The 138,424-nt window shown below is 52.5% G+C and overlaps 5 protein-coding genes and 1 pseudogene across 7 annotated transcripts in view; 3 read left to right on the top strand and 3 right to left on the bottom strand.

Annotated features, from left to right (window-relative positions):
* The window catches only part of DENND6B (DENN domain containing 6B), a 10,752-nt gene extending 8,634 nt beyond the window's left edge, over positions 1-2,118 (bottom strand). The window contains exon 1 of the mRNA XM_065887618.1: positions 1,957-2,118. Coding sequence (XP_065743690.1) covers positions 1,957-2,118 — 162 coding nt within the window. The remainder of the gene's footprint in view (positions 1-1,956) is intronic.
* Positions 2,119-21,726: 19,608 nt separating this feature from the next.
* On the bottom strand, positions 21,727-57,320 carry LOC136130689 (ATP synthase subunit g, mitochondrial pseudogene; annotated as a pseudogene).
* Positions 57,321-57,758: 438 nt separating this feature from the next.
* Positions 57,759-97,336, top strand: PPP6R2 (protein phosphatase 6 regulatory subunit 2). Its single transcript, XM_065888407.1, has 22 exons — positions 57,759-57,985; positions 65,658-65,844; positions 70,964-71,101; positions 72,300-72,365; positions 74,047-74,159; positions 74,469-74,582; positions 75,691-75,817; positions 76,696-76,848; positions 87,580-87,783; positions 89,098-89,162; positions 90,711-90,826; positions 92,216-92,301; positions 92,488-92,568; positions 92,907-93,004; positions 93,333-93,390; positions 93,465-93,580; positions 93,680-93,843; positions 94,201-94,372; positions 94,460-94,548; positions 95,143-95,305; positions 96,974-97,210; positions 97,285-97,336. Exons 1-22 carry the CDS (start codon positions 57,759-57,761, stop codon positions 97,334-97,336), a joined length of 2,826 nt encoding a protein of 941 aa, XP_065744479.1.
* A 1,983-nt stretch (positions 97,337-99,319) lies between these two features.
* SBF1 (SET binding factor 1) lies at positions 99,320-127,152 on the bottom strand. 2 transcript variants are annotated; one of them, XM_065887531.1, is made up of 41 exons: positions 126,949-127,152; positions 120,136-120,221; positions 119,571-119,708; positions 119,197-119,355; positions 119,002-119,112; positions 118,267-118,372; positions 118,003-118,135; positions 117,805-117,913; positions 117,586-117,699; positions 117,395-117,472; positions 117,041-117,154; positions 116,840-116,968; positions 116,656-116,754; positions 116,367-116,571; positions 116,174-116,286; positions 115,174-115,323; positions 114,790-114,858; positions 114,556-114,714; positions 114,218-114,483; positions 113,960-114,132; positions 113,809-113,882; positions 113,539-113,734; positions 113,164-113,291; positions 112,363-112,541; positions 112,106-112,242; positions 111,789-111,996; positions 111,474-111,670; positions 111,237-111,374; positions 108,606-108,683; positions 108,178-108,350; positions 107,922-108,101; positions 107,350-107,451; positions 107,086-107,271; positions 106,890-107,016; positions 106,673-106,803; positions 106,373-106,603; positions 100,758-100,865; positions 100,451-100,662; positions 99,716-99,803; positions 99,513-99,644; positions 99,320-99,418 (listed from the first exon to the last, which is right to left on the bottom strand). In XM_065887531.1, the coding sequence occupies exons 1-41, from the start codon at positions 127,001-127,003 to the stop codon at positions 99,320-99,322; spliced, it is 5,670 nt and encodes a 1,889-aa protein (XP_065743603.1). In that variant the 5' UTR covers positions 127,004-127,152. The 2 variants fall into 2 exon arrangements, with proteins under 2 accessions (XP_065743603.1, XP_065743604.1); XM_065887532.1 differs by lacking the exon at positions 108,606-108,683.
* A 4,287-nt stretch (positions 127,153-131,439) lies between these two features.
* ADM2 (adrenomedullin 2) lies at positions 131,440-132,439 on the top strand. The gene is made up of 2 exons (XM_065888102.1): positions 131,440-131,549; positions 132,121-132,439. The coding sequence occupies exons 1-2, from the start codon at positions 131,440-131,442 to the stop codon at positions 132,437-132,439; spliced, it is 429 nt and encodes a 142-aa protein (XP_065744174.1).
* A 3,209-nt stretch (positions 132,440-135,648) lies between these two features.
* MIOX (myo-inositol oxygenase) lies at positions 135,649-138,103 on the top strand. 2 transcript variants are annotated; one of them, XM_065887034.1, is made up of 10 exons: positions 135,649-135,666; positions 136,101-136,181; positions 136,390-136,470; positions 136,548-136,710; positions 136,864-136,931; positions 137,060-137,169; positions 137,247-137,314; positions 137,402-137,451; positions 137,626-137,738; positions 137,820-138,103. In XM_065887034.1, exons 1-10 carry the CDS (start codon positions 135,661-135,663, stop codon positions 137,926-137,928), a joined length of 849 nt encoding a protein of 282 aa, XP_065743106.1. In that variant the 5' UTR covers positions 135,649-135,660; the 3' UTR covers positions 137,929-138,103. The 2 variants fall into 2 exon arrangements, with proteins under 2 accessions (XP_065743106.1, XP_065743105.1); XM_065887033.1 differs by having other exon boundaries at positions 135,661-135,675.
* The last annotated feature ends 321 nt before the right edge of the window (positions 138,104-138,424 follow it).

Raw genomic sequence — 138,424 nt, 5'->3', positions numbered from 1 at the left:
CTAGGGGGTCCTGAACCCCTTACTCTCTGCGTCTCTAGCACAGAACGTGAACTCCTGGTGGGCAGGGCCCTGTCATCGCATTCAGCTCTGTGTCCATGTGTCCAGCACCAGTACTGTGGGGCCTGGCTGGTGGCAGCTGCCCAATACTTGATTTATTGAATGAGTGAATGGTTGGCTCCTTGCCTTTGCTTTCGTTGGCTTTTTTGGGGGAGGGGTTACCTGAAACAGCCCCCTCTCCCCTGCCCGGCTGCCTCCTTCTCATCCTCCAAGATATGGCCAAACCCCCATTCCTTCCTCTGAGCTGCGTCTGTCCACGGAGTCTCCGTGATCCATGAGCTCCTGGAAGGCAGTCCCTGGGTCTTCCATCATGTCCCAGTGCCAAGCACAGTGCCAGCCAGAGCCTCTGTGGTGCTCGGCCAGGCCAAGCCCGGAATAAGCGAGCGCAGGGCAGATGCTCCATGAGTGATTGTGGACGCAGCTGAAATGACCGCTGATCTTCCTCATGATTTCCAGGGGAGAGGAAGAAAGATAAGATGCAAACCTGATGAGCGTCGTGTGGTTGCACTGCCTGACTCCTGCACAGACTTGATGATTAGGAGGGGCCGTGGGTCCCCCCAACACTCCCTCCCTGAGCTATACAGCCTCAGCAAAGCTCAGAAGCCCAAGCACATGGAGCCTTTAACAGTTCTTGCCTGAATAGTCAAGTCCTAGAAAATTATACATAAGAATGCCTTAAGGAAACAGTAGACCCTCTTGTGATTTTACTGGGAACAATTTGGGCACCAGCAGGAATGTGGGCTCTGTGACGTCAGGCAAATCACCTCACCTCTCTGTGCTCAGGTCCCTGCGTCAAGCTAATTTGGTGCACCGCGTGGGGACAGGTGCGGTGGAATGGGGTCTCCACAGCGAGCTGGGCAGTGTCAGCCCTTGCTGTTTGTTACGACTTGGGCTTCCCACAGCCTCGTGGAGTTCAGCAAGGCCTTGGAAAACACCCTCTCCCCCTGACGCTGGCTTTCCAACGATGGCTGATCAGCCTCATCTCAGCCAACTGCAGTCACGGATGCGCCACCTCCCGGGTTCTCAGGAAGTTCCTTCTGACAGCGTGCTGAAGCGTACCTCACAGCCTCCCCTGCCCTGGTCAGCTCCGTGGTCTATGTCATGGCCTTCAGGGCCTGGAGAAGACCGTCCCCCCAGGCCTGCATTACTACAGAAGGCCTTCCTCCCTGAGTCTGTCATGCTTTCATCTACACCCACGCGGGTGGGGGTAGGGAAGAGCCTTGCAGATAGTGGGGACATCCCAGGCTGGGGGGGGGGGGGGCTGGGGGCAAAGTCTGTGAACAGAAAGATGGCTCTTGGGTCTGGTTGTGACCCGCAAAGGGTCTGGATCAGACTCTAAGTGAACAAGGAGGTTTCCAAAGATTTAAGCAAGAGAGCCACAAATATTGGACTGGGGGGTACAGTGGCAGTGGTAATGAACCTGACAGCCCTGCTGTAGGTGGAGCTGTCAGCCTTGTTCCCGGATGGGATGTGGGGTGGAGGGAGGGGAGGAGTCAAGGGTGACCCCTGGGATTTTGGCTGGAGTAAATGAGAGGAGAAGGTATCATAGTGTGGGAAAGGAGGGGGAGAGGAAGGGAGAGGAGACAGCTTTTTACTGGGAGAAAAATCAAGAGTACCACTTTGGGTATCCGAAGTGCAGGGCTCTTCGCTCCTCCACCCCAAAGGGCGGTCTTGGCAACTTAACTTTTTTTCTTCTGCTTGGGAGCGCACCTTTCAGAAAGTGACAGGTGCAGGGTTTCTGAGGAGGAAGAGAACACCTGGGGGGTCTGTCTGCCCGAGGTTACCTCACCTGCGGAGGGATTCCCGCCGCCCCTCGGCGATGCCTGAGCCACACTAGCCGGCGGCGACAGAGCAGGGCCCGCCCTCCCCGGCCTCCCCCCGGCCCGCTGCCCCCCTCACCTCCAGCGCCTGGCCCAGCTCCAGGTCGAAGGTGACCACACACACGCACTCCAGCCAGGCCGAGAAGCGTGCCCAGGGTGCCCCCGGAGCCCGCGCTCCGCAGGACGGCGCGCCGAGGCGGCCGCGAGCCCGGTGGGGCCCGGCGCCCGACCCCTGGTCCATGGCCCCTGCTACTGAGAACGGCCGCGCGTTGCCGGGGGAACGGCCCGAGGCGTTGCCGGGGGAACGGACTGGAGGCGGTGGCCTGGGCGAGCCCGGACGGCTCCGCGGAGCAGTCGAGCGGCCGTCTCAGACCAGAATGGCTCGGACTCGGCCTCGCACGCCCCTGGCGGCCGGAGGACAGCCGTGCGGTGGAGCGGCGCGGAACCCACCAAAGAGAAGGGACCGCGCGGGCCAGAGCGGCCCCAAGCCTGGAGGAGGGACTTCCAGCGGGGCGTGTGAGCCCGGCGGAAGACGGGTTAAGGCGGGGTCGCGGTTCCCGGGGACCCCGTGAGGACAGGCGAAGTAGAGACTTGCGGGTACCTTACCCGGCCAGCTTTCCTAACCGCATTTCGTCGTTACGAGCTCCCATTCTACCAACTATCACACACAGTTTCCAGCGATTCTGGGAGTCCCTCGAGTTTTCTCCTTTGGGTCGCCTCCGGGTATGGGGTCCTGCAGAGAGCTGTCACGTCCGGGGTTCGTGTCTGACCACTGGGGCACCTTTGTTTCCAATGACTGGTCGTCAGTGCGTGCAGACCCGCCCGCGCCAGTCCCTTCCTCGCCTCTTGCGTCCAGCGTTCTTCCAGATATTTCCGGGCCCCCTCTTGGGCTGCCTTGCACACTGTCCCAGACCCGTCTGTCGAAACCAGACACAGCGTATAACACACATAATTCGAGCCACCTGTGCTGTTTTATTTTCTGCTGCGGCGGCGAAGTGTGGCTGGGGGGAGGGGGGCAAGCGCCCCTCCCTCTTTGACGTCGCATCTGCCTCCAGCATTCCTCTTGGCAGAGCCAGGCACCAGCCCTTGCTCCTCGAAATGTGGCCGCAGAGTCCCCCCCACCCCCAGCCCCCAGCATCACACAGCCGATCATGGAAGGGCGACTTTGGAGCTGAGACAATAAGTTAACTGACACGCTATATATATTTTACTTTTTTTTTTTTTAAATTAAAGCTCCCCACTCCAAAGTTAGGCTAGGCTAGGCTAGGTTGAAGTAACAACCCTTGATCAAGTCTTAAGCAGGTTTTTCACTGTGCATGGACTGGTGGGAGAGTCAGGTGGCTCTCCTTGACTTACCTCTGGAACACATGGCCTCCTAGGTCATTGGCAGTGGAAAAGGGTTTAATGGAGGCCTGCTAGCTATTAATTGCGTTGGCCGACAACTGATATCTACAGAACTTCTGCCTACAGTCCATAGGCCAAAATGAGTCAGAGAAGGCAATGCAATAAGGGAATAAGATAGAGAAACTGGTAGTTGCCACACTGCTGGCTTTGAAGATGGAGGAAGGCACCATGAACCAAGGAATGCAGGCAGCCTCCAGAAGCTAGAACAGGCAAGGAAACGATTCTCCCCTAGAGCCTCCAGAAGGAATGCAGTTCTGCTGACACCTTGATTTAAGCCCCGTAAGACTCATTTCAGATTTCTGACTTCCAGAACTGTAAGATAATAAGTGTGCATTGTTTAAAGCCGCTAAGTTTGTGGTAATTGTGCTAATACGTACAATATGCAGCCTATTCTGTCTGGTTTCTTGCATTTAGCATAATATTTTTGAAGTTTATCCATGTTGTATATATCAATAGTTTGTTCCTTTATATGAATAGTAGTTCATTGTCTGGATACGTGACATTTTCTTTAACCTTTCACAGTGGAATTATTTAAAGAAACCTCAGTTGAAGATGGAGCCAGGACAGGTCGTTAGGGTGTTCTGTCATGCCCACCGTGCATCCGCAATTACCAGAAACAGGAAGACAGGTGCCTCTACTCTCTCTCCAACAGGAGGAAGAAATCCCTCCAGCCCAAGGACATCCCAGCCAATCAGAGATTGTCACAGCCCAAACAATGGGAAGCCTCCAGGCTCCTCCAGCGGCCTCTGGTTAACACAGTACCTCCCAACTGACCCCTTTTCCCTATAAACGCAAACTCCCTTTTCCTGTTTTTTGGATTTACTTGTAGTCTGCCATAGTTTCCACATCATGAATTACAGTTCCTCTGCTATTCCTGAATAAACCTGCTTTTGCTGGTGAAACAACTGGCTATTATGTTATTAGAGTCAACACACCAATTGATGTTTGGAACGTTTCCAGTTTTTGCCTGTAATAATGCTGCTATGTACATTCCTGTACAAGTCTTTTTGTGGACACCTGTTTTAACTTCTCTTGGGTAAATACCTAGGAGTGAAAGTATTGGGCTGTATGTTCAGTTTATGTTTAACTTTATAAGAAACTGTCAAACTGTTTTCCAAAGTGGCTTTACAGTTTGACGTTACCACCAGCAATGTATGAAGGTTCCAGTTTTTCCACATCCTTACCAGCATTTGAGGTTGTCAGCCTTTTTAATTGTAGCCATCCAAGGGGTTGTGTAGTGACATGTGGGTTAGTTTAGAATTTCCCTAATGATGACTGATGTTGAGCATCTTTTTTTTTTAATATTAATTATTTGGCTGCACCAGGTCTTAGTTGCAGTACGCAGGATCTTTGTTGTGGCATGTGGGCTCTTAGTTGCGGCATGCGAACTCTTAGTTGCGGCATGCCTGTGGGATCTAGTTCGCTGACCAGGGATCGAACCCGGGCCCCCGGCATTGGGAACGCAGAGTGTTAACCACTGGACCACCAGGGAAGTCCCTTGAGCAACTTTTCGTGTGCCCGTAAGTCATTTGTATTACCTTCTTTGGTGAAATGTTTATTTAAATCTTTTGCCTCTTTTTAAATTGGGTCATTTGTCTTATGAGTTGTAAGATTTTTTAAAAATATATATTCTAGAATCAAGTCCTTTATCAGACATACGATTTAAAATTTTTTCCTGGTTTGTGGCTTGTCTTCTATTTTTCTTAATGGCATCTTTTGAAGAGCAAAGGTTTTTTATTTTGATGAAGTCTAAGTTATGAATATTTTTCTTTTTGGTAGTATGTTTATGGTCTCATATCTATAGAATCTTTTCCTAACCCAAATAATTTCTCCTATGTTTCTTCTAGAAGTATTTCACCTCTCAGATTTAGGGCTGTGATCCATTTTGAACTAATTTTGGTGTATGGTGTGAAGTAACGGTTTAACTTTTTTTTTTTTTTTGGAATGTGGATAACCAATTTTTCCAATATAATTTTTTAAAAAGATATTGCTTGGGGGACTTCCCTGGTGGTACAGTGGTTCAGATTCCATGCTCCCAATGCAGGGGGGCCTGGTTCGATCCCCAGTCAGGGAACTAGATCCCACATGCATGCCACAACTAAGAGTTCACGTGCCACAACTAAGGAGCCCGCCTGCCACAACTAAGACCCACTGCAACCACATAAACAAATAAATAAATAATTTTTAAAAAATCATTATAAGTCAAAGACTGTCTCTTTAAAAAAAAAAAAGATATTGCTTGGGAGTTCCCTGGTGGCCTAGTGGTTAAGATTCTGGGCTTTCACTGCCGCAGCCCGGGTTCAACCCCTGGTCAGGGAAATGAGAATCCACAAGCTGTGCAGTGTGGTCAAAAAAAAAAAGATATTGCTTCCCTATTGAATTGACTTAGCACCTTTATAAAAAAAAATCAATTGATCATATTTTTGAGGGTTTTTTTTTGCTACTCTGTTCTATTGATATATATGCCTATCCTTATGCCAATTCTACTCTGTCTTGATTATTCTAGCTTTATAGTACATTTTGAATTCAAGAAGTGTGAGTCCTCTAATTTTCAAAACTGTTTTGGCTACCTCCATCCTTTGCATTTCTGTGTAAATTTTAGTGTTAGCTTGTCAGTTTCTATTAAAAAAAAATGACCAACTGCTGAAAAATTCACCGATAATGCACTGAATCTATTGATCAGGTTTGGGGAGAATTGCCATCTTGGCAATACTGAGTCTTTCTTTTTATTTTAAGGAATTTTTAAAAACTAAATTTATTTATATATTTATTTTTGGATGAGTTGAGTCTTTGTTGCTGCGTGTGGGCTTTTCTCTAATTGCAGCGAGCGGGGGCTACTCTTCGTTGCGGTGCGCGGGCTTCTCATTGCAGTGGCTTCTCTTGTTGCGGAGCACGGGCTCTCGGCGTGCAGGTTTCAGTAGCTGTGGCTCGCGGGCTCTAGAGTGCAGGCTCAGTAGTTGTGGCACATGGGCTTAGTTGCTCTGCGGCACGTGGGTTCTTCTCGGACCAGGGCTCGAGTCCGTGTCCCCTGCATTGGCAGGCGGATTCTTAACCACTGTGCCACCAGGGAAGCCCAATATTGAGTCTTTTAATCCATGAACATAGCATGTCTCTCCATTTATTTAGGTCTTGTCTAATTTTTCTCAGCAGTGCTTTGTAGTTTTTATTGCATGGGAGTTGCAAGATCACCCCCAGATTTGATGATTTGTAGGAGGGCTCATAGGACTCAGCATAGAGTCATTTTCATGGCCATGATTTATTACAGGAAAAGGATACAAGGTAAAATCAGCAAAGTGAAAAGGCTCATGCGGCTAAGTTTGGGGGAGACCAGGTGCCAGCTTCCACGGTCATCACGTAGCTACACAGGACAAACTTAATTGTCCCAGGGAGTTGTGACAATGGGTGTGAAATGTTGCCAACCAGGTAAGTTCATCAGAAACTCAGCACCCACGGTTTTATTGGGAACTTATATTTATTTCCCAAGGCTGCTGTAACAAACTGATACAAACCTGGAGACTTCAAACAACAGAAATTTGTTCTCTCAGAGTTCAGGAGGCCAGAAGCCTGAAATCAAGGTGTCTGCCTGGTTGGTTCCTTACGGAGGCTCCGAGGGACAATCTATTTCAGGCCTCTATGCTACCTTCTGGTTGCTGCCAGCAATCCTTGTAGGTTTATCACTCCAATTTCTGTCTTTATCTTTACATCGCTTTCTTCCCTGTGTCTTCTCTCCTTTTCTGAGAAGGATACTTGTCATTGGATTTAAGACCCACGCTGACGCAGGATGATCTATCTTGAGATCTTAACTTAATAACATCTGCAAAGACCCTTTTTCCAAAGGTCGCATTCACAGGTTTGGGGTAGATGTATATCTTTCGGGTGGGGCCACTGTTCAATCCATTGCAGGGCTGGCCCTATAGGCAGTCTCTGCCTGGTGCCTAACAAAATTCCAGGTACCCGGAAAGAAAGCAGATTTCAACATAAGTCATATTGTCTGGCTCAAAGAGCCACTCTGATCATTTCCAGGGATGGTGGGAACCTCCCCGAAATCCAGGTTCTCAGATGCCCATCAAGGGCTAACTGTGTAAGCAGGGAAATTTTATTTGTTTGTTTGTTTGATTTTGTTTTGTTTTTTGGTAAGTTGTTAGCCTGCTGCATTGACTCTTTTCTGTATGCACTTCTTTTGTTATATTTATTCCTAAGTATTTTATTCATTTTGATGCAGTTGTAAATGGAATCTTTTTCTTTTCCTTTCCTTTATTTATTTATTTATTTTTGGCCACACCGTGTGGCATGTGGGATCTTAGTTCCCCGACCAGGGATTGAACCCAGGCCCTCGGCAGTGAAAGTGCGGTGTCCTAACCACTGGACCGCCAGGGAATTCCCTGGAATTTTTTTCTTAATTCCATTTTCAGATTGTTTGTTTCTAATTGTAGAAATACAACTGTTGTTTGTATATTGATATTGTATCCTGTGACCTTGTTAAACTAGTTTATTATTTCTAGATTTTTTTGATAGATCCCTTAGGATTTTCTAAATAGATGATCATGTTATCTGTGAATAAAGACAATTTTGCTTCTTCCTTTTAATCTGTATGCCTTTAATTTTTTTCTTGCCTCATTGCACTGACTAGAACCTTTAGTGCAATGTAGAATCATTTCAAATATTTCTTCTGTTTCTTTCTTCTTGTTCTGATATTACCATTATGTGTATGTTACACCTTTTGTAGAGCACAAGTCCTTGGATGTTCTGTTTTGGGTTTTTTTTGCAGTACTCGGGCCTCTCACCGCTGTGGCCTCTCCCATTGCGGAGCACAGGCTCCGGGCGCAGGCTCAGCGGCCATGGCTCACCGGCCCAGCCGCTCTGCGGCACGTGGGATGCTCCCGGACCGGGGCACGAACCCGCGTCCCCTGCATCAGCAGGCGGATCCTCAACCACTGCGCCACCAGGGAAGCCCGGACGTTCTGTTGTTTTCTGTCTTTGTTCTCTTTGTTTTGTTTTTGAAGATTCTATTGAGATATCCTCCAGTTCAGAGATTCTTTCCTCAGTGTTATCCAGTCTGCTAATAAGCCCATCAAAAGCATTCTTCATATCTGCTACGGCGTTTTTTATGTCTAGCATTTGTTTTCGGTTCTTTCTTAGCATTTCCATCTCTCTGCTTGCATTGCCCATCTGTTCTTACATGTCGTCTACTTTATCCATGAGAGCCCTTAGCATATTAATCATAGTTGCTTAAACTCCCGGTCTGATAATTCCAACATCTCTGCCATATCTGGTTCTGAACCTTGCTCTATCTCTTCAAATTGTGTTTTTTGCCTTTTACCTGTGTAATTTTTTCCTGGTAGCCAGACATGATGTACTGGGTGAAAGGAACTGCTATAAATGGGCCTTAATAATGTGGAGGTGAGGTGTGGGAGAGGGGACGCCTTCTACGGTCCTGTGATCAGGCCTCAGTTCTTTTACTGAGCCTGTGCCTCTGGACTGTGAACTTCTCAAGTGTTTCTCAGTCCTTTATCTCCCTTTGGTTGGGACGGGCTGCCCAGAGAGGCTGGAGCTGGGCATTTCCCTTTCCCTGGTCAGTTAGGCTCTGATAACACGCCAGCAGGTCGGGCTCTGGTTAACAAGTTTCCCTTGAGAGCAGCCTTGTTAAGGGGAGCAGAGTGCTCTGTCGCGGTAGGAAATGGTTCCTTCCCTCCCCCTGCAGAAAGCTTGAGGGGGCTTTGCTGATATTTACTTGGGAACCTGCTCAGGCTCCAGGGGTAAATCTCACAGTATTGTGTGGGCTCCCTCATGACTGGGTGCCCCGGAGTTTTTAACTCTCACAGTCGCTGACTTTGAACCTCCCGAAATTCATCAATTACAGTTCAGCGCCCCCCCTCCCCCGCACACACAGGTTCTCAGGCCGCTTTCTCTCATGAACCTTTGCTCTGGTAAGCTGTGATGACTTGTATTCACCTGCCTGTCTCTCCTACCTTGGGAGCAGTGGTTTGCTCTGTGTCCTCCCTTCTCTTATAGATCCAAGAAGAGTTGCTGATTTTTCAGTCTGTTTTAGCCCTTTACTTCTTAGGACAGATTGGTGACTTCCAAGCTCCTTGCATGCAGAATCCTACAGTGTAGAATTGAGGTGGTGAATGCAGACATCCTTGCCTCGTCTCCAATCTTTAAAAAGCATTACATCTTTAACCATTAAGTCTGATGTCAGCTACAGACTTTTCCTAGATACCTTTTATGAAGTTGAGGAATTTCCCATCTAGTCCTAATTTGTTGAGTGTATTTATCTTGAACAGGTATTAAATTCAGTCAAATGCCTTTTCTGCAGCTATTGCAACAATCCTGTGGTTTTATCCTCTATCCTATTAATATAGTGTATTACATGATTTGCGTTCTGGATGCTAAACCAACTTTGCATTCTTGGGATAAAGCCCACTGGTCTTATAGATAAGCCTTTTACATGTCGCTGAATTCGGTTCTTCGTTCCTGTTGACGTGAGTGGACATCTTATGTCATTTTCTTTCAGCTTGAAGAACTTTCTTTAGTATTTCTGGTAAGGCAAATCTCCTAGCAATACATTTTCTGTTTTGTTTATCTGGCAATGTGTTTATTTCACCTTCATTTTTTCTCCCAGCTTCATTTTTGAAGGATAGTATTGCTGAGTATAGAATTTATTCATTGACAGGTTTGCTTTTTCCTTTAACACTTTGAGTATGCCATTTACTGCCTACAGCCTCCATCATCTCTTGGGAGAAGTCAGCTATTCATTGTATCATTCTTTCCCTTTATGTGATGGGTCACTTTTCTCTTGTGGCTTTCATGGTTTTCTTTGTCTTTGGCATGCAGGAATTTGGTTATGGTGTATATAGGTGTGGACTTCTCTGTGTGTGTGTTTTTTAAATTTATTTTTGGCTGTGTTGGGTCTTCGCTGCTGTGCACGGGCTCTCTCTAGTTGCGGTGAGCGGGGGCTACTCTTCGTTGTGGTGCGCGGGCTTCTCATTGCGGAGCAGAGGCTCTAGGTGCACGGGCTTCAGTAGTTGCGGCACGCGGGCTCAGTAGTTGTGGCTCACGGGCTCTAGAGCACAGGCTCGGTAGTTGTGGCGCATGGGCTTAGTTGCTCCGCTGCATGTGGGATCTTCCCGGACCAGGGACCAGACCCGTGTCCCCTGCATTGGCAGGCGGATTCTCAACCAGTGCGCCACCAGGGAAGCCCACTTCTCTGTGTTGATCCTACTTGGTTTATGGAGCAGTAGTCTTCTGATGTCCCAGTCTGTGTCCCGCTGCACCGTTGGGGCTCTTGAAGAGAAGAACAGGACAGAACCAGAGTTCCTCCTGTTCTGACTGTGCTCCAGGGGCACACTCATTTTATATCAGAGTTTTACATTTTCTAATTGACTGGTGAATAATTTTGCATTTGGTGTTCGTAGTGATAGAATTTATTTTATTTGGTCGTTCTGTGCCTGAAATACTGAATTCAGCCTGCTTTGTTCTAACTGTTCTGTGCACACTATAGGCAGTTTAGAAGAGAACACTGTTAAAGAGCTGTACCTATCAACTACTTCTTGTGACCAATTACAGAGAAAAGGATTGTAGTAGCTTTGCACATTTTCTCTTTGCATATATAATATAGAAACTAACCATTTTGTCCCTTCTGCTTTCCATTTTTTAAAAATATACAAGTTGGGATTGACATATATACACTACTATATATAAAATAGATAACTGAAAACCTACTGTATAGCACAGGGAACTCTACTCAAGGCTCTGTGGTGACCTAAATGGGAATGAAATCCAAAAAAGAGGGCATATATGTATATGTATGGCTGATTCACTTTGCTGTACAGCAAGAAACTAACACAATATTGTAAAGCAATTATACTCCAATTTTTAAAAAAATTTGAGTGAGATGGAATAATATATATTATACTGAATAATAACAAATTTACTTTAAAAAATATACAATTTGTCAGAAGTTAACTTTACTATTTAGTTTTTTTAAAATTAATTAATTTATTTTTGGCTGCATTGGGTCTTTGTTGCTGCACGTGGGCTTCCTCTAGTTGCGGCGAGCGGGGGCTACTCTTAGTTGCGGTGCGCAGGCTTCTTACTGCGTGGGCTTCTCTTTGCTGTGGAGCATGGGCTCTAGGCATGCGGGCTTCAGTAGTTGTGGCACGTGGGCTCAGTAGTTGTGGCGCACAGGCTTAGTTGTTCCGTGGCATGTGGGACCTTCCCGGACCAGGGCTTGAACCCGTGTCCCCTGCATTGGCAGGCGGATTTTTAACCACTGTGCCAGCAGGGAAGCCCTACTATTTAGTTTTAAGAGCATAATAGAGTATTCAGTGGGACAGTGACAGAATTTGAGGAGTAATGAATGTAGCCAGTGACAGACACAATGACTGCTGGGACTGTACATATGCTCATTTGGGGGAAAGTGAGAATTTCCTCACTTGCAATAAGGATGGATGTACCTTGTTAGGTGAAAACATAGCATTGTTTTGTTGTTGTATGGAAGTTCAAATATGCTTGAAAGGCTGCATACAGAAGCTGACTTTCCAGAAGGTCGGACTCTGCCCATTTTCCACTTACTGCCTCAGCCCCAAATCCACTTCTCTTTGCCTGCTCTGCAATAGTGGAGCTGGATCCCAGAAGCATTTAGCAGGGAATGTTTTGTCCTTTCTTGAATACAGAGTTCTTTACTCCTTTATAATTAATCCCGTTATCAGTAATTAAAAAAATTACTTATTTGGTTGCACCAGGTCTTAGTTGCGGCAGGCAGGCTCCTTAGTTGTGGCATGTGAACTCTAGGTTGCGGCATGCATGTGGGATCTAGTTCCTTGACCAGGGATCGAACCTGGGCCCCCTGCTCTGGGAGCATGGAGTCTTACCCACTGCACCACCAGGGAAGTCCCTCAGTAATCTTTATATCAAACTTTCTCTGAAGTCACTGTGTGCTCTCTGTCCCCTCATTGAACCCTGACTACTGACACAAGGAGGAAAAACCAAACAGGGAAAGGGGCTGTGAGTGTGCCCATGTGCATGTCTGTCTGTGCATGCATGTATGTAGGTTTGAGATTTGAAATAGGAAGGCCAGGGAAGTCCTCATGGAGAAGGGGACAATGGAGTAAGATGTAGGAGGTCAGTTTGCATGGGGACAATTAGAGGGTGTGACAGGATGCACATTCAATGGCCTGCGGCAGGAGGGTCTCCTGATTGGAGCTAGAAGAACAAGGGGCAGAGCACAAATGAGACCCACCTGTGTAGGACCTGTGGGTGGCAGTAAGGACTGGCTTTCGTGCTGTGTGACACGCGAGCCCCTGGGGAAGGGATGGGATTGGAGTTCTTTTTTTTTTTTTTTTTTGCGGTACGCGGGCCTCTCACTGCTGTGGCCTCTCCCACTGTGGAGCACAGGCTCCGGATGCGCAGGCCCAGCCGCTCCGCGGCATGTGGGATCCTCCCAGACCGGGGCACGAACCCGCGTCCCGTGCATCGGCAGGCAGACTCCCAACCACTGCGCCACCAGGGAAGCCCTGGACTTTTTTTCACTGGGTGCTCTGCTGACTGCGACAAGCTGGCCTCCAGCAAGTGTGGCAGGATAGAAGCAGGGAGCCTGTTGGGAGGCTGCTGCTGTGAGTGAGGTGAGAGAAACCTGGACCAGGGCTGCAGGAGGAGAGCTGGCTGTAGTTAGAAGTTGAGGGACGTGTGGCTGAACCAAGGGTGGGGTGGGAGAGGGGAGGAGCCCTGGCTGACCCCAGAAGAACATCACGATCAGGATGAGGGTTGCAGGCACTCAGAGCAGGACAACGAGTGGGAGCATCTCAAGCACTGGGACTCCTAGCGCTGAGCCCCTGTTCTGCAGCTCTACCCACCGCACCTCCAGCCTTGGGGGTGGGGTCTGCGCTTGCAGGGCTTGTAATCTATTCGCGGTTGAGAGCTTGACGCTTTTTTTATCCCCACTTCCTGAAAGTTCATCCTACAGAACTTGCCAGAAATCTGCCCTGCCGTTTGCCTGGGGAAGACGTCCAGGGGAAGCTGTCTCTGCAGGAGCCGGACGTGGGGAAGCAGGCGCCTCCCGCCCGCCGAGCAGCCCCGGAGCAAACCTTCTCCCGCAACCTCTCCCGCTCCCTCTGCCGCCAAGGCTCAGCATGGCCAGGGGTCAGATCCGTTTCCGCCATGGACCACGTGCATTGGAAGCCGAGAGGCAGTAAGGGGATGACTGGCAAGAGCGTTAGATGTTCCTTACGTGTTCCATTTCTTTTTCCAACGTCTCCCATGGTTCACGCTGCCACCTGAAATAACAATTCTCATTTTAGAGATCAGTTTGATTGAGTCAAACAACTCCGACAAATGCCAAATGGGCACATATTTTAATGTGCAAAATACTACGAGAACCTGGGGGGCACCTGGAAAAACCATGGGTCTGGTGGCTGCTGCTCCGACGCTCCCAGTCCGGGTAGTAGAGAGGACGGAGAGCTGACCACTGCTCACGGTTGCTCTGGCCGTGTCCACGCCACGTGCCCAAGGTGCTCAGGAGACACCCAGCTGCCCCAGTCGCAGAGGCCTTCAGCCTTAGAGGAAGGCTCCCAGGGAGCAGGGATACCCCTGCCCCAGATGTGTGACCCTCAAATCGTTTCAGGCCTATGGAGGGGTTGTTCTGTTGACGATGTTGTGTTAGAAAATGTATCACCGCAAACGCATTAGCCCATCAAGACTTACTTAACGCTCGTGCAGAAATTTTGCGATACCTCAGAAGGACCACCGGAGGACGAAGCCGCGCCCGCCGCACCCCGCGCGGCCCCGCTCAACATGGGCCCCGCCCACCTATAGGCCCCGCCCCACTGCGAGCGCGAGCCCCCGCACGAGGCCCCGCCCCCGGCGTGCGCGTGCCCGGCCGCCGCCACCGCCATTTTGGAGTGACCGGAGCGCCGCCCGCGGCCCGATCCGGTCCCGAGCCACCGGTCCGCCGGGCTGAGTCTCTGGGCGCCGTATCCGTGGGCGCCTCGCCCGGCCGGGCCCATGTGCGCGCGGCCCGCCCCAGGCCGCCCGGGCTTCGCCTCTGCCCGCGCCCTGGCCTCCACCCGGACCTCCGAGGAGCCGCCGCGACGCCCGGCCCGCGGGGCAGGTGAGTGCGGCCGCCCCTCAGAGCCGGCGGTACTAGCTGGCCGGGCCCGGAGGGGCCACCCCGTCAGTGTCCTCATGTCGGCGTCCACCCTCTGCCTGTCGCTGACCCCTCAGTGTCCACCCCTTTGTCAGCGTCCACGCCCCGCCCGTCGCTGCCGCCGTGATGCTCGCCTTGTCGGCGCCCACCCTTGTCAGCGTCCCCCAGGTCAGTGCCCGCCCCGTCAGTGTCCTCTACAACGGCGTCCACCCCTGACAGTGACGTCGTGTCCGTGTCCACCACCAGTGTCTCCCGTGACGGTCCACCCGCACCAGTGACCTCCACTCCGTTAGTGCCCCATGTCAGTGCCCTCCCGCCTCCTTTACCCCCTCGGAGTCCCCCAAAGCGGTGTTCACCCCCACCTGTGGTGCCCTTCCAGTCAGTGTCTCCCACATCAGTGACCCCCCCAAGTGCCCTCCTCCCTGTCAGTAACCTCCCCCTAATGTCCTTCCTCCCCCTGTGCTGCCAGTGCCCCCAACATCAGTGCCCCCCCCAGGCGAGATCCCCCATCAGTCCTCCCGAGGTTGTCGGTGTCCCCACTCCCCTCCTCACTGCTTCCTCCCTGACGCCTCTCTGTTAGGGACCCTTCCCGGCAGTGCCCTGACCCACCTGCCAGTGCTACGCCTCGCAGTGCCCTCCAGGGCCGGTGTGCTGCCTGTGGATGTGGGACTCTCCACTGCCCGCTGTCATCAGTCCCCTTGTCCACTCACTGGCTCCTCTCCCTGCTACTGTCCCCTTTCCATTACCACGTGAGCTCATGTGTCTCCAGTCACCTACCCCCATTCTGTCACCCCCTTACGGCTCACAGCCCCATTTCTTCCCTCATCTCCATCACCCCTTCCCTTCACACCTGTCACCTTCCCTCATGTACTTTACGGGCCCATTGAATGTCCTGCCACCGTCCCTGTGACGTCTTCCACACACCCCCACTTCTGCTTTGTGTCCTTACAGCCTAACTACCTGCATCGTCCACCCACTTGTTACTGACCGCTCCCACTTTGGTACTGACCCCCTGCCCTGTCACCACCAGCTCGTTCAGCCTGTCACCTCCGCTTAGTTCCTGCATTTCACGGTACCCCCTCCCCCATTTTGTCCCTGTACCCACCTGTCTTGTCCTTAGGGCCTTTTCCAGCATGTTACTCTTTCACCACCTGTCACCTCCCCCCATGGCCTCTTCCTGCCATGCCCTTGGCCTCTCAGTGCCCAGGCCCTCACTGGCTCTCTCAGCTGTTCACCTCTTCTTCATGTCCCTTCCTTTCTGGCTTCTCTTCCCTTTTGGCATCTCACACTGTCACGTCAGCTAAGCTCTGGAAGGCAAGAAGCAGCTGGCTATGAGAAGAGTCGGGGACAGAGACGTCTAGACCGAGGGGGCAGCACATGCAAAGGCCCTGAGGTGGACCTCCAGGAACCTAGATAAGACTGATATGTGGCCAGGGTAAGGGGGAGACACACAAGAGCCTTGGTTAGGGCATTGGCCTTCCAATCGTGCTGTTCCTTGCAGGCTGTTGAGTCTGAGTTTGAGGGACCCAGGCTGGAGATTGAGTTGGGGAGGGCCATCAACACCTGAATAGGAGGGGGAGAGACAAGGCGTTGGGAGTGAGTGTGTTTGTGGTTTAGACCTTGGTGACGACTGAGGGAGTGATTTTGGAGGTAGGGCTATTGGGACGTGCTGATGGATTAGGAGAGGGGTGTGAGGCGAAGAGAGGACTCGGGATGATTTCTGGGCTTATTGATGGCGTACATGGGTGGACTGGGGCACTTGGGATGGGTGGATGGGGAAGCTGGGGGTGGTGGTGGCAGTTGCAGGGGAGTTGTTTTAGGTTGGAGGCGGAAAGTAAGGCTTTCTTGTGGCTGAAAGTAGTGGGAGAAGTCTGACAAGTTAAAGGGTAGTTAGGGAGAAGGAATCTCGCAGAAGAATCTGGAGCCCAGAGGAGAGGTCAGGCTGCAGGTGTACGACCTCAGCACAGGATAATGTTTGAACCCTAGGAAATGGCTGTTTGTTTGCACACACACGCAGCAGAACACTTTGATCATTTATTGTGTGCTGCTGTCTTAAATGCTTAATATGAATTATTTAATCCTCACAGGAACCCTAGGCTATAGGAACTATTATTTTACTGTTTTATAGATGAAGAAACTAAGATACACAGCAAACAAGTGATAGAGCCAGGATTTGCATCCCAGGCTGGCTGATTCAAGCCTCTCCTCCCCTTTTTCTTTTGGTTAAGGAGAAGGCTAACTTTTGAAGTACTGTTTTTACATTTTTGAATAATAACGGTAATCGATTATGTTTTAGGCAATTTGGTGTTTGTGCACGTATGTGTTCCAATAAAACTTCATTTACAAAAACAAGTCCAGCCACTTTTTAAAGTAGCTCATTAAAAAAACTAAAGTGCCTCATTTAATCTTTTTTACTTTTTTTTTTTTTTTGGCCGCACCGCGCCTTGTGATATCTTAGTTCCCTGACCAGGGATTGAACCTGGGTCCACGGCAGTGAAAGTCCAAGTCTTAACCACCAGACAGCCAGGGAATTCCTGATTTTTTTTTTAAGAACAAAGTGCTTTACCTTTTGTTAGCTTTGTATTTTCATGAGACATAACATTTTGACGTAAAGTGAGTACGTGTCTTGTGCAGAATTTACTATAGACCAGAGAGTGAAAACCAGTGCTAAATTCTATATTTTGACATCTAACCCAGTAATCATTTAATTTTTTTTTTTTTTTTTGGCCATGCCATGCGGCACGTGGGCTCTTAGTTCCCCTCCCAGGGATCGAACCTGCGCCTGCTGCATTGGAAGCCCGGAGCCTTAACCACTGGACCGCCAGAGAAGTCCATTTAATTCTTAAAAACAAGTTAATGAGGTCATTACTCTTAATATTCCTGTTAATATTCATGTGAGAACACTGAGGCACAAACAAGTAATGTACCCAAGGGTAGCAGTAAATAAATGGGAGAGCCAGGACTCAACTCATGTGGTCAGACTCCAATGGGTGGTTATGCACATGGTAATCTGAACTCAGCATAAAATTCAAAGGACACCAAAATGTGTATCATTCTCACCCTGTCCATCAGCTATCCTCTTCCTCTTGGAAATCATGTCATGTCCATATACAGCAAGCAGCTCTCTTTTTAACGCAGAATGTGCAATCTTTTATTTCTTTAAAAAGATTCCACCATTTAAAAATTATTGAAGAGTATTTTACACCCAATGCAAAGTACAGATCCTAAGTATATAAGTTTGATGAATTTTAACAAATGTATACACCCGTGTGTCCATCACTCATATCAAGATATAGAACATTTCTGTCATCCCTAAAAGTTTTTCTTTGTGTCCCTTTTCAGGTATTAAAGCCATCCTTCAAAATCGCAAGGCAACAATTGTTCTGATTTCTATTTTTACAGATTAATTTTGCACATCCTTGAACGTCATGTAAATGGAGTCATAAAGTATATGCTCTTTTGTGTCTGTCTTTTACTCAGATGTTTTTGAAATTTATTGATTTTGATGCCTGTGTCTATAGTTTTATAGTTTGAGTAGTATTCCTTTGTGTGAAAATATTTTTCTTATTGATAGACATTTGGGTTGCTTTCACTTTTTAGCTGTTGTGAGTAAAGTCACTGAGTTTATTGTACGTTCTTTTGTGGACATATGTTATATCTTTTGAGTAAATATCTAGGAGTGGAATTGCTGGGTCATAGTATAGATATATGTTTAATTTGTTTTTAGAAAATGCCAAACAGGGACTTCCCTGGTGGCACAGTGGTTAAGAATCTGCCTGCCAATGCAGGGGACATGGGTTCGAGCCCTGGTCTGGGAAGATTCCCACATGCCATGGAGCAACTAAGCCCGTGTGCCACTACTAAGCCTGCACTCTAGAGCCCAAGAGCCACAACTGCTGAGCCTGCGTGCCACAACTGCTGAAGCCTGCACACTTAGAGCCCATGCTCCACAACAAGAGAAGCCACCACAATGAGAAGCCTGCACACCGCAATGAAGAGTAGCCCCCGCTCACCGCAACTAGAGAAAGCCCATGCACAGCAACAGAGACCCAGTGCAGCCAAATAAATTTAAAAAACAAAACAAAACAAAAAATGCTAAACAGTGTTTCCAAACTGGTACCATTTCATATTCCCATCAGTAATGTATGAGAGTTCTAGTTTCTCCACGTGCATACCAACTCTTGATATTGTCAGTCTTTTTAATTCAGGTGGTAGTGGTATTTCATTATGGTTTTAATAACAGTGGTGAGCAACTTTTCATACGTTTTTTGACCATTTGTGTATCTCCTGCGAAGCGTCAGGTCTTTTGTCCACTTTTTGTTGGATTGTCTTTATTATTCAGTTTTAGGAATTCAAAAAAATACTCTGGTTGGATTGTCTTTATTTTTTGTTGGATTGTCTTTATTATTCAGTTTTAGGAATTCAAAAAAATATTCTGGTTGTAAGTCCTTTATGATATTTGTGTGTATGTACATACATACATATACAATGAGGGAGTGGGAGGAGGAGAGGAAGTGAGGGGTGAATGTTGTTTCCTATTTTGTGGTTTGCCTATTTGTTTCTTGATGGTATCCTTTTTTTAAAAAATTTTTATTTATTTTTGGCTGTATTGGGTCTTTGTTGCTGTGCACGGGCTTTCTCTAGTTGTGGTGAGTGGGTGCTACTTTTTGTTGCAGTGCATGGGCTTCTCATTGCCTCATTGTGATGGCTTCTTTTGTTGCGAAGCACAGGACCTAGGTGTGCAGGCTTCAGTAGTTGCAGCATGCGGGCTCAGTAGTTGCGGCACATGGGCCCCAGAGTACATGAGCTTCAGTAGTTGTGGCACGTGGGCTCAGTAGTTGTGACGGTCTATAGAGTGCAGGCTCAGTAGTTGTGGCACACAGGCTTAGTTGCTCCGCAGTATGTGGGATCTTCCTGGACCAGGGATCGAACCTGTGTCCCCAGCATTGGCAAGCGGATTCTTTTTTTTTTTTTTTTTGCGGTACGCGGGCCTCTCACCGTTGTGGCCTCTCCCGTTGCGGAGCGCAGGCTCCGGACGCGCAGGCTCAGTGGCCGTGGCTCACGGGCCCAGCCGCTCCGTGGCATGTGGGATCTTCCCGGACCAGGGCATGAACCCGTGTCCCCTGCATCGGCAGGCGGACTCACAACCACTGCGCCACCAGGGAAGCCCGGCAGGCGGATTCTTAACCACTGCACCAACAGGGAAGTCCCCCCAATGGTATTTTTTTACGAGCAGAAAATTTTAATTTGGATGAAGTCAAAACTGGTCAATATTTTATTTTTACGGTTTTTATGTGTTGTAAGACAATTGTGCCTATACCAGAATTGTGAAGATACTGTCCGATGTTTTGTCTTTGTAGAAGCTTTATAGTGGTAGCTTTTGTATTCAGGTTTATGATTCCTCTTTTTCTTTTATTTTTTTAAAAAATATTTACTTATTTATTTTTGTATTTATTTATTTGGCTGCGCCGGGTCTTGTATTTATTTATTTATTTGGCTGCAGCACGCGGGCTCTTAGTTGCGGCATGCAGGATCTAGTTCACCGACCAGGGATCAAACCCAGGCCCTCTGCATTGGGAGCATGGGGTCTTAACCACTGGACCACCAGGGAAGTCCCGCTCTTTTTCTTTTAAACAGCTTTATTGAGATACAAATGACGTATAATAAACTACACATGTTTAAAGTGTAAAATTTTATAAGTTTTGACATATGTGTACACCTGTGAAATCATCACCACAGTCAAGGTAGGGAATGTATCCATCGTTTCTCAAATTTCCTAATGCCCCTTTGGATCGCTCCTTCCCACTCTTTTTTGCCCTTCCACGTCCAAGCAAATACTGATCTCCTTTATGAATGATCTATCTTGCATGATTTTTTGTGTGAGGTGGAAAAAGGGTACATTTTTTTCCCCGTATGAGTTACACAATCATTCTAGCATCGTTTGTTGAGAACTCTTTTTCCTCCTTTAAATTGCATGGGAGCGTTCGTTGTAAATTAATTGAACATGTGTATGCAGGCTTATTTCTGGGCTTTTTGTTATGTTACATTGGTCTATATTTCTATCCTGTGCCAACACCATGCTGTCTTAATGTCTGTAATTTTATGGTCAGTCTGTAAATCAGGTAGTGTGAGACCTCCACCTTTATTCCTGTGCAAAATTATCTTGCCAGTTGTAGAATAAGCTCTTCAATTTGGATAGGAATTTTTGCTGGAGTTTGGTTGGGATTACTTTTTTTTTTTTTAACCAATCACTTGTATTTATTTCAGGACATAATATACTATTTTGACCCATGGACGCTACTAAACTATAATCCTGTTAAATATCTATAGGATATTTTATTTTTGTAAAGATAAGTCTTTAAAGAAAAAGAGATTAATAACATATCAAAATTAGATTGAAAACATAGGTCATTGCTTTCATTCTCTGTCCTAGTGTTAAAGGTGTTACAAAGACACACAGAATATCACGTGGCTGGTCTCTTTTGGGGAAGCTATATTCAAATTGACAAAAAGTACCCCTACATTTACAGACACAGCTGTTGTCCAAGGGGTCTTTCTATGATTTTAGCAAAGAAAAACAGTCCAGGGGCTTCCGTGGTGGCGCAGTGGTTGAGAATCTGCCTGCCGATGCCGGGGACATGGGTTCGAGCCCTGGTCTGGGACATGCCGCGGAGCGACTGGGCCTGTGAGCCACAATTACTGAGCCTGCGCATCTGGAGCCCGTGCTCTGCAACAAGAGAGGCCGCGATAGTGAGAGCCCTGAGCACCACGATGAAGAGTGGCCCCCGTTTGCCACAACTAGAGAAAGCCCTCGCACAGAAACGAAGACCCAACACAGCCATAAATAAATAAATAAAAATTAAAAAAAAAACAGTCCAAATTGTATTCTTTATACTAGGTGATTTAAGTAGTATATACCATGTTTGGCACATGGTATTATTTTTCTCCTACTGGAACAAGTTCTTGTTTTCTCAAAGCCTTTCCCCAGCTTTTCTAAAATTAAGCTTAAATGTTTATTTCAAGCCTTCAAAGTAAAATGCTATCCTCATATATACATGTACCAGGTTGGTATATTCATATCTATCCTTTTCAATAGCAGGCTAAGCAAAGACATGGATTTAGAGCTGTATTAATGTATTAAAGCAAAAGACAACCCAGCTTAATATCAAGAAAAATTGTGACTTTTCATGTAGTGCTTGACAGAGAAAACACTGATTTTGGCACATTGTCTTATTTTATTCAAGTAGAAGTCTGCTTACACATGGTCCAAGAACACCCAAATAACAAAGCAAAGATTGGTCTTCAAACATAGCCAATGATGCCACGCTTGCCTATGATCTCGCCAACATAAAACCACATCCACATCTCAGTGGCCACCAAACCATTCAGTAGAGCTTCCTGAACTGTTAGCTGTTTGAAGCTACCAGTTTGAGCACTATTGATAATTTTTTTCAAGCTTTGAATAGCTGTAGGGATCTCAGCAGGGGTTGGAGGAACCAGCTCAACCTTGACATAGTGCCAAAATGTGGCCAGTCGAGGCTTCGAGTAAGTCACAGCAGCGCTGACCAGCGCCAGGGCCTTCTCTGTGAGGTTACGGACAAACTGGGCCGTGGTTCCATGATGGAAAGCCCGTCGTGCCGACTGCGGTTGGGATTACGTTGAATCTATAGATCACTTAGAATTGAGTTACTAACTTTGAGTCTTCTGTGCAAATGGTATATCTCTCCATTTATTTAAATTTTCCTTAATTTTTCTCAGCAACGTTTTGTAATTTTCAGTGTGAAAAGTACACTTTTTTCGTTAAGTATGTTTGTAGGTACTTGATATTTTTGATGTTATTTAAAATATTTTAATATTGTTTTTCAACTACTTGTTTTTTTAATAAGTATTTTTTAAAATATTTATTTATTTATTTTATTTTGGCTGCACCGGGTCTTAATTGTGGCACGTGGCATCTTAGTTGCGACATGCGGGATCTTTTAGTTGCAGCATGCGGGCTTCTTAGTTGCGGCATGTGGATTCTTAGTTGTGGCATGCATGAGGGATCTAGTTCCCCAACCAGGGATCAAACCCGGGCCCCCTGCATTGGGAGCTCGGAGTCTTGCCCACTGGACCACCAGGGAAGTCCCTGAACTACTTAATGTACAAAAACACAGTTGGTTTATGTATACTTATCATGTACCTTACAACTTTGCTCAATTCACTTATCAGTTCTCATGGTAGGTTTGTATATTTCTTGTGTTTTCTGTCTATATAATCATATCATCTGTGAATAAAGACAGTTTTTCTTTCCAGTTACTATGCCTTTTATTTGTTTTTCTTTGTAGTACCAGCTAGAACCTCTAATACAATGTTGAATGGAAGTGGTGATAGTGGATCTTCATTGGTTGAGGAGGTTGCTTTCTGGTTCTATTTTATGGAAAGTTTTTACCATGAAGGGGTGTTGGAGTTTGTCAAATGCCTTTTCTACATTTGTTGGGATGATTATTTGGTTTCTGTCCTTTATCCTATCAATATGATGCGTTGTATTAATTAATTTTCAGATGTTAAAGCAATTTTTCATTCTTAGGATAAATCCCCTTAGTGTGGGGTGTATAATCCTTTTTAAATGTGGCTGAGGGGGAATTCCCTGGCAGTCCAGTGGTTCGGGCTCCGCGCTTCCTTTGCAGGGGGCACGGGTTCGACCTGGTCAGGGAACTAAGATCCCACATGCCGTGTGGCACAGCCAAAAAACAAAACAAAAAAAAGTGGCTAGGGCTTCCCTGGTGGCGCAGTGGTTGAGAGTCCACCTGCTGATGCAGGGGACACGGGTTCGTGCTCTGGTCCGGGAAGATCCCACGTGCCGCGGAGCGGCTGGGCCTGTGAGTCATGGCCGCTGAGCCTGCGTGTCCAGAGCCTGTGCTCCGCAACGGGAGAGGCCACAACAGTGAGAGACCCGCATACCGCAAAAAAAAAAAAAAAAAAAGTGGCTAGATTTGGTTTACTAGTGTTTTGTTAAGGATTTTTGCATATATTATATATATTCACGTGATATTTGTGTATGACCTTTTTTCCCCGTATGATACCTTTTTTTAAAAAAAATTTTTATTTATTTTTGGCTGTGTTGGGTCTTTGTTGCTGTGCGTGGGCTTTCTCTAGTTGCGGCGAGTGGGGGCTACTCCTCGTTGCGGTGCGTGGACTTTTCATTGCGGTCGGTGGCTTCTCTTGTTGTGGAGCACAGGCTCTAGGCACGTAGGCTTCAGTAGTTGTGGCTCACGAGCTCAGTAGTTGTGGCTTGCGGGCTCTAGAGCACAGGCTCAGTAGTTGTGGCGCATGGGCTTAGCTGCTCCGGGGCATGTGGGATCTTCCCAGACTAGGGCTTGAACCTGTGTTGGCAGGTGGATTCTTAACCACTACGCCGCCAGGGAAGTCCCTCCCGTATGATATCTTTTGTTTTGGTATCAGGGTATTACCGGCCCCAGAGAGTGAGTTGGGAAGGTCTTCATTTCTTTTTGTAGATTGGATTTCTGTATGGGATCCTATTCCTTTGGCTTGAAGCACTTCCTTCAGTATTTTGCATGTTGTGGGCATACTGGGGACAGAATCACTCAACTTTTGTTTGTCTGAAAAAGTCTTCATTTGCCCTTCAGTTTTGAAGGATATTTTTGCTGGATAATTCTAGGTTGACAGCTTTTTTCCCCAGCACTTTGAAAAAGTTATTCTGTTGTCTTTTAGTTTCTGTTGTTTCAGATGGGGGATCAGCTATCATTTTTACTTTTGTTTACCTGATACACTTTTTCCTGCTGTGTTTAAGATGTATATTTATTTTTATTAAATAAATTCTTTATTAAAAACTTTTCAATTTGGCTATAATCTTCTAGGCGTGCTGTTTTAGTGTTTATCTTTCTTGGATCTGTGGGTTGATATATTTAATCAACTTTGGAAACTTTTTGGCCATATATTTTATTTTATTTTAATATTTATTTATTTAGGCTGCTCTGGGTCTTAGTTGCAGCACACAGGATTTTTTTTTTTTTTTTTTTAGTTGCAGCCTGTGGACTCTTAGTTGCAGTATTCAAACTCTTAGTTGTGGCGTGCATGTAGGATCTAGTTCCCTAGCCAGGGATTGAACCTGGGCCCCATTGAACCCGGGCCCCCTGCATTAGACATGTGGAGTCTTACCCACTGGACCACCAGGGAAGTCCCTCCAGTGATAACTATTTTAGATTGTTTGATGTTGTCCCACAGGTTTCGAACGTGTTGGTATTTTCAAAGTTCTTCTTTCTCTCTTTGTTTACATTTGTATATTTTCTTTTCATCTGTTTTCAAATTCCCTGCTTTTCTTTGTGCTCATTAGGTTATTAATTCCGTCCAGTGACATTTTAATTTCAGATACTGTATTTATTTATTTATTTATTTTGCGGTACGCGGGCCCCTCACTGTTGTGGCCTCTCCCATTGCGGAGCACAGGCTCCAGACGCGCAGGCTCAGCGGCCATGGCTCACGGGCCCAGCCGCTCCACGGCATGTGGGATCTTCCTGGACCGGGGCACGAACCCGTGTCCCCTGCATCGGCAGGTGGACTCTCAACCACTGTGCCACCAGGGAAGCCCTCAGATACTGTATTTTTCAGTTCCAGAATTTCCTTTTGGTTCTTCTTTCAAGTTTGCATTTCCCTGCTAGTATTCTCCACCTGTTCATTTCTTCTGTTCCCTTTTCCTAAAATTTTAAAAAATATTTATAATTGCTGTTTTGACATTTTCATCGGCCAGTTCCAATGTATGGTCATTTTTGGTTCCTGTAGATTGTTTTTTCTCTTGATCATGGGTAATATTTTTCTTCTTTGCACGTGTAATAATTTTTTATTGCAAAATGGACATTGTAGATAGTATACTCTAGAAACTCTGTTTTAGGCTATCTTTCCTTAAAGAGTGTTGAGTTTTGTTAGGGCAGGCTGTTAAATGACTGGAAGATGATCTCCATCCTGTAGGAGCTTTTCTAGGGTAGATCTGTTTTGGCTTTTTACTAAGTTTTAGGGCATAGCTTTTAATTCTGGAACATTGTTTTTACTCCTAAGGCATGGCCTTTCTGGGGTTTTAATAGGAAACCTTTCTACTTTGGCAGAACTTAAACTCCAGGGTCTGTCTCCACTGTACTGGATGGTTGCTGAATCCTGGCTCAGGTCTTTCACCTCACATAGCTGTTTTCAGATATTTAAAGTATATCGTGATGATTTGTTGCAAGTATACAATTAACTAGTTAATTGTCACAGCTAGAGCTACATATATAAACATACACATGTACATTTGGTGATAACAATTAAGCTTCGTCATAGCAAATTTCAATGCATTGTTATTAACTGTAGTCACCATATTCTTTTTTTTTTTTTTTTTTTTTTTTTTGTGGTACGCGGGCCTCTCACTGTTGTGGCCTCTCCCGTTGCGGAGCACAGGCTCCAGACGCGCAGGCTCAGCGGCCATGGCTCACGGGCCCAGCAGCTCCGTGGCATGTGGGATCTTCCTGGACCGGGGCACGAACCCGTGTCCCCTGCATCGGCAGGCGGACTCTCAACCGCTGCGCCACCAGGGAAGCCCAATCACCATATTCTTATATCCGATCCTCAGACCTTCTTCATCGTATAGCTGAATGTTTGCTCCCTTTTACCAACCTCTCCCTGCACCCCCCTGCCCCATGGCCTCTTTTCTGCTCTCTATTTCTTTGAGTTTGACCTATTTTTCTGCTTGGTTTCTTGGTGTCTCATCCCACCACATGCTGTTTAGGAGTCAGCCAAGGATTTGGGAGGAATTTAATGTAGGTTTGGGGGGGGGCTCCCTTTTCTGATTTTCCTGTTTGATTTTCAGCCATGCTGGTAGCCCTGAACTCTGGCCTCTTTCCTCCTTGCTCTCCTCTGACAGAGATCGTGTTCCCTCCAGTTTCTGCATGTTCTTGATTGGTCTCCAGTACCTCCAAATACTTGTTTTTATTTTTTAAAATTAATTAATTTATTTATTTTGGCTGCATTGGGTCTTCGTTGCCACACGCGGGCTTTCTCTAGTTGTGTTGAGCTGGGGCTACTCTTCGTTGTGGTGCACGGGCTTTTCATTGTGGTGGCTTCTCTTGTTGTGGAGCACGGGCTCTAGGCATGTGGGCTTCAGTAGTTGTGGCATGCGGGCTGTGGAGCGCAGGCTCAGTAGTTGTGGCGCACGGGCTTAGTTGCTCCGTGGTGTTTGGGATCTTCCCGGACCAGGGCTCGAACCTGTGTCCCCTGCGTTGGCAGGTGGATTCTTAACCACTGTGCCACCAGGGAAGTCCTAAATATACTCTTAAAATAATGCATTACTTATAGTTATGTAAGTAGTAAAAGAATGAAGTTATGGATACTGCGAATTAATGATTATCTCTGGGGATGAAGGGAGTTGAATAGGTTGTCAATTCTTCAGTGTATTAGAAACTATTTTTTTTAAAGTAGGTGGCATATGTGAGCAAATGGTAACATTTATTAAATCCCAATACACGGATATTTGTTATATTCTTTGGACCTTTTTATATTTTAAATTTTTTCATAATTCAGAATAAATAAAGATATGTAAAACTAGATAATTATAGTGTGTTGATTCTCTGGAAGTGCTCTTGTGAGAGCACTGAGGAAGGACTCAGTGACCTGACAGAAGTGGTTTTTGGTGAATTTCGGACTTGAGGAGCAGACAGGAATTTGCCAGGTAGGAAGATGTGACGAAGGGTTTTCTAGGCAGAGGGGACCCAGGTGCCAAGGTGTCAGCTTTATTTAAGAAGCAGCATATTTAAGAAGCAGTGGGTGCTGGTGTGGTTGGGGAGGTGGGTGGGGATGAGGAAAGAGAACTGAGACTGTGTTGAGTGGTGGCCCCACTTAACGTGGCCTGGTGTCGAGGCTGGCAGTGTGCTCTCTGTTCCCTTTTCCTCTTTTTCTGCCTTTTTTTGGATTAAGAGTATATTTATGATTCTGTTTGGGTCTTCGTATATCTTTCATGTCTCTAACATGTCTAATATTTGCTCTAGGTTTTTGAACATACGGAGTACGGTTACAACAGCTGCTTAACTGTCCTTGTCTATTAATTTTATGATCTGTGTCGTTTCTAGGTTGATTATGGTTTGTGTTTTCCTGCTTCCTTGCATGTCTGGTCATTTTTGATTGGATGCCAAGACACTGTGACTTTTATCTTGTTGGATGCTGGGTATTTTTGTATTTCTATAAATATTCTTGACCTTTGTTCTGGAATGTTGTTAAATTACTCAGAAACAGTTTGATTCTGTGGGTCTGGCTTTTAGGCTTTGTTAGGTGGGACCAGAGTAACGTTGAGTCCGGTGTTGAGTCACTTTGCCCCACCACTGAGGCAAGAGTCTACTGAGTACTTTGTCCAGTGCCCCGAAGTTAGGAAATTTTCCACTGTGACTGGGAGGAAGAGTAACTCTCCTTGGCCCCGTGTGAAATTGGAGGGTGGTTCCCACTAATCCCTGGCTTGGATGCCTTTCTTACACACTTCCGTTGATCAGTACCTGGCTGGAGCCTGCAGATCCTCAGCTCTGTCTACGACTCTGTCCCTTCCAGTGCTCTGCCTGTGGACTCTAGCGCCTTGGCCTTCCTGGACTCCCAGTGCTGTTTCTTCGCCTCGGGGGACTGCTGGACCCCACCTGGTGTCTCTGCTGTTACCCAGAACTACTTGTCAGGCAGGAGGCTGGGCAGTTAAAGGGCTCCTCTTGTTTCCCTCCTGTCAGGGATCACTGTTCGACACTGCAGGATAGCCAGTGTCTTGAAAACCATTTAATTTGTAAATCTCGTCCCTGTTATTTCGTCTTGGCCAGAAGCAAAAGTATCAAAAACAGGTATTTGAATGAAGGTATTAGGAAGCATAGAAGATAGTGATGGGACCTATGAGAATGCTGACCCCTTTCTAGTTCGGGATGCCTGGGTGGGAGAGCAGAGGTGGCCTTACCTGGGTGGACATGAAGGGAATTCATGTATTTGGGGAAGGAGGTGGGGATAGGGCTTGGGAGAAGGGTGTCACAGGAGAACCAGGCTACAGAATGAGATCCTGAGGGCCTGCTGAGAAGAAGAACCCGCGGGGTCTGGGCTGGAGGACACTGGTGACAGAACGCTCGTACCTGCAGTGGGAGGACGTGGGAGAGGGTGACGCTGCCAGGGAGTGCAAGCATGGGGAGGATGCTCAGAATTTGTGCCCCCTGAGGAGAAGGTGTCACTCATTCCCTGGCTGCGTGTCTGCCGTGATGTCCCGGCTGCTTCGGGTTTCCTCCAGCTCAGACTAAGTAGAATTGGTCAAGAACATGTATGGTATAGAAGCACTGGTTCAAAGTCAGAATGTAGAGGTCTTAGGGCCCTTACAGAGATACTTCCTTATTTTGAAACTGTTTAAAGTGCTGAAAAGCCAATGTTGAATTATTTAGCTTAATAATTTTGAAATGTTAGATGTGCCAACTTTAAAAGTAAAACAGCCAGTTATTTTACCAGCAAAATGGGTTTCTTCGGGAATAGCAGAGAGTTGCAATTCAGCACAAGCAAGCGATAGCGAAAGCCATAGGCAAGTCTCACGAACAAAGCAGAGGAAGGTTACTTCGTAGAGAAAAAGGAGGAGGTTGGGAGGGGCTATTTTGAACAAAAGTCCATTGGAGGAAAGTGAGAGTTCAGGGTGGTGATGGTTTCTCACTGGCTGAGTTGCTGGGCAAACGGGAAACCTTCCTCCATGGGGGTCTGTGGTTGAGGCTGAGTAGCAGTGGGTGAGGGCTCCCCTTCTGGCCTCCTGACTCTATTGTAAAGGAAGTTTCCTTTGTTCCGTTTCACAGATGTAAAAAGATTTTCCTATTTTAGGAGATAACACTGACTTATTCCTGGCTTAGTAGCACAACTTCGAGTGCCTTTTTTTTTGCTTGACTTTTATATGAAATTTTAAACTACACAAATGTACAGAAAACATAATGAACACCCACGCACTCATCTCCCAGTTTTATCAGTGATTGGTACTTTGCCAGTTATTATTATTATTTTTTAATCTGTCCCTTTTTCTCTCACACTTTTTTTTTAATGTTGTGAACTATTTTTTTAAAAAACATCATTATTGGAGTATAATTGCTTTACAGTGTTGTGTTAGTTTCTGCTGTATAATAAAGTGAATCAGCTACATGCATACGTATATCCCCACATCCCCTCCCTCTTGCGTCTCCCTCTCACCCTCCTTATCCCACCCCTCTAGATGGTCACAAAGCACTGAGCTTATTATCTCCCCGTGCCATGCAGCTGCTTCCCAGTAGCTATCTATTTTACGTTTGGTAGTGTATATATGTCAGTGCCATTCTCTAACTTCGTCCCAGCTTACCCTTCCCCCTCCCCATATCCTTAAGTCCATTCTCTACGTCTGTGTCTTTATTCCTGCCCTGCCCCTAGGTTCTTCAGAACCATTTTTCTTTTTAGATTCCATATATATGTGTTAGTATGTGGTATTTGTTTTTCTCTTTCTGACTTACTTCACTCTGTATGACAGACCTAGGTCCATCCACCTCACTACAGATAACTCAATTTCGTTTCTTTTTATGGCTGAGTAATATCTCTCTTACACTTTTAAAATTTGTTTGGTTCTTGTGTTTGGTTCTTGTGTTTCGGTGGAGTGTTTTAAAAGTAAATCCAAGGGCTTCCCTGGTGGCGCAGTGGTTGAGAGTCCGCCTGCCGATGCAGGGGACACGGGTTCGTGCCCCGGTCTGGGAAGATCCCACATGCCGCGGAGCGGCTGGGCCCGTGAGCCATGGCCGCTGAGCCTGGGCGTCCGGAAAAAAAAAAAAAAAAAAAGTAAATCCAAGAAATAATGTCATTTCACCCATGAATACTTCACTTTTTCTCTCTAACAGATAAGGGAAGTTTTTATTTTTAAAAACATAGTGGTCATGTCACTTTTACAACTAAGAGATTTACAGTAATTCCTTAATACCATCTAATACCAGTCCATATTCAGATTTCCCCAATAGCTTCAAAAATATACTCTTCGAGTTGATTCATTTTAATTGGACCCAAACAAGATCTAAATATTATATTTGATGATTAGGTCTCTTAGGGCTCTTATATTCTAGAACAGTCACCCCTCCTATTGCTAAAGTATAATTTTCAAAAGGTAAAATCATTGGGCTTCCCTGGTGGCACAGTGGTTAAGAATCCACCTGCCAGTGCAGGGGACACGGGTTCGAGCCCTGGTCCGGTAAGATCCCACATGCCACGGAGCAACTAAGCCCGTGCGCCACAACTGCTGAGCCTGCGCTCTAGAGCCTGCAAACCACAACTGCTGAAGCCTGCACGCCTAGAGCCCATGCTCCGCAACGAGAAGCCAACTGCAATGAGAAGCCCGCGCACCGCAGCGAAGAGTAGCCCCCACTCGCCGCAACTAGAGAGAGCCCGCGCACAGCAACGAAGACCCAACGCGGCCAAAAAAATAAATTAAAAAAAAATTAAGTTTTTAGAAAAAGGTAAAATCATGACTTCCATGCAAATACAGAACGAACAGTCCTGTGCTCTGCTGGTCTGTGTTGTTGTTTTTTTTAAAATAAATTTGTTTATTTTATTTTTTAATTTTTTTGGCTGCATTGGTTCTTCATTGCTGCACGCAGGTTTTCTCTAGTTGTGGTGAGCTGGGGCTACTCTTTGTTGTGGCGCGTAGGCTTCTCATTGCGGTGGCTTCTCTTGTTGCAGAGCACGGGCTCTAGGCGCATGGGCTTCAGTAGTTGTAGCGCACGGGCTTAGTTGCTCCGCGGCATGTGGGATCTTCCCAGGCCAGGGCTCGAACCCGTGTCCCCTGCATTGGCAGGCGGATTCTTAACCACTGCGCCACCAGGGAAGCCCCCTGGTCTGTGTTTTTGTTGCATGCCTTGAAGTCAGTCCTTTCGCCAAGGAGCGCTAGTCACGTTATTTGGCAATGGTGTTAGGGATCACATCTGGAGCACTTTGGAGCACTTTTCTTCTAGAAGTTGTGATGGATCATCAGTGAGCCGTCCAGTCATCTTGTGACCAGGATATGTGTCTCTTGATAGTTATAGTGTGTCGGCATGAAACTAGACAACTTCACAGAGATCCTTCTCATGTCCTTAAATTCCAACCATTGAGTTAGTTAACCAGATTTAAAGTGGGTGTGTATCATTGGTACCAATGTCTGTAGAACAGGCATGGACAAGGGAGTTTTTAGATCCTTAATCATGAAATGTTCTGATAATTTAAATACTGAGTAAAGCTAATGATTTTTGTTTTCCTTTTCCCTATCATTTTGGTGAGTTAACTTTACAGAAGTAGAACTTAAAATAAGTTTTTTTCCTCTTATTTTTCAGGTGAAGAGATTATAAGTCTACTGAATGAAACAATTTTTCTTCAAGTTGCATATACTCCAAGAGAAAATCCCAGATGTTTTTATATTTTGCCTAAATACAAAATTTAAACAAGGAGTTTCCCCAGAAGGTGAGATAATTGTTTTTGATTCTGTTTTATTGTGTAATTTATGCAAATATACTGTATAAGGGGACATTCGAAGATGGATGACAACACGAATTTTAGTTTTGAAGATGTGCATATAGTGTCCTGACTTCTAGGGATTCTTGACCCTCCTGTGTCTGGTTTTGAGATGCTGTGTTGTGGAAAAGTTACTTGGTCTCTCCAAGCCAAAGGGTAATCCAAATAAAACAGGGACAGTCATGCATGTGTAGTGAGGAACATGCCGTGTCTCACCCGTGGGGAATAGGTGAGATAGGCTTATATGTGTTATGGCCGCCATCAGAACACATTCCAAGTAGAAGCTGAAAAGGGGGGGAGGGGCTTGTGCCTCCAGCTGTAGTAGATGCCCCTAAAAGGTTTGCCCATTGCAATCTGATTAGATGCTGGATAAATTACAGTAGGTACAACTTCCCGGGAGCACTTCGGTGCTTAAAAATTAAGCTAACTCTTCAAAAGCCAAAAGAGAAAAAGAAAAGAAAAGAAACAGTGAGTATTATGATAGCACTCTTTTGTTCCTTGCTGAAGAGAAGATAAATCCTTTTCAGAGCAAAGCATACTCAGTGTAGGCCCTCGGGATTTCTGTAGATTACGTTTAAGCAAGCTTCATTCTATATTCAGGACACACACCATTGTGAGGAGTTGGCAGAATTAGATACCCCAAGGTCTGCAGGTATTGGATAATCAGATGCAGTATATATAATAATGTATGAAATTTTTGAAGAAATACAAAATAGAATAAAAATTAGTAATGAAGACCAAGGTATCAAAATGATTCCAAGTAGAACTTTCAGAAATGAAAAATAAGTTGAAATTAAAAACAATATATGTGAATTAAATAAATTAAACATGGCTGAAGGCAGAATTAGTGAACTGGAATATATACGTGAAGAAATTATCCAGTGTGCAGCATTGAGAGATGGGAGATGGAATGTGAGACTAGCTAAGTGGAGGGTAGGATAAAAGTGTGCTGTGACTGTGTAGTTGGAATCCCAGGATGGAAAAGTAGGGAGAAGGAAGAGAGGCGTTATTCAAAGTGTTAATAGTGTTGACTTTTCAGAAACTAATGAGAGAGAAATCTGTAGATTTAGGAAGCACACTATGTCCTAAACAGTATAAGTAAAAGGAAACCCACACCCATGCACTGAAATTGTATAACAACAAAGACAAAAAGACCTTAAGCCAGAGGTAAAAGAGAGATTACCTACAAAGGAGTGTCTGTTAGGTTGACAACGGATGTGTCATTAGCATGAATAGAGGCCACTAGAGAGTGGAGTAAGTCCTCAAAGTGATGAGAGAATATAAACTTCAGTATAGAATTGTGTATCAGGTATATTTTACAGAAAAACATCGGTGTTTTTATGTATTTGGTAATTGTTAGGCTAGATTATTTGGACTACCTGCTATCCTCCCATCCCCCATGCTGTGGAAAACAATTAAAATTGTTGGATTAAAGAAAAAAATCAAGGGCTTCCCTGGTGGCGCAGTGGTTGGGAATCCACCTGCCAATGCAGGGGACACGGGTTCGAGCCCTGGTCCGGGAAGATCCCACATGCCATGGAGCAGCTGAGCCTGGGTGCCGCAACTACTGAGCCTGTGCTCTAGAGCCCGTGAGCTACAAGTACTGAAGCCCGAGCGCCTAGAGCCCGTGCTCCACAACAGGAGAAGCTGCTGCAATAAAAAGCCCGTGCACTGCAACAAAGAGTAGCCCCCGCTCTCCGCAATTAGAGAAAAGCCTGCATGCAGTAACGAAGACCCAATGCAGCCAAAGAGAAAAAAAAAAAAGAAAAGAAAACAATCAGAAAGACTGACAATATTGCAAGGAAGTTTTAAACCAAAATATAACAAAGGAAGAACCCAGAAAGGTAATTTAAACACCATAGGATGGAGTCTGCCTTTGCCTTAAGGACATTTGCTGATTTGGACAAAGTGGGGCTTTGATTTCTGAGTCCTTGCCGGCCTCTGAAGTGAAGTCTTCTCAAGGTAGAGAACCTAAAAGGGGCCCTCCTCATATTAAATGGGCTCTGAAAGTCTGTACCCTCAGAGGCAGGGTGAGCTAGAAGCGTACCTGCCTAACTCCATCTTTGCCCCCAGCTTTTTACTAAATGTAGCAGGAGAAAAGGGGGAGAGTTATGGCTGTGGATCGGCCTTTGGGAGGATTTGTAGCCCAGGTTCATATTACTTCGTAGCTCAGGGAAATGAAGCATGAAGTTAAGGTTTTCTGGTTTGGTAATGCCTTCAGGCAGCAATGGGACCGAACATAAAACCTCTCTGGAGGAAGTTACCATCATCCTAAAATGCAGAAAACACCTATGACTATTTTTTAAGGATGTTGATTAGCACACAGACAAAACTGGACAAGCACACAAGGGAATAAGGCACCATGCATGAAAACCAGTAGAAACAACCCTCCCAAGATTTTAGATTTGGGGATTATCAGAAACAGACTATTGGGACCTCCCCGGTGGTCCAGTGGTAGGACTCCACGCTCCCAGTGCAGGGGGGCCCAGGTTCTGATCCCTCGTCGGGGAACTAGATCCCACATGCATGCTGCAACTAAGAGTTTGCATGCCGCAACTAAGAAGTCTGCATGCTGCAACTAAATATCCCTCGTGCAGCAACTAAGACCCGGCGCAGCCAAAAAGTAAATAAATAGTATTTTAAAAAAAGAAACAGACTATTAAATAAGCATACTCTTTATTTGTATTTACTTATTTTAAATATATTTATTTATTTATTTTTGGCTGCACAGGTCTTCGTTGCTGTGCACGGGTTTTCTCTAGTTGCGGAGAGCGGGCGCTACTCTTCGTTGTGGTGTGTGGGCTTCTCATTGCAGTGGCTTCTCTTGTTGTGGAGCACGGGCTCTAGGTGCACAGGCTTCAGTAGTTGTGGCACATGGGCTCAGTAGTTGTGGCACACGGACTTAGTTGCTCCGCCATGTCCCCTGCATTAGCAGGTGGATTCTTAACCACTGCGCCACGAGGGGTGTCCTGTGGCTATTCTTTTCACTTCTGATTTTAGATTTTTATTCACCTGTTCCTCCCACCCCACACCCTTCTTTTTGGTCCGCCCCCCCGCCACCCCCAGTGGACTGTGCCCAGTATAGACATGGTCTTGTTTGTTGTTTGACTGATTGTGCAAGTATCCGCTGCTCTCCATGGATTCACATTGTCGCTTTTTTCCAGACCAATAGAATTCCAGTGGTGTGTTGGTAAATGTTTAATATCTGGCTCTCTGGGAGAGTCAAAAACCTCCTGGCCACGGGGCTTCCATGGTGGTGCAGTGGTTAAGAGTCCGCCTGCCAGTGTGGGGGACACAGGTTTTATCCCTGGTCCAGGAAGATCCCACATGCCCCAGAGCAACTAAGCCTGTGAGCCACAACTACTGAGCCTGCGCTCTAGAGCCCGCGTGCCGCAATTACTGAAGCCCACGTGCTCTAGTGCTCGAGTGCTGCAACTACTGAGCTCACGTGCTGCAACCACTGAAGCCCACGCGCCTAGAGCCCGTGCTGCACAACAAGAGAAGCCACCAGGATGAGAAGCCTGCGCATCGCAATGAAGAGTAGCCCCCGCTCGCTGCAACTGGAGAAAGCCTGTGTGCAGGAAGGAAGATCCAATGCAGCCAACAATAAAAATAATAATAAAAAAAATTTTTTTAAGTCAAAACCAAAAACCAAACAAAAGCACAAAAACCTCCTGGCTTGTAGCATTTGTCGATTTCTACAGTGCTAATGCTTCTGTCATGTCCAACGTGAGCTACCAGTGTGATGCCACTTGAAGGTGGCACCGGGAGAGGCTCACGGTCAGCTCCCATGAGCAAGTGAGCCCGTGCTCTGTGGCAAGGTGACCTTGTCTCTGTTTCCTTCTCTCCTTTGCAGTCAGGAGACTGAGGAGAAAGTGTGCCAGCCCCTGTTCTGGGCTCTTCATGGGGTAGCTCAGTTCAGCCTCACAGCAGCTCTACGTGGACGGCGCTCCTGGTCCCCCGTTTACAGGTGAGGACCCCAGGGCACAAGAGGTCAGGTCACACAGCAGAGCCAGGACCTCGGTTGTGAATCTTTTAAAAAGCAATTGGTCAGACAGGTGTAGGCTGCATTTCAGATTCTCATTTTCTCTTAGCAACAGTCTCTACTGCAGAATGTTTTTTTCTGAAGGGCTCTGTCCAAGGACCTGCATGATCGTATGGACAGCATTTCTCTGGAAGCTGCCTTGTGTCCGATGGTTATACTAACCAGAAGAAGTAAATGAAGAGGTAGTTCAAGAGGAACTTGAAGTTCCTCTCATTTGGCTGTTGGATAAGAGTCTAGAAGGTGCTGGTAATACTTTGCTTGGCATTCTAGACAGACTGTGGAGGCTGTTGTCCGGATGTGATGGGAATCCTTGTGCTGTGTTGCATCTCACATATAACCAGAGACGTCTCAAGTCAACACGCCAGTTCTGTGAGCCAGTAGCTTGTTCTAAAGATGTGCTGTCAGTGGCGGGCCTCTGGGTCATCTAGGGAAGGAAAATTAGCCTGCCTGTAGGTGAGGGCCAATTAAGAGGATGCTAGCATCTTTTTGGAGAGTAGTGCATAGTTGTTGGGATACAAGAAACGTTTGGAAGGGACTTCCCTGGTGGTCCAGTGGTTAAGAATCCGCCTTCCAATGCAGGGGACACGGGTTCGATCCCTGGTTGGGGAACTAAGATTCCACATGCTGCGGGGCAACTAAGCCCACACGCCACAACCAGAGTGTAGCCTGCTCGCCGCAACGAAAAGTCCTGAGTGCCGGAACTAAGATCCAACGCAGCCAAAAATGAATGAATGAATGGATAAATAAGTAAATATTAAAAAAGAAAGTAGAGTCATCTTGAAACGTTTGGAAAAGAACTATGCAGTATTACCTGAGTAACAGTTCTAGAACCAGTTTAAACCAGTTCCTTAGTTAGTGAAATTAGCTGCGCCTAAACCAATACCATTGCTATGAACTCTTTAAGGGATGCCACTGATGAGATTACGTATTTCTTAAAATGCACGGAAGCACAGAAATGTTGCTACACGAGAGATTCTTGGTTTAATGGCCTCGGTGTGAGCTAGTGAGGCACACAGTCAATCTAAGTGATTGACTTTGAGAGTAACCTATTTTTATTTCAGGTGTCAATGGTAATGTAAATAGAGGTTCTCAGATGCTGGTCTGTATGTAATATTGGTGAGATGAGCAAAGGTGAGCTTTTCTTAAAACTGTATTTTTTTTAAAGTAAGACATGATCCTCAATCCTGATATTATGGCTTTCTTCTTTTGATATTGGAAAAGCCATTGTTGTCTGAATTGAAGGTGACTGTAGATGACAGTTTATCCTTTCCTCCTTTTTTAAAAATTTAATTTAATTAATTAATTTATTTTTGGGAAGCCCCTTTGTGTCTGCTTTTCTTTCTCTCTCTTTCCCTCCCTCCCTCCTCCTGGCTTGGGAGAGTGAAAAAGTTGGCAACCCTGTTAGTTTTCTAAATTAAAAGAAAAGAACTTGGGACTTCGCTGGTGGCGCAGTGGTTAAGAATCTGCCTGCCAGTGCAAGCGACACGGGTTCGATCCCTGGTCCGGGAAGATCCCACATGCCATGGAGCAATTAAGCCCGTGTGCCACAACTATTGAAGCCCGCACACCTAGAGCCCGTGCTCCGCAACAAGAAAAGCCACCGCAATGAGAAGCCTGTGCACTGCAACGAAGAGTAGCCCCCGCTCACCTCAACAAGAGAAAGTCTGCGTGCAGCAACAAAGATCCAATGCAGCCAAAGAGAAAATAAATAAATAAATAAATATATTTGGGGGGGGAAAAAAAAAAAGAAAAGAACTTAACCGGCCTGTGAAATCCCCGTGTCTTGGAACGTTGAGCTGGGCCGACTTTAGCACACAGGCCCTGGGGTAGATAAGTTGGGGCACCAGATTCTGCAGATGGGATGGGTTCTCAGAGGCCCTTGAGTGTCTTACTCTTTTTTACAGGGTGGAAATCCCGCCTAGACTTTCTCTTTTCTGACTTAGGGGTAAATAAGGAGATGTTAGCTTGGTTTATTCTCTCAGACTATAGAAGGTATGAGTAAGTGAGTAGCATCATGATGATTGTTTGGGTGAAATTTTGGTTTTATTTGTTGGTCAAGATGTGTTCTGTGTGTGCTCCGGTGCTGTCTTGTGGAACACATAAGATGTACGACCATCCCACCATGAAGGAACCTGCGGCCTGTGGGCTGGTGTGTGCAGACCCAGGCCTGGTGTGCAGTGCTGGTGTCCCGCAGAGCAGCGTAGTGTGGGCGCTCGGCGCGTCGAGGCCGCCTCGGTGCTGCTGCGGTGAAACCAGCCAGGCTACGTGGGGGCCTATCAGTACTTCATTCTTTCTTATTACTGAATAACATTCCATTGTATGGATAGACCACATTTTTTAAAAATTTAATTTATTATTTTTGTCTGCGTTGGGCCTTCGTTGCTGTGTGTGGGTTTTCTCTAGTTGCGGTGAGCGGGGCCCACTCTTTCGTTGCAGTGCACGTGCTTCTCATTGCGGTGGCTTCTCTTGTGGAGCACAGGCTCTAGACATGCAGGCTTCAGTAGTTGTGGCTCACGGGCTCAGTAGTTGTGGCTTGCAGGCTCTAGAGCTCAGGCTCAGTAGTTGTGGCGCACGGGCTTAGTTGCTCTGTGGCATGTGGGATCTTCCCAGACCAGGGCTCAAACGCGTGTCCCCTGCATTAGCAGGCAGATTCTTAGCCACTGTGCCCCCAGGGAAGCCCAGATCCTTTACTTGTTCTAAAATTTGTCTTTTTATTATTGAGTTGTAAGAGTTTTTTATATATTCTAGGTACAAGTCCTTTTTTAGATACATGATTTGCAAAAATTTTCTTTTGTGAAAATGTTCTCCCATGGTGTGGGTTGTCTTTACACTTTCTTAAAGGTGTCATTTGAAGTACAAAACTATTTTTGAGGAAGTCCAGTCCAAGTTATATTTTCTATTGTTGCTTTTGGTGTCATATCTAAGAAACCATCGGCAAATACATGATTTTTTCTTCTAAGAGTTTTATAGTTTTAGCACTTAAATTTAGGTCTTTGATCTATGTTGGTAAGTCTTTGTATACAGTGTGTAAGTAAGGGTCTGCATTTATTCTTTCGCATGCAGATATCTAGTTGTTCCAGCATCATATATTGAAAACACTGTTCTAACCCCCATTGAATTATTCTTTCACCCTTGTCAAAAATCAGTTGACTGTAAATCTGAGTGTTTATTTATTTATTTTTCAATTAATTAACTTATTTTTGGTTGCATTGGGTCCTCGTTGCTGCACACGGGCTTTCTCTAGTTGTGGTGAGCGGGGGCTACTCTTCGTTGCGGTGCGCAGGCTTCTCATTGCGGTGGCTTCTCTTGTTGCAGAGCACGGGCTCTAGGGTGCGCGGGTTTCAGTAGTTGTGGCACATGGGCTCAGTAGTTGTGGCTCGCGGGCTCTAGAGCGCAGGTTCAGTATTTGTGACACACGGGCTTCGTGGCCCCGCAGCATGTGGCATCTTCCCGGACCGGGGCTCGAACCCGTGTCTCCTGCACTGGCAGGCGGATTCTTAACCACTGCGCCACCAGGGAAGCCCATGAGTGTTTACTTCTTGTCTCAATTCTATTCCATCGATCTACATGTCGTTCCTTAGGCCTGTACCACATTGTATTGTTTACTGGAACTTCGTAGTAAATTTTGAAATCAGGAAGAATGAGTCCTCCAGCATTGCTCCTTTTCAAGATTGTTTTGTGTGTTCTGGACCACTTGCATTTCCATATGGATTTTAGGATCAGCTTGTCACTGATTTTTAAAAACTATCCTTGATATATTAACTTCTATGCTTTATTGTTTGGGGAACACAGTCTGCAAGATAGTGGTCTTTTGGAGTCTATTGAGGCTTCCTTTATTGGTTTAATATGTGGTTTATATTTTTAAATGTTACATGGTGTTTTCGAAAAGAATTTGTATTCTCTGTCCTTTGGGTGTAGAATTTTGTGTCTCTTTTATAGCTTGAGCTTATTAATATTATTCACCTTTTTAACATTGCAGCTGTAAGAAATAATACAGAGATATCCCTTGTACCCTTTGTCCAGTTTCCCCCAGTGGTAATATTTGGCAGAGTTATAGTAGAAAAATCACAACCAGGAATTGACATTGATACAGTCCACTGATCTTACTCATACTTCCTGAGTTGTATTTGTATTGTGTGTGCAGGTGTTTAGTTCTATAGTTTGTCATCTGTGTGGCTGTGTATCCACCATCAAAGACAAAATGCTGAACAGTTCCAAAGCCACGAGGATTCTATCGTTGTGCTTTTACGACCACACTAATTTCCCTCTCTCCACCTACCTGCTCCTCATGCCACTAATTTGTCCTCCATTTCTAAAATTTTTCACTTCAAAAATGTTATATATAAGTGGAATCATACAGTATGTAATCTTTGGGGATTGGCTTTTTTTAAAAAACAAAAAATTTATTTATCTATTTTGGCTGTGCCGGGTCTTAGTTGTGACACAAGGGATCTTTGTTGCGGCATGTTTAGTTGAGGCAAGTGGGCTTCTTAGTTGCGGCATGCAGACTTCTTAGTTGCAGCATGTGGACTTCTCAGTTCTGGCGTGCATGCAGGATCTGGTTCCCTGACCAGGGATCAAGCCCATGCCCCCTGCATTGGGAGTGTGGAGTCTTACCCACTGGACCACGAGGGAAGTCCCCAGGATTGGCTTTTTTTTGCTCAGCAATAATTCTCTAGAGCAGGGGTCTCCAAACCCCAGGCTGTGGACCGGTACTGGTCCATGGCATGTTAGGAACCGGGCCACACAGCAGGAGGTGAGCGGCAGCGGGCGAGTGAGTGAAGCTTCATCTGCTGCTTCCCGCCGCTCCCCATTGCTCGCATTACTGCCTGAACCAACCCCCCCACAATCCGTGGAAAAACTGTCTTCCACGAAACTGGTTCCTGGTGCCAAAAGGCTTGGGGACTGCTGCCGTATAGACTCATCCAAGTTGTTGCACGTATCAGTGGTTTGTTCCTTTTGGTTGCTGGGTCACATTCCATGGTATGGATGGACCACACTTTAGCGTTCATGTGTCAAGGACCATCTGGACCAATTCCAGTTTTTGACTTTTTATTTCTCTAGAATAAATGCCCAGGGCCAAGGCATTTTTCATCTATGGATTTCTCTCAGTTGCTGCAATAAAGTTTATAGAAGTTGAACAATACTATAAAATGCCTCTGTCTTTGTGATGGTTATATATTCTTGTCCTATTGTCCCTTTTACTTGTTTATAACATCCTTTGCATCTCACTTTATCTTAACTTTTAGTTTGTCAGACATAAAGATTGTGGCTCAAATTTATTTTGGTTCACATTTGCCTCGTGTATGTTTTTCAGTCTTTTCATTTCTACCTTTTTCAGTTTTTTTAAAGTGTGTCTTTTGTTGGATATTGTTTTTTAAAAATTAAATCTGAGAAAACTCTTTTGCATTGATTAGTTTATCCCATATTCAGTTGTTGAAATTATTATTAGTACTAATTTATTTTTTAAAATTTATTTTTATTGAAGTATAGTTGATTTACAGTGTTGTGTATTAGTACTAATTTCTCCATTTTATTTCACATTTTCATTTACTAATACTTTTGCTTTTATTTCTCCTTTCCTGTTTTCCGTTGGATAGATTGTTTTGTTTTACTGCAGATTAAAATTACACATTCTAACTTATTTGTGCGTGTGTGACCTCCCTGAACTTAAGATCTTTTGTCATGGGTATTTCTTCTTCTCTTTTTTTTTTTTTTAAAATATGTATTTATTTATTTATTTTGGCTGCGCTGTGTCTTAGTTTTGGCACTCGGGCGCTTCATGGTGGCATGCGGGATCTTTAGTTGTGGCATGCTGACTTCTTAGTTGTGGCATGCGAACTCTTTTTTTTATTTTAATAATGGTTATTTATTTATTTATTTATGTCTGCGTTGGGTCTTTGTTGCTGTGCGTGGGCTTTCTCTAGTTGCAGCGAGCAGGGGCTACTCTTCGTTGTGGTGCGTGGGCTTCTCATTGCGGTGACTTCTCTTGTTGCGGAGCACGGGCTCTAGGCACGCAGACTTCAGTGGTTGTGGCTCACGGGCTTAGTTGCTCCGCAGCATGCGGGATCTTCCCGCACCAGGGCTCAAACCCATGTCCCCTGCATTGGCAGGCAGATTCTTAATCACTGTGCCACCAGGGAAGTTCCACATGCAAACTCTTAGTTGCGTCATGCATGTGGGATCTAGTTCCCCAACCAGGGATCGAACCCAGGCTCCCTGCATTGGGAGCGTGGAGTCTTACCTACTGGACCACCAGGAAAGTCCCAGGTATTTCTTCTCTGACTTTTCAAGCTTAACAGTATCTCCGCTTTCCTTCAATAAGACAACTACATTAGCGTGCTCCTCTCCTGATTGACATGCCACAGAATTCTGACCTCCATTCTATTTTATTTAAAAATTTGATTAGTGATTTAAGGATATATTAGGATTCCTCGTCACGTTACTAGGTAACACAAAGCTTGTTAATAGCAGTAGAACAGGGATTCTGGATGGGAGTGGTAAGGTGGAGGTTTGCTGCCACTGTGAGGAAAGCTGGTGGGATATGTGTGAAGACTGAGGTCAGGCTCCAGATGGAGAGGCGGAAGGGGGGCACTGGGCCAGGCTGTTTTTTGTTGATGTTACTGAAATCCTGTAGATTTTAAATTACAGATTATTTTATAATAAGCCTCTCCAATTGATGGATTCTTTCTGAATCTTGCACTTAGCTTCATAGCTTTTCATCAGTAATTATTTAGCCTTAATTATTTGTTTTACTGATTTCTTTCTCTCTGTTGATGTATACAGTATGTTTTTTTCTGTTTTTTTTAATAAAGCTTTACTTTTTTAAAAAAATTATTTATTTATTTTATTTTTGGCTGCGTTAGGTTTTCGTTCCTGCACACAGGCTTTCTCTAGTTGCAGTGAGCCGGGGCCACTTTTCCTTGCAGTGCGCGTGCTTCTCATTGCAGTGGCTTCTCTTGTCATGGAACACGGGCTCTAGGCGCGCGGGCTTCAGTAGTTGCAGGACGCGGGCTCGGTAGTTGTGGCTCACAGGCTGTAGAGCACAGGCTCAGTGGTTGTGGCACACGGGCTTAGTTGCTCCATGGCATGTGGGATCTTCCTGGACCAGGGCTCGAACCCGTGTCCCCTGCATTGGCAGGCGGATTCTTTTTTCGTTTGTTTGTTTTTGAACTATTGTTTATTTTCTGGTTTGAATAATGCATAATGTTTTTATTTTAAAAAATGGGCAAATGCTAAGCAGACAGAACCCCATAGCGTGAAATACATTAGTACATCAAAAGATTGTATTAAATATCTCTTTAAAAGGAGAATTAGCCCCGAATGTATGTCCTATATATATCCTCAAAGCAAATTTTTTTTAAATTTAATTTTATTTATTTTTTTATACAGTAGGTTCTTATTAGTCATCCATTTTATACACATCAGTGTATACATGTCAATCCCAATCTCCCAATTCATCACACCACCACCACCACCACCACCCTGCTGCTTTCCCCCCTTGGTGTCCATATGTTTGTTCTCTACATCTGTGTCTCTGTTTCTGCCCTGCAGACTGGTTCCTCTGTACCATTTTTCTAGGTTCCACATATATGCGTTAATATACAATATTTCTTCTTCTCTTTCTGACTTACTTCACTCTGTATGACAGTCTCTAGATTCATCCACGTCTCTACAAAGGACCCAGCTTCGTTCCTTTTTATGGCTGAGTAATATTCCATTGAATATATGTACCACATCTTCTTTATCCATTCGTCTGTCTGTGGGCATTTAGGTTGCTTCCGTGACCTGGCAATTGTAAATAGTGCTGCAGTGAACATTGGGGTGCATGTGTCTTTTTGAATTATGGTTTTCTCAGGGTATATGCCCAGTAGTGGGATTGCTGGGTCATATGGTAATTCTACTTTTAGTTTTTTAAGGAACCTCCATACTGTTCTCCATAGCGGCTGTATCAGTTTACATTCCCACCAACAGTGCAAGAGGGTTCCCTTTTCTCCACACCCTCTCCAGCATTGGTTGTTTGTAGATTTTCTGATGATGCCCGTTCTAACTAGTGTGAAGTGATACCTTATTGTAGTTTCGATTTGCATTTCTCTAATAGTGATGTCGAGCATCCTTTCATGTGCTTCTTAGCCATCTGTATGTCTTCTTTAGAGGAATGTCTATTTAGGTCTTCTGCCCATTTTTGTTTTTGGTTGTTTTTTTGTTTGTTTTTTAAAAAATTTATTTATTTTTGACTGCATTGGGTCTTGGTTGCTGCACGCGGGCTTTCCCTAGTTGCGGCGAGTGGGGGCAACGATGCAGTGTGCAGCCTTCTCACTGTGGTGGCTTCTCTTGTTGCAGAGCATGGGCTCTAGAGCGCAGGCCCAGTAGTTGTGGTGCACTGGCTTAGTTGTTCTGCGGCATGTGGGATCTTCCCAGACCAGGACTTGAACCTGTGTCCCCTGCATTGGAAGGTGGATTCTTAACTACTGTGCCACCAGGGAAGTCCCTTCTGCCCATTTTTGGATTGGGTTGTTCGTTTTTTTAATATTGAGCTGCATGAGCTGTTTATATATTTTGGAGATTAATCCTTTGTCTCTTGATTCATTTGCAAATATTTTTTCCCATTCTGAGGGTTGTCTTTTCATCCTGTTTGTAGTTTCCTTTGGTTTGCAAAAGCTTTTAAGTTTCATCAGGTCCCATTTGTTTATTTTTGTTTTCATTTCCATTGCTCTAAGAGGTGGATCAAAAAAGATCTTGCTGTGATTTATGTCAAAGAGTGTTCTTCCTATGTTTTCCTTTAAGAGTTTTATACCGTCCAGTCTTACAGTTAGGTCTCTAATCCGTTTTGAGTTTATTTTTGTGTACGGTGTTAGGGAGTGTTCTAATTTCATTCTTTTACATGTAGCTGTCCAGTCTTCCCAGCACTACTTATTTTTTTTTATTTTTTGTGGTACGCAGGCCTCTCACTATTGTGGCCTCTCCCATTGCGGAGCACAGGCTCTGGACCTGCAGGCTCAGCGGCCATGGCTCACGGGCCCAGCCGCTCCGCGGCATGTGGGATCTTCCTGGACCAGGGCACGAACCCGTGTCCCCTGCATCGGCAGGCAGCCTCTCAACCACTGCGCCACCAGGGAAGCCCCCAGCACTACTTATTGAAGAGACTGTCTTTTCTCCATTGTATATCCTTTCCTTCTTTGTCGTAGGTTAGTTGACCGTAGGTGTGTGGGTTTATCTCTGTTCCATTCATCTATATTTCTGTTTTTGTGCCAGTACCATATTGTCTTGATTACTGTAGCTTTGTAGTATAGTCTGAAGTAAGGGAGTCTGATTCCTCCAGCTCCGTTTTTTTCCCTCAAAACTGCTTTGGCTATTCAGGGTCTTTTGTGTCTCCATACGAATTTTAAGAATTTTTGTTCTAGTTATGTAAAAAATGCCATTGGTAATGTGATAGGGATTGCATTGAATCTGTAGATTGCTTTGGGTAGTGTAGTCATTTTCACAATATTGATTCTTCCAATCCAAGAACATGGAATATCTCTCCATCTGTTGGTATCATCTTTATTTTCTTTCATCAGTGTCGTATAGTTTTCTGCATACAGGTCTTTTGTCTCCCTAGGTAGGTTTATTCCTAGGTATTTTATTCTTTTTGTTGCAATGGTAAATGGTAGTGTTTCCTTAATTTCTCTTTCAGATTTTTCATCATTAGTGTATAGGAATGCAAGAGATTTCTGTGCATTAATTTTGTATCCTGCAACTTTACCAAATTCATTGATTAGCTTTAGTAGTTTTCTGGTGGCATCTGTAGGATTCTCTATGTATAGTATCATGTCATCTGAAAACAGTGGCAGTTTTACTTCTTTTCCAATTTGTATTCCTTTTATTTCTTTTTCTTCTCTGACTGCCGTGGCTAGGACTTCCAAAAGTATGTTGAATAATAGTGGTGAGATTGGGCATGCTTCTCTCGTTGCTGATCTTAGAGGAAATGCTTTCAGTTTTTCACCATTGAGAATGATGTTTGCTGTGGGTTTGTCATATATGGCCTTTATGATGTTGAGGTAGGTTCCCTCTATGCCCACTTTCTGGAGAGTTTTTTTTCATAAATGGGCATTAAATTTTGTCAAAAACTTTTTCTGCATCTATTGAGATGATCATATGGTTTTTATTCTTCAATTTGTTATTATGGTGTATCACGTTGATTGATTTGAGTTTTATATGTATATATATTTTTTTAATATAAATTTATTTTTTCATTTATTTAATTTTTGGCTGCATTGGGTCTTGGCTGCTGCATGCGGGCTTTCTCTAGTTGCAGTGAGCGGGGGCTACTCTTTGTTGTGGTGCACAGGCTTCTCATTATGGTGGCTTCTCTTGTTGCAGAGCACAGGCTCTAGGCACGCAGGCTCAGTAGTTGTAGCACACGGACTTCAGTAGTTGTGGCTCACAGGCTCTCGAGCGCAGGCTCAGTAGTTGTGGCGCATGGTCTTCGTTGCTCCGCGGCATGTGGGATCTTCCCGGACCAGGGACTGAACCTGCGTCCTCTGCATTGGCAGGCAGATACATAACCACTGCACCACCAGCGCAGTCCCTGTTGGAAGATTTTTAATCACAGTTTCAATTTCATTACTTGTGATTGGTCTGTTCATATTTTCTATTTCTTCCTGGTTCAGTCTTGGAATGTTGTACCTTTCTAAGAATTTGTTCGTTTCTTCCAGGTTGTCCAGTTTATTGGCGTACAGTTGTTTGTAGTAGTCTCTTATAATCCTTTGTATTTCTGCAGTGTCAGTTGTGATTTCTCCTTTTTCATTTCTAATTTTATTGATTTGAGTCCTCTCCCTCTTTTTCTTGATGAGTCTGGCTAATGTTTTATCAATTTTGTTGATCTTCTCAAAGAACCAGCTTTTAGTTTATTGATCTTTGCTGTTGTTTTCTTTGTTTTTATTTCATTTATTTCTGCTCTGATCTTTATGATTTCTATCCTTCTGCTAACTTTGGGTTTTGTTTGTTCTTTCTCTAGTTCCTTTAGGTGTAATGTTAGATTGTTTGAGATTGTTCTTGTTTTTTTGAGGTAGGCTTCTATAGCTATAAACGTCCCTCTTAGAACTGCTTTTGCTTCATCCCGTAGGTTTTGGGTCATTGTGTTTTCATTGTAATTTTTCTCTAGGTATTTTGTGATTTCCTTTTTGATTTCTTCAGTGATTTCTTGGTTATTTAGTAACGTATTGTTTAGCCTGCACGTGTTTCTGTTTTTTACGTTTTTTTTCCCTGTAATTGATTTCTAATCTATAACGTTGTGGTCAGAAAAGATGCTTGATATGATTTCAATTTTCTTAAATTTACTGAGGCTTGATTTGTGACCCAAGATGTGATCTATCCTGGAGAATGTTCCGTGTGCACTTGAGAAGGAAGTGTAATCTGCTGTGTTTGGATGGAATGTTCTATAAATATCAATTAAATCTATCTGGTCTGTTGTGTCATTTAAAGCTTGTGTTTCCTTATTGATTTTCTGTTTGGATGATCTGTCCATTGGTGTAAGTGAGGTGTTACAAAGTCCCCCACTATTACTGTGTTTCTGTCGATTTCCTCTTTTAGAGCTGTTAGCAGTTGCCTTACGTATTGAGGTGCTCCTATGTTGGGTGCACGTGTATTTATAATTGTTATATCTTCTTCTTGGATTGATTCCTTGATCATTATGTAGTGTCGTTCCTTGTAACATTTTTTATTTTAAAGTCTATTTTATCTGATATGAGTTTTGCTACTCCCGCTTTCTTTTGATTTCCATTTGCATGGAATGTCTTTTTCTGTCCCCTCACTTTCAGTCTGAATGTGTCCCTGGGTCGGAAGTGGGTCTCTTGTAGACAGCATATATATGGGTCTTGTTTTTGTATCCATTCAGCGAGCCTGTGTCTTTTGGTTGGAGCATTTAATTCATTCACTTTTAAGGTACTTATCAATATGTATGTTCCTGTTACCATTTTCTTAATTGTCTTGGGTTTGTTTTTGTAAGTCCTTTTCTTCTCTTGTGTTTCTCACTTAGAGAAGTTCCTTTAGCATTTGTTGTAGAGCTGGTTTGGTGGTGCTGAATTCTCTTAGCTTTTACTTGTCTGTAAAGCTTTTGATTTCTCCATGGAATCTGAATGAGATCCTTGCCGGGTAGAGTGATCTTGGTTGTAGGTTCCTTCCTTTCATCACTTGAAGTATATCATGCCACTCCCTTCTGGCTTATAGAGTTTCTGCTGAGAAATCTGCTGTTAACCTTATGGGAGTTCCCTTGTATGTGATTTGTCATTTTTCCCTTGCTGCTTTCAATAATTTTTCTTTGTCTTTAATTTTTGCCAGTTTGATTACTATGTGTCTTGGCGTGTTTCTCCTTGGGTTTATCCTGTATGGGACTCTCTGTGCTTCCTGGACCTGGGTGGCTATTTCCTTTCCCATGTTAGGGAAGTTTTTGACTAAAATCCTTTCAGATATTTTCTCGGGTCCTTTCTCTCTCTCTTCTCTTTCTGGGAGCCCTATAATGCGAATGTTGTTGCATTTAATGTTGGCCCAGAGGTCTCTTAGGCTGTCTTCATGTCTTTTCATTCGTTTTTCTTCATTCTGTTCCACAGCAGTGAATTCCACCATTCTGTCTTCCAGGTCACTTATCCATTCTTCTGCCTCAGTTATTCTGCTATCGAGTCCTTCTAGTGTATTTTTCATTTTAGTTATTCATCTGTTAGTTTGTTCTTTAATTCTTCTGGGTCTTTGTTAAACATTTCTTGCATCTTCTCGATCTTTGCCTCCATTCTTTTTCCGAGGTCCTGGAGCATCTTCACTATCGTTATTCTGAATTCTTTTTCTGGCAGGTTGCCTATCCCCACTTCATTTAGTTGTTTTTCTGGGGTTTTATCTTGTTCCTTCATCTGGTACATAGCCCTCTGCCTTTTCATCTTGTCTGTCTTTCTGTGAATGTGGTTTCTGTTCCACAGGCTGCAGGATTGTAGTTCTTCTTGCTTCTGCTGTCTGCCCTCTGGTGGATGAAGCTATCTGAGAGGCTTATGCAAGTTTCCTGATGGGAGGGACTGGTGGTGGGTAGAGCTGGCTGTTGCTTTGGTCGGCAGAACTCATTAAAACTTTAATCTGCTTGTCTGCTGATGGGTGGGGCTGGGTTCCCTCCCTGTTGGTTGTTTGGCCTGAGGCGACCCAACACTGGAGCCTACCTGGCCTCTTTGGTGGGGCTAATGGCGGACTCTGGGAGGGCTCACGGCAAGGAGTACTTCCCAGAACTTCTGCTGCCAGTGTCCTTGTCCCCATGGTGAACCACAGCCACCCCCTGCCTCTGAGGAGAACCTCTAACACTAGCAGGTAGGTCTGGTTCAGTCTCCTATGGGGTCACTGCTCCTTCCCCTGGGTCCCGAGGTGCACACTAGTTTGTGTGTGCCCTCCACTAGTGGAGTCTCTGTTTCCCCCAGTCCTGTCAAATTCCTGCAATCAAATCCCGCTAGGCTTCAAAGTCTGATTTTCTGGGAATTCCTCCTCCGGTTGCCGGAACCCCAGGTTGGGAAGCCTGACGTGGGGCTCAGAACCTTCACTCCAGTGTGTGGACTTCTGTGGTATAAATGTTCTCCAGTCTGTGAGTCACCCACCAGCAGTTACGGGATTTGATTGTATTGTGATTGCACCCCTCCTACCGTCTCACTGTGGCTTCGCCTTCGACTTTGGATGTGGGGCATCTTTTTTGGTGAGTTCCAGTGTCTTCCTGTCGAGGATTGTTCAGCAGGTAGTTGTGATTCTGGTGTTCTTGTAAGAGGGAGCGAGCGCACGTCCTTCTACTCTGCCATCTTGAACCAATCTCCGGCAGGCGGACTCTTAACCACTGCACCACCAGGGAAGCCCTACAGTATGTTTTTTTTGTTTTGTTTTTTTGCGGTACGCGGGCCTCTCACTGTTGTGGCCTCTCCCGTTGCGGAGCACAGGCTCAGGACGCGCAGGCTCTGTGGCCATGGCTCACGGGCCCAGCCGCTCCGTGGCATGTGGGATCATCCTGGACCGGGGCACGAACCCATGTCCCTTGCATCAGCAGGCGGACTCTCAACCACTGCACCACCAGGGAAGCCCCCTACAGTATGTTTTTTAAAAAGTAATATTGAGGGACTTCCATGGCAGTCCAGTGGTTAAGACTCTGCGCTTCCATTGCAGAAGGCACGGGTTCAATCCCTGGTGGGGGTACTAAGATCCCGCATGCTGTGCGGCCAGAAAAAAAAAATTAATAATAATATTGAGGTGTAATTTATATACAATAAATGGACCCATTTTATATTTGTGGTTCTGTGTATTTTGACAAATATACCACCACAATCAAGATTTAGAGTATTTGCATCACCCCCAAAACTCCGTCCTGTCACTCCCTCGTGCTGCAGCCCTTGATCCTAAGTAACCACTAGTCTCTTTGTCACCATGCGTTCGTTTTGCTTTGTTTAGAATTGCATATAAATGGAATCTTTTAGTTTTACTTTTTTGTGTCCAGCTTCTTTTACTTACCACGTTTATTAGATTCATCTGTGTTTACAGATGTGCTTGTTCCTTTTTGCTGAGTGTATTCCATTGTAGGTACACCATCCTTTGTTTATCCTTTCATCTGTTGATGGATATTTGAGCTGTTTCCAGTGTTTGACTATTATGAATAAGGCAGCTATGAACATTCAATTACAAGGAGTCTTTGTTTAGATTTATGATTTCATTACTCTAGGGTAATACCTCGGATTGGAATTACTGGGTCACACGGTAAGTACGCTTAACTTTATAACAAGCTGGCGAAGTGTTTTCCATCGTGGTCGTGCCATTTTATAGTCCTACTCGCAGTGTATGGGAGTTTCAGTTCAGCATCCTCATCAGCACATGGTATTGACAGCTTTTTAATCTTAGCCCTTCTAGTGGTACCTTATTGTGGTTCTGATTTGCATTTCCTCGGTAACAGTGTTGATCATCTTTTCATGTGCTTATTGGCTGTTTGTATATCTTCTTTTATGAAGTGTCTGTCCAAATTTTTTGTCCATTTTGTTTAGTTAAGTATTTTTTTAAATTATTGCTTTGTAAAAGCTCGTTACACGTTCTTGATAAGAATGCTTTGTCAGATATAGACAGCAAATACTTTTTTCCTGGTCTGTGACTTACCTGTTTATTTTCTTAATGGTATCATTCAAAATTGAAGTTTTCAGTTTTGATGAAATCCTGTTTATCAGTTTGTTTGTTTGTTTTTAATTTTTATTGGGCTATAGGGGATGGATTGGGAAATATCTCTGCAAGTTGTGCCCCGCTAGAGAAATGTCCCTTCTGATTTTCCTGGGAGGAGCTTTCGGAGCTTTTTCGTTTTCTTGGAGCTGCTGCTCTTGCTGGCAGTAGCCTCTTCAGGTCCTCTTTTTCTTGGGGACACTCTTGTTTCCTGGCTCTTCAGGGTCACTTACTGGTTGCTCTTTGGGGAAAGATTTCTTCCTTTTGGGAGGACTTCCACTGCCAGCTGTCTCTTCAGGATCACTACTAACCAGCTCCTCTGTGGAAGAAGATTTCTTTTTCTTGGGTTTGGAGAAGGAGACAGATGGGTCTTCTGTTCCATTCTCCTGAGGAGCCTCCTGGGGCTTTTGCTTTTGCCTCCTTTTGGGTCTTTCACTTGTCTCCTCACATTCCTCTGGGGTCTTACTGCTGTTCTCTGGAGATGCCAGGGCAATCGCAGCCAGCCGTTTGTTTTCCTTCTTCAAGCATTTCTTCTCCTGTTTCTCCAGCTTCCTAGTAATCCGGCAGCTGCTTCCTCTGCCTGAACGCCTCCTTCATGATATGCAGATTGTTTTGTGGAATCTCTCTAGTCTCACAGAAGGACAGCCACTCCTCAACTTGTTCTCGAAGCTTCTCCCCAAATACACCTGTGGGTACCTCAGAGAAGCAATCAAATTGTGAGGCAATACTGCATTTGCTTGCCAGGTATTAGGAGATGTGGCCAATGAAGGTAGAGTGGAAAGTGAGTCCATATTTTGGGGTGTTACCCCTTGTCTTCAGGGCTCTGGAAACTTGGTCCCTTTGCTGGGCCCAGAGAATCCCTCAGACACCAGGACTGGCTGTTTATAAGATTTTCTTTTTAATTTGTCTTTTCTTGTATCTTATGTACCGCAAGTTCACAAATCTTATTTTTAATTAAATTAATTAATTTATCTTTTTTTTATGGCTACATCGGGTCTTAGTTGTGGCACGTGGGATCTTCGTTGAGGCATGCAAGATCTTTCAATTTTTATATATATAAAATATATGGCTGTGTTGGGTCTTCGTTTCTGTGCAAGGGCTTTCTCTAGTTGTGGCAAGCGGGGGCCACTCTTCATCGCGGTGCGCGGGCCTCTCACTATCACCGCCTCTCTTGTTGCGGAGCACAGGCTGCAGACGCGCAGGCTCAGTAATTGTGGCTCACGGCCCTAGCTGCTGTGTGGCAAGTGGGATCTTCCCAGACCAGGGCTCGAACTCATGTCCCCCTGCATTGGCAGGCAGATTCTCAACCACTGCGCCACCAGGGAAGGCCGGGATCTTTCATTGAGGTGCGCGAACCCAATAGTTGTGACGCGTGGGCTTAGTTGCCCTGTGGCATGTGGGATCTTAGTTCCCCGACCAGGGATCGACCCTGTGTCCCCTGCATTGGAAGGTGGGTTCTTTACCCCTGGACTGCCAGGGAAGTCCCCCCAAATATTTTTTTCTTAAGTTTTCTTCTAAAAATTTTAGTGTCAGCTTTTATGGTTAAGCCTATGATCCGTGTATGATGTGAGGTAAGGGTTGAGGTCATTTTACATATAGATATTCAATTTTTCAGAATCATTTGTTGAAAAGGATTATACTTTCCCCATCAAATTGCTTTAGTACATTTATTGAAAGTCAGTTGACCATATACGTGTTCATCTGTTTCTGGACTTCTCTACTTTGTTCTGTTGAACCACTAGAACCACACTGTCTTGATTAATCTCACCTTACAGTAAGTCTTGAAATAGGTGGTGTTAGCACTCCAAGTTTGTTCTTCCTTTTCAAAATTGCTTTGGCTATTCTAGGTCTTTTTCCATATATATTTTAGTATCAAGTCAGTTTTTAAAAATCTGCTAGGATTTATTTGGGGTTGCACTGGATCAGTAGACCAGTTTAATGAAAACTGACATCTTAACAATATTGTATATCTCTCCATTTATTTAAGTCTTCTTTAATTTCTCTCAGCAGCGTTTCATAGTTTTCAATGTGCAGATCTTTTTTTAAAAATAAATTTATTTATTTATTTTTGGCTGTGTTGGGTCTTTGTTTCTGTGCTTGGGATTTTTCTAGTTGTGGTGAGTGAGGGCCGCTCTTCGTTGTTGCATGGGGGCTTCTCACTGTGGTGGCTTCTCTTGTTGCGGAGCATGGGCTCTAGAGGTGTGCGGGCTTTAGTAGTTGTGGCATGCAGGCTAAGTAGTTGTGACTTGCGGGCTCTAGAGCACAGGCTCAGTAGTTGTGGCACATGGGCTTAGTTGCTCCGCGGCATGTGGGATCTTCCCAGACCAGGTATTGAACTCATGTCCCCTGCATTGGCAGGCGGATTCTTAACCAGTGCGCCACCAGGAAAGTCCCTCAGTGTGCAGATCTTGCACATATTTTATTAAATTATCCTGAAGTATTTCAACGTTTTTGAATGTTGTTAGCAGAAGTTAAATATTTTTTATTTACCAATTTTTATTGCTGGTATATAGAGATACAATTACTTTTTGGATATTGACCTTGTAACTGGTAAGCTAGCTGTTCACTGTCATTAATTCTTGTAGCTCTTTTCCGTATAGATTTCTTAGGCATTTCTGCTTACACAATCATATTATTTGTTAGTAAAGAAAATTTTACTTATTCTTTTTCAATCTGTATGTGTTTTATTTCTTTTTCTTGTCTTATAGTACTACCTGGGACCTTCGCTACAATCTTGAATATGAGTGCTTAGAGTTTGTTGTTCCAATCTTAGGAGGAAAGCATTCAGTCTTTTCACCATTAAGTGTGCTGATAGCTGTAGGTTTTTTAGTAGATGCCCTTTATCAGGTTCAGGAAGTTCCCTTCTATTCCTCATTTATTGAGAGTGTCATGAAAGCGTGTTGTATTTTTTTCAAATTACTCAAACCCAACCATATTACATGTAAATGATCTAAATATTTTAATTAAAAGGCAGAGAATAACAGAATAACAAAGCAAGATCTTATCAATCAGTCTTTGCTGTTTAAAAAGAAATACTTTATTATTTTTTTAAGAACTTTATTGAAGTATCATTGACAAATAAAAATTGTACATATTTAAGGTGTACAACGTGATGCTTTGATATATGTATACATCATGAAATAATTACCACCATTAAGCTAATTAGCATACTGTCTTGATTTTCATTCTAATTATCTGGCTATTCTTAGACTGTATTCTTTGCTCAGGACCACTATTAGGCCTTAAAATATTTTAGCTTCACAGATGCTATTTTCTTCTCATCCTATATCTTTTCTCTACAGTCTCATGGCTTCATTTATTCTCTGTGGCTTCATTTATTTCTCCACCTCAAACTGTTTCCCTGAGTTTACCGTGCATACATCCAATTGCCTACATGCCATATTTTCTTAGATCTTTCAAATGAATATCAAGCTTGTGTACAAAGTCAAAGAAGTTAATGATTTTCACTGCAAACATGTGAATGATGCCTTGTGAAATTGTGCAATGCAATGATCTTTTAAGATTTCTATATCTGTGAACGTCTCCAGCTATGTATGCAGTCAAGAACCAGAATTAATCCTTGACCTTTTTTCTCCCACATCCAGTTAGTCATTGAGTTCTGCCCCTGTATCGTATATTTACATAGCTCTCTATACCTGTTGTACCTAAAATTTTAAATATTCTATAACTGATTATATATTTGCGTGATTATATAATCATTACGAAACTCCCCTAGTAGGCTGAATTTTCACTGTTATAACCCCTATATATAATGCAGTTCTGGCTTATAATAGGTGCTAAATATGTGCTTTTCAATGAATTAACAAAGCATATGAGTAAAATTAAATATTTTATAAAATATTGTCTCAAGTCTTTTTTAGAATTATGTGACTCTTTTGAGGATCATACTTCTTTTTAAATTGAATTTTATTTATTTTTTTATGCAGCAGGTTCTTACTAGTCATCCACATTATATGCATCAGTGTATACGTGTCAGTCCCAATCTCCCGATTCATCCTACCACTTTAAATATAAAAATACAGGGGGCTTCCCTGGTGGCGCAGTGGTTGAGAGTCTGCCTGCCGATGCAGGGGACACGGGTTCATGCCCCGGTCCGGGAAGATCCCACATGCCGCGGAGCGGCTGGGCCCGTGAGCCATGGCCGCTGGGCCTGCGCGTCCGGAGCCTGCGCTCCACAACAGGAGAGGCCACAACAGTGGGAGGCCCGCGTACCGTAAAAAAAAAATATATATAAATGAAAATTTTATATATATATATATATATATATATATATGTATATATAAATACAAATAGTTTGACAGTAAAAGGATGTTAAAGGATATAGCAAATGTAAACCACAAGAATGGTATGCTGTAATAGTGTCAGACAAGGCAGACTTCAAGATACCCTATATTCACTTCAAGACACTCACCCACTCTCGCTGAAAACAGGGCGCATAGGAGCCACCTCTAGCTGCCATGTCTGGCAAGTCCTTGTTTGGAAACAAAGCCTTGGCTAGGTGGGGGTCCTCCTTCTGGTTCCTCTCTTTCCCTGGATTGTATGTTATCCAAGCACATGAGTCATTCTGTAGGGCCTTAGGAGAGAGGGCACCTGATGTGTGTGTGGGGACATCCATCTTTTCCTGAAGGTACATCTAGTAATCATTATTTCTGGTCCCCCAGAGTCTGTAACTAACACTGGCAAATACCGATCTGCACTCCTCAAGGGAGAAATAAGGAAGATATTAGGACCTAGATGGAAACTGAGTACAGGTCAGCTTGTGGAGTCCCTTGTGCTGCAAGTCCAAGCGGCCCCACCTCTGAGTCTGGTGGAGCAGGTGGGATTTTGTCAGTGAAGGGACTGAGCACAGGAGTGTGTGCAGAAGGGCAAGGCAGGGAGTGCGGTGTGTGTGAGAAGAGAGACACGGCATCCCTGGGGTCGGGGAGGCAGCAGGAAGTGCCCGGAGGACCTGGAGGCACGTTGGGAGAGGCGGCCTGGTGAGCAGTGGGCATTTGGGACTAGCACAGGCTTTAAACCACCGTGAGAGGGACGTGAAGACGTGTGTCTGTGTTTTGGGAAAGTGAGTGTGGCGCAGCAAAGACAAGAGGCTGTGGAGGGTGTGGCTGGACAGCTGAGGGGCCTGTGTCCGGGACTCCTGGGCAGCTGGGCTTCATGCACAGACACACTGGGGCTCACGTCACGTGAAAAGTCCTTTTCTCTTCTAAATAAAACTATTAGGTGAGTCCCATCTACTATCACCATGGTTTTGCACGTAGTGATCTGTGTAACATTGAAAAGGTAATCTCAAGATACAGGTGTAACTTTGTTGAAGATGCAGGCTTTATGTTTTTCATTTTGTATCCAACAGCGAAAACTTTGTTGCAAACCAACCTAGGCCCACAGACTGACGTATGAGACTCACTGAGTGCTTCAGGCCTTGTAGAGTCCAGGCAAAGGCAGCAGGAGCCCGCAGAGGGTGATGTGGGGTGCAGGGGAAGGGGTGGGTGGATCGAGAGTCCTTAGGTGGAGTGACAGGACCTAGGACTCAGTGTGTGCGTGTGAGGGAGGTGGGGGCCTCAGGGACAGCCCTGGCTTACTCAGCAAGGTGATGCAAGGAGACGAGGGGCCGAGTAGGTGGGGATGGCAGAGGGGCAGAGGGGCGAGCAGAGGGAGCTGTCCTGAGCGTGGCTTGTTGAGGTTTGTGCTGGGAGCTGCTCTGTGTCCTGTAAGGGATGGCCAGGCGGGTGCGGCCACAAGAGGAGGCGCAGGAGGGACGGGGAGGCAGAGCTTGTTACACTCCCGGGTCCTGGAGGCCGGAGGCACTGACCGCACGAAGGCCATGTGCAGGAAGCCCGAGGGGGGCTGGAGGCAGAAGGGGGAGGAGCCAGGGCAGAGCCGAGGCTGCAGCTTTTATTGGGCTTTCCGCTCCAAAGGCAAGGCTGGACAGGGTGAACAGCCTCGGGTCAGCTTGCTTGGATGATCTCAGCGGGCTCTAAGCTATATGGGTGGCTCCTGGTTGCCTGGTCCCTGGCCCTGGGGTAATGAAGGCAGTGGAACATAGTCCTCTGGGTGTGTGTGGGCCCACAGAGGAGGAGGGCTCCGGGGGGTCAGCCTGCAGGTCACAGGAGTACTCCTGAGAGCCCTTTGCCATCTCTAGGAGTTGGCCGCCCAGGAGGGGCAGTGTCTCCTCAATCAGAAAGTTTTTTAAAGATGTCAAAACATAATATACAGAAAATTAAAAATATATATGGTACGGAGACGTCTGGGGAGAGGTGCCCAGTGTTCACTGAGGAGGGGCTGGACGCTGGGGAGGAGGGTTGTGAGTCTCGCTGTTTGGGTGGAGGGGCATCCCCCGTCGGACATGTGGGCGACCGGCATGTGTTGGCCTCAGAGCCCAGGGGCTAGTGGCGGGAGCCCCGGGGGCCCCCACGGGAGGACAGGAAGCTGAGTTGTCCTGCCGTACATGGGGGAGTGCAGCCCGGGCCCCGTTGTGGGTGGACTTCGGGACCTGGGTGCGGGGGTTGCTGAGGCGGGTTCGCACCTGGTGGCAGTGACCCTCTTGTCTGCTCGCAGCTCTGTGGCCGTCACCATGTTCTGGAAGTTTGACTTGAGCACCACGTCCCACGTCGACAAGCTGCTGGATAAGGAGGACGTGACGCTGCGAGAGTTAATGGATGAAGATGACATCTTGCAGGAGTGCAAGGCCCAGAACCGGAAGCTGCTGGACTTCCTGTGCAGGCAGCAGAGCATGGAGGAGCTGGTGAGCCTCGTCACACAGGACCCGGCCCTGGGCGTGGAAGAGAAGGTCCGCTTCAAGTACGTACCGCGGCGCTGGGTGCCTGGCGCTGGGCAGCGTGCAGGGTGGCAGCGGGCAGGGCTTGAGGACGGTCAGAGCCGGGCTTTCTGACAGTGTGGCTGACCGTAAACGTTTGCCCCGCCTGACATGCGGGAAGGCCCCTCCGGTGGGCTTTGCTCCTGTGATGGTGAAGATTTGGGGATCTCCTGCGTGTGATTCCTCGCTCTGGATTACAGCGAGCTGCACCGTGTTGGAGTGTTTTGGGTGAATATGTGCTGAGGAAAGGCTGAGCTCCGACAGGCCGATGGGTGCAGCCTTGGCCTGACTGGTGAAACAGCCAGTCCCCAGAGACAGGCGGCATCTGACTGTTCGACCGTGGGGTCTTGGGCCTGGAGGACATATTTTGTGTCATTAGTGATCCTGACCGTTCTCAGAGTTTTTCCTAAAATGTTCCATTCAATAGTCGGCTGGGTTGTTAGGGGACAACAAAAGGCACAGGGCAAGGACTTAGGACAAGGGTTGGAGTGAGGACAGAGTGTGAATGGGTGGGGCCTCAGGTGACAGGAAGGACAGCAGAGCCGGCCTCTGGCTCTGAGGGTGCCTCTCTGGGCCCGAGCAGGCTCTGGGAAGCGGGGGAGCTGGGGCTAGTGATGCAGAGGGATTCAGGGCAGACAGGGTGCCCTCAGCTGCTCACGTGTCCCACAGGGAGTCGGCGTGTGGTGGTAAAGTCTTAGTTGGGAAACTACGGCCTGAGGTCAGATTCTGTTTTTGTGAGGCCTGCAAGCTGAGAATGGTTTTACATTTTTAAATGGAAAAAATAGAAAAATAATAATATCACATGAAAATGACAAAATTCACATTTCCTTGTCTGTCATTTTCACTGTAAAGTCTTGTTGGACACATCCGTGACCCGTTGGCCGTGACAACATAGACGTTCTAAAATATTGACTCTCTGGCCCTTTACTTTTTACAGAAAGTCTTTGATGACTTAGGAGGCAAGTAAAGAAGGACGGGGTGATGGGGAGTAGTGCTGCAGTTGTGGTGGTCCACCGCGCCCCTCTGACAGAGAGGCAGCCGGCGCTGGAAGAGGAGAGCTCTGCAAAGAGGCGGGGGCTTGCTTGTTGGGGAGCCAGGGGATTGGGGCCATGGTGATCACCTGTGATAGATCAGAGGCCATCGTCCCTGAGATGTGCCTGGTCAGCGCCTCTTATCTCAGCATCACCATTAGTGGGCCCCATTCCTTTCACTCTCTCACTCCCAAATGTGTCCTGTTGCTGACCCGTCGAGGGTCTCCCTGTCTGGAGGGTGTTGGCGACAGTGTGACGGGGAGAAGGGCTGGGGCAGCATGTTGTGGTTCTGGGTAGAGGGGTCCCAGTGTGGCATCAGTGAGCCAGGAGAGCTTTATAGTCAGAGTTTGGGAGAGGTTAGCAGTCAGTGGGTGAGTACAAACAAAGCAAACAAGGCAGTGAGAAAACCTTTAACTCTGAGGGAAGGATGCATGTAAGTAAGCAAATAGAACAGTGTTTGCATGTTCATACAGAGGGCCACACTGGACATGGATTTAACTAAAAATTGTGGTATAATTTTATAGAGAGAGGGGGAAAGGGCAGTGGGGTGGCAGGGCAGGGTGGCGTGAGGTGTGTGAGCTACATCTTCACCTTCCACCATAGGAGGTCAATTTGTAATACCTAATATTGCTAGATGAAGAAGTGTACTTGTATTTTATTTGGTAACATGGATGTCAGTAATACAGAAAATGCCAGGAGACTGTGGTGACTGTCTCAGGAGTGGGATGTCGGAGTGGGAAAGGAGGGGGCTGCCCTTCCTCACGAGCCCTGTCATACAGAGTCTTAAAAGCATTTGTGCGTATCACCTGTTTTTGGTTTTTGTTTTGTTTTTTTAATATTTATTTATTTACGTGGCTGCTCTGAGCCTTAGTTGTGGCAGACAGGATCTAGTTCCCTGACCAGGGATTGAACCCAGGCCCCCTGCATTGGGAGCGTGGAGTCTTAACCACTGGGCCACCAGGGAAGTCCCCATATCACCTGTTAAAAAAAGTAAAAAGCCTTTAATTTAAAAAGTAATTTTAGGGCTTCCCTGGTGGCACAGTGGTTGAGAGTCTGCCTGCCGATGCAGGGGACACGGGTTCGTGCCCCAGTCCGGGAGGATCCCACATGCCGCGGAGCGGCTGGGCCCGTGAGCCATGGCCGCTGAGCTTGCACGTCTGGAGCCTGTGCTCCGCAACGGGAGGGGCCACAGCAGTGAGAGGCCCGCGTACCGCAAAAAAAAAAAAAAATAAATAAATAAAATAAAAGGTAATTTTAAAATTAACTTGCTTTTATTAAAAATTTATTTGCTTTTAATTAAAATTAAATCAAAACGTCCTTTTTGAGAAGAGGAATAGGCTGGGTAGATGGATGAGGTAGTAGCTGAAGGACGAAGTGGAGTCAAGATCATTTTTTTAAAGATGCGAAAGATACAGATAGGCCCTGTTTCAGGCTTTGAGCCGTAGGTCTCCGTCGAGCTGCTCAGCTCGGCCCTCGGAGCGTGTGGCAGCAGCAGGTGACACAGCGGAGAGCGTGGAGCCAGTGCCTGCGCTGCTCTGCCTCTAGATGGCCGCCCCAGGCCACCTGGGCAGGGCGGCAGCACCTCCTCCAGCCGCCTTTGTGCCTCTGCAGCCCAGCTGCTGTGGCTTCACCCTCGTGGCTGCAGGCTGGTTACGGAGAGACCCTTCCCGAGAGCAGGGAGTGTGCCCGAGCCACACGGGTCCGGAGGAGCTGCCCTGAGTGGTTAGTTGTTCTGCTAAAGCCAGAAGCTGCTCCATGCAGGTGAGACCTCTGTGGAGCAGCCCTGGGCCGGGAGCTGGCCACCTGGTCCAGCCTGAGAGCCCTGAGGATGCTTCTGGCCTCTTTCTTGAGATTTCTGTGCACTTTGCAGAGTTCTGGACTATTTGAGAAATAAGACAGAAAAGCCAGCAGATGGACTCCAAGTTACCACTTCTGCTCCTCATGCTGGTGGTGTGGGGGGGGGGAATGTTGTTTTAGCTCTGAGTGGAGGGCTTCCTCTTTCCAAATCAGAGTTAGAACTGCTCACCCAGCGGGAAGCAGGGCTGGGTCAGGGCAGGACCCCAGGAAGGACCCCACCCCCACCCCCACCAAATAACCCTGCCTGCCACACTAAGGGGCAGAGCAGAGAGGACGGCTGAGCCCAGTTGCCCAGCTGAGCTGAGCCCCTGGGGAGCAGCAGGGCAGGGCCCAGAGGGAGGCGTGAAGCGGGGGAGAGGGAATGAATCCCCGCCGTTACGGTTCCTGGACTCTCCCATCCTCCCTCTGATAATTCCTGAGTCCACCTTCCGTGCTCCAGGATTTCGTCTTCCTCTTTTTTGTCTCCTTCCCCTGGCAAATTCTATTCTCTGGCAGCTTCCTGAGGAGGTCTGCGTGGGTGGCAAGGTTGGGGCGCAGCCTGAGTGCATCGTTCTCCTTCCTGCTGGCTCTAAGCTCCCTCTGGTTTCCAGTCCAGACTGGACATGCGTCTCCTGAAATTTTGAAGACTCCATAGGTGTCTTCGTCAACTGAAAAAAAAAACAAAAACGCACAGCCTAAAAGCTGAGAATTATGTTTTATTTGGCGGAATTTCTAAGGCTTCAAGCCCTGGAGACAGGACTCTCAGATTGCTCTGAGGGACAGCTCTGAAGAGTGAGGGAGGGGCCAGGATATATAGGAGTTTTTGCAACAAAGACCAGGTAGTCGGGACTTCAAAAGCTTACTGTTCATTAAAGAAAACCAGACATCTTAAGTTAATTTAGCACTTTCCTGTGTATGGAAAGATGCAAGAGTCTGGGCTCGAGACTTCCCTGGTTGGTGGTGCAGTGGTTAGGAATCCGCCTGCCAATGCAGGGGACACTGGTTTGAGCCCTGGTCCGGGAAGATCCCACATGCCGCGAAGCAGCTAAGCCCGTGTGCCACAACTACTGAGCCTGCACGCCTAGAGCCCATGCTCCGCAACAAGAGAAGCCACCACAATGAGAAGCCCGTGCTCCGCAACGAAGAGTAGCCCCTGCTCGCCGCAACTAGAGAAAGCCTGTGCACAGCAACGAAGACCCAACGCAGCCAAAATAAGAAGAAAAAAAAAGGAGTCTGGGCTCACTGAAATCATTCCTTTGATCTGCACCTCAGCTGTCTAGGGCCAGGATCCTGTGCTTTTCCCATCCTTGAGGGTGGCTGCCGTGGCTGAGCCGCTTTTCTCTCTCCCGAGTTCTCTCAGGGCTCACGGGGCAGGGCGGCTGGGGAGGCTCTAGTGGCTTGATGGCTGCAGCACCCTCTGTTTACTGACAGGGCAGCAGCATTTTTCGTTCACACCTTCTAGGTCCTAGTTCCAGCCCTGCTGCTGACAAGTCTGATGCCACAGTCTGCAGCTTTCCTTAGGGGCATTTTAGGGCCTTTTCTAATCCTGTTGCTCTGGAATTTCCCAGTAATGTAACTTTATCCCCTGGGTTAAGATAGGGGAATCTCAGAAGCAGGACCAATAATCCAGGAGAGTTTTATAGTCAAAGAGTTTGGGAGAAATTAGTAGTAAATAAGTATAAAACTAAGCAAACAAAACAAGGAGGAGGGGCTGGGAGTCTCACTGCACTGACCCTCCACCTGCCTGGTGGACGCTGTCTCCATCCAGGCCTCTCTGAGTGCTACAGAACGCAAGTGTGTGTGCCCAAAGCACAGTGAGGCCAAACAAACCGAAACGTCAGAGTTTGGAGCACAGAAAGGTTTTTTTATTGCAGGGACCTGCAGGGAGAATGGGTGGTTCATGCTCAAAACCCCCAAACTTGGGCTTCCCTGGTGGCGCAGTGGTTGAGAGTCCGCCTGCCGATGCAGGGGACACGGGTTCGTGTCCCGGTCCGGGAAATCCCACATGCCGCGGAGCGGCTGGGCCCGTGAGCCATGGCCGCTGAGCCTGCGCGTCCGGAGCCTGTGCTCCGCAACGGGAGAGGCCACAACAGTGAGAGGCCCGCGTACCGCAAAAAAAACCAAAAAACAAGAAACACCCCAAACTCCCCGATTTCAGGGGAGAAGTTTTATAGGGAAAATTTGGGGTGAGGGCTGCGGAGTATGTGGCTGTCTTCTCGTTGGCTGGCAGCCAGGTAACAGAGCAGATGCTCCAGGGATCTTGGGCTCAACCTGAAGTTACTGTCCTCCTGGATGGAGGCCTTGGTTCTGCTGAGGGGCTCACAGATACTGTTATATGTATCCCTCGAGGAGGAACCAGGACCTGTACCATTGGTTCTTGGCTGCCCCTCCCTTGTTTCTTCAGCCCCTCCCTTCCCTGATTAGTAACCGTTTGAACCTGCCCTTTGGAATGTGCGGAATGTCAGGGAGGCTGAATGAAGCCTATTTCCTACCAACAAGAAATAGTGGACACAGAAAGGCTTTCGTGCCCTGGAGGGCTCCACAGGATCCTTCTGGGTTTCTTGAGCTGTGTGTCTGGTTGCCCACCCTCCTCCCCCAGGACCCTGAGACACAGACCTGCCTCATGCGCCTGGCCTGCTTCCCTGGCCGCCCACCCTCTAGGTTCATTCCGCGGAGTTTCTGCCTCTCTTGTCTTTTCTTCTTTGCATTATGGCCACAAACCTCTATGTTCCGTCTGCCGTGTTTAACTGGAATGGCTATTTCCTGCATAAATTATTAGAGCAGTACCTGTTTTTCTGAAGAATAATTGTAAAATACTGATGGAGATCTCAGTCCCTCCACCCAGATGCAACCTTGTCTAAGTACCGCAGCACCTTGTGGCTCAGCTCGCCACACACGTGCGCACACGCAGAGGCTGGATGGGAGCCTTTCCGTGTGCTCTGGAAAAGCTTCTGTGCCTTTCTCTGGGGCACGCTTCTCCCTTGTTGCTTGGTGAGTCTTGTCTTGTTGTTTGGAGTCTGGTGGGCACCTCTCCGCCCGTGTCCTGTGGGACCTCCTGCCGGCCTTGGGTGCTGCGCTCCGAGCAGGCTCTCTGGCCTCTGCCCCTGGCGGCCCTGCACTGTCTGCTGTGCTGGTCACTGTGGGCCACGTCCACGGTACGGAGCTGCCCCATCTCATCCTCGCCTCGACCGCATGAGCTGGGCGCTGGCCACACCTCGTCTGGGCCCCTCTGTGTGGATCGGGCGTTCGCTCATACCCGGCTGCCTGCTTGGCTTCAGAAGGCCCTCTTCTCTGGGTGACGGGGAGCACCCACCCCACAGCCAGGCTGAGATCCTGTCCCCTGCCCTCCACGCTGGGCCGGCCGCCAGGCCCTAGCTGACCGCAGTGACCACCTGGGGTTAGGCCCTTGCTGGGGCCGTGTGGGTGGCTACCAGGAGCCGTAGGGTCACAGTGGCTGACCTTGACCCCGGGCTTACTGTGCGCCAGACGCTGCTGCTCTGCTTTATATGCAGCCTTGTGGGGAAGGCGGACACTCAGACCTCCATGTTCAGAGAAAGCAGCCTAGACACAGAAACGTTAGGTAAGGTGCCTGAGGCTGCACAGCATGTCCCGTGTAGCTTGGTGCCAGGTGTGCTCCAGGGCAGTCAGCCCCACAGGATGCTCCCGCTAGGTTCCTGCCTGCTCTGGCCCTGGGCGCCCTCACCTGTGTTCCCCGATGTGCTGAGTGTGGCACCAGGCATTGTCACTGCACTGCTATGGTGGGCTCTGTCCTGGATGCAGCAGGACATTGGGTAGGCCTGTCCCAGGACCACAGCAGTGACCCCATGTCTGTCAGAGGGTCAGGCAGGGAGCATAGTGGTATGGGATTACACGTAATGGGATCAGGATTATTTTGTGTCTGATCTTTTTTTTTTTTTAAATAAATAAATTTATTTATTTATTATTTTTGGCTGCATTGGGTCTTAGTTGCTGCGCGTGGGCTTTCTTTCAGTTGTGGCGAGCGGGGACTACTCTTTGTTGCGGTGCGTGGGCTTCTCATTGCGGTGGCTTCTCTTGTTGCCGAGCACGGGCTCTAGGTGCGTGGGCTTCAGTAGTTGTGGCACGTGGGCTCTAGAGCGCAGGCTCAGTAGTTGTGGCGCACGGGCTTAGTTGCTCTGCGGCATGTGGGATCTTCCCGGACCAGGGCTCGAACCAGTGTCCCCTGCATTGGCAGGTGTATTCTTAACCACTGCGCCACCAGGGAAGCCCCTGTCTGATCATTTTTATCAAATGAATAGTACATAGTTTACATATATTGGTATATCTTAATAATAATTGGCCTGCAGAGCACTTCAGAACTGGCACTGCACTGTAAACTGCTGACGAGGCATCTCTTCAGTGTGGGAACAAGCTAGATCTGTGCTTGTTGACATGTGGGGTCAGGAAAGGCTTGGAGCGGGGAGGACGAACCTGATGGAGGTGAGAGACATGGCAGGTGAGTAGGAGGGCAGAGGAGAAGGCAAAAGATTAGGAAAGGTTCCGTAGAGAATGGAAATAGAGTCAGAAAATGTGGGATGTCAGAGTTTAGGGTATGAGGAGCCAGAAAAAGGTATGATAAAAACATTGAGGTTCTAGTAGTCAAAAATGCTGGTTGGTCACAGAATAATCACATTTTTATTCTGTCCCAGGGTCTAGCCATGTTTGGTTTCTGCCTGTGGATCTGCTTCCTAAGAGGCAGATCATTCAAGTAGCTTCCTGAGCAGTGGGGAAGTCTCATTCACCTCCAGTTGCTTGCACTGTGCCCCTTCAGGTACCCAAACACAGCCTGTGAGCTGCTGACGTGCGACGTGCCGCAGATCAGTGACAGGCTGGGAGGGGACGAGACTTTGCTCAACCTTCTTTACGACTTCTTGAACCGTGAGCCGCCTCTCAATCCTCTCCTCGCCAGTTTTTTCAGCAAGACCATTGGCAGTCTCATCGCGAGAAGAACTGAACAGGTACTCATCTGCCAAGCCCGCGAGATGTGGGAGGGAGGCGTGGCTGACGTCGTCCCATCTTGCCCTCAGCCACTGCTGTGTGACCTGTGCATCAGGCTGTGGGGGGCAGGCTTCTGACTGTTCTGTGGGACACACGTGGAGCTGTGTGGGCTGCTGCTGTGGGAGCTGGGATTTGATTAAGAAAGTGGCTTCCCAAGAGAGACTTCCTCTGGCCGGCTCTGAAATAAGCAGCACCTCTGCCACCCCTGGGAGCTGCGCAGGGCCCCAAACTAGGCCAGCTTGTCCTGTCACTGACCATTCATGGGTGAGAGATCCAGGACATACCTGCATCATGGCAGGACATTAGGGTGTCTGCTGCTGCATCTGTGTGGGTGGCGGGTACCTGTATGTCTAGGGCACTTATTGTTTCAAAGCAAATTAAAGGAAATGCCTAGGACTTCCCTGGCCATCCAGCGGTTAGTATTTCGTGCTTCCACTGCAGGAGGTATGGGTTTGATCCCTGGTTGGGGAACTAAGATCCCACAAGCCGCGTGGTGCAGCCAAAAAAAGAAAAAAAGGGAATCGCCTAGTAATATTTTTCTGTAAAGCAGGGAGTGAACTCGTTTCATTCAGCTGGAGCGTGGGCCTCCTGGAGGCCACATTTGCTCCACGGTTGCTCCGGCCTTGCATCTGCCCTGGCGTGCTTCAGCACTGCACACCGTAGATGGCACAGAAGGGCCATGAGGTTTGCTGGCGCCTGTGCCTGTTACCTGTTTCAGGAGGCGGCCTTGTCAGTCTTCTTTCACCTTTATCCCTGCTCGCCATCCCCCAGGCACTATTTCAAAACAAACCCCAGATGGCATGTCATTTCTTTTGTCAATATTTCAGCGTGTATCTCTAAAATATAAGGACTTCCTTTTCTCCAGACATTGAGCCACGTGGTCATAACTAGGATGTACGTGTGGTCAGCTTGAATGGCTGAAGTGAGAGTGGTTGAGCCAGTTTGTAGTCCCAGCAGCAGAGCATGACAGTTCCTGCTCTTCCACTTCCTCTCCAGCCCTGACTAATATTATCAGTCGGTTTATCTTATCTCTTCTGATGGTGTATATAACAGCATTGTGCTTTTAGTTTGCATCTCCCTGGTGACTAGTGAGGATGAGAACCTTTTCATGTATTAATTGGCCATTTAGATACTTTTTGTGTGAAGTCTCTTGCCCATTTTCTGTCAGGCTGTCTCTTCTTTTTTCATTTGTAGGAATTCTATTTCGTGGATACAAGTCCTTTGTTGATTTTTTTGGGGGGGTGGGGGGCGGCCTGCCACGTAGCTTGCCGGATCTTAGTTCCCTGACCCAGTATTGAACCCACGCCCTCTGTAGTGAAAGCCAAGAGTCCCACCCACTGGACTGCCAGGGAATTCCCCCTTTGTTGATTTTGCGTTGCAAACATCTTTTCCCACTCTGCTTGCTGGGTTTGGTTTTGTTTTTTACTCTCTTAATGGTATCTTTTAATGAGCAGAGAGCCTGATTTTCATATAGTCCAAGTCATAACTCTTTTTGTTTGGTTTTTTTTGTTGTTGTTGTTTTGTTAAGAAACTTCTGCTGACTTCGAAATCATAAAGATAATTCTCTTACTACTCTTCTGTGTTATCTTTTAGAAGCTTTATTGTTTTACCTTCATAGTCCTACCTACAGTCCACCTGGAATTGATTCTTGTAAATGGTGTCAGACTGAAGTGTTTTCCGCATGGTTATTGTCCAGTTGACCCAGCACTGTATCGATAAGGCCGTGCTTTCTCAGTTGCTTCACAGTGTCCCTCTTGTCATAAATCAAGCAATCACGTGTGTATGCATTTCTTTTCTACTGTCCTGTTTGTAATTATGAACACAGCACTATTTAATTACTGTAGCTTTGTAAGTTTTGATGTTCGATAGAATTAGTCCTCTCACTTTGTTTTTCTTCAAGGTTGTTTTTACTATTCTTTGCCTTTTGCATTATTTTAGGATGAGCAAATTTTAGAGTGAGTTTGTCAGTTTCCACATTCTCCCCTGTTCCCCAGAAAAACCTGCTGAAATTTTGATTAGGCTTGCATTTCCTATAGATTGGGGTTGGCTAATTATGGCCCACAGGCCAAAACCAGCCCGCCCCTATTTTGTAAAAGAAACTTTACTGAAACACAGCTGCTCCCGTTTGTTTACATATTATCTATGGCAGCTTTTGTGCTATAGCAAAAAGCTGAGTAGTTAGGGCTTCTTTAATTTCTCTCAGTAACCAAGTTCTTTGGGTAGAGGTCTTACATAGTTCTCGTTATGTTTATCCTTAGGTACTTGATATTTTCATGTTATTCTAAACAGTGTCTTTTTTATTGAAAAATTTTATTGAGATAATTTTAGATTCGCGTGCAGTTTTATGAAAGAATGTAAAGCTACCTTTTGTACACTTTGCCTGGTTTCCTTCAGTGGTGCCATTTTGTAAAATGCTAGCAGAAGATCGCAACCAGGACATTGACATTTCACTTGCAGTCATTTGTGTGTGCACGTGTGTTAAGTTAAGTACGATTTATCACTTGTGTAGGTTCGTGTCTCCACCGTCAGTCAACATACTGAACGGTTCTTAAACCAGAAGGATCCTTTGTGCTGCCCTTTTATAACTACTCCCACCTTCCTCTGGCCTCTATCCCTTCACCCATCCCTAACCTCTGGCAACCACTAGTCTGTTTCATTTCAGAAATTTTGTTTTTTCAAACTGTTATTTAAATGAAATCATATAACATATAGCCTTATGGCTTTTTTTTCTAGCATACATCCCTGAAGAGTCATCCAAGTTGTTGTATGTATCAGTAGTACATTCGCTTTTATTGCAGTGTGAGTAGTGTTCCGTGATGTGGATGGAACACAGTTTGTTAAACCATTCACATGTTGAAGGACATCTGGGCTGATTCCAGTTTTTGGAAATTATCAATAAAGCTGCTGTTCTAATAATTTATATTCTTTTTACTTTTTTTTTTTAATTTTTATTTTTGACCACGCCGCACGGCATGTGGGATCTTAGTTCCCCACCGAGGATCAAACCCATGCCCCCTGCAATGGAAGCATGGAGTCATAACCACTGGACTGCCAGCGAATTCCTTATATTCTTTTTTTAAATCTATGTATAAGATCATACCATCTGTGATTAATGACAATTTTATTTTGTCCTTTATAAATCTTACACTTTTAGTCTCTTTTTCTTGCCTTGTTGCATTGTCTGGAACCTTTAATACATTGTTGAATTGAAGTGGTGATAGTGGGCCTCTGTTTTATTTATTGCCTCTGAGGAAAAGCTTTCACTGTTTTACAATTAACTGTGTTGTTTGTTGTGGAGTTTATTTTGTTTGTTTGTTTTGTTTTTTGGGGATTTTTTTTGCAGTATGCAGGCCTCTCACTGTTGTGGCCTCTCCCGTTGTGGAGCACAGGCTCCGGACACGCAGGCTCAGCGGCCATGGCTCACAGGCCCAGCCGCTGCGCGGCGTGTGGGAACTTCCTGGACCTGGGCACGAACCCGTGTCCCCTGCATCGGCAGGCAGACTCTCAACCACTGCGCCACCAGGGAAGCCCCATATTGCTTTCTTTTTAAGAATTTTTGTATCTGTGGCCATCAGTGAGATTGGCTTATAATTTCCTTTCCTTTTCTTTTTTGTTTTTTAATTTTTAATGGGGTATAATTGATTTACAGTGTTGTGTTAGTTTCAGGTGTACAGCAAAGTGAATCTATTATACATACACACATATCCACTCTTCTTTAGATTCTTTTCCCTTATAGGCCATTACAGAGTATTGAGTAGAGTTCCCTGTGCTATACAGTAGGTCCTTATATAATTTCCTTTTCTTAAAGTGCCCACATCAAGGTTTTGGAATCAAGGTTTTATGTCCTCATACAATGATATGGGGCATCTTCTCTCATTTTATGTTCCCTGGAGGAGTCCTGCATAAGATTGGGGTTATTTTTCTTTAAATTTTTGATAGAATTCACTAGTAAAGCCTTTAGAGCCTGGAGTCTTCTGTATGGGGAGGCCTTTAGTTAGAGATTTTGTTTCTTTTGACACTCTAGAACTCCAGATTTTCTCTTTCTTCTTGTCAGTTTACGTGAGTTTTTCAAAGGAATTTTTCATTTTTCCAAATTTACAGATATTGGCCTAAACTTGTTCCGGATAACCCCTTGTAATGGTGTTTATATCTGTAGGGTGTGTAGGGATGTTTCCTGGAGGCTTCTCTGCTGTTTTCAGTCTTTCTCTCTAATCACGCTTTTCAAAGAACCCCCGCCCCTGCCCCCCCACTCCCCCAACCCCCCCACCCCTGTTGCCTCTCTTCTCTCTCTTTCTCCTCCTTCGCCTCCTTCCCTTCACTTCTGGCATGAGGATTCTGGCATGAGGATGGTTGGGATCCCTTGCCTGTTCTGTGTCCCCATTGCCCCCAGTAGAGTCCTGGGTCTGTGCAGTGGCCTGGACTCGCAGGCACCTCGTCTCTGTGGCCAACTGAGCCAAGCTTGCCAACACGTGTCCAAGAAGGCCTCTGCCTGGGCTTCTCCCGTCCCTCTGCGCTCAGGTACCACACCCTGTGACTGCCCACTCAGCCAGCCAGCTGCGTCGTGTCTTGTCACCTCTGGTCACCAGCCAGCTGCACCCCTCCGCCTCTTGCTTTTCTGAAACCTCAGTCCTTTCCCTTCAGCCACCTGTGGGGCCTGTCAGCTTTCCGGGTTTGTGTCCCCTGTCCGGGAGCTGTCAGTGATGGCCACCCCAGGCTCAGCTCTTTCTGCCCTGGTCATTTCTGCTGGGAAGACCTGAGCTGGTGCATGCGGAGCGGTTGCTGTGCCATCTCACTTGGGTGCTGGGGCTGCACTCGTGCCCAGTCTCGGCGTGTGGCAAACTCCGCCAGCCCAGGGTCCTCTCAGGCCCCCACCGCCTCGTGGACTTGCCTGTGTTCTGGGCTCTGCCTGTCATTGCTGGGGGGGCAGCGGAGGGGGCTTTCTTACAACTCTTTCCACGTCTTTCCATTATTTCTGCTCACTGTTGTTGAAAATGAATCTTTCCCATGGCAGTTCTTGGGGGCAGCATCTCCTGGTGCTCAGGGTCTGCCCCGCTCACCTCTCGGGCTGTCTGGTTGCAGGTGATTGTGTTCTTGAGGAAGAAGGACAAGTTCATCAGCCTGCTGTTGAAGCACATCGGCACCTCGGCCCTCATGGACCTGCTGCTGCGCCTGGCCAGCTGCGTAGAGCCCGCCGGGCTCCGGCAGGAGGTCCTGCATGTGAGTGTGTGGGCCCCTCCTCCCTGGAGCCCCTCCCCGTCTGTGCGGGTTCTGCACATTCTCCGAGTGTGGAGTAAGTGCCTCCTGGTATGAGGAGGCTGGAGCTGGTGAAGCAGCACTGGAGTGCCCAGCACCCCAGTTTTCCACCCCGCAGGACCTTCCCCTCCTGATGAGAACCGCTCAGGGGTTCTTGTCAAGGCTTGTCTTTGAGGCTGGGTCTGGCATCTGCACCTTTTCTCTTGTCCTGCCTCAGTCCCTTCATTAGCAGAGAGCAGAAGTGGGCTTCCTCACTTGTGCCCCACCCCCAGGGCTGCTAGGTCTCCATTGGGCCCTGTGCCCGAGTACGTGCCCGAGAGGAAACAGTCGCCGAAGAGGATTCCATGCAGAGAAGTTTCGAAGACCAGAGTTGGCCTGTTGTTTGTCCTGGAGCATGTACCTGTGTCTGTCCTGACAGTATTCACAGCGAGAGGGGCTCCCCATAGCTCCCTGAGGGCTTTCCCAGAAAAGGGGAGGGTGCTCAACCCCAAGAAGCCCAGGAAATCAGTGCCGGACAGAGTCTGCTGCTGTTGGACAGGTGTTGTTTGTAATGCAGCTTAAGATAGAATAAGTAAACCATTGGTCCTTCTTGACGGTTTTCCAGCTCCTGGAATTAGGTGAAAGTTGTCGCTCTCGGACTCATAACCCGCTTCGTTATGGAGCGGCCTCCCACTGGGAGTTAATCACAGCAGCCAATGTGGCACAGTGAGAGCCACACGAGCTCAGCCGTTGCTGAACGTTAGCGGGAAGCCTGCCCTGACTACACTGAGCCTGTTTTTGGCTAAGGAAGTGCGTAGAGGAGCCGGACTGACCTGGAAAGGCCCGGGCGCTGCAGGGAGCAGCTGGGCTGTGTGCTGGGAGAGCCCCACCGGCGCGGGTGGCTCCAGGCTCCGCTTCGGAGACGTCCTAAAAACAGAGCTCACGTGTGTTTAAGAGTCTGGACCATTAGGGCATGTGGAAGGGGATCCCCTCCTTTACAGTCTTTGGGTCACTCCAGAATTCGGCCACTGCTTGTGCTTTCAGGGTCTGGGTGGACGCACGTGTTGGGTGAAGTATCTCTGTGCCAGAACCTGGCGCGTGGATTTCTGTTGCACTGAAGGACTTTCCTTCCATTTCGTCAGGTGTGAGCGGAGTCACTTACAGGCCTCCTTTTCCCTTTCAGTGGCTTAATGAAGAGAAGCTCATCCAGAGGCTCGTGGAATTGATCCACCCGAGTCAGGATGAAGATGTGAGTATGGGCTCGTGGACCCCACCTTTGAGCAGGCGCCCCTCGCTCAGGGCTGGCGGAGAGCGCTCTCCACTGCTGTCTGAGGGGGCAAGTCACTCCTTTCCTCAGATGCTCTTCCTTTAATCAAGCACTGACTTGCAGACTTTTTTTTTCTAAAATATAATACATACATATTATAAAAAAACAGTCTGAACAGAATTGTATGTTATCTATGGCTGAGTAACAGATGACCCCAAAACTTAGTTGCTTATAAGTATTTTTTATCTCAGTTTTTATGGGCCAGGGGTCACAGATCCTCTGCCCAGGGTCTCTCACAAGACTGTGGTCACCTCAGGGCTCAACGAGGGGAGGGTCTGCCCCCAGGGTCACCGGTGGCTCTGCAGGACTCAGTTCCTTATTTTATTTATTTATTTGTTTATTTTTATTTCTTGGCTGTGTGGCATGTGGGATTTTAGTTCCTTGACCAGGGATCGAACCCACGCCCCCTACCCATACCCCTTGCGTTGGAAACACAGAGTCTTAACCACTGGACCGCCAGGGAAGTGCCAGGACTCAGCTTCCTGAGGGCTGCTGGCTGAGGCTGCCCTTGGCCCCATGCCCCCGGGCCTCTCCGCAGGGCAGCTCGCGGCCTGCTGCCGCGTCCTCTGGGGCAGGCACCTGACCTACAGGTGACAGTCCTCGCCAGCGTGCCGCTGCCGTGAGTGCCGCTTCTAGCCTGCGCTCGAGGAGATGGGGTCTACAGGGGCGTGAGCTCCGGAGGGAGCGTGTGGGGTGGCAGTGGGTCTCCTGTCAGCCCCTGCCCGCTCCTTGCGGTATCACAGTTGAGAGTGTGGGGAATATCCCAATAGGCCTTTTCCTCCACGTGACAACTGCACACAGCTGCTCACGCACGGCCTCCTTAGCACTTTGGAGAGCGGTGGTCCTGACTCATATCTGAGCCTTTGCTGCTGCCTGGCTGTGCTGTTTGGGGCTCTTTTGGCCCACGGGCCTTGCCAGGCAGCCGGGCAAGGGTGTCTGTGCTCCAGATCTGGGAAGGGAGATGCCCCTCCACCAGTGTGAACGCTGTGAGCTGACTGGTCCTTTCCCAGTCCTCGAGGCAGCTGGGAGGCCGCGGAGGCAACCTGGCTGCTTTCAGTCTTGCCTAAAACAGTCACGAAGCACTTCCTTCAGCTCGGTTTCCCGTGGCACGCACGTGAAGGCTGCTTGTTAGGTGCTCGCTGCGCCGAGCCGGTGGCTGAGTTTCTCTCTGACCCTGTCCATCTGCTCCACGGACTCAGCCCACGTGGCTGGCAAAGGCACCGGATACAAGGTTCTGAATTTTTATGGGCTTAATGTTTCTCTAGAAAAGTTGAGTCCTTTATTTTCTCTGTAGCAACTGTCCTGTTTTCTTGAGCTCACAGGACCCACCCTGTGTGTTAATAGCCACTTGTTGTGTCAGTACCACAGGCACACTCGCGGTGTCTGTCTGAGGGTATAGAACGGTGTCTGCGTGGCGTGCTCGACCGTCGAGGCCCCGTGGGAGCTATTGGGGGGCGGCCAGATCTGCGCCCCACGGTGAGAGGCAGGCCAGGCTGAGACGAGCCGCCCTCGAGTCCAGCGCCTCAGCAGACCTGCCGCAGCAGCCGCTCTGACCGTGCGGCAGGCCGGCCCTGAAGGCGGCTCTTCGTCCCTGTCATTTCAGCGGCAGTCCAACGCTTCGCAGACGCTCTGCGACATCGTCAGGCTGGGCAGGGAGCAGGGCAGCCCGCTGCAGGAGGCTCCAGAGCCAGACCCCCTCCTCACGGCGCTGGAGTCGTGAGTGTGGGCTGCGGCGCTGGGGGGCCTGGGCTGAGGGCCAGGGACACCGCCACCTCCTCTGATCGTTTCTGAGGAACTCGCCCCGATCCACAGTTAACTTGATGGGCCTCTTTCTCACGGGAGGTGTCTCCTGGCAGGTTCAGAGAATGCGGGCCCCCGGGGCAGCCGTGTCCTAAAAACCCTGGGTGCGTGGCCTGAGCCCCGAGCGGGGCCTCTGCGGGATTCAGGGTGCTGCTTCTTCGGCGGGGGTGGGGGTGGGGTCTGTGCACTCCCCCGCCAGCCAGTGACCTTGCGCGTGTCCGACAGGCAGGACTGCGTGGAACGGCTACTGAGGAACATGTTTGACGGTGCCCAGACCGAGCTCTGCCTCGTCAGCGGGACCCAGGTGTTACTGACCTTGCTTGAGCCCCGGCGGGCGGGGTGAGTGTCTCCGGAGAAGGAGAGCGCTGCCACTTCAGTGGAGCGGCCGGGTGTGCTGTTTGTGCTTTTAATGTTTCTAATGATGCAGGTGATCATGGGGACAGACTCTCCTTGTTGAAAAGATAAACTTGACGGCTGTAAAGTCCCCTTTGACCTTCGCCATCAATCACATTCCCACCTCAGCCCAAAGACACCCCAAAGTGTTTATAGACGTGTGTGCAGAACAGGCACGGCCAGTGGGCTTCCCCAAGGACTGTCCCGATGAGTACCCCCAGCACGTGTGTGTGTGTGTGTGTGTGTGTGTGTGTGTCTCTGTGTGTATATGTGTATATGTGTGTGTATATGTACGCGCGTGTGTGCGCGAACGCACGTGTGTATGTGTGTTTGCATGTGCGCTTCTGTCTGCTCTGTCCTGTCACGTGCCGTGCTGGTGGTCTGATTTCCAAGGAGACTGCAGTTCCCTCATGTCCTCGCTCTGGAAGGAGCTTCGCTGTAGCCCCCAGCACTGATAGCCTGTGCTGTTTTTTTAAAGAAAAGGAACAACCAGAAAATAACAAGAAATTGACTTAATCTCAATGGTGAGATTAATTAGCAGTCTCCTTCTCTCCCTCTGGTACCCAATACATGTTTATTAGTTTATTACCTAAAGAGAGAATTATGACGTCATCATCGTTTAGTTAGAAACCAGAATATTGCTTATTCATCTTTATGAGCCCAGGAAGGCTGGGCCCTTCCCGCAGGAAGTGGGGACTCTGGTGAGTGCCTCGCCTGCGATGCAGGGACAGGGTGACAATGCAGAAAACAGATGAGCCGGTTCATTCTCTCTGCTTTTTTATCCTTTTATGTGGCCTCTTTTATCCTTTTATGGCCAGTCCTGTCTATTTCCCAGCCGAGGAGTGGGGTCGACAGTGAAGGTTTTCAAGGTGGGAGGAGGGAGCAGAGCTGCTTTGAGGGTGTGACGCCCACAGCCCGTCAGGGCCATCGCCTGGGCACGGCCCCCACGCCCATACGGTCAGCAGCCTCCCTGGAGACGACAAGTGGGCACTTCGGGAGGGGGTGTGGTGTAATGGGACTAGTGTCCCCGTATCCAGCTACCTCTGGTCCACAGGATGGAGGGCTTGCTGGACTCCTGCTCTCAGGGACTGGACAGGCTGTGTGCCGTCAGCTCCGGCGTCCTGCGCGGCATCGAGCCACGGCTGAAGGACTTCCACCAGCTTCTGCTCAGCCCGCCAAAGGTAGGTGCCCCGAGCAAAGGTCGGGGGCTCTGGAGACCTCGTGGGCCGGGTCGCTCACAAGGCAAAGACCCCACTCGCCACCCAGGATGACAAGCGCACTCAGACCCCATCTGCCGAGTGTCCATCTTCTCTTTGGAGAGTTGGACGGTTCGCCACCCCCTCCCAGGCAACTGCTGCCTTCTGACAGCGGGGTGTCCGAGAGCCCGAGTGCACTGGAGACCCGGCCTCTTGAGTTGGGGGCACCCAGCCAAGGAGTGAGGGGGTCCCAGAGGAGACCCTTTGCTCAGCTGAGCAGCGGTGGTCACGGTGAGGAAGACCCAGTCCCTCTGCGCCTCAGTGCCCCGGGCACAGCCCCTTCGCCTCTCCTGGTGCCTCTCTTGGGCACCCGCCGTGGTCTACTATACTGTTTCTTACATATATCAGCTTGTGGTGTGCCTTCCCCACTAGAAAGGAGGACTCATGAAGTCAGGGATTCTGGAACATTCTGCTAATGAAAAGGTAGATGCACTGTGCTCCGTGTGTGGGATCACCCCATCTCACGAGGCCACCCTTGTCGTCAGTCTCCTCCGTCTTATATGCTGAGGTCACATCCCTTCGGCTGGCAGGCTGAGACCAGAGTGCCCTAGGCACCCAGGAGCAGCGGCCCACCCTCACTCAGTCTTGTGAGCCCTGAGGGGAGCGGTGGGGCTCTTAACCTGACTGACCCCTTGTTCCCTCCTGCAGACCACGTTGCCTTGAGGACCCCTCCCCGGCTGGGCCACGTCACGCAGCAGCGGCCCTGGCCCTTCGACCAGGGTCAGGTCAAAGAGAAGCCCACACATGGATGGTGATCACACCGGTCACAAGGCTCTAACTGGGCAGTCCTTTTGTGTTTGCAGAAAGCAGCGATCCTGACCACCATTGGCGTGCTGGAGGAGCCCCTGGGTAACGCCCGCCTGCACGGAGCTCGCCTCGTGGCCGCCCTGCTGCACACAAACACGCCCAGCATCAACCAGGAGCTCTGCCGGCTCAACACCATGGGCTTGCTGCTGGTGAGCGGACACCTGCCCAGCCTGGGACCTCAGCGCCCAGGTGAAGGCCTGCCCGAAGGGAGGCTCTGCTTCGGTCCTGGGGCAGGCACAGTCTGTGCAGAGACCGCGTCCTGCCCCCCAGGCTTGACGCCAGGTCACTGGTGAGGCGCACCGAGTGATGCTGGGACCCGCCTCCGTGTAGGCTCATGCAGGGCTGCCCTGGAAGCAGAGGGAGCCGGTAATATGGTCCCTCCCCTTTCTGATTTCTGCCTTAATAGAGAACTTTGAAGCTCTTCAGCCTAAAACGCCCTGAAGAGCTGCTCCTCGTCCCCACAGTAAAGGCAGAGCCTGTGGGGAGCTCCTCTGGCGGGCCTGCCCTGGGGGTCTGAGGGAGGGTCTGCAGGCAGTGACCACAGGGCGCTGCTGACAGGGAGGGGACCTCGCTCAAGCTGTACACCGAGCTCATGCATCCCCAGCCTTCTCCTCAGCCTTGCCCCTGGGCCTCTGCTCCTAGGAAGCTGAAATAATATCCTTACATTTAAATCTCAGTCCCAGAAGGAGCTGCCTTGGACCTGGGCCTGAAGGACTGCCTGCCTCAGGAGTCCTTCCAGCGTTTGGAAGTCACTGGGCTCTGCTGTGACTGTAGAGCCTGGATGTGGGTCAGAGGGCGACTAGGAAAGACCTCACTCATTTCTTTTCCTCTCCTCCGAGAAAGTTCTCTCTCTCCCACTCCCGCTTTCTACTTTTCATTTATTGTGGCAAAATATATGTAACATGAAATACACCATTTTAATAACTTTCAAGCATATGGTTCAACGTTCACGTTGTTGTATAACCATTACCACGATCTCCAGGACTTTCTCATCTTCTCCAGCTCTGAGCATTAAGCACTCGGTCCTCATCCCCCCACCAATCCCTAGCCCTGGCACCCACCCTTCTACTTTCTGTCTCTATGGATCCGACTATTCCAGGGATTCCTATGTAAGTGGAATCAAACAGTATTTGGCCTTTTCCGTCTGGCTTATTTCACTTAGTATAATGTTCATCCATGTGGTAGCATGTGTCACAATTTCTTTCCTTTTTAAGGCTGAATGATATTTCATTGTATGGATGTACTGCGTTTTGCTTATCCATTCATATGTTGGTGGGCAATTGGGTTGCTTCCACATTTTGGCTATTTTTAATAATGCTGCTATAAACATGGATGTACAAATATCTGTTTCAGCCCCTGCTTTCACTTCTGACTACATACCTAGAAGTGGAATTGATGGGTCATACAGTAATTCTATGTTCAACTTTTTGAGGCACCCACACACTGTTTTCCCCAGTGGGTACACTGTTTTACATTCACACCAGCAATGTATGAGGGTTCCAATTTCGTCACTAACACGTGTTTTCCCTGTTTTTGATAATAGCCATCCAGATGGGTTTGAGGTGGTATCTCACTGTGTTTTGATTTGCGTTTCCTTAGTGATCAGTGATGCTGAGCATTTTTTCTTGTGCTTTTGCTGGCCATTTGTGTATCTTCTTTGGAGAACTGTCTGTTCAAGTCCTCTGCCCATTTTTGAATTGGGTTGTTCGTTTTTTTGTTGTTGTTGAATTGAAGGAGTTCTTTATATATTCTGGATATTAAGCGCTTAGATACATGATTTGCAAATATTTTCTCCCATTTTTGCCCTCTTGATGGTGTCCTCTGACGCACAAAGGTTTTCATTTTGATGAAGTCCAGTTTATCTGTTTTTTTTTCTTTTTTTTAATTAATTATTTTATTTATTTTTGGCTGCGTTGGGTCTTTGTTGCTGTGCGTGGGCTTTCTCTAGTAGCAGTGAGTGGGGGGCTGCTCTTAGTTGTGGTACATGGGCTTCTCATTGCGGTGGCTTCTCTTGTTGTGGAGCACGGGCTCTAGGCGTGCAGGCTTCACTAGTTGTGGCTCGTGGGCTCTAGAGTGCAGGTTCAGTAGTTGTGGCGCACGGGCTTAGTCACTCTGCGGCATGTGGGATCTTCCGGACCAGGGCTCGAACCCTTGTCCCCTGCATTGGCAGGCGGATTCTTAACCCCTGCGCCACCAGGGAAGTCGCAAGTTTATCTGTTTTTTCTTTTGTTGCTTGTGCATTTGGTGTCATACCTATACCTAAGAAATCATTGCCAAATCCACTGTCATGCAACTTTCCCCCTGTGTTTTCTTCTAAGTACTTTATAGTTTTAGCTCTTTTGGGTCTTTGGTCCATTTTGAGTTTGTATATGTATGCAGTGTAAGGTAAGGGTCCAGCTTCATTCTTTTGCATGTGGATATCACAGCACCATTTGTTTTGTTTCGTTTTTTGAATGTAAGTTTCATGTGTAGGTTATATTTCTACTTCTTTATACCCTATTGCATGCTCACCACCAAAGATTTAGTTTCCATCTGTCACCATACAGCTGATCCCCTTTACCCATTTCGTCCTCCTCCCTACCCCACCCCTTACCACTGGTAACCACTACTCTGTATCTACATGTTTGTTTTTGTTTGGTTTGTTTATTTTGTTTGTTTTTCATTGATGAAATTATACGGTATTTGTCTTTCTCCATCTGACCTACTTCATTTAGCATAATACCCTCTAGGTCCATCCATGTTGCTGCAAATGGCATTATATCATTCTTTTTTATGGCTGAGTGATACTCCATTGTATATATGTACCACATCTTTATCCATTCATCTGTTTATGGGCATTTAGGTCATTTCCATATCTTGGTTATTGTAAATAATTCTGCAGTGAACATGGAGGGGCATATATCTTTTCAAATTAGTGTTTTTGTATTCTTTGGGTAAATACTCAGGAATGGAATTGTTGGATCGTATGATGGTTCTATTTTTAATTTTTTGAGGAACGTCCACACTGTGTTCCACAGTGGTTGCACTGTTTACATTCCCACCACCAGTGCACAAGGTCCTCTCTTCTCTCCATCCTCGCCAACACTTGTTATTTCTTTCAGCACCTTTTGTTGAAAACGCTATCCTTTCCCCACTGAATGGTCTTGGCACCCTTGTTGAAAATAAATTGACCATACGTGTGAAGATTTAGTTCTTTGGATTGTTTATCGTTAGTGGGAAAAAATGCAACAGAGTTTTGTGTGTTGATCTTGTATACTGGAACTTGGCTGAATTTGTTTATTTGCTCTAACAGTTTATGTGGAATTTGTACAATTTTCTGCATATAAGATTGTATCATCTGTGAACAGAGATAATTTTATTTCTTTCCAATTTAGATGCCTTTTATTTTTATTTTATTTTTTTTTTAATTTTATTTTTTATAAGCAGGTTCTTATTAGTTATCCATTTTATACACATCAGTGTACATGTCAATCCCAATCTCCCAATTCATCCCACCCCCACCCCGCTTGGTGTCCATATGCTTGTTCTCTACATCTGTGTCTCTATTTCTGCCCTGCAAACTGGTTCCTCTGTACCATTTCTCTAGGTTCCACTTATATGCATTAATATACAATATTTCTTCTTCTCTTTCTGACTTACTTCACTCTGTATGACAGTCTCTAGATTCATCCACGTCTCTACAAAGGACCCAGCTTTGTTCCTTTTTATGGCTGAGTAATATTCCATTGAATATATGTACCACATCTTCTTTATCCATTCGTCTGTCTGTGGGCATTTAGGTTGCTTCCGTGACCTGGCAATTGTAAATAGTACTGCAGTGAACATTGGGGTGCATGTGTCTTTTTGAATTACGGTTTTCTCAGGGTATATGCCCAGTAGTGGGATTGCTGGGTCATATGGTAATTCTACTTTTAGTTTTTTAAGGAACCTCCATACTGTTCTCCATAGTGGCTGTATCAATTTATATTCCCACCAACAGTGCAAGAGGGTTCCCTTTTCTCCACACCCTCTCCAGCATTGTTTGGTTGTAGATTTTCTGATGATGCCCATTCTAACTGGTGTGAGGTGATACCTCATTGTAGTTTTGATTCGCATTTCTCTGATGATTAGTGATGTTGAGCAGCTTTTCATGTGCTTCTTGGCCATCTGTATGTCCTCTTTGGAGAAATGTCTATTTAGGTCTTCTGCCCATTTTTGGATTGGGTTCTTTGTTATTTTAATATCGAGCTGCATGAGCTGTTTATATATTTTGGAGATTAATCCTTTGTCCGTTGATTAATTTGCAAATATTTTCCCCCATTCTGAGGGTTGTTTTTTCGTCTTGTTTGTAGTTTCCTTTGCTTTGCAAAAGCTTTTAAGTTTTGTTAGGTCCTATTTGTTTATTTTTGTTTTTATTTCCATTACTCTGGGAGGTGGATCAAAAAAGATCTTGCTGTGATTTATGTCAGAGTGTTCTTCCTATGTTTCCCTCTAAGAGTTTTATAGTGTCCAGTCTTACATTTAGGTCTCTAATCCATTTTGAGTTTATTTTTGTGTATGGTGTTAGGGAGTGTACTAATTTCAGTCTTTGACATGTAGTTTCCAGTTTTGCCAGCACCACTTATTGGAGAGACTGTCTTTTCTCTGTTGTATATCCTTGCCTCCTTTGTCATAGATTAGTTGACCATAGGTGTGTGGGTTTATCTTTGGGCTTTCTATCCTGTTCTATTGATCTATATTTCTGTTTTTGTGCCAGTACCATACTGACTTGATTACTGTAGCTTTGTAGTATAGTCTGAAATCAGGGAGTCTGATTCCTCCGCTCCTTTTTTTCCCCTCAAGACTGCCTTGGCTATTCGGGGTCTTTTGTGTCTCCATATAAATTTTAAGATTTTTTGTTCTAGTTCTGTAAAAAATGCCATTGGTAATTTGATAGGGATTGCATTGAATCTGTAGATTGTTTATGGTCATTTTCACAGTATTGATTCTTCCAACCCAAGAACATGGTATATCTCTCCGTCAGTTTGTGTCATCTTTGATTTCTTTCACCAGTGTCTTATAGTTTTCTGAGTACAGGTCTTTTACCTTCTCACGTAGGTTTATTCCTAGGTATTTTATTCTTTTTGTTGCAGTGGTGAATGGGATTTACCCTTAATTTCTCTTTCTTTTGTTGTTAGTGTATAGGGATGCAAGAGATTTCTGTGCATTAATTTTGTATCTTGCAACTTTACCCAATTCATTGATTAGCTCTAGTAGTTTTCTGGTGGCATCTTTAGGATTCTGTATGTATAGTATCATGTCATCTGAAACCAGTGACAGTTTTACTTCTTCTTTTCCAATTTGTATTCCTTTTATTTCTTTTTCTTCTCTGATTGCGATGGCTAGGACTTCCAAAACCATGTTGAGTAATAGTGGTGAGAGTGGACATCCGTGTCTTGTTCCTGATCTTAGAGGAAATGCTTTCAGTTTTTCACCATTGAGAATGACGTTTGCTGTGGGTTTGTCGTATGTGGCCTTTATTATGTTGAGGTAGGTTCCCTCTCTGCCCACTTTCTGGGGAGTTTTTATCATAAATGGGTGTTGAATTTTGTCAGAGCCCTTTCTGCATCTGTTGAGACGATCATACGGTTTTTATTCTTCAGGTTGTTAATATGGTGTATCACGTTGACTGAGTGCATATATCGAAGAATCCTTGCATCCCTGGGATAAATCCCACTTGATCATGGTGTATGATCCTTTTAATGTGTGGTTGGATTCTGTTTGCTGGTATTTTGTTGAGGAGTTTTGCATCTATATTCATCAGTGATATTGGTCTGTAATTTTCTTTTTTTGTAGTGTCTTTGTTTGGTTTTGGTATCAGGGTGATGGTGGCCTCATAGAATGAGTTTGGGAGTGTTCCTTCCTTTGCAGTTTTTTGGAAGAGTTTGAGATGGATAAGTGTTAGCTCTTCTCTAAATGTTTGATAGAATTTACCTGTGAAGCCATCTGGTCCTGGACTTTTGTTTGCTGGAAGATTTTAAATCACAGTTTCAATTTCACTACTTGAAACTGAAAGTAATTCTGTTCGTATTTTCTGTTTCTTCCTGGTTTAGTCTTGGAAGGTTATACCTTCCTAAGAATTTGTCAGTTTCTTCCAGGTTGTCCATTTTATTGGCATAGAGTTGCTTGTAGTAGTCTCTTAGGATGCTTTGTATTTCTGCAGTGTCCGTTGTAACTTCTCGTTTTTCATTTCTAATTTTATTGATTTGAGTCCTCTATCTCTTTTTCTTGATGAGTCTGGCTAATGTTTTATCAATTTTATTTATCTTCTCAAAGAACCAGCTTTTAGTTTTATTCATCTTTGCTATTGTTTTCTTTGTTTCTATTTCATTTATTTCTGCTCTGATCTTTACGATTTCTTTCCTTCTACTAACTTTGGGTTTTGTTTGTTCTTCTTTCTCTAGTTCTTTTAGGTGTAAGGTTAGATTGCTTATTTGAGATGTTTCTTGTTTCTTGGGGTAGGCTTGTATAACTATAAACTTCCCTCTTAGAACTGCTTTTGCAGCATCCCATAGGTTTTGGATCGTTGTGTTTTCATTGTCATTTGTCTCCAGGTATTTTTTTATTTCCTTTTTGATTTCTTCAGTGATCTCTTGGTTATTTAGTAACGTGTTGTTTAGCCTCAATGTGTTTGTGTTTTTTACGTTTTTTTCCCTGTAATTCATTTCTGATCTTCAGTGTTGTGGTCGGAAAAGATGCTTGATATGATTTCAGTTTTCTTAAATTTACTGAGGCTTGATTTGTGACCCAAGACGTGATCTATCCTGGAGAATGTTCCGTGTGCACTTGAGAAGAAAGTGTGATCTGCTGTTTTGGGGTAGAATGTCCTATAAATATCAATTAAATCTGTCTGGTCTATTGTGTCATTTAAAGCTTGTGTTTCCTTATTAATTTTCTGTTTGGATGATCTGTCCATTGGTGTAAGTCAGGTGTTAAAGTCCCCCACTGTTACTGTGTTACTGTCGATTTCCTCTTTTAGAGCTGTTAGCAGTTGCCTTATGCATTGAGGTGCTCCTATGTTGGGTGCACGTGTATTTATAATTGTTATGTCTTCTTCTTGGATTGATCCCTTGATCATTATGTGGTGTCCTTCCTTGTCTCTTGTAACAGTCTTTATTTTAAAGTCTGTTTTATCTGATATGAGTATTACTACTCCAGCTTTCTTTTGATTTCCATTTGCATGGAATATCTTTTTCCATCCCCTCACTTTCAGTCTGTATGTGTCTCTAGGTCTGAAGTGGGTCTCTTGTAGACAGCATATATATGGGTCTTGTTTTTGTATCCATTCAGCGAGCCTGTGTCTTTTGGTTGGAGCATTTAATCCATTCACGTTTGAGGTACTTATCAATATGTATGTTCCTGTTACCATTTTCTTAATTGTTTTGGGTTTGTTTTTGTAGGTTCTTTTCTTGTCTTGTGTCTCCCACTTAGAGAAGTTCCTTTAGCATTTGTTGTAGAGCTGGTTGGTGCTGCTGAATTCTCTTAGCTTTTCCTTGTCTGTAAAGCTTTTGATTTCTGCCTTGAATCTGAATGAGATCCCTGCCGGGTAGGGTAATCTTGGTTGTAGGTTATTCCCTTTCATCACTTTAAATATATCTTGCCACTCCGTTCTGGCTTTTAGAGTTTCTAAAAAAAAAATCAGCTGTTAACAGCTGCGAAATCAGCTGTTAGCCTTATAGGAGTTCCCTTGTATGTTATTTGTTGTTTTTCCCTTGTTGCTTTCAATAATTTTTCTTTGTCTTTAATTTTTGCCAGTTTGATTACTATGTGTCTTGGCGTGTTTCTCCTTGGGTTTATCCTGTATGGGACTCTCTGTGCTTCCTGGACCTGGGTGGCTATTTCCTTTCCCGTGTTAGGGAAGTTTTCGACTAAAATCTCTTCAAATATTTTCTCGGGTCCTTTCTCTCTCTCTTCTCCTTCTGGGAGCCCTATAATGCGAATGTTGTTGCATTTAATGTTGGCCCAGAGATCTCTTAGGCTGTCTTCATCTCTTTTCGTTCGTTTTTCTTCATTCTGTTCCACAGCAGTGAATTCCACCATTCTGTCTTCCAGGTCACTTATCCATTCTTCTGCCTCAGTTATTCTGCTATCGAGTCCTTCTAGTGTATTTTTCATTTTAGTTATTCATCTGTTAGTTTGTTCTTTAATTCTTCTGGGTCTTTGTTAAACATTTCTTGCATCTTCTCGATCTTTGCCTCCATTCTTTTTCCGAGGTCCTGGAGCATCTTCACTATCGTTATTCTGAATTCTTTTTCTGGCAGGTTGCCTATCCCCACTTCATTTAGTTGTTTTTCTGGGGTTTTATCTTGTTCCTTCATCTGGTACATAGCCCTCTGCCTTTTCATCTTGTCTGTCTTTCTGTGAATGTGGTTTCTGTTCCACAGGCTGCAGGATTGTAGTTCTTCTTGCTTCTGCTGTCTGCCCTCTGGTGGATGAAGCTATCTGAGAGGCTTATGCAAGTTTCCTGATGGGAGGGACTGGTGGTGGGTAGAGCTGGCTGTTGCTTTGGTCGGCAGAACTCATTAAAACTTTAATCTGCTTGTCTGCTGATGGGTGGGGCTGGGTTCCCTCCCTGTTGGTTGTTTGGCCTGAGGCGACCCAACACTGGAGCCTACCTGGCCTCTTTGGTGGGGCTAATGGCGGACTCTGGGAGGGCTCACGGCAAGGAGTACTTCCCAAAACTTCTGCTGCCAGTGTCCTTGTCCCCATGGTGAACCACAGCCACCCCCTGCCTCTGAGGAGAACCTCTAACACTAGCAGGTAGGTCTGGTTCAGTCTCCTATGGGGTCACTGCTCCTTCCCCTGGGTCCCGAGGTGCACACTAGTTTGTGTGTGCCCTCCACTAGTGGAGTCTCTGTTTCCCCCAGTCCTGTCAAATTCCTGCAATCAAATCCCGCTAGGCTTCAAAGTCTGATTTTCTGGGAATTCCTCCTCCGGTTGCCGGAACCCCAGGTTGGGAAGCCTGACGTGGGGCTCAGAACCTTCACTCCAGTGTGTGGACTTCTGTGGTATAAATGTTCTCCAGTCTGTGAGTCACCCACCAGCAGTTACGGGATTTGATTGTATTGTGATTGCACCCCTCCTACCGTCTCACTGTGGCTTCGCCTTCGACTTTGGATGTGGGGCATCTTTTTTGGTGAGTTCCAGTGTCTTCCTGTCGAGGATTGTTCAGCAGGTAGTTGTGATTCTGGTGCTCTAGCAAGAGGGAGCGAGCGCACGTCCTTCTACTCTGCCATCTTGAACCAATCTCTGCGTTGGCTTCTCCTGTTGTTTTGATGCCTTTTATTTCTTTTTATTGCCTAATGGCCCTGGCTAGAACTTCGAGTGCAGTGCTGAATACAGGTGGCGAAAGGGGCATCCTTTCTTTGTTTTGGGTCTTAGAAGGAAAGCTTTCAGTCTCTCACCACTGAATATGATGTTTGCTGTGCTCTTGTCATAGATGCTCTTCACTGTGTTGAGGAAGTTTCCTTTATTCCTAGTTTATTAAGTGTTTTTATCAAGAAAATGTGTTGAATTTTGTCAAATGATTTTTCAGTGTCAGTTGAGATGACTGGTTTTTGTCCTTCATTCTTTTAATGTGGTGTATATTACACTGAAGGATTTTCACATGTTGAACCATTCTTGCATTCTGGGAATAAATCCCACTTGGTCATAGTGTATAATTTTCTTCTCATATGCTGCTGAATTCAGTTTGTTAGTATTTTGTGGAGAATTTTTGCACCAGTGTTCTTAAGGGATGTTGGTCTGTAATTTTCTTTTCTTGTGATGTCTTTGGTGTCAGGGCAGTGCTGGCCTCACAGACTGAATTTGGTAGAAAGTGCTCCCTTTAGTTTTTTGGGGAGACTTTGAGAAGGATTGGTGTTGTTAATTCTTCGTTAAATGTTTGGTAGAATTCCAGTGAAGCCATCTGGTATGGGCTTTTCTTTATTGGGAGGTGGGTCTGACTGTTGAAGACGAGGCAGCATGGATGAAGCCACCTCCAGTGTCACCCAAAGTCACACAGGCAGAGAAGGTGAAGTCGAGACTGGAGACTGTGTTTCTGTGGGGGAGGAGAGCTATGTCAGGCAGACGGGCCTCCTTCCGTATCCAGCTCCCCACTCCCTGGTGGGAAAGAAGGGTCCAGACTTGTATCCTGGGCTGGAGCCTACACCCCTTTCCCCAGCCCCATCTCCCCATCGTGTGCAGCCTGCTTCCTTCCGTGTAGGCGGCAGAGGGTGTGGGGTGCAGGCAGCTGTGGACCCTGCCGCGTGTGAGGTGGCCATGTGGACGTGGCAGGTGTGCCTGTCCCGCCTCCCTGCTGGTGCCGCTCTGCTCGCCTCAGGGGCAGGTCTGGAAAAGACCGATGCAGAGGGGCTGCAGCTGCCCATTTAGCCTCCCCGGGGGCGTCTGCCTGGGAGCTTCTGTTTGGGCCCCTTGGGGCTCCCTTGGGGAGTGTCCATGTGTGCACCTCCTGATTTCATGGCCCTCCTGGATAGGATCCCCAGGGGTTGGAGAATTGAACACACTCCCAGTAACTTGCGGGTCAAAGATAAAATCATAAAGGAAAGACGATAAAAATACTACATAGCAAAATGTGTAGAGTGTAGCTGCGGTGGATTTTACAGGGAGGCCTACAGCCTTGTCAAGATGCACTGGAGAAGGAGGGAGGTTGAGGGCCTGCGGGTGAAGCTTCTAACCTAGGACAGAGGATAAGGAAACCACAGGAAGCGGTCACACGAGCAGAGATTACGGAGCTGGATGGAGATGGAAGGCCCGTGGCCGCCCGGACGTCAGGACACAGCACGGGGAAGTGGGCAGGGCAGCAGGGCCCCTCACGTTCGGCCTGCAGGACACGGGGCTTCCCTCACCCTCTGTCTCCCCAGGACCTGTTTGTTAAGTACGCCTGGAATAACTTCCTGCACTTCCAAGTGGAGCTGTGCATAGCCGCCATCCTGTCCCACTCTGCCCGGGAGGACAGGGCCGTGGCCGGCGGACCTGAGGGCGCGGTGGAGCCTCCGCCCTCCAGCGGGGATCCAGAGACCCTCCAGCCTGCCGCCAGCCGCCCTGAGAGCACGATGGTGACCCACGTAGGTCCAGGCCGCGTCACGCGTGTAGCTGTGTCCTGCATGTCCTGTCACTGCATGTCCTGTGCGTCCTGTGTGTTGCTGCGTGTGCTGAACCCTACCCAGACCGTGTGGACGTTACGTTGCTCTGGGCCCTCGTGTGCTTTCTCCTCTAATCCTCCCGGGACACGGGGTGAGCTGCTCTTTCACCCGTGAGACGGGAAATCCCAAAGAAGGTGTCCGTGTTTGCCAGGGCCCCAGAGCCGGTGGAGTGGAGGGCCCCGGAGGGGTGTAGAAGAAGCCCCGTTGCTGCCCCCGGGTAGGCTCCTCCAGGCCGTGAGGGCAAGCAGCCCCGTCATGGTGTGAATGCTGCGCCGGGGAGGTGCCAGGGGAGGGGGGGACATACCAGTTCTCACAAGAAGACTTTCTGGGATTTTGAGCCTCTGGAAAGTGTGGGTGCTCTGCACGGCCCGCCTCTTCCCTGACGCTTTCCCGCTCACCCGAGCACACTGTGTGGAGACCCGCTGGGGTCGCCCTTCCCGGGGCCGCAAGCAAGAGCGTCCTGAGCGGCCGCGCGGGGCTGCAGGGAGTCAGCCTTAGTGGGTGTTCGCTGAGGAAGGAAGAAGGAAGCAGCACGTGGGTGGAGCGTGTGGCCCAGGCGGTCCCCAAGCCGAGGAGCCCACCTATGCGCGCAGGGCCCTGGGGGTCGGCTCTGCCCGGGTGGCTGCAAGGCTCAGACAGGAGGGGCTTGGCAACGGGGCCCCTGACCAGAGACCTGGGAGAGGGTCGAGAAGGGCTGCACCTGCAGGCCTGAGCCGGAACACAGCCAAGGGGGTAAATAGCCAGGAGTGGGCGGTTTCAGTGATGAGAGCCACGGGGGGGTGGGTGTGTGCAGCGGCCATGCAGGCCAGCAAGGGACCCTCACCCAGATAGTGAGGCCACACGCGGGGTGGGCATGCGATTTGGGGCCCGGAGCAAACATTCCAGTTACGGCAAGCTGCCTGTGTGAGGGCCTGGAAGCAAGTGAGCCCTGGGGCTGCCGGCCTCTTCCTCCTGGACGCAGAAGGCAGGAGAGTGGCCCGAGGGGGAGGACACGACCTCCGGGAGGCTGAGGGGACGAGAGTGTCCTGATGCGACCCCGTCGCCACGTGGGCGAGCCTGAGCAGAACCTACCTGGGCGTCGCACGGGGGCCGCAGGCTGGGCTGTGCTGCTTCGCCGCCGCAGTGAACTTGGGGCTGACGTGTGCGCCTGCTGCCTGCTGAGCCCGCTCAGCCCAGGGCTGGGTGGAGGGGAGCGTGCAGCCCTGCTGGCCCTGACCCGTGCCACCTGTCTGCCAGCTGTTCCAGCAGTGTTGCCTGGTCCAGAGGATCCTGGAGGCCTGGGAAGCCAATGACCACACACAGTAAGGACCACTGGGGCTCCGCGTGGGGCTCCAGGGATGCCGTGGAGGGTTTGTTTTCAAGGAAGGGTCCCACCGCTGTGGGAGCAGCTGCAGTGCTGCTGGCGGGGCCAGGGCGCGGGGCAGGGTGACGCGGCCTGCACAGCCCGGCCCCTGGCTCCGTGGGCCCCTCACCCTCTTCCTCCCTTGCCCGTCCATCAGCAGAGACCCCAGTCCTGTGCCTGCACTGTGTCCCGAATCCTCCCACGTCCCCATCCCAGCCTCCAGCCACTTCTCTTACTGAAGCCTCAGACCCTTGAAAGAGCATCCGGGCCCCTTTCTGCTTCCCTCTTGCCCCATCTGCCCTCTTGTTGCTGGTAAGCTGGGATCTTGCTGAAACCAGCAGGTGGTGTCACTTCCTGCTTGAAAGTCTTGACTGCCCAGGTCCCTGGTGTGACTGCAGGGTCGGGTCCAGTGGGCAGCCCTGGCCCCCCTGTGCTCCTACTCTGTCCCGCCAGGGGCTGCTCTGGGCAGGTGAGGAGAGCTCTGCGACCGCACCTAGTTCATCCCTTCTGTCCTGCCGTTACTGAACCCACAAATCTGCGTCCGCTCCCAAGTAGCAACGAGCAAGATGGGGCCGCTCCGCCTTCTGCTGGGCCCGGTGTGCGTAGTGCCCAGGGAGGCCTGTGCTGAGTCCGCTCCTGTATATGTCTTGTGTGTTGGTGCACAGGTGTGTGCCTGTGTGAGGGGACGGCTCACTGCTGTCACCGAGGGCTCCTTGGGCCATAGTAAGCCATGGACGGGCGTGTGAGCCTGGATGCCAGCAGGCCGCGGCCTCAGCGCGGTTCTCCCGCGACCTGGACAGCTGCTCACAGGCCTCCACCCTCAGCCCGGCTTCGCGTCTGGGCCAGTTCTGCCCAGTCTCTCCTGACCCCCTTCCTCTGCCGGGTGGGCCCACCGATTGGGGACCACCTTCGCTTCCTCTCTGGTTGTCGTCAGGCTCTGAAGAGAGAGAATACTGTTGAAAGCAAGCGCTGTCCACTCTGGGACCCAAGGGCTGTGTTTCTGTAACGGACGCGCCAGAGTCTCACAACTGACGCCCTTCCTGCTGCATCAGGGATCTGAAGACTTGCTGCTCTGTTGGGTCCTGTGTGGGAGAGATGAGAAGTGGGGGGAGAGCTACGTGTTTGCGGCCGTGCGGGACGTGTAGGTGGACGGGAGCCAGCCCGCTGCCCCTGCTGCTCTGCCTACTCCCGGGTCCTGGGTCCACCCTCGGTCTTCTCTGGGGGCTCGGGACGCGCTTGGTCAACACTCGCAGCCCCAGCCGGGCGCGGGTCTGGTGGTCTGCGCAGAGTGGGAGCGGCAAATGCCCACCTCACTTGTAGGCAGGGAGTGGAGCGACGCGGGTGCGGAGCAGGTGCTCCAAAAGTAAGCAGCCTGCAGGCGAGGCCACGAGACGGCTTCGCAGGGCAGTGGGGCCCGCGGGGAGGAGGCCGCAGAGCCGAGGCCGGGCCGGCTGGAGGCACCGCGGAGGAGGGCCGGCGGCAGGCCTGACGCCACCCTCTCTTTCAGGGCAGCGGGTGGCATGAGGCGCGGGAACATGGGCCATCTCACCCGGATCGCCAACGCAGTGGTGCAGAGCCTGGAGGGGGGCCCCGTGCAGACCCAGGTCAGCGAGGTCCTCCGAGGTGAGCGCCTCCAGGCCCAGGTGTCGCTGCCCGAGGTGCCCCGCCCCTGCCCTTGGCCCGTCGGCGGACGGGACCAGCACTGGTGCCACACACTTGGCCCCCCCTTTGCCACGGGGGCTGTCCTGTCAGCTGCGCCTGGGCCTGGGCGGCAGCCTCCTCTGTGCCCTGGGCCGCCCACGCCGGCCCAAACGCCTGCTCTCCTGCTCCGCCGTCCGGCTCTTCTCTGAGCTCGTGGCTCATCTGGGGAGCGGCCGCAGGGCCTGAGCAGAGGCCACCCTGGCCAGGCTTGCTCTCCCTCATACCCCACGGGCCTCCTCGTCGCGATCCGGGGCCCCGAGTGGGGAGCCGCCGCCCATGCCCCTTCCCAGCCCTCGCACGTTCTGGGCGCCCAGTCTGCAGCTCCCAGGCACTGGGCTTTCTGGCCTGAGCTGGGGAGAGCCCGAGGGATCTTGGTTCAGATGCGAGAAGGCGGGCAGCTTAGAAGGGCCTGTGTGGCCTCTTGGGGAGGAGGACGCCGGGCCAGCCCGAGCAGCACATGGTGACAGGGCTGACAGGGTGACAGCAGGGGCGTGCGCTCGGGGCAGCCTGAGGGTGATGGACAGTGACGGCCACAGAGGCTGGGACCCTGAGGGCACTTGGGGGCTCGTGCTGGTTTCACAGCCAAGACAGTTTGTCCCCCACGCTGTGTGGGGGCCTGAGGACAGGGCTGGCCAGGGGGCAGGGGGACGCGTGTGCTCAGTGAACAGCGAGCAGGAGTGAGCACCGTCTGGGGGGCCCCTGAGCGCCGTGTGTGCTGTCGGGGCGGGGTGATCCCCATCCCTTCTGGGGGCTGTGGTGCCGAGTCCGGGGCAGGCAGGGGAGGTGCTGGGTTTGTCCCTGTCCTGGGCTGGGGAAGCTGCCCCGCAGACGTCCAGTTGGTCGTGCAATGGGCGTGGCCTCCATGGCCCCCCGCCCCCGTGCCCTCACCTAGTTGCCCCCATGGTGACCTTGGCCATGGCCCCCTGTGGTCCCAGGGCAGCTGTGAGCCAGGAGGCTGGGGGGGGGGGGGGCGGGGTGGGGCCCTCTGACACGAGCGGGCTGCTCTCAGTCCGGCCCCCAGCCCGTCAGCACCTGTGACGAGCGTGCGCACCCAGGATGGCCCGGTGTGGGGTTGGGGGCGAGTGTGAAGTTCTCTCTTTCTGGACTGTGAACGTCTCTGGGCTCCGACCTCCCCAGAAAAACAGACACACCCAGGCCTGCTGGGTTGGGCCTGTAAGGCCAAGAGGGACGTGCCCGTGCCCCGTGGTTCCTGTGTCCCCGGGGCTCCCCGGTCGGCCTGTGAGCCCTCGCGGGACCAGGATGCAGCTGCTGGCTCCATCCCAAGGGCTCACCGGGCAGCCTTCCCCGCAGGGCTCCCCTCGGATTGCCGCGGGCGCTGGGAGAGCTTTGTGGAGGAGACGCTGACGGAGGCCAACCGCAGGAACGCGGTGGACCTGGTGAGCAGGCCCCAGGCCGGCCGAGAGTGGGGGGCCCCCTGGGCAGAGCGCTGTCCCCGCCCTGGTCCCTGCCCGACCTGGGCTTGCGGGACTCCTGGTGCCCGAGGCCCGGCACGCCCTGCAAGGGAGAGTGGGTCGGCACAGCCCCAGACGCTGTCTCATGCCCGCTCACCCTGGCTGTTGCAGGTTAGCACCCACCATCTTCACCCCTCGAGTGAGGATGAGGACATGGAGGGCGTTTTCCCTAATGAGCTGTCCCTTCAGCAGGTGCGTGAGGCCAGGCCCCTCATCCCCACGCTCTCGGCAGCGCTTAGGCCTCGGGAGTGTCCTGCACGCGTCACCAGAGCCTCGGGCGGGGCCGGGGAGGTGCTCATCCCCCCGCTTCTGCAGGGGGTGCAGCCCCACCCTCCTCTACTTAGGGGGCGCCCGCAGGGCCACTTGACATTGATGAGACCCTTGGGGACGTGGTGGGCGAATGGAAAGTCAGAGTCACAGGCTGTTTGGACATGGCTGCCTGTGGGTGCCCAGCCGAGAGGGCAGGACCTGGGAGAAGCCACTGAAGCACCAGGGGGGTTCCTGAGAGCGGCCACGGTCCTGTTGCCCAGGCTTTCTCCGAGTACCAGGTCCAGCAGATGACGGCCACCTTCGTGGACCAGTTTGGCTTCAGCGACGAGGAGTTTGCTGAGCAGGACGACAGCGTGAAGTGAGCCCAGTGGGACACGCCCACCTGCCTCACTCTCGTGCCTTTGGGAGGGAGCCGGGCTCTGCTCGGTGTGACCAGGTCTCTGACCACTTGCTCAGCTGGAAGCCACATGTGGCCCAACGCCTGGAGACGCCCTCTGGGGAGGCAGAGCAGCCGGGTGGGAGTCACCCCTAGCCGCCCATCCAGAGGTGGGAGGGGAGCCCGTGCACCCACCCGGGCTCGGCCTGCAGCCCTGGCCCCCCGCCCCTGCCTTTGCCTCCCTCGGTGGGCTGCCTCCCCCTTCTCTCCCTCCTGGGGGGACTTGACGGCGTCCCTGTTGTCCTCGCAGCGCCCCATTTGACAGGATTGCGGAGATCAACTTCAGCGTCGACGCTGACGAGGAAAGCGTGAGTCCCGTGGATGCCCCTTGGGGGTGGCCGGGCGTGTGGGGGCCATGTGGCCCATGTGTGCTCTCCTGCAGCCCGGTGCCGCTCTGTTTGAGGCCTGCTGCAGTGACCACATCCAGCCTTTCGACGAGGATGACGACCTCTGGGAGGATGAGGAGACACACTGTGTGGCCCGAGTGACCAGAGCCAGGTGGGCCTGGGCACCACATGGGCACCAGCCCTGTCTCAGCCGTGCCGTGGCGCCCTGGGCAGGCGGGAAGGGCTGCTCTGACCGTGGGTCTCCCCCCAGGTTCGGGGGCCCTCACGCTTCAGAGAGCTGCCGGAAGGACGGCCTGGAGCACCGAGGCCAAGGTGGGGAGGAGAGCTCGCAAGCAGACGGGGACGGGGCTCGGGCGGGCGCCCCTCGGGCTGCCGTCCAGAAGGAAGGTCCTCGTGTTGAGGGTGGCTCAGAAGGTAGATGATGGGGCCACAGGGTGCGGGCCGGGCAAGGGGCTTGGGCGGGAACATGGGGGACAGAGGATTTGGTGCCCTGGCCTGTGGGCCTGTGTGTGTGTGTGTGTGTGTGTGTGTGTGTGTGTGTGGCTGGGCTGCTGTGGGCCTGATGCCCACTGACCCCCCGGCACACACTTTCAAACACGCTCACATGCCCTTGGTCTCCCGCCCCGTCACGGTCACTCTTGGCCACGCCGTCACGGCTAGAGGTGGGTGTCCCCCAGTACCGTGGGGGAAGGCACACCCACACCATTGCTGTGGGGCCTCCACCACCGGTCATGTGCTGGTCAAGGGGCCTGGACACCGCGTCTCCCCCAGCAGGCGCCCCCTGGACGGTGTCTGATGAGCCAGTGAATTCCACGGCCTCAGGCCTGGCCCCGGCAGTGGCGATGGACGTGGGTTCCAGTGTGTGGGCGGCCAGCGCGCCCAGCGCCTCGGCTGCGGAGGAGAGAGGCTGGGCCAAGTTTGCTGACTTCCAGCCTTTCTGCTGGTGAGGCGGGGCTGGGGCGGGGGGCGGCCCCGGCTGCCTGGGGGCCGGGTCTCCTGGGCGTGGGCTCAGAGTTGGCCTCGTCTGCAGCTCTGAGTCGGGGCCCAGGTGCAGCTCCCCCGTGGACAGAGGTCACGGCGATGCCCAGGGTGGCCTGAACCGGGGCCCAGAGAGAACCCGTGAGTAGGGGCGGCCCCAGGGGCAGGGGGGCGGGAGGGGGAGGCCAAGACCTCGGGGCCGCTGTATTGCCCTGGTGATGTTGGAGTCAGCGCCACGTGCGGGGACTGGAGTGGGTGTGTGAAGGGGTCAGGACCCCGGCTCCAGGCACAGGACGGCCAGCGAGGCCCTCGGGCTGGCCTCAGCGCAGAGGTCCGACCAGCCCACACCCGTCTGTGTCGCCAGGACCCCAGGCAGAGCCTGTCTCCCCAGGCCTGGCCGCCTGCTAGGTGTGGATCACACGTGTGCGCCGTGCCACCCCAGTGCTTGTCCTGGGAGCTGTTCCGGGCCCTGGCCCTGAGCTCCCTGTCAGATGGGCTTGGAAGCCCCCCAGGGTATCAGGGCCACACGGGGAGGGACTTGGAAGCCGGCCACAAGGCTGAGTGCTGGCCCTCCCTGCAGAGAGGACCGTTCCTCCTGAAGTTCCTGTGAATTCACAGACGCACGTGTGCACATCACACGCACGCGGCAGTGGGTGTGGGGGACAGGTCTGTCACCAGTTGCGGGCTGAAGTTCCCTCTGTCCTCACCTGGTGTCACCGGCTCCCTGTGTTGCAGCTGGCCCGGCCGCTCTGGGTGCCTGGAACGCATGTGTTGCCAGGAAGGCGGCCCTGGTGGCCTCCAGCAGCCGAGAGGACAAGCAGAATGTGGCTTTGGCCTCGGAGGCTGTGAGGATGGGTCCCCGTCGGGAGGCTCCCCCACCGCCAGCGTCGGTCCCCAGGTGAGCAGGACAGGCTGGGTGGCGGGCCCCCGGGTGCACACGGAGGTCTGGCTGTCCGCAGCACTCCGCCGGCCCAGGGGCAGGCCGACCCTCCTGTCCTGACGGCCCCGTGACCCCTTGGAGGTCAGCTTTGGACAGGAGGGACACCGCTTCGTCCAGGTGGAAGCTGGGGTGGCCGTTGAGACAGCACGGGGCCAGCCCGCCTCAAGCTGCGTCGGAGAGAATTGCCAGGCTTTTGGGGTTCCGGGTGCGCTCTGGAGCTGCCGCTCTCCTGGGGTGGGTGCCTAGTCCCAGACTGGCGCCCGCCTCAGCCGGGCGCCTCGGACACACGTGTCCATCACGCTGGACCGGGAGGACGGGGGTGTTTTGGGACTTTGCTTGGGGCCCTGACCTGGGTCGTCCTCCCTGCAGGCTTGGCCCGTGCGCCCCACCCCTGCGCCCAGGGGGAAGGCCCGGGCCTCTGGGGTCGGCTGGTGGACACATGCCTCCTGGTTGGGCGGGTGGGCAGCGTGAGGAACCGCGTGCGGTGAAGACGGAACGGGGCAGGAGGGCTGGTGGGACGTGAGGGAGAAGGTGGTGCTGGGGTCAAGGCCTGAAGGGGCTGGGGGGGATGCCGGGGGGCCAGCCCAGACCCCCACGAGGGGATGAGGAGCAGAGACTGACCGTGCTGCTCCCGTGAGGTCCCCACCCAGTGACCCTGGAGCGTCCCTGCTGACGCTGGGGGTCCAGTCTAGCTCCCAGGACCCCAGGGCGCGCCCGTCCCCGCTGGCGCCCTGCGGTGGGGCTCGGGGCAGTGGGCACAGCCTGGAGGGAGCAGGGTCCAGCTGCGCAGTGCGTGTCGGGGGAGGGGCGGTTCACGCGGCCGTTGCAGGGTGGGGCGAGCTTGACGCCTGGGCCCGGGGAGAACCTCAGCGCTGGGGTAAAGGTGTACACACGCGGCTCCCATACGGTTTGATTCCTTCTTGAAGCTTAGAGTCATCGAAATTCTTAAAACCTTTTCCTCTTCCTAACTCCCCGTTCCCCCAAAACCCACCCGGCTCCGAGAAGCAGTTGTTGTTCCGAAAGCAAAGCCTTTTGGTCCTCAGGGCGGTCTTCGTGAGCCTTGGGCCATTGTGGGGGGACACGCGGGGCTTGTCTCCAGGCTCTGCCGTCACTGGCTCGCGAGGGTCAGTGCCGGGCTGGAGGAGACGTCACACAGCAGAAGCAGGCGCTGGGCAGGTGTGGGCTGGTGGGGGGACCGTGGGCTTGCTCTCTGGGCCCCCAGACCAGAGCTGAGTGCCAGGCCTGGGTGTCCCGAAGCCGCCTGCCTCCCGCACTCAGCCTTTCTAGGTGTGGGCGGCGGGAGTGTTGTGGACAGACGTGGCCTGAGAGGTGTTCCAGGGAAGGGCTCTGGGCCTGTGTGGTCCACAGAGTGGTGAGGGTTGCTAGGAGCACCTAAGGGGCATGTTCCAGACCGGGGTGGGGGTGTGGCGAGGGCCGTCTGGAGGGGGCCGAGGGGGACGGGATGCCCGGGATGAGTGTTGCTGGGAAGGAGGCTCAACGCTCTGGAGGACTGACAGGCGGTCTCTGGCGTGTTTGGAACTTGGGGTGGCAGAGGGGCCTGGGCCACCTTGCAGGGTGGAGCCCCAGCGGGGGTGGTCCAGTAACTGGAGCCTGTCTGCCACACAGGGCTGAGTGCGCCACCAGCACGCCTCCAGACCTGGCCTCCCTTGCGCCTGTGGAAGTGACCTCTGCCCCAGTCGGGGCCGTCCTCCCCGAGGCTGCCGTGGCGGCCACCACAGTACCGGGCAACACCGGCCCCGCCCCAGCCACCCCGGCAGTCTCTCCTGTGCTGGCCGTGGCCGTCACCCCTGCAGCCCCAGCTGTCTCCACGGCGGCCACCCTGGGGACGGTGACGAAGGACAGGTGAGCAGGTCGGACCAGGGGAGGGGCTGGGTGGGGGGACCCTTGCCCTGAGCGACTCCTACCCACCCCCGCAGGCAGACTGACGGGCCTCCGCCCGCGGGAGCCGCCTTAAATGGCCTCGTGTGATGCTGCCGCCGCCCAGCCTTGGCGCCCCAACCAAGAAAACTACCTGGTGACGCAGTTTGTCTTCTTTAATTTAACTTAATTTAATTTTAAAATAAATGCTGCATTGGTAAAGCTGGCAGTTGGAACCAGTCAGACGGCCCAGCCTGCATTTCTCCTGCCTGACTCCGGGTGGGCCTTGAGGGTCCAGCCCCACACACAGCAATAAGGCCTCAGACAGGGGCTCTGCCTGCGCCACAGGCTCTGAGCCTGTTTTTATCCGTTTTTTAACAAACGCGGAGAGAGCCACGTGTCTGCACTTTTTAATCTAGCGCAGGAGAGGGTCTCCGAGGCTCTGGGGACAAATGTGGGTCTGGAACTGGACTGGCCAGACGGGGTTTTAGCTGCCCGGTGGCCCTGGGAGCTGGCCTTGAGCCAGGCTGCAAACGTGACTGCCTTAAAAAAAAACAAGCCCCCCCCCCCACCGCGGCCTGGCAGGCTGTCCGCAGTGGGCAGTGGCGGGGGGGGGGGGTGCCTGGCAGGAGCTGGCCACGGGCGTGCAGGACAGGGTGCAGAGGGCCCAGCAGTGCCCGGGCATGGGAGGGCTACCCTGCACCTGCCGGGGAGGGCGGGGTATCTCACGTTACTGTTCTGAAGGGCACCCAGACCCCACGACTCCCAATAAAAGTTGTTATTCTCACCGACAGACCCGCGTATTGTTACGCTGCGGGCCCTGGAGCCCCAACCCGGCTGGCAGCGGGGGTCGTCTGCTGCTCCCGGGCCCGTCTTTGAGTGAACTCCTGAGTAAAGACTGAGCTCTTTTTTTCTTTGTGAAACAAGCTCTGCCTGGAGGTTGCGTCTCGGGCAGGGACCCCAGACCCACAGGGTCCTGGGCAACAGGAATGTCAGCCTGACGGCTGTCCGTGGGCCCAGGGAGGACCTGGGTGAGCCCCGCCTTAGCTCCCACTGACGGGTGCCGTTGCCGGCCGGGCCCCCCGCACCACCAGCCCCCCTGACCAGGAGCTGTGGCCGCCACCCTGATCACTCTGGGATGTTCTCCCAGCCTCCGCGGTGCCACATTCCGCCCCACACACCCCACCTGCTGCCCACCCAGCCCTGCCCCGCCCCTGGTTGGCACCCGTTGCTAGTAAGGCCCTAGCCTGGGTGGGACTCACGTCTGAATGGGCGAGTGACCTGCGTTACAGCCAAGACTGGGGGGGGCGGCGGTGAGGACGGTCAGGACCCCAGGAGGAGAGAGACAGAGACAGGCGTTTGGAGCCAAGTGCCCATAACGGAGGCCGTCGGGTCCCTGTGCCCCACCTCCCCATACATAAGCCCCCCAAGTCAAGTCCTGAAGCACCCTTGCTCTCCAGAGAGCCCACCCTCTTTGGTGTCTCCCCCTCCTCAGGCCCCGTCCCACTCCTCCATCCATCCCATCCCATCCCATTGACTGACTCTCATCTGACCAGGGTAGGGGCCAGCAGGTCTGGACTCCGGACAGCTCCCCTGTACCCCCTTCTTCACAACACACACACCTCTAGGTGGCGCCTTCCGCACCAGCCCCAGGATCGCCTCTGAGGCCTGGAGGGATGGGTGGCCGGGCACCAAGCAAAAGCCTGGTGATGCTGGCCCCCGCCGCCCACCCGGCCCCAGGACACGGAGGAGACGCAGGCGTGCGGCGTGTCATTAGCGCTCTTTATAGACTCTGGTTCTAGGAACAGGCTGTCTGCGGCTGGCCGGCCGGGGCCAGCATGCTGACAGGGCGGGAGAGGGGATATTTACAGGCCCACCGCGAGGGCTGTACCGTGGCTGCTCCCGGCGGGTGCTCAGCCAGGGCTCCAAAATGAGTTAGAGCTGGCCGGGCGGGGGGAGGGGGGGGCTGTACACACATTTGGGGGCGGGGCCTCAATACTGTCAAGGGCGGGGGCTGTAAACATGGCCGGGGGGCCCTGCCCACCCCTAGTGGTCTGTAACGACTGGACACAGAGCCGCCGAGCAGGGCCGGGCTCAGGCGTCTGACAGGCAGCTCTGGATCTGGTCCACCCACTGCTGGGCTGACGGCACGTCCTGGGCACAGAAGTTGTAAACACGACGCGTCGTCTTCACCTGGGGACGCGGGACACTGACTCCACGGCCCCACGCGGGCCGCCGCCCCCCCGCGCCGCGCCCCCCATCCCCCGGCGCCCCAGCCGCAGCTCACGTCAAAGAAGGCCTTCTCGTCCACACTCTTGGGGGCACCCAGAGTGGGAGTGCCAGGCGCCACAGCCTCCACCTCCGCCAGGTCGATGAAGCCCTTGCACTCCGTGTCCACTCGGTGGTCGTAGTAGCGCAGCTGAGCAGGGGCAGGAGGTCAGGGCAGGGCTCCCTCGACTCCCCACCCCAGCCAGCCCGCTGACCACTCACCTGGTGCTTGGTCTTGTCCAGCACAAACCAGCGGGCCTTCCAGGGCTTCATGAAGGCCCCCTTCTTGTACAGGGTGCCCTCATAGGACCTGCGTTTGCAGGAGAACCGGCCAGAACAGCCATCAGGGCCCGGCAACGGCCCCGCCTCCCCGCCCCCGCCAGCCCCAGCAGCAAGACCGAGGCCCCTGTCCCCAAACTGACCCAAGCCCGGAGCACTGGGCAAGGGGACACGAAGAAGCCTGGAGTTGTCCCCAGAAAGGACCCCCTCACGCCCGTCACAGCACAGACACTTGGGAGGGTCCCACACCAGAGCCTCAGGGTCTCAGGGAAACAGCCCTACATGCAGAGCAGGGGCCCCTGACACGGAGCAGGCCGGTCCGGGGAGGCGACTGCGGCAACGTGGCCCCTCCAGGCCCAGAGGGTGGGATGCAGCCTGCTGGGCCCCAGCCTCACAGGTATCCCATGGTCCCTGTCCCTCTTCTCCTCCGCAGCCACCATGGCCTGGCTGTGGTCGCCAGTTCTATATCCCAAACCCCTTCCAAGCCCACCTGCTTCTCCCCAGCAACGGTCACAGCTTAGGCCACCATCATGGCCTCCCCGGCAAATCAGTCCACCTAAGAAATAACGACGCTCCCCAAAGGCACCTGCCCGCACCCATCTGAGAACTGCCTGGGACCCCAGTCGAGCCCCCCTAGCTCAGAGGTGTCCGTGGTGCAGAGAGAGCTGCTTCTCACACCTGTTCTCACTCTCAGCTGTCTGAAACTGGCTGTACAGGGTGCTGGTGCTGCGGCGGGCTGCCTGGCGGGAACCAGACGCACTTGAGCCGCTGCTCTGGTCGCTGTCCAGGCTGAGGCTCAGGGTGGAGCCCACGGGTCCCTCCTGCAGGTACACACCCAGCGAGCGGCGGTGGTGGGGCACGCTGGACACCAACAGGGAGCTGGGGGTGCCCTGGGGGCAGGAGGGTGGGCCCGTGTCAGGGGGGTGGCCTCCACCTCCTCCTGGCAGCAAGCCCACCCCAGCCCCCCACACCCACCCCCGCTCACACGTTCGTCTTGCCGGCCTTCAAGGCGCTGGGCAGCTTTCACCCGATCCCAGGCATCCTTCCAACGCTCAGGGGGTCGGCCCAGCTCTGTCTCCAGCCGCTGCAGCTCCTGGAGGAGAATCAGTGACAGATTACGCAGAAAAAAAGTACCCAGACTAGAACACGAAAGGACAAAAGTATGGAAGACGTAGGACAGGAGACAGGGAAAAGATCTAACGACTGTGTAACTGTCGTCCAGAGGAGGAGGCAAGGGGGAGGGATTGGGCAGAATCAGTATTTGGAGACAACAGATGAAGAGACATCAAAAATATACTCAAGGGACTTCCCTGCTGGCACAGTGGTTAAGAACCCGCCTGCCAGTGCAGGGGACACGGGTTCGAGCCCTGGTCCGGGAAGATCCCACATGCCGCGGAGCAACTAAGCCCGTGCGCCGCAACTACTGAGCCTGCGCTCCAGAGCCCGCAAGCCTAGAGCCCGTGCTCCGCAACAAGAGAAGCCACCGCAATGAGAAGCCCGCGCACTGCGACGACGAGTAGCCCCCGCTCACCACAACCAGAGAAAGCCCGTGCACAGCAACAAAGACCCAACGCAGCCAAAAATAAATAAATTTAATTTAAAAAAAATTATTAGACAAGCAGAACAGCAGGAAAATAAGAAGCATCCTCAGGGGAAAAGTTAAAAGAAACAGACCCAGAAATGAACTAGACACTCAATTAGCATACAAGAAGTTCCAAACAGTTTTTATAAATACATTTAAGACTTAAAGATGGACATAATGGTTGAGCAGATGGGGAATCTCTGCAGAAAAGAAAAACTATAAAGAAAAATGGAAACGCTAGAGCTGAAAAATACAATATCTGAAGTGGAAAATTCATTAAACAGGCTTAAGAGCACGTGAAACATAAGAAAGAAAAGAGCAGTAGAGTTGAAAACAATGTAACAGGAATCATAAAAATGAACTGCAGAGAGGAAAGATTGGAGGAAAAAACCAAATACAGCCTCAGTGACCTAGCGGGCAAAGAAGTCCCAGAGGAAATGAGGGACAAGATCATGCAGAAAAACTTTTCAAAGACATAACGGCCTAGGGACTTCCTTGGTGGTCCAGTGGTTGGGACTCTGCGCTTCAACACAGGGGGCGTGGGTTCGATCCCTGGTCGGGGAACTACGATCCCGCATGCCGCGGGGCACAGACAAAAAAAAAGAAAGAAAGAATGGCCTAAAATGTACTAGGTTTGATTAAAACTATCATCCCATACATCTAAGAAGCTTAAAGAACTCCAAGCAGAACAAACACACACAAAAAACACCATGTGATGGCCAAACTGCCGACACTAAAGATGAAGACAAAACCTTAAAGGTAGGGAAAAAAAGGGTGATGCTACACACGGTTTACAAGGATAAGAACGAGCACCAACACTCAGTCAGAAACAATGCAACAAGCAGAAAACACTGCAACGACATCTTTAAACTGCCAAGTATAAAAAGCTGTCAACCTAGCATTCTACATCCAAAGAAAACACCCTTTAAAAAATAAAGGCATAGATGCGGAGCAACTAAGCTTGTGTGCCACAACTACTAAGCCTGTGCTCCTAGAGCCCGCGAGACACAACTACTGAAACCCGTGCACCTAGAGCCCGTGCTCCACAGCGAGAGAAGCCACCGCAATGAGAAGCCTGTGCACGGCATCAAAGAGTAGCCCCCGCTCGCCGCAACTAAAGAAAGCCTGAGCGCAGCAGTGAAGACCCAACGTGGCAATAAATAAATAAACATTCCTTTAAAAAATAAATAAAGGCATAGAAAGAGAAATTAAAGAAACAATCCCATTTACCATTGCATCAGAAAGACTAAAATGCCTAGGAATAAACCTAAGGCGGCAAAAGACCTGTACTCCAAAAACTATAAGATGCTGATGAACAAAACTGAAGATGACACAAACAGATGGAAAGATATACTGTGTTCTTGGATTGGAAGAATCAATACTGTTTAAATGACCACACTACGCAAGACAATCAACAGATTCAATGCAATTCCTATTAAATTACAAATGGCCTTTTTCACAGAACTAGAACAAAGAATTTTTAAATTTGTATGGAAACACAAAAGACCCCGAATAGCCAAAACAATCTTGAGAAAGAACAGAGCTGGAGGAACCATGTGCCCTGATTTCAGAATATACTACAAAGCTACAGTAATCAAAACAGTGTGGTACTGGCACAAAAACAGACACAGGTCAATAGAACAGGATAGAGAGCCCAGAAATAAACCCATGAACCTATGGTCAATTAAACTACAACAAAGGAGGCAAGAATATACAATGGAGAAAAAACAGCTTCTTCAATAAGTGGTGCTACGTGCTAAAGAATGAAATCAGAACATTCTCTAACACCATATACAAAAATAAACTCAAAATGGATTAAAGGGAATCCCCTGGCAGTTCAGTGCTTAGGACTCCGCACTTCCACTGCAGGGGGCATAGGTCTGATCCCCGGTCAGGGAACTAAGATCCCACAAGCTGCATGGCACCACCAAAAAAAACCAAAAGGATTAAAGATCTAAATGTAAGACCAGATACTATAAAACTCCCAGAGGGAAACATAGGCAGAACACTCTTTGACATAAAGCACAGCAATATTTTTTTGGATCCATCTCCTAGAATAACAGAAATAATAACAAAAATAAACAAATGGGACCTAATTAAACTTAAAAGCTTTTGCACAGCAGAGGAAACCATAAACAAAATGAAAAGACAGCCTATGGACTGGGAGAAAATATTTGCAAACAATGCTATGGACAAGAGATTAATTTCCAAAATATACAAACAGCTCACACAGCTTAATATCAAAGAAACAAACAACCCAATCAAAAAATGAGAAGACCTAAATAGACATTTCTCCAAAGAAGACATACAGATGTCCAATAGGCACATGAAAAGATGCTCAATATACCTCACACCAGTGAGAAAGTCCATCATTAAAAAGTCTACAGGGGAGGGACTTCCCTGGTGGCAGTGGTTAAGAATCCGCCTGCCAAAACAGAGGACAAGGGTTCGATCCCTGGCCCGGGAAGATCCCACATGCCACGGAGCAACTAAGCCCGTGCACCACAACTACTGAGCCTGAGCTCTAGAGCCCGCGAGCCACAACTACTGAAGCCCATGCGCGTAGAGCCCGTGCTCCGCAACAAGAGAAGCCACCGCAAATGAGAAGCCCGCGCACACTAACAGAGAGCAGCCCCCGCTCACCGCAACTAGAGAAAGCCCGTGCACAGCAACGAAGACCCAATGCTGACAAAAATAATAAATAAATAAACGTATATTAAAAAAATGTCTACAAATAACAAATGCTGAGAGGGAGTGGAGAAAAGGGAACCCTCCTACACTGCTGGTGGGAAGGTGAATTGGTGCAGCCACTATGGAAAACAGTATGGAGGTTCCTCAGAAAACTAAAATTAGAACTACCATATGACCCAGCAATTCCACTCCTGGGCATATATCCAGAAAAAACAAAATCTCTAATTCAAAAAGATACATGCACCCCCCTCCAATGTTCATAGCAGCAATATTCACAAAAGCCAAGACACAGAAGCAACAGATGAATGGATAAAGAAGATGTGGCGTACTTATACAATGGAATACTACTCAGCCATAAAAAGAATGAAATAATGCCATGTGCAGCAACATGGACGGACCTAGAGATTATCATACTAAGACAGAAAAACACAAATATCATATGATATCACGCATGTGGAATCTAAAAATATGATATAAAGGAACTTATTTACAAAATGGAAATAAACTCACAGACATAGAAAACAAACTTATGGGGGCTTCCCTGGTGGTCCAGTGGTTAAGAATCCACCTTCCAATGCAGGGAGCGCAGGTTCCATCCCTGGTCAGGCAACTAAACCCATGGGCCACAACTAAAGAGCCCACATGCTCTGGATCCCATGTGCTCTGGAGCCCGCGCACCACAACTAGAGAGAAGCCGGCGGGCCACAACTAAGACCCGACGCAGCAAATAAATCAATAAATAAAAACTTACGGTTACCAAAGGGGATGGCAGGAGGGATAAGTTAGGAGTTCGGGATTAACATATGCACACTACTATATATAAAACAGATAATCAGCAAGGATCCACTGAATAGCACAGGGTACCATAGTTAACATCCTGTAATAATCTATAATGGAAAAGACTATAAAAGGAAGTGTATATATGTATGTATACATATATATATATATATCTGAGTCACTCTGCTGTACACCTGAAACTAACACAACATTGTAAACTATACAATAAGAACAGAAATGGTGAAAATAAAAAAAAGAAAATGAAGACATTTTCAGGTTAAAAAAAAAAATAAGCTGAGGGAATTTGTCACTAGCAGATTTGGATTACAAGAAACATTAAAAGCTCTTCAGGCTACAGAGAAACGATACAATACCAGATCTACCCTGAGAATGAAAAATACTGGGCACAGCAAATAGAAGACGTTTTCCTTGTTTCCTAATTTTTTTAAAACAAAGTGGACCATTTAAAACAACCATAACCCATGCTCTGTGCTGACGTCACAGGTAATAGTAAAAGGGCTGATGACAAAGGCAGAAGGGCAGGAGCGGGCAGTTCCCGTGGGGGTATGCAATTCAACCCCAGATGCGCTGGGACTGCAGTCACTGACAACCGCTAAAAATAACACAAAGATACAGCTCAAAAGCCACACAAAGTAGATAACATGGAAAAGTAATACTCAACTGTCAGGAAAAATAACAAAAGGAAGAAAGCAGCAAAAAAAAAAAAAGTCCCACGAAAGATAGAAATGGGTAAGAAGAAGACCTAACCACATGCTGAGTACCAACCAGAAACTCACCGTTAACTGTAAAGACACAGACCAGTCAGAAATGAAAGCACTACAGACAACATCACGCCACACAGACGCTGGCCTAGGGACACCAGCTCCAAGACCACGGGCAGTACCAGAGAGAAGAGGACGGTCCTCTGCCCTCTGTGCTTGTGGATCCCCTTCACCCACAAAGCCATGACCCAGGCTCCCCCAAACCCTGCGTGGCCAGTGCCTTCAGCCTGGGCCACTGCTGGGCTGTGAAAACCTTTCCACCTGCTCGTTTACACCTCACCACCTCCCTGAGAGGCAGGAATCAGCCTCCCCACTTTCCCCACAAGGAAGCAGCCACTCGGATGCCTAGATATCCCTCCAAAGACACCCAGCCAAGGGGGGGGGCGGGCAATGCAAACCTTCCTGTGGTCCGGACCTGAGGCCCCGAGGGAGAACTCCGGCCACTGGACAGCCACCCTCTATGCCATCCCAGCCTCCCCCCAAACTCCAACCCCAAGGGGCTCTCTTCTCTCTTCTGGGGGCCCGTGTCCTATTGAATCCTGATTGCTGAGGCTAAGCAGACGCGCCCACTAAGTCTGGCAGAGGGAGTGAGAGAAGCCTGAACGTCAACCCCAAGCTTCCAGGCCCATCTCTCTCTGAAGGGGGCACCACCAGGCAGGAGGGAACCCAGCAGAGCACCGTCCACATCGGGGGCCGGGGGGCCGGGGCAGGGCCACCGGACTGACGTGCGCTAGGACCCCCTCTCCCCTTCTCAGGGGCCACACGCACCTCCAGCAGCTGGGAGATGGCATCGGGCTGGGCTCGGGGGCAGCTGTCGTAGCAGGGCCACACCACCCGGCGCCTGCTCTGGGGGGCACCCCCATCGGGCCGCTCCTCCTCCGGGGGCTCAGGGGGCCCCTGCGCCAGCTCCCAGTCATAGGGGGGGCCCTCGGCCAGCGTCTCCTCGGTGTAGAAGTCCCACACCTTCAGGTTGGACACGTTGCTGTACGGCCGGAGGACCTGGGGGCGGGCCTGGCGTGAGCACCGGGGCGCGGAGGGGCCCGCCCGCCCCGACCAGGCTCTGCTCACCTCTGCGTCCTCGGGCGCGTACAGGTAGTTGTAGAACACCGGCGTCCTCTTGCTCAGCCGCTCCACGTACTCCCACACCGAGCGGCAGGCCGCCTGGCCCCGGCGCTCCCCCTTCTCCTCATACAGCAGCCCTGCAGGGGGCAGCGCTGAGCCCGGCCCCACCCCGGCTGTGACAGCGCCCCTGTGCCCACCTTCACCGCCCCCGCCCCCACCGTACCCAGCTCGATGCGTTCGTAGTCCGAGTCCAGCAGGAAGGTCCGGAAGCGATGGGACGCGTGATGGTAGCCGAGGAACTTGAGGTAGAATGGGCTGAACTCGAACTCCATGGGGAACTGCAGGTGGACCTGTGGGGCATCAGGAGTCAGCGGCCAGCGGTCAGCACGCACAGCCCCCCACCACGGCCGCCCGCTCACCTGGTGCACGCAGTCCAGGAACTGCAGAAAGACTGGCGTGAAGCCACTGCTTTGCCCGGCCAGGGTGTGGGCCCCGCGGTGGCTGAAGCGATGGCCAAAGGACAGCCACTCCTTCTCCACCAGTAGACGGAAGCCCTCCAGGGTGCGGTAGAAGGGGTCCGAGAGCAGCTGCACCAGGGACACCACCTGCCAGCAGCGCCATGGGTCAGCAGGGCGTGGGGACTGGGCCCAACACCCGCCCCCCCCACCACGGCCACTGCGTACCTGAGTGGTGATGTCCCAGCCGTCCTCCAGGCTCACCAGGACAGAGGAGCCCGAGTCCAGGAGCTCCACCACCAGCACTGACACCTGCAGCAGCTTGTGGATCTGCAGGACCCGCAGCCCCTCAGCGCCTCTCAGAGCCCGTGGCCTGAGACCCCAGCACCCACACATCCACAGGGGCGGTGGCTGTGCACAGCCTGGACGGACCGAAATGCTCCAGCGTGCTTCCTCCCACCCGGCCGCCCACCCACCCGCCTATCAGCGTCTTCTGGGCCTGAAGAGGCATCCCCTCTCCTTGACGCGCCCAGCCCCACCCTGACAGAGAGTAGAGGGCTCCGATACAGCTGGGCCCTGGCCTCCCTCCCCTGTCCATGTACCACCACTGGGAAGTGGCCATCATCCCCTCCCGAAGCCCAATACTATCAAAAGAGCAAAAAGCCCAGACCCCGCCCACCCACGGCTCTAGGTAAGTGGTGGGGCCCAGCACCCAGGCGGGCACCGGACGGCCCCTGCCCATCGCATCCCCTCCCCCCGGGTAGCCGTCCACCACGGTGGGGCAGGGGCAGTGGAGAGACCTGGATCAGCCACTCTGAGTCTTCCAGCGAGCACAGGAAGGAGGCTGAACCGGGCTCGGTGGCAGGATAGCCGGGGACACACGCCTTCAGCAGCTTCTTGAAGCTGCCTTTCACCTGCCGTGTCTCGAATACCTCGATGGGCACCAGCTCCCACTGCTGCAGGGGATCTGGCCGTACACCCTGGAGGAAGCCGGCCATGGTGAGATGCGCCCAGGCCCCGTGCCCCCACCTGGCCCCAGGACCCTGTCCCAGTCACCTTGAGCTGGGCTTTGTCTCCAATGATGTAGAGGGCTGCACGCTGGGGCCGGAGAAAGCCTGGGTCGGGGGGGGCCCCGTTGGCCTGGGGGGGACCCACGCCTGCTAGCCGGGTGCCTACATCAGTGCTGAGCCCACCGCTGCGCCCACCGGCCCGGACACTGCCCCATTTACCTGCACAGAGAAACCAGGTGAGCACCGGAGCAGGGCCAGGGCACCACTCACCTGGGGCAGAGCTCCCAGGGAGAGCAAGGGTGGGACTTGGGGTGTCAGGCTGTTAGTGGCCGGGGCTGTGGCGAGGGCTGGGTTACACTGGTCTGTCCCACGGGGCCGTTAGTGCCAGGTGTGGGGGACGTTAGTGCCCTGAGCAGTCACACGGGGCCATCAGTGCCAGGAGTGGGGAGGCAGCCTGCGCGGTCAGTACAGTACCTCGGGGCGCAGTCCGTCTGGAGGCCAAGGCCGCCATGGGGTTGGACAGCGTAGTGACCCTGGCTCTGGGGCTGGGCACTGGGGGCACAGCAGAGAGAAGGCTCAGGCCTGGCCCCAGGCCCGGGGGTGCGCCCAGCAAGGGCGGAGCTGTGGCCCAAAGAAACTGGGTGCAGGGCTGGGTCACCACCGAACCCCCGGGGATCCCAGAGACAGTGAGCATCTGTCAAGGTCCTCTGGGCCCCCAGGGCAAACGAGGGAGCACAGGACCCGGTGGTGGGTAGGAAGGGTCAGGGGACAGGCAGGACCCTGCCTAAGCTGCTCATGACACGCAGCCACCAAGCGGCCCCTGCCCAGCACACAGCAGCAGCAGGAGGTGCCCATGAAGCGCAGCCCAGAGAAGAGGAGGCCCAGCCCGGGAGTGCCCAGCCTGGAACCTCAGAGGGTGGCTCAGTCCAGGACACAGGCAGGCCCAAGCCCCAGCACAGAGCCACCTGTGAGGACCAGGCCCGAGGCTTACGGGCTGGGACGGCCCAGCCTGGAGGCACAGGGAGCCCGCAGGAGGAGGCCTCTGGATTTCAAAGCCTGCACCTGGCTCTGACCCAGGCTCACTTGCCTCTACAGAGAGGGCGCAAGGCACCAAAGGCCAGCATGGCGCCAGCCCACTACGCTGCAGGCAGAAGCATGGTCACCCACAGTGAGGACAGTGTGTCCTCGTGACACAGAGTCTGGACCGGAACCGGTGTACGGCTGAGGCGAGCCGAGACCTTGTATGCCCCCAGGCAACGAGTGGGAAGGCCCGTGCCCAGAACTCGGGGGACACCCAGAAGCAGCACCAGCGGGCTGTGGGGACATTCAGAGATGCCCAAGCAACACTAGGGGAGACACAGGCACTAGGAGACGAAAGATCCTGCGGGGAAGGTGCTGCCTGCAGGGGCCACTCAGAACCACTGGAGCGGGCGGAAGGCAGGAAGACAGCGCGACCATGAAACACACTTAATGATGGACTCTGATGTTTGGAAAACTAAAAGCCACTCAAACTACAGAGCGGTATTCCCAGTAGAGGACCAAGAGGAGTAAGGCCTGCGCCGCTTCAGAAGGTGGCACCGAGCCCAGCGCTTCCTAGGGCAGCATCCCCATTAACCACCGTGAGGACAGCCTGGCCACCCTGTTCCCAGCCCCCTTGGCCCCGATGCCCAGCAAGTGGTAACAACAGCTACAGACGGAGCACTGAACTACAGGCTGCACGGGGACTGGGGGGCTGGTGTGCGCCAGCAGCAGAGGAGGTGCCTGCGGTTGGGGTGCTCCTCAGGCCTCACTCGGGAGGGGTGAAGGCCCTCCAGCTACGGGAACGAGTGGCGGCTGCACCAGGAGGCCCTGTGCCACGGGCAGGAGCAGCCTGGGCCAGCGTGGGGGCAGTTGGCCATGGGGATGGCTGCAGACTCGGGTGGTGAGCTCACAGACTCAGGGTGGGCAGAGAGGGAAGAATCAAGGACGATGCCCGGGCTTCTGGAAGGCTCAGCCCCACAGGTGGCCTGCCAGCCCCCAAGCCCACCTGAGAGCTAGAGCAATGCATCTGGGAGCCAGTGCATCTTGAACCTAGAGCAGCAGCAGAGAAAAACGCAGACAAGTGTGAGGGGAGGGAGGGAATCAGGAAGGCCTGAGCGACAAGTGACCCCTGGTGTGATGTCTGCACAAGCCAGGGTGGGGGAAGGGTCTCACAGAGAGAAGTGACCCTCGTGTGACATCGGCCAACTCTACACACACAACCGCCAGGACGGCTCCAGGTGTGTACAAATCCCTGGTAGACGCTGTCACCACATCTGCTGAGGTACAGGCAGGGGTTGGCTCAGGCCAGCATCTGGGCAATGGTCAGGCCCAGTGCGGGCAGCCTCCCAGCCCTCATGCCTCCAGCGGGGTGATGAGACCTCCAAGCACGGACTGAGAGGCAGCTCGCTGATCACCAACGTGAGGACCAACGTGGGCTAGGTGGCAGCTCCGAGGAGGCCCAGCAGCTTTCAGGAGGGCCAAGAGGATGAACCGGAAAGGACCAGAGATCAGTGAGGGAGGGTCCAGGAGGGGAGATGGAGGGAGATGGGCAGGTAGGGGAGAGGCTGTCACGGGGGGAGATGAGGGAGATGCGGGGGCAGGATGGGGGCAGGTGGAGGGTAAGCGGGGTGCAGAAGCGATTGCCTTGGGGCCAGGCCCTGGGGTGAGGCTGCCCATCCTGACACAACCCCCACCCCCCGCCTGCACGCCCTGGGGCCCTCCTGGGTGTCTCCTGTCTAAAACCCTCTCCCAGCGCCAGGCATCCACATGGCTCACCCTGCCACAACAGGGTCCCCGCCTGTCACCCCAGGAGACCAGACCACTGCTTGTGGACAGCACGCTCTTCTAAGGGTCACCCTGCACCAGCACCCCGATGGCAAGGGGTAGGGCCCAGGATGGCCCCTGGGCGCATGCCCCAAATTCCTGGGCCTGCTGCCTCCTCTGTGAACCCCCAGAGGAGTAGTCAGAGCTGGGCCTCAGGACACTCACCTGCTCCCACAGCCCAAACACTCTGCCCCCTTGTCGGTCTGCTCTCCATAAATGCCATCACTACCCCCCAGGTCCTCCGGCCCCGAGCACCCTCACCGTGACTGCCCATGTGGGCCGAGGAGAAGCCGCTGAGGGTGTTGCGACCGGACGCATCAGCATAGCGCGGCATGGAGCTGACCACGGCCTGCAGGTACTTCTCCTGCTCCAGGCTGCTGGAGTCGGCCTGGGACTGGCCTGCGGGAGGAAGTGGAGCTGGGGCGGGGCGCCGGGGGCGGGGCGCCGGGGGCGGGGCGCCGGGGGCGGGGCGGGCTGCAGCGTGAACAGGGAGCCTACCCGGAGAAGGCGCGTTCTGGGCCTTGAAGAGGCCGACGACCCCCTTGCCGTGCAGGCCCCCTGAGCGCAGCAGCACGGCCTTGGAGCGGCCGCTGCGCCAACAGACCACCGGGAAGCGGTTCTGGCGGTAGCAGCGGGAGACGCGCTGCAGGGCGTTGTCCTGGACGCTCTGGGGGACGATGAGCAGCCCCGGATAGCTGCGAGGAGGCGGACGTGAGGGGAAAAGCAGGCCAAAGGCACTCTGGACCCACAGCCGGGCGCCCCTGGGCCTTCGGCCTCCTGGAGGCCACCAAACCTGCCGCGCTCACTGCTCACCTGCGGCAGATGGCGTACATGCGGTTGACCGGGGAGATCCGGAAGGGCTCGGATTTCGCGCGGCTCAGGCTGCTGCTCAGCGTGCCCAGCCCCAGGCGCTGGTAGTCCCGGCAGCACGCCCGCTCCACCAGGCTACTCATGGTCATGCGGTCCGAGGGCTTCAGGGCCAAGGAAGGGGTCAGCGTGCTGGGCTCCAGCTCCTCTGACACTGGGGCGGGCCAGGCACACGGGGGTCATTACCCACGGGCTGCCCGGGTCCCTTACCCCTCCACGTGAGGGTCTTCACCCAGACCGCCCACGGCTCCCCACACCCCCACCTGAGATCTCGTCCTCCTGGTCCCCAGGGGGTGGCTGGCCCCGGTGCTCCCAGCTTGGGGGGCTGTACTTCTTCCGGGTGACATACTGCCGCCCAATGGTCCTCTTAGCGTTCTTCATCAAGTTCCGGGACAGGGTCCTGGGGGGGCCCGAGGAGTACAGTTGCAGGGTCAGCAGAGGTGAGGAGATGGACAAGGGGACACACACACAGTGGTTCTGCGAAGGGAAGGTGTTCTGGCCTTGGGGCCCAGCTCCCTACCTGAAGGAAGGACCCTTGTCCTTGGTGGCACGGGGCGGCCGGCCAGGTGTGTGGGCAGAACCCAGGGTGAGCGCGAAGGTGCCCCTGATATCTGGCGGGTACCGCAGCTTGTGCAGCTGCTTGCGGAAGAGCTCAGCGCTGTCAGGCCCCACCTCCTCGTCAAAGACCATCTTCAGCAGCTGTGTCAGACATGAGGCCCTCAGAGGCTGGGAGGCCCGTGGGCCTGAGCCCCGGCCACAAAGGCGGACAGGCCTACGGGACGCCCCGTGCTGCATCACTGGAGCTCGGGTGTTTCTAACAGGATGGACGGGTGAGGGCCCTGCGACCAGACGGCCCTGAGAAAGGCGGCTAGGTCTACCGTGGGACTGTGAAGGGCCAGTCTCGCCTCTCCATCCGGTGACGGACACGTCCTGAAGGAGCGCCCCAAGGACAGAGGGTGAGCGGAGGGCCTGCTCCCCAGGCTGCATGTAGCCGGAGACTCAGGAACCCAGCCTGTGTGTTTCATCTAATCTGTGTAGGTCTCAGCTGGGCTGGGCTTGTGCAGCGCGCTCCAGACACGGCCTCTAGGGTTCGGGCCTTGCAAGGTAAACGGGAGAGCCCCAAACTGGCACATGGCGCAGGCAGAGGACACCAAGCTAAGACACAGCGACTTCCCTGTAAACTCAGGAATCACAAAGGGCTCAGTGCTGGCTCAACGCCCGCTCATGAGAGCGAGACTAGGGCTCGGATGCCGCCTCCTGGAGAGGGCCGCGACTCAGGGGCCCACAGACCCCACCCAACACAGCCCACGCCCCAGCCGACCTGGAAGGTGCAGGAGCGCAGCTGCAGCCCGTCCGGCAGGTACTGGTCACTGGGGGTCTGGATATTAATGCGCTCCTCCTTGGTCAGCGCAGCCACCGGGAAGGAGCGGACCACCACCTGTTCCCCCACTTATAACAAGCCGGGTGCAGAGTCAGGGGGACGGGAGGGGTCGAGGGTCACAGAGTCTCAGGGTCCCAGAGCTATGGGGTAGACCGGGAGGGTGGGGAGGAAAGACAACAGCCTATCTCCCACAGAGACCCTAAACCCCTGAGAAGGGGAGAGGGAGAGGCAGAAGAAGTCCCACTAGCCCGAAGACCTTGGGGGGGGCAGGGGGAGGGGCAGGGGGAGCGGGGGCAGAGGGGTCCAAAGGCTCACCCAGGGGGTCAGTGGGCATCCCCGTGAAGATGACCCGGTACGTGGTGAGGAAGACAGCGCCCTCAGCCGGGAGCAGTGCGGGGCCGCCCCTGCTGCCCCCGGCACCCTCCTCACGCCCATCCGGCAGCAGGTAGACACGCAGGCCGTCCAGCACACACTCCTCACCGGGCAGCAGGCGTGGCCGAAGCAGTTTGGGCTGTTTGGGGACAGGAGCAGTGCCTCAGAACATAGCCCAGTCCTGGTGCCCGCCACTCCCCGGCCCCTACTCACCTTCTGGATGGGGGGCAGCCTCTTGCTCTCTCTCTGCACGGCCTCCAGGGTCTCGATGTGCATCTGGACGATGTCTGGGGGAGAGCAGTTCTCATGCCCTGGCCTGCGCCCACCCATCCAAGGGGAGTGTTTCCAGGCCCAGACCCCATACCTGGCACCATGACATGCAGCCCCTTGAGGTGGTCGCTGGTGACCCCACTCTCTGTGCAGACCTTGTCCACGAAGCGGTTGATGAAGCGGACCACGGCCCCGGGCACGTCACAGGTCTCTGCATCCTCGAAGCCGCTCTCTGTGTCGTAGCTCTCCGCCACGCTGCCTGCCATGCTGGGCCGGGGAGGGGCACAGTGGGCACAGGCCACCCAACCCAAGGCCTGTACTGCTCAGGTCCTGCCCCCAGGCCACACCCCACCTGCTGGTGAGCAGGCTGTTGCTGGCGCTCTCCAGGTCGCCCAGCCCTGCGCGCTCCCGGAGCAGCCGGCTCTTGGTGCTGTCCAGGGGCAGGAGCAGGTAGCTCATGCGGCTGGCGTAGTGGATGGCCTGGCTGAACACCGTGCTCTCCTCCTTCTGCACCAGCTCCTGCTGCTTCTCACGGCTCAGGGTGGGCCACAGGCGCCTCTGCTCAGATGCCACGTCCAGGGCAGAGCGCTCGTCCTCCTGCGTGAGTGCCTCCCCAACCTGACCCAGGGGCCGCACGTGAGCCAGAGCCAGGCCAGCCCCATCCCGCGGGCCCAGGGAGTCCCCACACACCTGGGAGGGGTCTCGGTCCTCGGCAGGCTCCAGGTAGAGGGCCCGGATGTGGGTCTGCACATCCCCGTAGAACATGGCCTCCCAGAACTGCGGCGTGCTCCACACTACGTGCTCCTGCACGCAGCTGTACGCAAACTGCGTCACCCCTGGGCTCAGCTTCTGCGGAAGCCAAGAGGGAGTCAGCGGGTGCAGCCGGCAAGAGGTTGGGGAGACTCTGTCCGCCCCAGCACTCACCCGGCAGAAGGCAGTGACCAGGGGCAGCAGAGCAGCTGCGATGCCGTGCTCATCCAGGGAGGTGCAGTCCTGCAGTAGGGCCGGGGGCGTCGGATCCCGGCCCCGTGCCATTCACACCCCCACCAGCACCGCCGACAGAGCAGCACCTCCCATCAGTCCCCGAACCGTCTGCACCAGCTCCCCAGGGCTGCTCGGAGGTTGAGGGCAGGAGGCCCCTGCACCAGCCTCCCACAAGGATTCTCCCCACGCCACCCTCACCGGCAGACCGGGGCCTCCCAGTTGTCGGCACCGCCAGCAGATGCACCCTCATGGGTGGGCCGGAGAAGCCCTGCCCGGCCCCACCCTGTGGCCACAGCGCCAGCAGGGTGTGAGGCCCGGCCTCACCTGCAGACAGCAGTTCATCATGCGGACCACGAAGTCGAACTGCTGGTGGTCAAGGACTGCCCGGTTCTGTTGCACGTGCAGGTGCAGCTCCTGGGCAAGGCAGCGGCGGGCCGCACGCCCCTTTAGGGCCCTCAGCACGGCCGGAAGCAGCTGCGGACGGGGAAGCAAGGGGATGAGGGCACGAGCTTATGTGGACCCAACCGTGCCCTGAGGCACAGGGAAGGCCTGGCCTGGACATGGGGGCCAGAGCCCAGGCTCTCAGCACAGAGGAGACCGGAAGCCATCCGGTCAGGTGTGCCCAGACTGGGGCTTCAATGCCCCAGAGAGACCAACGCTCTAGTGGAGCCAGCCTCCCGCACACGAACCTCACAACACTGCCAGTGCTCTGAGCGAGACCCCACGGCCAGCCAGGGCCCCAGTGCCTAGAACGCACAAGCCTAACGCAGAGCCAGCAGCCGGCTCAGCACTGGGCGGGCCACAGAAAGGGCTGCACTTGTCCCGTTGATACTCCCGCACACTGTGAAATGACCAGGAACCCGATAAAGGGCTGGTTTAAGAACTAGGTGCTTCACAGAGAACCGCGCAGCTGTGAAACACAAGACAGACTCAAACTGGCTGTCCTGAGAGACCCAAAGTGTCAGTGGACATCACAGAGGGCAGAACGCTAAATGAACTCCACTTTCTGCAAGTAAAAACAAAAAGACACGTGTGAGTCGACACTAGTTTCCGTGAGCGATAAAGAAGACACTTAACAGTAGAGACTTTCAAAGCATTCTGACGACTAGAAGTTGAAGAAAATTCCTCCCGCGGAGCCTCCCCAGCAGGCTGCACCCAGCTGTTCTGAGGTGGACCTGGTGTCCACCTGCCCTTCTTGCCAGCCCAGCTCCCTCCAGCCGCCTGCAGGAGAACGAGGGCCAGGGCTCCTCTGAGAGCCGCTGCGCTGGCCCAGGCCGCCCCCACCCAGAGCCCCCAGCGCTCCCTGTGCCCGGGTTACCCTCACCTTCTTGGCCTCAAGCATCTTCCCCTCGAACACGTAGGAGATGCAGTTCCGGACCACCTCCAGCCGGCGCGCACTGTTGCCGTGGAGCCCACTGCTCCGTTCCAGTATGGCGGCTGGGGAGCAGAGAACGTGCTCACCTCTGACCTCACGTCCACCCTCGGCCACACTCAGGCTCCCCCTCCCGGTTACGCACTCATGGGGGGCCCTGAGGGCACGGTGGTCTTCTTCTCGGCCTTCACGGCCGGGGGTGCGCCCTGCATCTTGGCTGTGGCCTGATCCACGATCCACTGCACCATGCCCTCGTCTAGCCGGGGGAAGGGCCGGGGCGCCCGCCGCAGGTGGCTGGCCTCCCCTGGCCTCTGCACCTTGTGCATGGCCACAGCAGGGTACGGGTTCTCCTGGGGGGGGACACAGGCAGGATGGGCGAGCAGCCCCGGGCCAGGGCAGCACAGTGACCCGCCCCCTCGTGCCGCCTGCCTTACGTTCTTGTAGAGCTGCTCTGCCAGTTCCTTGACATGACGCAGGACACGCTGGGGGTGGCTGTCATCCGCCCGCATCCGTGCCACCTCGTGGGCCACCAGCTGGGGGAGGAAGCAGGGTCAGGCGGGCTGGCTGGGGCAGGGAGGGGGGTGATGGCGGCTCCTCCCAGCTGGGGTCGGGGTGCACCTCATCAAATAGGTCCGTAGGACGGTAGGGGACCCCGCGCTCCGACACAAAGCCTGCAAAGGCCATGCCCTCCAACACCTTCATCAGGAAGTCATCCTCCACCAGCCCACGCTGGCCCAGGAAGGCTGCCTGCGGTGCACAAAGAGGTCAGCCCCTCGGGCACTCACCTTCTGCCCAGCCCCGCCCCCACCTGGCGCCCACCTTATGGAAGCGGATGACAGGCTCCGGGTGGATGCGGACCATGTGCAGACACCAGCGGTAGCCTTGCAGGAGCTGAGCAAAGAGCCGCAGGAAGACGGCGCGCAGCTCCTTATCCTGGGGCATACGTGAGGGCAGGTGAGTGCCAGGCCCTGAGCCTTCCAGGCACCTCACCCTCCTGACCCTCCAAGCTTCCTCCACACAAGCCACAGGGCCTCCTCTAAGACTCGGTGCCGACGGCCACTCCTGTGCAGGACCCTCCGAGGCTCACACCCACCCCACGCGGCCCTGGCGACCCCCTGGAGGAGCGCTCAGCACCGGGTGGGCCTGGGCCCCCAGAGGGGCAGCGACCCCCACCTGCATCTTCAGGGAGGAAGTGGACGTCGTAGGTGGAGGGAAGGCAAGATCTGCCAGCTCCAGCTCTGGATCCAGGACCTGTGGAAGCAGCAGGGAGCAGGGTCAGCTGCACACCAGCCCCACGCTCTGGCTTCCTCTGGCCACCAAGTGACCCCACCCCAGCCTGCCCGAGGCCCCCGGTCCTGCCTCACCATGCTCAGAATACTGTGTGTCTGGCTCTGCAGTGGCTCTGGCAGGGGTGGAATGTGCACACACTCGGGCACAGTCACTGTCCCTCCATCAAGATCAGCTACAATCACATCCAGCTGTGGACCGAAGGGAGCGAGCGGTCAGAGAGCCACGGGCCAGTCAGCAGGGCCTGGAGCAGCCCAGCCTGGAGCAGCGAGGCAGACGCCGAGCAGGGCCCTCACCAGCTCCTGGGCCTCTGCCTGGAAGGCAGCGTTGACTCCGATGATGAAGGGTGTGGGCGTGCTGAGCACCTCCAGGAGCTGCGCCGGCAGGATGGGCACGTACGTGAAACTGCAACGGGCCAAGGCTCAGCGCGACAGCCCGAGGGCCAGGGCGGGGCGGAGGGACTGCGGGGCAGTGGGCAACGGTAAGGTCAGCACCTGTATCTGAGAGGGAAGAGCAGCGCCAGGAGTCCCCGGCAGGCATCCGAGAGGCGCTGGTAGCTCCGGGACAGGAAGAGCACCTTGTGCTCCGTGAGCGCCGCACAGAACAGAGACAGCACGTTGGTGATGCCTGAGGAGGAGGACAGGCTTAGAGGGCGCAGGCGCCCGCCCTGCGGTGAAACCTCGATGTCTGTCCGCCAGCCCCGGGAGGGGAGACGAAGGACTGTGTAGGGGCTGTGGGGCTGCGGGCACCAGGCTCACCCAGCTGGCGGAAAAGCAGGGCCACGCTGCAGCGGCTGATGGGCAGCGAATCGGTGAGTGGGGTCTGGATGACCTGCCGGTCCCCAGCCCCCAAAGAGATGGTTCTCTGTGGAGAGAGAGGGACCAGTGCTCAGCTGCTCCACCCAGACCTGGATCACCCCCAGCTTCACAGCCTCAGGCGGGCCTGGGGGAATAACAGACCCCGAGGTGGGACTGGCCAGGACGGGCAGCACAGCACAAGGGAAAGGCCACGCCTGGCCTCTGTCGGCCCAAGCAGTGCTGCAGAGAAAACGCTGGGCCTCTGACCTGGGGTGGGGACGGGGCCTGGGTGGGCAGAAGAAACAAAGAATCCGTACCACTCCGTCCTCAACAGAGTCCAGCTGCACGGGACAGACAGGCAGAGAGACACAGTTAGACACACCCACACGCGGGGACACAGACGGGGGGGTGGACAGATAAGCCAACACTGACACCCAGAGACAGGCACACCCAAGGAGGGAGAGGACAGAGGAACCAAAGGGTGCCAGGTGGAGAGCCAGATGCGACATGGGACACAAGACAGGCAGGGCCAAGAAAAGAGGACAGGCGGCGGCACCAAGACGCAGGACAGTGTCCGAGGCTGGGGCCGCACTCCGCCCAGGCTGGACTCCGAATGCCTACCAGGCCCCACCCCGTGGCCTCAGGCACCAGCGGGTCCTGTGGCTGCAGGTGGACAGCAGCTGCCTCCTGACCCACCTGTGAGCCCCCGGCCAGAGGGATGATGCACGTCAGCAGGTTCCCAACCACGTTCTCCAGGCCCACGTTCAGGCCCTCCACGTGGATGGTGTAGATGAGACCCAGGCTGTTCTGCAAGGACCACAGATCGGAGAATGACGGCCCAGCCAGCGGGAGCACCCCACATCCTGCCCTGTGCCCGGCTGCCCGCCTCACCCTGAACACCTCCGCATGGTCCAATCGAGACACCAGCACCAGCGTCTTTGGAGCAAACAGCTGGCCGGGCGGGCCAGGAGCTGCAGTTGACAGTCCCACTGGGCCTCCCTCACCTGCCTCCTCTTCCCTCTCGGCAGTGTCCTCGGTGCACAGTCCTTCCTGTGGACAGAAGCCCCATATGCCAGGCTCTCAGGCAGGTCTCCTGAGGCCTGGGGGCTGGGGGTGGTGGTGAAGGGGGACACGGGACACAGGTGACTCAGACAGGACTGGCCCTCTGGAAACTTCAGCCTTTGTGGGGTTGGGTCACCAGGACCAGACACACACAGGACAGAGGGAGTCGGCCACAGTCAGAGGCTCGGCCCAGGCAGGGTTACCTGTGTGGGCTCCACGGGCTCCCAGAAAGTCAAGCACGCGCAGTAGTGCCGCTCCGAATTGATATCGGTGAGGACAGCAACAAAGAAGGTCGGCGGGTTCCTCTCGGGACACAGCTGCCACCCACTGGGCTGGCAAAACTATCGGGAGGAAGGGGACGGGGGTCAGCAGTCAGTTCCCTCTAGCCCCCTGCCTGCGAGGGACTGCACAGCCAGGGCCTGGAGGCCGGGTTCCAGTGCAGCCAGCAGCAGCCTGCTCTGTGACCCACGTGCCTTGCCTCCTGGACCTCAGCCTTCTCCCACACAAAAGGGAGTAAGAGCCTCCGGCCTCACTGTGCGGGGCGAGAACCCTGTGATGCAGGGCATGGTCCCCACCACCAAGAGGGAGCGACAACAAGACGTGATGTGGGCACCAAGCGCCCGGCCAGCCAAGCCTGCACCCCCGCCCTACGTTCTCCAATGCAGCTGATGTCTCCTTGTACCCAGCGGGGTCCTCACGGTGCCTGCCCCCCACCGTCTCAGCACCCCAGCCCTTGGCTCCAGGCCCTGGGGGAGCACCCACACTCACCAGCTCGATGCCCTGGGGGAACGGGTTGTCCTCCCAGTCCTTCTCTGGGAAGCGCTGCAGGATCTGGCCCTGGCCTTCCGCACTCCCTGAGGACAGGAGCAGGGGTCAGAGCACCTCCCACCTCCCACACCCGCACCCGGTCAGGAGCCTCAAGGGTCCAAGTGGAAACATCTCACCCATCCTGGCCCTCAGGTGGCACCAGACCAGCCCCAGCTCCCAAACCTATGGTTTCCCTAAAGACAGTCCTGTGAGGAGGGGTCCCTAGGCAGCCACAGACCCCAGGACCACCAGAGAGCATGGAGAGAAGCCCCTGCTGTGGGGTCGGGGTCCCTGCAAGCCTCTGGCTGGGCCAGGCACCAAGAGCACAGGAGGCCCATCACAGATGCAGAAAACAAACTTATGGTTACGGCGGGGGTGGGGGATAAATTGGGAGATTGGGACTGACATACACACCACTGTATATAAAACAGGTAACTAATAAGGACCTACCGTATAACACAGGGATCTCTACTCAGTACTCTATAATGAACTTAACGGGAAAAGAATCTAAAAAAGAGTGGATATATGTATATGTATAACTGGTTCACTTTGCTGTACAGCAGAAACTAACACAACATTGTAAATCAACTCTACTCCAATAAGAAAAAGTTTTTTAAATGACCTGGAAACTTTAAAAAATAAAGTAAAACAAAATAAACTGTGAGAGCCTCAAAAAAAAAAAGGGGGGGCACAGGAGCCCCAGCCCAGGGGAGCAGGGGGAGATACTCCCTACTCCCACCCCCACTACCCCCCTCCTGGGTCCCGCCCACTGTGTCAACACCCCCAGCCAGAACCCACACCCAGCCTGCCACATGCCAGCATGCCCGCCCAACTGCATAGCACCTGCCCCTCCAGCAAGGGGAGAGCTGTTCCCGACTGTTCCACAGCCAGCACCCAGCTTAGGCACTCGGCCCACAGCCCTGCTCCCCGCCTCCGCCTCACCTGCCAGCCCTGGGCCCACTTGAGAGGTGCAAGGGTCTCGCACCTGCCACCTGTGCCGGCGGAAGGACCACCCGTGCCTACAGCCCCAAACTGCGGCTTGTCCCCGCTGCCTCAAGAGGCAGACTCGACAAGCAAAGGTCCCAGAAGACAGCCAGAGAGGGGTGGGGCTGGCAGGAAGGACAGGAGCGCTCTCCCGAGCCCTGAAGGTGGTGGCACACAGGCCTGCTCCCTGCCTGCAAAGGCCGCCTTGCACACAGCCACAGACCAGGTTGCCCTGTGCAGCCCTGAGGGTCCTCTAGACCAGGGAGAAGGGCATGGCCCTGCACCCGCAGCCTGCTAGCTCCCCATGTGTTCCCCAGAGAACCCCCTCCACTCCCAAAGCCACTTGGCCCTCTAAGCCCCCTCCGGTCTGCTTCCCCCACTCCAGGCCCAGGGCAGTGCTGCCAGGTCCAGTCCACACTGGCAGGACCAGCTGGAGGCCCCTGCCTCTTGCCCACCCTTTGTGGAAACAAACCTGGAGGCGTGACGAGGGTCAAGTCGGGGAAGCACTCACCTGGGCGTCGTGGAGGAAGGACGGGGGTCCCTGTTCTGCCCCCAGCTCCCACCCAGCATGGCAGCAGCTTGAAGCAGGAAAGACAAAAAGCTCTCCACCTTCACCTCCCACACTCGACAAGCAGGTCCAGCCCTCCGCTCAGACCAGCCTCAACACTACTGCCCACACCAGCAGAAGAGCAGGGGCGGATAGGGAAGGCCCAGAAAGCCCCCGTGTGCAGCCTCTGAGGACCTGTGAGATGCAGTCCCACGTCCAGCCTGCCTGGTCCACCTGTGACCTGAGTGGGCACAGGAGCCTCAGACCGAGCTGGGGGCCTGGGCACAGGCCTGGACCCAAGGGCACTGGCAAACGGACCCCAGCAGCCCAAGAGCACACACTCCCCAGGCCCCCAGAGGCAGAGGAGCTGGGCTGCAATCTTAGGAACCCGCCACTCTCCAGGATCACGGAGGCAATACCAAAAAGGTCAGCAGCAGGCAGGTTGCTGCTGGCTGGGGGAGCAGGGGTAGTGAGGGGCTGTGACTCTGACTCACCAAACCTCAGCTTCCTGCTCCCCTCCCCCTCCCACCACTGACACTGAGAGGAGGTGGCAGACAAGACAGGGTGGGGGAGGACAGGTGTCTGCTGGTGCCTCACCTACCTACACACACACACACACACACACACACACACACACACACACACACCCCGAAGCCCCCAGGGTCCATCCAGGCCCACTCCCAAGGGCCACCCTCAACAGGCCCAGGCTGGCTCACCCTAAACTGTGGCTCCTCCCCCAGGGCCAACTTGGGTGCAGCCCCAAACCACCATCTCGGCTCAGCCCTGGCTGGCACCCAGGGCTCACCCAGTTCTTGCCACGAGGCAGCAGGAGGAGGAAGGAAGGGAGGTGTGTGTGGATGGGGACAGTAGCCTCTGCCCCATCTCCCTCCCGAAGCCACTGGGCAGGTGGCCTTCAGGGGGCTGCTTTCCACAGCCTCTCCCCCAGGGAAGTGGGCAGAGTGGCTGGCCACCGGCCACTGCCCACTCTCCCTACCCCATTCATCGTGGGGAACGTCGACTCCCACGTGCAGGGCTCCACCCTCCAAAGAACTGAGCGCAGGCTTTCCTGGAGGTGTCCAGGCCGCCTACAGAGGTTGTGGGGGGGGCGGGGCGGGGAGGATGGCACTAGGCTGGGCAGGTGAGCATTCCCCCGCCAGCTCCTCCTCTGGGCCATGATGGTCCCAAACTTGGCCCTCAGGTCTCAGCCCAAAGAGCATCACCTCCTCTAGCCAGCTCTCTGCACCCTGCCCAAGTCTGGGGCCTGCAGTGGGACCGCAAGAACCTCCCACCCTCTAACACAGCCTTCTGGGATTCCTGGTGCACCTGTTGGCCAGCTGAGCCAGACAGGAGCTCCACGAGCAAGAAGCTACATCTCCGCGTCCAGCGCTGCACAGCCCTCAGCCTAATTAGGGCTTGCTGATCACAGACAGCCGCCGCACCACCCTCCCACCACGATCGGCCCCGCTCACACGCCACAGGCAAACAGGTTCCTCAGTAGGAAGTCCAGGGCAGCTTCCGGAGCCCCAAGGCACACCAGCGCTCGCCGGCCCTCCCTGGAAGGGCGCACCGTGGATGCGTCCTGACTCCCTCACCCTTCTCTGAGACCCCAGCCCATGCCTCAGCTCTGTGCCAACAGGGGCCGGGCTGCAATCTGGCTGCTGGCCTGAATCCTGGGGGTGGGGGTAGGGCTCTGCCACATCTCCCAGTGTCCCCCACCCAGTCGAGCTCTTGAGGCCGTGAAGGGGACTTACAGCAGCTGAGTCCCCTGCTCTCTTGGGGTAGACAAGAGAGAGGACACCTCCACCCCATGGTGACAGGACTAATCCAACCAGCACAGCTGTGCGTCACAGGGCGGGACTTGGGGGGGCCCTAGGAGGAAGGGCACAGAGATCCCCTGAGACACAGATGGGGACAAGAGCTGTGTCCCCACAGCCAGCCCCAGGGCGGGGAACACAGAGCTCACGTTCGTCATCTGCTGGCAACGCCATCACCAGTGCCAGGCTCCGATGCCTGGGCCGGCCCAGGCCAGCATGTGCTGTGGGCAGAGGCGAGGGAGGATGGCGCCCTCCGCTGCCCGCCCCTCCCTACACCCAGCGCACACACCCTGAGATGAGCCGGGCCGTAGGAAGGACGGCAGCGTCCTGCTGCAAACCCAACCTCCCACCTCAACACAAACCTCCACACACAGGCCGCTCCCAGCTGGCCACAGCACAGGACAAGTGCAGAGGGGCTGCAACCTCTCCAACCTCCCCGGTCAGACCCGACTGGCTCTGACCCAAGGACTTGGACCCTCGGGCTCCCAGGGTGGGGCTGGGAGCCAGCCAAGGCCATCCCAAACAGCCCCAACCTGCTCCAAAGAGAGGGCAGGAACATGGGTGGGGAGAGTAGATGGGGCCGAGGAATGTGGCCAGCTCAACATGGTCAGGACCAAAAGAGGCCAGGCCAGGGGTGGAAAGTCTTCTTCTCAGATGTTTGGGGGTGGAACCCCCAGCAGCAGGAGGGGTCCAGCCCCTCCTCCCTGGCAGATATGCACTCAGCCATCTGGTCAGATCAAAGACACACCCCGGCACTGGTCACACTGTGTAAAATCAGCTGACCACCATCAGGGCACTCCCTGGCCAGGAACTGGGCAAGGTAGTCTCTCTGGCCCCCACGAAGTCCCCAGGGCTGGGCCAGGGTGCAATACAGGCTAAACCCATGTCCTTAGTGAAGGAGCTCCCCCAACTCACCAAGGGAGGAGCCTACACCTTCTGAGATGAATGGAAGGGAACCACCCAGTCCCCTCCCTGCCCTCCTGCCTGGAGCGGTCTGCCAGGTAGTAACCACGAAAGCAGGGTGCTTCCTCAGGTAGGACTTCGGGACTCAGAGCCCAGAAGGTCCGCACAGGGTGTCCGGATCCAGGCCAAGGACAAGCCTTCCACCACTCGGCACTCTCCACTGAACCCAAAAGACTCTATGTCTTGCCCTAGCGTCCTAGGCCTGCCAGCACGCACGGGTGCCTGCGTGCCACCTCCCGCAGAGGTGCCCACTGTCTGTGCCAAGTGCTGTCCACACACTGGCTGCTCAGCATTAACAAGACACCCATCACTTCCTGGAGCCTTCTGTGTGAACAGCTCCATGTGTGTCTGTCCACCTTGTGCTCAGAGCAGCCTGGGAGGTCTGTGTCACTCACCCTACCCCCACATGAGGAAGGTGAGGTGCGGAGGGCCGAAAGACTGGTCCAAGGTCACAGAGGTATCAAGTGGCAAAGCAGGGACCACCGAGCCTCACGCGGCGCTCCTCTGCTTCAGACTCCCCCACCACCTCACTGTGCCCTCAGCCCCACAGCCGGGATTCCAGCTCGTGGGCTTGTTCCTCACAGGGATGGACCAGTCATGCCAAGGGAGGCCCTGAGGCTGGGTAGCCAGCCAGCAGCTGACCAGCTCCAACCCCGGGAGACAGTGGTTAGGGGGCTCCATGGCCCCCCAGCACTACTGAAGGGGACATCTTGAGAATCACTCCTTCCGGCCACTTGGGGTGAGCAGGCACTGTGGGCGCCAGCCTTCTCCCCGGCTCTGCTCAGCGGCCACACACACCTGGGGTGCCCAGCGCCCGTGTGGCTCCAGCCAGCTTGTCACGGAGCCCACCCATGCCTCCTCTCACCTTCCTCACATTCACTCCAGCCGCCACCACCATCAGCACGCTTCCCACACTGCCCTCGGCGTCCTCAGCCCCCAAGCCCACTCTGCTCACGCAGCCCCTGCCCTGGCACGCAGCCTGGGGGCCCTCACGCTGGGGCAGCACCTTGGCCAGCCTTGTCTCCCTGCATCCAGTGCACCCCGCTGCTGCAGCTGGCATGCCCTCCTCACTGCCCCCTCCCCACATGCCTTGGAGCAGACAGCTCTCCCTCTGGGCCTGTTCAACACTGACAGTGAGCCTGCCACGTGCAGACTGCAGGACGAGGACAACTGGTCCTTGCCTACAAGAACGCCCTCCCTGAAGGGAGAGACATGCTCATGACTGAGGGTGTCGGGATGGATACGACAGGAGGAGTGGAGAGGAGGAGCGAGTGTTGAGTGAAAGGGCGCGAGGAGGGTCTGGAGAGTGTGGAGTCCAGAAGGTACAGGCTCAGCCAGAAGAAAAGCAAAGAGGAGTGCAAGTCCGGGTCCTGGATGGTGACAGAGGCAGCTGGGGTGACAAGAAGCAGGGTAGACTGGGGGTCTCGACCCCACTCTCAGGCTCAAGGTTCAGCCCCAGCCTGACCACACAGCCACCCCACCCCCCAGTGACACGCGTGCCCTCCTGCAGTTTGGGATCTGAGACCCCAGCTTAGCTCTGGGGTAGGCAGGGTGTGAGTCCCAGCCCCTCTGGGGGCTCAGACCAGGCACTCAACCTCTCTGCCCTGACTGCACTCTACACATGGGGGCAACGACAGGGAAACCTCGGTGGGCTGTTGGCAGGAAGAAGTGAGATCACGCACACAAAGGGCTGTGCAGGGCCTGGCACGCTGAGTGCACACCCCAACACTGCTGTCTCCACGGCTGTTGCTGATGTCACTGTCAGGCTGTTTTCTCCTACCCCCTGGGCTGAAGGGCTCTCAGACACGGGCGCTGACCCTAGACACGGACCTCCTGGCCATCGGCACCAGTCACCACACCACTCTCCCACCCAGGGCTTGGCTGCAGGCATGAAGTCGGCAGGCCCTCTGCCAGGAACACTCTTCTCTCTCCTCTCCACAGTTCCCTCTGAAGTCCTCCGAGTTCCAACTCAAACACCACCTCTTCAAGCAGTAGTCCCTGAACCCCACCCCTTTTCTGCATGCTCCCCAGCCTCCTGTACCTGAGACACGGCACAGGGGCCGGAGGCTCCAGACCAGAGGCACTGGGGGTCAGAGGAGGGGCTTGCAAGTGAACGTTCCGTGCCCCTGGAAGCAGAGCCGCCCGGCAGTCCGCCAAAGCAGAGAGAGCCCATCCCACCCAACTGGGAGTCGGGAGGCCGAGCCGCCCCAGGGCCCTCCCACCTCCGGGGCGACGCCGAGACGCTATCGGCCCGGTTCTGCCCTGACTGGGGTGGGCAATCCCGGCCCGCCCCGTCTCGCCGCGCTGCCCACCTCGGGGAGGTCGGCCCTCCGTGACCCCCGACCCCGGACTCCTAACCAGGGCGGCAGGTGCCCGGCTGACCCTGGGGCTGCCCCGCCGCCCCGGCTGATCCTCCCCGGCTCCCGGTCCCCGGCCCTCAGCCCTCGGCCGCGCGCCGGCACTCACCGCGCGGGTGCGGCCCGAACGCCACCAGCACGAAGTAGTCCGCGAGCCGCGCCATGGCGAGGGGCGCGGGCGGGCTCCGCGGCTCGGGGACGCGAGGACGGCGCTCTCATGGCCCGGCCCCGGCCCTGGCCCGCGCACCCCGGACGCCTCGGGCCCGCTCCACGGCGGCGGCCAGGGCTCCAGCCGCCATCTTCCCAGCCAGCCGGCCCGCCCGGCCGCGCCGTGCGCCTGCGCGGCCTCGCTCCGCCCCCCCGCGGGCGGGGTCCGGAGCGAAGCTCCCTCATTGGACCAACGGCGCGGGCTCGGTTCCCGGGGGCGGGATTCAGCCGCTCACCACCCTCAAGCGGTGACAGCGACGGCGGCTCGGGCGGGTCAGCGGCAGGCGCGGGCCGGGTCAGAGCGCGCCTCGCCGTCGCGGCTCCCACGCAGGGCGGAGAGGGGTCGGGCCCCGCCTCTGGGAGCTCTGTCTGGGGTCCGCGTGGCTCCCGGGGCTCTCTACCCCGGCGCTGTCAGTCTGCTGGAAGGCCCGGCCCTACCCACAGGTCTCCCAAACTGGGGCCCTAAGCCATCCCCTGGGGCTGCCAGCCTGGTGATAGGGGGGAGTACCCACCCAGGCCCTACCCTTGGGGTTCCCAGCCTGAGGAGGGCTCTGGCCCCACTTGGAAGCCCAGTCTAAGTGAGGGGAAACGCTTAACACATGTACTTTTGTTTTTTTAATTTCTATTTATTTATTCGTTCACTCATTCATTCATTTATTTTTAACACATGTACTTTTTAAAAGGCGCGCTGCACGTCCTGCCGTGAAGAGCCGCGTACTAGGCCGTGAGGCGCCGGGGCCCGGGTGCGCTGCTTGGGAGAAGGCTGCACCACTCAGGGTCCCTGACAGTGCCCACCACCCTCAGCGCGGGGGCCGGCCAGGGCCTCCCCCGCAGTGACACAGGGATGGGCAAGGGGGACACAGAGTCTAGGGCAGAACACGCTAGGAGAGGAGATGGGGTGGGGGGAGGGGCAGCCCCAGGGCTGCTCGCTGACAGGCTGGGAGGGTTCGGGGTGACTTCGGCTGCTTCAAGAACCTACGAAGGAACAAACTGCTGGCGTTCCTCCTCCATCCCCTCGCAGGGGCCCGCCTGGAGAATGAGTGGAACACAACCCAGAGACAAGCGCTGAGGGGGAAGACCACCAGGCTCCCCTCCCTGCCTCTGGGCACATGCCCAGCCACAGCCTCCTCTGCTTCTGGACGGTACTGGGTAGATAGGCTGAGAACCCCTCCTTTTTGCCCCAGCTGTCTTGAGTTAGCTTTTGTCACTTACACCCAAAAAGGTCCTCACCGCCACATTACCACACCACTGAGCTTGTGCTCGGGCAGGCAGTGTCCCAGGGAAGCCCTCTGGCCTAGCACATGAGCCCAGGACTGGCTCTTCCACATAGATGGTGGGGACCCTGCACTCCATTTTCTTCCACTCTCATGCCCTCCTTGCAAGGAGCCCATTCCTTGAGCACCTTAGGGTCAAGGGTAGGTTTGGGGTTACGTCTAGACCATGACAGCCCCACTCAAGTTCCTTGCTACCACACTGCCCATGCTACCCTCAGAGGCACTCGCTGCTGCCCGCTTCCTGTCTGTGGCTCCAGTCACCTGTCATCCTGCCAGCATCGTTGCCCCCCGCCGGACGGTTTTCTCTGTCCTCACCTGGCAAACCCCAGCCACGCACAGTCCTGCCCGTCTGTCTCCTCGAGGCCTGCAGCGCCAGCTGGTGCAGAGTAGGCACAGTGACCCCGCGGCCCCGGCTGTGGATGCACTCTCGCCACTGCCCAGCCTGCTGACATCTGGTCAGCTCTGTTCTCTCTGCAGTCTCCTCTGACCCCCTTCCCGTGTCTCAGAAATGACCCCACTGCCCTCCTTCACAGAGAAAACAGACTTGCATCACCCCAAGTCTGCCCCCCTCACTCCCGCCTCCCCCTCCACAGCGACCACAGAGGCTCTGCCCCTCCTGCCCCCTCCCCACCTCTGTCTGTTTGCTAGGTACCCCCATCCTCAATCTTTCCCTCTCTGTGGATCCTCGCCATCGGGATTAAACTCGGTCTCTCCCACCTTAAAACACTCAAGCAAAACCTCCCTAGATGCTGTCTGCCCAGCCAATTGCCACCCTCGCTTTTCCTGCTCCACGATGATTTCTCTCTAAAGCATTCCTCCAGGGGAACCTCTGGTCTGCTTCTTGTGTGTTTCCATGGGTGAGCGGTGCTCTGAGTGGCTCCGCAGAAGCGGCTCCTCCACTGAGGATCAGTGGGGGAAGCCCGTGGATTTCCCCTTGGGGAGCACATGGACAGTTACAGACCACAAGTGCCACAAGCTGCTGTGCAGGGGCTGTGGGATCACAGGGGGTCTCTGATCCAGTCAAGAGGGATAGGGGTAAAATAAGCTCCCAGGCTGAAGCCTGAGGCCAGAGGACACCCTGCCCGTGGGCTGTCGGGGAAATGAGACCCTAGGCCTGTGGTGGCAGCCAGTGTTCTGAGAGAAAGAGTGCAGTGGCCAAGGGCCTAAGAGACTGCGAATTTTTATCTATTTCTTCTTTATTGGTGGGGTGAGTGATACGGTCACATGTGTTTTGGAAAGACGGTACTGGCAGCACTGTGGAAGGCAGATTGAGGGAGGACGGGGGTGCTGGTGGGAGAAGCAGCAGCTGCAGAACCGGGTCCACCCCTGGGGTCCCTCGCCTGCCCCTCTTCCCACGCCGGGCTCTGTCCTCTCTCTTCACTCTCTGTGGGTGATGGTCACCACACTCCTCACCTCTCAGAGCCTTGCCAGCTCCAAAACTCCCCAGACTCTGTTCCAGGGCTGCCTTCTCTTCAGCCCCAGGCCCAGGACGCTGGAGGCCAGCAAGACATCCCTACCGGGATGTCCCCCAGGTAGCTAACCCCTCCCCCCACTCTCCCTGCATCAGCAAACAGATGGGTGGGCTGACCCTCCTCATCTGCCCCCCTGCTCTGCTCTGTTTCTCTGACCCATTCTCTCTGTCCCCACTGCACCCTTCCTGCCAGCCCTTCAGCACCCACCTCCCTGCTGAATTCCACTTTTCTAGCATAAATGTGATCACATCACCCACCCTCCTTCCGGTAAAAATAAATAAATAGAAACGGGAATACCTGCTGATGCTTCCCTACCGCTCTTTCACATGGCAGGTGGTCACCACTTGTTGATTTATTCTTCCAGCTAATGTTTGCTGAGCTCCCACGGCATGTGCAGAAGGAGGGACGGAGAGTGACCAGGTCACTCATGATGACCCGCTAAGAGGGGGCAGGACCGGAGCAGGGAAGACAGAAGAGGAAACACAAGTGGATGCAGAGTTGCTCAGATGACCAGAATGTGTGAGCGTGTGATGGGGTAATTGTCCCCTCCCAGAGGGACACAGGGATGAAGAACCCCGGCACCAAGTCCGTTATCGATGGACAGGGCATCAGCTTTGCGGAGAGCAGTTTGGCTCCATCTGTCAACACAAACACGGGCTCACCTTCAGCCAGAATTCCCATGTCTGCAGAAGGATCCTATAGAGACACATCCATGGGCTCAGGAAGAAGGGTTCCTGCTCTTGGAAAGCTTGGAAATCACCTAACCGCTTCCCAATAAAGGATCAATTTCAGTCACAGAACACCTACATTTTGGTGTAGGATCAACCATAAGAAAGAATGGCAGTCTCTATATTTACATGTATTTTTACCTATGTATGCATAGGTGTCTGTATATAGTGTACACACACAGGATGCAACCCCCCCTCAACAAAACGCACACAAGAGAAAGTCAAGAAGGGGCGCCCATCCGGACCTGGGAGAGGAACCCACGGGACGGCAGTGAGAGGTTCTCACCTTCTACTTATTTAAATTTCTTACAAAAACCAGTTAATACTTCAGTAATGGTGCGGGGTGGGGGGAGGGTAGAGTTTTTAGGAATAGAGCTGCTAGGACCTCTTAAGGAGGGGTCTCAAAATCGCCTCTGTCCAGGCCCCTGCCACTCATTGGCGCGGACATTTGGGAGGTGAGGCCCAGGGACCTAGAGGTGGTGGGCGGGACCCAGCCCCGCCGATTGCACGCCGCAGCACCCAGTTCTTTACCCCTCCAGCCTCAGGGACAGTGTCCCCCACCAGAAGCTGGCGGAGGTGAGGCTGGCCTCCCGGGGTCTCTGGCCAGACGCCCGCGCTCGCTACGGCCGCCGCCCTCTCTCGGGAGCGCCCCGCCCCGCCCCGTCCCGCCGGCGCGTCCGGCTCCGCCCCCCTGGAAGACTATTTAGCCCCGAGGCGCTGAGGCTCGGGCCCCAGCAGGGCCCCGACCGCCAGCTGACCGAGGAGGTTCACGCACCACTTCGTGTCGCTTTGTGTTGGAGACCCTCGCCGACCTACCGGCGCCAGCCCGCGCGCCCCGAGGTGCGGGCGGAAGCGGTGGCTCAGCCGAGGGCCGCCCCCAACACCTGCCCGGCTCACTGCCCCCTCCGGCCCCGCCCTCATGGTCCGGCTCTTGACGGTCACCCTCGGTTGCATCAGCTTCCTCTACCTGCAGCTCCCAGGCGCGCTGTCCCTCGGCCTGGCCCGGAGCCGGCCGCCCGCGCGACCCAGGTGAGCAGGTCTCAGACCACCCTGGCTGCCGGGGCAGGAAGCCAGAGTGCTCGGGGGAGGCCTCCCTCCGACCCCGACCCCTCCCCAGTTCCTCTAGCCCCTGGTTGGGGAAACCCCCCACCTGCTGCTGGGGCCAACCCCCTAGATCAAGGGCCAGCCCCAGGCCCTAAGCAACCCCCCAGCAGGGCAAGAGGTTCCTCTTTCTCTGCCTGTCCTCCAAAGGCATGCCCACTCCTCGACACTGGCAGAGCACACCCCTCAAAAGGAAAGGTCAGCTGTGGGAGGGGAGGCTGGAGGGGCCTCAGGCCCGCCCACCTCCCCCCACCCCAAGGGCTGAGAGGGAGTCACCTGAGCCCTGAGCTCAGTGGCCCACAGAGGCCAGGGCTGCCCCTTGCCCAGGGAGGAGCAGGTAAATGGGCTACTGAGTGGCTGAGGGCCAGGCCCTGAGCCCTGAGCTCAGTGGGCTTCCCCTGCCAGTGACCCCAGGCCTGTGTGGAAGGGAAAGTGGGTGGGTTTATGGGTCCCTGAAAGGCTGGCCTGCCGGACTTACTTCCTCCATCTCCCTCTGCAGGGAGTCCCCAGCCCGGACTCCTTCCAGTGGCTTGCAGTCCCGGCACCCTGCAGCCTGGCCTGTGGTCTGGAAGCTGCACCAGGCCCTCCAGCCCCAGAGGAGTGCCAGCCTGGCCCCTGCTATGGGTCAGCCTCTCCGGAATGGCCCCCGCCGACATTTGGGTCCCCGCAGGCCCCGAGCCCAGCTCCTGCGTGTGGGCTGTGTGCTGGGCACCTGCCAGGTGCAGAACCTCAGCCACCGCCTGTGGCAGCTTATCGGCTCAGCCGGCCCACACGACTCAGCCCCTGTGGACCCCAGCAGCCCGCACAGCTACGGCTGAGGCGTGGCAGGCCATACCCCTGCCTGTCCCAGCTGGGATGCCGCGCCCTAATCCCAGAGGGGCAGCTGAGCCCCCAGCCCAGAACTAGCCCCGAAGCTCCTGCAAAGAGCAGTCACTGGAACAGCGGTGCAGGCCCCTGAGGACACCCTCGCCCCACCCTACCCCCACCAGGTTCTGCAGCAGCCAACCTCGAATGACTGTGGACACGGAAGCCAGTGCGCGTGTGTGGACCCAGCAGATCCTGAACACCCAGGGGCTCGGCCCCTGGGGAGTGTAACACTTGGAGGCGGTTGGCAGCATTAGAGGACAGGGTCTGCCCAAGGACGTAGGGCAGATGCCAGGGACCTGAACACCCTGGGCCACCTCTGGGCAAGCAGGAGAGAGGAGGGGCCCAGAGTTGGCCCAGCATGGCCTCTTCCCTGCTGGTCTTGACATGGTAGGATTAAGGCTGGACTGCCCTGTTCCAGCTGGGCCCAAGGTCACGATGGAGACTCCCTGCCTGTATGCCCTGAGGGCAGCTGGGGAAAGGGTGCAGGGGTTCTGGGGCAGAGCAGGGCAGAACACCCTTCCCACTCCCTAGGGCAGGGTGGGAGTGGGGCGGGGCAAATCTCCCAGCCCAAATCTCTCAGTTAAGGTGGAAGCATCACCACCTCAAGGTGGGTAGGGATGGCCGAACAGGGGTTGGGGCCCCGCGGGCCACAGGGGCTCCCTGAGCCCCATTCCTGCCCGGCGTGGGGACAACAGGAGGCTGGAGCAGGCTTGCCAGGAGCCTGGGGGAGGGGACTGGCCTCAAATTATCTGAAGAACAAGTCCACAGCCAGGGGGCGGAGTTCTTGGTGTGTGTGTCTGCCCCCACCTCCCACCCGCCACGGGGGAGGGGGAGGGGCTTTAAGTGCTGTGACACCAGAGCCTTTTGCTAGTCCTGTAGTACTGGCGCCCTATGCCTCACGGGTTCAGAAATATGGTTTCCGTTATTTAACAAATGTTCATACAGCACTTAATTTGTCGATGTTTGCCATGTCACCCTCTCAGCCACCCTGTGAAGAGAGCATGCCTTTATCCCAGCTCTGCAGCCAGAGATCAGGGAGGTGCCTGCGGTCCCTGCAGTGCCCACCCACAGAGCCCATACCCTGGGTCGCTGGCAGGCCTGCCCCTCAGACCCCCGGGGGCCCCCTAAGGGCAGGAGGCTCCTGGAAGCACCATCTGGCCTCCCACCCTTGCGCGTGCTCTTCCAGCTCAGGGCTCACCTTCCTTCCACCAGGCCCCGTGGGAATAGTTCAGGCTGGTCCCCGCCCCGCTGGGGAGATGAACTGAGGACAGCAGGGGCCCCGGGGGAGGAGCCGAGAGCGCCCAGGCCCTGAGCCCAGGGGAGGCGTGGATGTTGGGGGGAGGCTGGAACAGGTGTGTGAGTGGGGGCTGGATGGGCGGCAGGCTGGGCCTCAGAGCTGGGAGCCTATGGCCACCAAGGGGTGTAGAGCAGGCAGGGAGGGTGGGCTATGGCACAGGGCCAGGGGGACTCGGGGGTAAGGAAGAGGAGGGCTCCGGGAGGACCGAGTCAGGGAGAGTCAGGAGCTCAGCTCGGCCCAGATCCTCCCTGGCCCCGGCCCTGGGGTAAAGTCCCTTGCGGTCTGGTTCTCCACGCGGGATGCTCCCCCTGCCAGAACACCACCCCACACTGCACCCTCCTTGTGGCAACGCAGACTGCCAGGAGGCCCCCAGGATTGCACCACCTGGTGCCCTTGCCGAGGTGCTGCCTGAGCCTTGGACTGTTTTTCCTTAGGGTCGCCTGCCATGGTCACAGCATCGCACTGTGGTCCACATGGCCCCTGAGCTCCAGACCGTGTCCTGGCTGCCTATCTGACACCCCACTTGGAGGCCTGGTGGCAGCCCCCCAGCTCCCCCACCCGCTGCCCCTCTCCTGCCTCATCTGGATCCACCGGCCGGCCCTTTGTCCCTTCTCTTGGTCCAAGCCACCACCTGCTTTGGGGTCATGGTTTCAGCCCCCGTCCCACCTCCCCAGGCCCCTCTCCATCCTTGCAGCCAATATTTTCTGAGCACTTGTGGAAACAGAATAAACCCTGCCCCCACCCCCAGGGACTGAGATTCCAGTGGGAGGAGGCAGAGGAAACCAACCTCAAAAGTGCGTGAGGGATGCACCTGCACCTGGGAAGCTGGAGGCACTATGGGCTCACATGGGCCAAGAGCACTTTGCTGTTTCAAGTGCGGCCTGGTTGATTCTCAGCGTGGGCAGGAGGCGCCTTGCGGAGTGCCCAGCACCTCGCACCTCGCCCACTGCCCTCTCTCGTCCCACTCACCCTGACGGCGCTCGGTGCCCGTCCTTCGCCAGAGTGCCGGCCTCTTTCCAGTGACTGGACCGTCAGCTCCAGGCGGTGCGGTCCCTGCTGTGTCCTCACTGCCTAACTCAGCCCGCACATGACCAGCGCTATGTATTCATCTCTGCCCTGACTCGAGATGGAGCCCCTCGCTCCAAGAGCCTGACAAAGACCCCCTGGACCAAACGTGAGCCCAAGGCTCCAGCCTCGCCCAGTATTAGCAAGAATCACACCCTTGACAGAATCCTGGGGTGTAGCAAGAGCGCCCCCACCCTTGATGTCTCGCCTCTGGCTATCTTCCCTCCTGACCCCTGCCCACCCAGCCCACCCCAGGCCCCGTCCCTGCCTGGTGGCTGTAAATCTCCAGCTGACTGTGCTGGGGATTTTACTCTGTGTTCAGAGTGGAGCCCGACCTCTCCCTTCTAGGAAAACGTGAATAAAGTCTTCTATCCCACTTTAACAAGTGTCAAAATGACTTTCTGAAATAAGCCCCGCCCCACCCCGCCCCAAATCCCAGGTGCCTGGGGATGATAGGGTGTTGGGAGGGGCCTACCGCCTGGGGCATGGAGGTGTTTAAAGCTTGGGAAGCAGGAGTGGGAGTCTGGCTACAGACCAGCCTCGACCTCCCAGGCAGGTCAGTTGCTCCAGGGACGCTGAGGTTGGCTGGCGGTGGGGGGGGGGGGGGGGGGGGGCCGGGGTGGCCGGGGTGGCCGGGCCACTGGGGCTGCTTCTATGCTGACACATTAACTCTCAGAGGCCAGGAGGAGGGTGGATGGTCACTCATTACCGAGGGCCAAGGCCAAGGGGCTGGGTGGTGTCCGGTCACTTATGTAACCTGTGGGCATATATACGGGCACCCAGGCCTGTGGAGCTCTGCCCCCTCTCAGGATGAAGGTGGCTGTGGTGAGTACCCCAGACCCCGCACGGGCTGCTCCCCCGGGGAAAAGGCAGCAGCACCACGCCCTCTCCCAGCGGGTTTCTGCCGCCTGCTCATCTGGGTCAAAGGTCTCCCTCCTTCCTGTCGTGGTCTAGCTGGGGCAAGGGTCGTCGGCCCAACCCCTGGGCTCCCTGCAGACCCAGGTCTTGAGAAGGAGATGCCGGGTAGGGGTGCTGCCAGAGCCGTGCATCACTGGGGAAGCAGGCATCCTCGGCATCCACCCTGCAGATAAGGACACCAGGAGCCTGGAGCACCCACGCGCCTGTGCTGGGAGGGGCTGTGCCCTGGGGCGCCCACTGCATCTGACAGTCTCGTACCCCCTTGGGGATGTCCTCACTCCCTCACGGAGCTGGCATTGTGGTGAAATGGGTTCACTCCCCCACCCAACCAGGACCCAGACCCTTCCCTGGTCTACCGGCCTGATATGGAGCCAGAGGCGGCCAAAGACAAGGGCAGCTTCCGAAACTACACGGTGAGCACCTGCGGCCGCCCCTCACTGCGTCCCTGCCTCTCCTGCCCCTGGGAAGGGCAGCACCTGTCCCCTTGCACAGCTCCAGGGGCTGCTCTGGGGATACCCCGTTCGCGTCTCATGGGGCCAGGCCTGGGATTGGGAGGCAGTGGCCCCCTGGGTGTGAAGGGCAGGGGTTGGCGAGCTGCCTGGCTGACCCTCTGCCTTGCAGTCCGGCCCTCTCCTGGACCGTGTCTTCACCACCTACAAGCTTATGCACACGTGGCAGACCGTGGACTTCGTCAGGAGGAAGGTAGCTGGAAGACTCCCAACCCGAACCCCCCGAGGGCCGACCCTGGGGCTACGCTGACCTCTCCCTTACTGGCCCAGCATGCCCAGTTTGGGAGCTTCTCCTATAAGAGAATGACTGTCATGGAGGCTGTGGACATGCTGGATGCGCTAGTGGACGAGTCGGACCCCGACGTGGACTTCCCCAACTCCTTCCACGCCTTCCAGACTGCCGAGGGCATCCGGAAGGCCCATCCCGACAAGGGTGTGCTCCCCACCCGCCCCGGCTGGTGGTGGGGGAGGGTGGAGGTCCGGCCCTCTCCCAGCAAGCCCTGCCCCCCACCCCAGCCCCAAGGCTGTCCCTCTGCCCTGGCCCCTGCACCCCCTCTAGCCTGCCCTGCCCCTCTCTCTCCCCCAGACTGGTTCCACCTCGCCGGGCTCCTGCATGACCTGGGGAAGGTCCTGGCTCTGGCAGGGGAGCCCCAGGTGAGGAGAGGGGTGGAGGGGGTGGGCAGGGCGGGGCCCAGGGCATCCTCGGCTCTGAGCTCTGCTCTGGACACCCACTTGGTGGGCAGGCCAGTCAGGCCCACCCACCGTTACCTGTCCCTCCCCAGTGGGCAGTCGTTGGAGACACCTTCCCAGTTGGCTGCCGTCCCCAAAGCTCTGTGCTTTTCTGGGACTCTACCTTCCAGGACAACCCTGACCTCCAGGACCCTCTGTACAGGTATACTTCCCTCGCCATTGGCCCTTCCCTCTGCAGGGTGTTTCTGAGCCCCCCTCACCCTCTGTCTCTCCCTGCAGCACAGAGCTTGGCATGTACCAGCCCCACTGTGGGCTCGAGAACGTCCTCATGTCCTGGGGCCATGACGGTGAGGCCAGTTAGAGACAGCAACAGTGGGGACTGCGGTGGGGGCCACGCCTCTGGGTGCCTGGTGGTGACACCCTCTCTCCCCCAGAGTACATGTACCAGATGATGAAGTTCAACAAATTCTCCCTCCCACCGGAGGTAGGTGTGGGGGAGGAACCAAACCAAGAACCCCGCCCAGCCTAGCCCAGTCCATCCCAGTTCATCCCAGTTCATCCCAGTCCAGCCCAGCCTGGCCCAGCCTAGTCCAGTTCATCCCAGTGCAGCCCAGTCCAGCCCAGCCTGGAGCGTGGGGTGTGGTTCCTCCTGCCCCAGGCCTTCTACATCATCCGGTTCCACTCCTTCTACCCGTGGCACACGGGCGGCGACTACCAGCAGCTGTGCGACGAGCAGGACTTGGCCATGCTGCCCTGGGTGCAGGAGTTCAAGTATGGTCGTGCCCGTGGGGGGGAGGCGGGGGAGGGGAGGGGACCCGGGGCTTCATGAGGCACTGTCCCTCCGCGCTGCAGCAAGTTCGATCTCTACACCAAGAGCTCCGACCTGCCAGATGTGGACAAGCTGCGGCCCTACTACCAGGGGCTCATTGACAAGTACTGCCCCGGTGTCCTCCACTGGTGACCGGCCTGCCCACCCTGCCCACACCCAGCTGGGTGCCCTGGGGTGACAGCCACTGTCAGGCACAGTGACGACCCACCCTGGCCTTTCTAGGGGACCCCACATACCCACCTGCATTCCCTGCCCCGTTGGCCCTTCTCCCCGGTTGCAATAAAGACTTTGAAGCAGCTCGTGAGTCTGACCCTCAAACCCTCATTGAGACCGAGGCGTGTCGTGGAAGGGCAGTCACTTGGGGGGGCGGGGGGCGGGACAGGCAAGTCCGCGATCTCGTGGACACGCGTGCCCGGCCATTTCTGCTGCCATAAGCTTCTTGCTCGTCCTCCCAGCTCTGGCGTCAGAACCTGGGGTCACCCTGCCCACCTCCACATTCTGAAAACAGCCACTGAGTCCTCTGGGCTCAGTCCCCTTAAAGAAAACAATACAAAACACCTGATAGCTAGAAGAACGCACTACAGGAAACATCATGAGAAATGCTCACTCAGGTTAACTGCCATGAACA

The sequence above is a fragment of the Phocoena phocoena genome, chromosome 11 (assembly GCF_963924675.1).
Source record: "Phocoena phocoena chromosome 11, mPhoPho1.1, whole genome shotgun sequence".
In the NCBI taxonomy this organism is placed as follows: Eukaryota; Metazoa; Chordata; class Mammalia; order Artiodactyla; family Phocoenidae; genus Phocoena; species Phocoena phocoena.
The sequence above is the reverse complement of the archived record's forward strand: the minus strand, read 5'-3'. Positions and strand labels throughout refer to the sequence as shown.

Coding starts and splice junctions, on each gene's coding strand:
- PPP6R2 (XM_065888407.1), top strand. CDS start 57,759: ATGTTCTGGAAGTTTGACTTGAGCACCACGTCCCACGTCGACAAGCTG. Junction 65,845..70,963: donor TCGCGAGAAGAACTGAACAG/GTACTCATCTGC, acceptor GTCTGGTTGCAG/GTGATTGTGTTCTTGAGGAA. Junction 89,163..90,710: donor GAAGCCAATGACCACACACA/GTAAGGACCACT, acceptor CCTCTCTTTCAG/GGCAGCGGGTGGCATGAGGC.
- SBF1 (XM_065887531.1), bottom strand. CDS start 127,003: ATGGCGCGGCTCGCGGACTACTTCGTGCTGGTGGCGTTCGGGCCGCAC. Junction 118,136..118,266: donor CCTGCTTTTCCGCCAGCTGG/GTGAGCCTGGTG, acceptor CCTCCTCCTCAG/GCATCACCAACGTGCTGTCT. Junction 114,859..115,173: donor TGATGAACTGCTGTCTGCAG/GTGAGGCCGGGC, acceptor GCCCTACTGCAG/GACTGCACCTCCCTGGATGA.
- ADM2 (XM_065888102.1), top strand. CDS start 131,440: ATGGTCCGGCTCTTGACGGTCACCCTCGGTTGCATCAGCTTCCTCTAC. Junction 131,550..132,120: donor CGGCCGCCCGCGCGACCCAG/GTGAGCAGGTCT, acceptor CTCCCTCTGCAG/GGAGTCCCCAGCCCGGACTC.
- MIOX (XM_065887033.1), top strand. Junction 137,170..137,246: donor CTCCAGGACCCTCTGTACAG/GTATACTTCCCT, acceptor CTCTCCCTGCAG/CACAGAGCTTGGCATGTACC. Junction 137,739..137,819: donor CCCTGGGTGCAGGAGTTCAA/GTATGGTCGTGC, acceptor TCCGCGCTGCAG/CAAGTTCGATCTCTACACCA.